We start from the raw sequence: 144,179 nt of genomic DNA, 5'->3' as shown, positions 1-144,179 counted from the left end.
CCCATTATTTTGGAACAAGAAAGTTAAAGAAAATTTTTTAAAAATTCATTTTCATTATTTTCATAACAAGAAGTTTGGTCACCATGAAATTTCTCATGAAAATATCACTAAGCTAAATTCGAATTTTCAGTGAAAAATTTTACTCAAAATGTCTTTGATGAGCCCCACTTAGGATAGTAGGTGAATATTCAAGGTTCTGTAGCAAAAGTATTTTGCTGGAAGTATATTCAAAGCTGTTGGAGAAACCAGGCTGTATGTAGTGCAAGCATTATCCTTTCACTTTAAGGAGACTTGGGTTTAAACCTGGACTGGATCACTGATGTTGATGAACTAGCTGGCCTCACATGTATCCCTACATGGTGATGTTAAACCATAGTTTTAAAATCACTTCACATCTGACAGTTAGTGTGTTCTTGGAATTACCAAGATATAGCAGATGAGAACTGAACTTTGTGCAAAAGCTACATTGGATGGGCCTGATCCTCAGCTAGTTTAAGTCCATACAGTCCCATTAAATTAAATGGAGCTAAACTGAAGCCCAGTGCCCTTTATGGAATGTGAGCTCTTGCTGATTCTACCAGTTTTTCTTCCACCTGTTTTTCTGCTGTGCCATTCTGCTGGTTTACAGCTTCCAATTTTTACTTTGAGTCTGCCTTTAAAGGGTTTACAAAAGACTTACAAAAATGATAACAGAATCAGCTCTCTCAGAATGGAAAGTAAGCGGGAGAAGTCTACATGATACGCACAGGTCAGCATCCATCAACCAGTCCTCATTCTTCTTGCTATACAAAGCAACGTGGACACCTGTCAAAATACACAGGGTTGTAGTAGCAGACTCTGACTTGTGCTGTACAGCAGATCAGTATAGTCCTGCTCATAATTTTCTTCAGTGCATATTTACACACTGATTTGGGCAAAGAAATACCAGACTCTATACACAAAGAGGAGATTAACACTGAGTTTGCTTTATTAACTTGCTTTTAAAGATGTGCTGCAGAATAGGTAAATAATACACTAAGCCCCACTACTGAGACATCTTTGCCATGTTTGCTGTCAAATCAATCTGCAGCTTTGAAAGGCTTCCTATTTACTAAATTTTGCCCATTAGATGCATACCATAATTGTAACATTGGATTTGAGAGGATATATACTGTGACAAAGTTCCTGCTCTACCTTGGTGGGTCTTGCGCTTATTGGAGGATTTGCTCGCCTTGGAGCTTCACGGCAGCCCTCAGCTTGGCCGTTTTTCTGAACCCACAGTCCAGGTCGACTCCTCCTGTGTCTGACCAGGAGTTAGGAGGATGTGGGGGGAACCCAGGCCCGCCCTCTACTCCGGGTTCCAGCCCAGGGCCCTGTGGAATGCAGCTGTCTAGAGTGCCTCTTGGAATCGCTGTGCGACAGCTACAACTCCCTGGGCTACTTCCCCATGACCTCCTCCCAACACCTTTATCCTCATCATAGGACTTTCCTCCTGGTGTCTTGTACACCTCAGTCCTCCAACAGTCCGCGTTCTCACTCTCAGCTCCTAGTGCCTCTTGTCCCAGCTCCTCACACGCACATCACAAACTGAAGTGAGCTCCTTTTTAAAACCCAGGTGCCCTGATTAGCCTGCCTTAATTGATTCTAGCAGCTTCTTGATTGGCTGCAGGTGTTCTAATCAGCCTGTCTTAATTGTCTCCAGAAGATTCCTGATTGTTCTGGAACCTTCCCTGTTACCTTACTCAGGGAAAAGGGACCTACTTAGACTGGGGCTAATATATCTGCATTCTATTACTCTCCTATAGCCATCTGGCCCAACCCTGTCACAATACTTTGAAAATAATAGATTAGACACACTCACTAATATATGGAGTTGTCTTAATGACTTCTTGAAGTAAAGTGTATGAGAATGTAACATCCATTGTGTGAATAATTTATAATTATATATTTTAATCTTCACATTTATATCTAGAGTCAGTTATCCATGTTTTTCTAGTTTTACTGTAAAATTTTCATAAGTACCTAAGTGACCTACATCCCATTTCAAAAAAGTGATTTAGACACTTAGGAGGCTAAATCTCATTGAAAAAACTCAATCGTATTTAAAAGATTGAGTCATTTGACAATGAGACATAGGCTCCTAAATCACATAGGTGCTTTGAAAAATTATACCTTTTTCATTCTTCGAATTTATGCTCTATAGGAAATGCATCTCAAGTGAACATTCAGAAATCCCGTGAATTAACACAATCACATACACGATATGCTTTCAAATTGATAATTGTTCATAGTAGTTTTTTAAAGGCTTTTTTTCCCCCCATGGAACACTACAGGGATGTCTACACAACAAAGAAAAACCTGCAGCTGGCCGGTGCCAGCCATCTCAGGCTCGCAGGGCTTGGGCTGTGGGGCTGTTTCACTGCTGTGTAGAATTCCAGGCTTGGGCTGGAGCTCAAGCCCTGGGAGCCTCCCATCCACCAGGGTCCTGCAGCCCAGGCTCCAGTCTGAGCCGGAAGTCTACACTGCAATGAAACAGCCCCGCAGCCCGAGCCCCGTGAGCCTGAGGCAGCTGGCACAGGCCAGCCGTGGGTTTTTCTTTGCTGTGTAGACACATAGGTGCTGGAACTAAGTGCTGGGGGTGTTGCTGCCTCCCCTCCCCCCGCGGCTTGAAGTGGTTTCCATTATATCCAGGGTTTACAGTTCGGTTCAATGGCTGTCAGCACCCCCCCTATAAAAATTGTTCCAGCACCCCTATGTAGACATGCCCTAAGTGTATATCATATTTAATATGTGGTCTCTGATCTTCGATATGTCATTTATCTGAACTGCCCCGACAACTGAGATAGCTGTTCATGGATGAGCTATCATGTATTTGCACCCTAACAGATTAGGTATATTGCCTTCCCAATGCAACAGTGCATCCTAATACACTTAGGTCTTTCATTTGGCGCATTTCTCCAGTACTGTGTGATGCATTACAAAGCAATTCTCTCAAAACCACATTATGTTCACTGTCCTGAAGATTGTAAATTTCATGTAATACTTTGAGTTGATCAATTTACAATTCCCACATTTGAAGAAGGTGAGGAAATCTTGGTAATGTATACTACCCCTTACAAGAAAGGCAATTACTTTTTATGTTCAAATCCTTTTTGCATTATGCTGGAGTCTACAATAAATCTTCACCTTTTTATTGTTCCACTTGCCATATATAGCATATCATCACTTATTTATAAACAGATACAATCCTGCTTGAATAGAATAATTATGAATAACATTGAAGGTAAGATTTTAAAAATAAGACCATACCCTTGAAAATAAAAGATGCATGCCTTTGTCAAAAAGACAGGACATTTTAATGCCCTCAGTTTTCTTCCATCCATGTTTCCTCTTAATTGTACAGCAAGATGAGTGTATTTTCATCATTCCTTTGTTTCAAGGGAAGTACAGGGGTCAAACAATAATTTCAGGCATATTATCCATGCCCCTTTGAATCCTCCAATATTTCACAAGTTTAAAAACATTTTTACTGCAATATAAATGCTGTGAGGTCTGTCCTGATTTATGTATATGTCAACACTATGCACTAAAATGAAGAAAAAATTTCAAGGTGGGGAGTGAGATATTCTTAACAAGATTATGTATCTACAGATTTTATGCTTTTTACACAAGGGATCTTTTTATATCTTTAATTTGACTGATTAGTGTTAACACCAGAGTTACAAGGGGACATTAAAGTCAGTCCTTTCAGATATCTCTTTTTTAAAATCAAGAAAAGTTCAGAAACAACATAGATTTAGGGGAGAAGTATAAAAAGATTCCAATCCAGTTAATGAAACCACTGCCAGATAAATCTTTCCAACCTGTAATAAAAACAGCTCCATTTAATTTGTTGGAATGACTTTTCAGTAACAAGAACTGATATTGATCATAACTTCCATTTATTATGGTACGTAATTAAAGAATTAGAGTGAAAAGGTAAATGAGCATTAAGAGATGATCTACTGTAAATCAAAGAAGTTTCAGTTAGTATAAATAAACTTTAAGGCACAAGTACTGTACATCCATGGGGGCTGCAAAAATGTATAATAAATTTTTCCAGTTGCGTCTGATTCCACTGAAACACCTACAGTATAACCTTGTGGGTTCCTAATCACAGGTGAAAAGCAATTATCTTCATTCAAAAGAGAAAGGTTAAAAATTCCTTTACCATTTGACTTCTAGTGACACGAAATTTATCTCAGTTCAAATTTTTAGTGATCTATTATTTTCTTTATTGGTAAAAGACTTGCTTGAGGGGATACTTTATTAAGTGACAATACTGTATGTGGAATTTGATAGTGTTCCAAGAACATTTCTATATTCAGCATCTGAAGCAGAATTCTCTTCTTCATGGCACAGAACAGCTACTGCTCTCGCAGCCTCAGTGGAAGCTTTGTTGTCAGTGATCTGGAAGTTTTACCCTCTGAAGACAGCAAGTTGCAGCTTCATGCAATGGTATAAAATAGTGTCTGCCTCATACACATGGCCCTTCAATTTGTTGGAAATAATAGTGGAAATGAGAACCAGACATTATTATGGTTAGTTTAAAATGAAAGCAATGGCCATATTGAAGCATGCAGAGGCTGTGACCTGGTGTAGAAGTGCAAATACATGACAGCTGTTCATGGATGAGCTCTCTCATTTGTTTGGGCCAGTGGTTCTCAACCAGGGCTACAGGTACACTGCGGTGGGGGAACAGAAGTCTTCCAAGAGGTACAGCAACTCATCTAGATATTTGCTTAGTTTTACAACAGGCTACATAGAAAGCACTAGCAAAGTCAGCACAAACTAAAAGTTCATACAATGACTTGTTTATACTGCTCTATATACTATACACTGTAATGTAAGTACAATATTTATATTCCAATTGATTTATTTTAAAATTATATGGTAAAAATGAGAAAGGAAGCAATTTTTCAGTAACAGAGTGCTGTGACACTTTTGTATTTTTATGTCTGATTTTGTAAGCAAGTAGTTTTTAAGTGAGGTGAAACTTGGGGGTACGCAAGACAAATTAGACTCCTGAAAGGGGTAGAGTTGACTGGCCTGGGCAGTTCAGATAAATGCCATATCAAAGATCAGCTACCACTTATTAAATATATGATACACATTTAGGGTACATCTACACAGCAAAGAAAAACCCATAGTTGGCCCATGCCAGCTGACTCAGGCTTGCAGGGCTTGGGCTGCGGGGCTGTTTCATTGCTGTGTAGACTTCCAGGCTCAGGCTGGAGCCCAGGCTGTCAGACCCTGTGGTAATGGATAAGAATCCTTAGAGTGACTTTGTGTTTTCTATAGTCCACACAGAATCTGGTGTTGCTTTTTTTTTTTTTTTAATCAGAACTATGGCTGATGCCCAAAGACTTGCTGAAGGCTCAATTATATCTTCCTAACACATTTCCTTAATGACTGGTAACATCTCTTCCCTCTTTGCTCCTGGTAAATGGTGATATGGCTGTGTAAAGGAGTTGTTTCCCCCCCAATATCAGTCTTGTGCTGGACCAGTGCAGTACAACCCATATCTTTGTTGGATTGGGAGAACAACTCCTAATTCCTAACCAGAAAGCCTCTTAGACCATTCTTCTGCTATTCATTTCAATGTATATTTATTGCATCAGAGCGACTCCAACAGAAACTCTGGGAGATCACCTCAATCCCTTTCTCTCTTCTGGTTTTCTTCTCTACCTACATTTACTAGATCCACTGGTTGTTTCACATTTTGCAATCATGGTTCCATTTTTTACTATTTGCTGTTTATCACGTATAGTCAGCAAATGAACAGCAATCTGCTCCTGTTTCTGATACACAAGAAATTTAGCAGCTAAAATTCCCCGGAGAACCTGGGTCTCAAAGTAGGTTTAAGCCATTCTCCTTCTTTCCTTTGCTGGAAAGCTTCTGCAGCATGTAGCTGTTATGATAGTTTCTGTGCCCTGGAGGCAGAAAAACTTGCTCACTGCAAACCAATTGTCTACAAACTATTTGTTTCATCTAGCCACATTTTCAGAGGGAATTTCCACAGATGGAATTTGTAAAATTCCTTCCCTAGCATATATTAAAGCTATTAGCCACAATTATTAGATCATTCACTATCTTAGCTATCCAGACTTCTTGCTCTAATTCCAGAGGTCTTGCTTCAAATCCAATTTTCCACATTTTTGGATGGCTGCCTGTTCCCCACACACTGTCTCCATTTGAGACCACGTAGATGGTTCATTTTTGGTTCTTCTATTCCCTATCACTATTAATGTGTTTGGTCTAATAACTTACATTTGAGCCAAGTCCACCAGTCCCACACAATTTAACGATCCTATTGTGTATTGAACAACCAAATTCCCATTGTTGTTGTTGTTGATGATGAACTGCCCACACTACCACCATTGAACAGCACTGTTTCCCTTATTTTTTTGCATTATTGTAAATCTCCTTGTTTTACAAAGCAATTTTGACAATATTTCCAAGTGTTCAAAAGTGCCATGAACTGGATTAGAATCTCGTTTTCCATCATGCATACTAAACACAGATCAGCATTTACAGAGATCATGGCAACCAGCTCCCATCTTCCTCGCTAGAGGCTGATTTGAAGAAAGATTCAAGTTCTCTGACCTCCTTTTGCTGATTTTGATCTGTGATTCCAAGTCCAGCTGAGGATTTATAAATTGGTCCATTACTATTTTATCCCGGAAGTTGTCCTTGGTATCTGGATATATCAGAAACATAAGTCTCCTCAGATCCTCTGCCAGTTCCAGAGGGATTTCATTTTGTTCTTAGTGGTTAGCTGTGCCCTGCCCAGTTCAGATCGATGTCTGGCTCTGAACAGCATATCAAGAATACAGCTCTGGATAACTCAGGGTATCCCTATACTGCAATTAGACACTTGCAGCTGGCCTGTGCCAGCTGACTCAGGCTACGGGGCAGACATTCAGGCTCAGGATCCAGCTAACGCTCTGGACCCACCTCACAGGGTCCTAGAGCCCAGACTCCAGTCCAGGCCCAACCATCTGCACTGCACTTAAACAGACCCTTAGCCTGAGCCCCACAAGCCCAAATCAGCTGGCATGGGCCAACAATGGGCTTTTAATTGCTGTGTAGACATACCCTCAGTCTCTTTTCCGAGAGTGAATTCTGCAGCATGATAGGATATGGACCACTTAAGTTGCTTGCTACAACCCACCCCACTCACTCTTCATCTCCCCAGCCATTCATTTGGGTTATAATGTTGAACTGACTCAAATAAACCACTCAGGCAGCTAGCTTCCACTATAATCTCTGACCCTTTTAATTCCTTCTCAAGCTTTTTTAGACCCTTAAGTCATTGCTGAGACTCACCTCTGTTGTCCAATTCCAGTTTAACCAAAGCTTTCCTGGTCCATGATGGTCAGGTTACTGATCACCTCAGTCAGTCAGTTTGTAGCTGGGTTTTTAAAGCTGCCCCAACACAGAATTTATCTCCATCCACGAGTCATCTCTGAGTCCTTGCTGAGAAACCTCCACATGATGTTTTAACTCCTTTTGCAAAGACTCCAGCTCTTGTTTTTCAAATTCTTTTGGCCATCTTTGAGTTCTGCAAACACCTCCACTATTCCATCTTGGTTCAAAAGGAAAGCCAGACCACAATTTCACTCCTTTGTAGCTGGGTCCCACTTCTAAACCCACTGTTGCTCCTTGGCCCAAGCAGTTGGCTCATATTCAGGGCCTAACCAGGCTCTTTGCATTAGGAGCAAAAATTGACATGAGACAGGTATTTCTTTTATTTCCTATTTATTGTCAAAGAATGTTCATGTTTCCCTGAACACAACAGAAACAAGTAACATGAAGCAGCTTCCTTGCTTACTATTTCCAAGCCCGTCTTTCTAGAAAGTCCTGTGCCCCAAAGAACTCTGTACTCCTTTCTTGAAGCCACACCCACCACTGTTTCTCTGACTTTGCACTGCTCTCTTGGCTTGCTGGTCTCTTTCCACCCTGATACACACAACTGCAAATAATCAATTCCCAGGCCCTAAATTTGCAGTCAGTTCCCACAGAAACCCCTCAGCTCATGTGGCTTAGCTTCGGTTCATGCCTTGCTGCATTGGCCAGTGGCTTCTATTATTTCAGCTATCACCACACAAAGGGGAATTTAATTGCAGCTTCATTTAATCTGAATGAAAGTTACTTATAACACCGATTTTAACCAGATCTGTGATTGATGGCAAGCCATTAGCACCTTCCAGCAAAATATCAGTATGCGGTGAGGGAAAAGAAGGTTTGTGGAATGTTTGCCATACATATGGCATAACCTCACAGGCTCCTTTTTAATTAGTTGTATGCAGTAACTCAAAAGACTCTGGGGATTTTTTCCATCCCAACATCAAGAGACAGAAGGGCACACAGAAAACACTGGTTCAGATACCTTAGTCCCAAAATGTCTAAAATAAGAGTGAATATTGACTAGCATAACTTTGATGCCCCCATCAGAAAGGAAGAAAAGAAAAGATCCCTTGAATTTCTTCATGGAAAAAGTTAGTTTTCAGCCATGAGTAATGTGACTAGTAGAGCAACCATCAGAAGGCTACTAGAGACAAACCCCAACAAAAACTACATTTGTGATACCTGTGGATTTATTATTTGAACATATCTTTTCATCTGAAAAATGTTCCAACAGGTCCTACTGATTTTTACAATGCAGTGAGAGTAATTTGGCTTTTCTACCTTGCTGGTTTGCTTTGATGGCCTATTGATTTACTCAAGTGGCTTCCTGAAACATCTGTGGTAGACAGATATGGCACTGAACCATCTGAGGGAGACAGGATTAAAGCTGAAAGTTTGGAAGTGACATTTCATTCAGCAAGATCTGAAAATATTGGGTCCTTTGACAAAAGTATCAGTGCAGCCCAGCAAAAGGGAGTTACAATGATGAGTCTCAACAGGAACTGGAGCTCTTCACTTGGTTTTACCAGTTGTTATATGTGCTGAATTAAAGAGTTTGTTACAAAGACATGGCCCGTGCCTGATCTTGACAACTGCTGTGCCAAAGAATCAAAGAAGAAGGTGGGTGATAAAAAGTTTGTGAGAGATTTATGCTGAGACTGTGGAACTAATCTGGAGAGTTCAAAGTCCAAAGTCACCAGGGTAGCTGAGTAGAGCAATGGAGACTATAGGCATCTTTAGGAAGGAACAGCCACTGTGCATATAACCATGGCCACTGCACTTGAAACAATAAATCAGAGAGAGAGAAAGCATTAACAAGTAGTGCCTAGAACTAGCTGGGACTGGCTGCAGATGTACAATATTCTGCATTTTTAACACATCTGACCATACACACAAATTCACAGAATGAGTCCCAGGTGCCAATACAAAACTAAGCCCTGGTCTACACTAGGACTTTAGGTCGAATTTAGCAGCGAATTAGAAGCTCAAATGTGGCGGCAGCATGATGAGAGGAGGCAGGATTCAATGCTGAGGCTGCTGCAGGACCAAACCAGAATGTTCCAGTGTATGGTTGAGCTGCAGCAAAGGCAGCTGGAGCACAGACTGCCACTGCTGCCCCTCTGTAACCAACCGCCCTCCTCCCCAAGTTCCATAGCCTCCACACCCAGACGCCCAAGAACGCGGTGGGGGGGCCTCCGGCCAACCAGCCACTCCACAACAGAGGATTGCCCAAAAAAAAGAAGGCTGTCATTCAATAAATTTTAAAGTTGTAAACTTTTAAAGTGCTGTGCTTAAAGTGCTGTGTGGCATTTTCCTTGCCTCCTCCACCACCCCTCCTGGGATACCTTGGTAGTCATCCCCCTATTTGTGTGATGAATGAATAACGAATGCATGACTGTGAAGCAGCAATGACTTTATTGCCTCTGCAAGCGGTGATTAAAGGGAGGAGGGGAGGGTGGTTAGCTTACAGGGAAGTAGAGTGAACCAAGGGGCGGGGGGTTTCATCAAGGAGAAACAAACAGAACTTTCACACTGTAGCCTGGCCAGTCATGAAACTGGTTTTCAAAGCTTCTCTGATGCGTACCGCGCCCTCCTGAGCTCTTCTAACCGCCCTGGTGTCTGGCTGCACGTAACCAGCAGCCAGGCGATTTGCCTCAATCTCCCACCCCGCCATAAACGTCTCCCCCTTACTCTCACAGATATTGTGGAGCACACAGCAAGCAGTAATAACAGTGGGAATATTGGTTTCGCTGAGGTCTAAGCGAGTCAGTAAACTGCGCCAGCGCACCTTTAAACGTCCAAATGCACATTCTACCACCATTCTGCACTTGCTCAGCCTGTAGTTGAACAGCTCCTGACTACTGTCCAGGCTGCCTGTGTACAGCTTCATGAGCCATGGCATTAAGGGGTAGGCTGGGTCCCCAAGGATACGTATAGGCATTTCAACATCCCCAACAGTTATTTTCTGGTCTGGGAAGAAAGTCCCTTCCTGCAGCTTTTGAAACAGACCAGAGTTCCTGAAGATGCGAGCGTCATGCACCTTTCCCGGCCATCCCACGTTGATGTTGGTGAAACGTCCCTTGTGATCCACCAGAGCTTGCAGCACTATCGAAAAGTACCCCTTGCGGTTTATGTACTCGCCGGCTTGGTGCTCCGGTGCCAAGATAGGGATATGGGTTCCGTCTATAGCCCCACCACAGTTAGGGAATCCCATTGCAGCAAAGCCATCCACTATGACCTGCACATTTCCCAGGGTCACTACCCTTGATATCAGCAGATCTTTGATTGCGTGAGCTACTTGCATCACAGCAGCCCCCACAGTAGATTTGCCCACTCCAAATTGATTCCCAACTGACCGGTAGCTGTCTGGCGTTGCAAGCTTCCACAGGGCTATCGCCACTCGCTTCTCAACTGTGAGGGCTGCTCTCATCCTGGTATTCATGCGCTTCAGGGCAGGGGAAAGCAAGTCACAAAGTTCCATGAAAGTGCCCTTACGCATGCGAAAGTTTCGCAGCCACTGGGAATCGTCCCAGACCTGCAACACTATGCGGACCCACCAGTCTGTGCTTGTTTCCCAAGCCCAGAATCGGCGTTCCACAGCATGAACCTGCCCCATTAGCACCATGATGCATGCATTGGCAGGGTCCATGCTTTCAGAGAAATCTGTGTCCATGTCCTGATCGCTCACGGGACCGCGCTGACGTCGCCTCCTCGCCCGGTATCGCGTTGCCATGTTCTGGTGCTGCATATACTGCTGGATAATGCGTGTGGTGGTTGATGTGCTCCTAATTGCCAAAATGAGCTCAGCGGCCTCCATGCTTGCCTTGGTATGGCGTCCGCACAGAAAAAAGGCGCGGAACGATTGTCTGCCATTGCTCTGACGGAGGGAGGGGCGACTGACGACACGGCTTACAGGGTTGGCTTCAGGGAGCTAAAATCAACAAAGGGTGTGCCTGTACATCAAGGAGTATTTCAGGCAGGACTGCACGGAGGGTTCCAATAAGAAATGGTGCACCAAAGTTATCGTTGTTATTGGAACAAGGAAGTTAGCCTGGCCTCTGATTGATACATGGCTAGATTAACCTCGCTGCGCCTTCTCTGTGACTGACTGCAGTGTGATCTAGACAGGGGAGGAGGAAAATGAGTCCAAAACAAATCTGGTCTATTTCTTGTTCTGACCCACTCCATCGATCCTTTACATCTTTGGCTGGCAGCAGACAAAAAAGGCGCGAAATGATTGTCTGCCCTTGCTTTCACGGGGGGAGGGAGGGTGGGAACGGGGTCCTGACGATATGTACCCAGAACCACCCGCAACAATGTTTTAGCCCCATCAGGCATTGGGATATCAACCCAGAATTCCAATGGGCAGCGGAGACTGCGGGAACTGTGGGATAGCTACCCACAGTGCAACGCTCCAGAAGTCGACGCTTGCCTCGGTACTGTGGAAGCGCTCCGCCGAGTTAATGCACTTAATGCACTTAGAGCATTTTCTGTGGGGACACACACACTCGAATATATAAAACCGATTTCAAAAAAACCGACTTCTATAAATTCGACCTAATTTCGTAGTGTAGACATACCCTAAGTGTCTAGAAGAAGGGACCTTAGTAATGTGTAAAGCACTATTACATTAGAATTAAAATGTAAAAATGAAAACCAAAGCTTTGGAATAAATATTGAAAAGAGCAGACACAACAGTAATTAAATGTAAATTAATACAAAGGTAATAGAGGGGAAACATTCACTGCTTAATGGATTACAAGTTACAACACACAGCCCTCAATATTTACTCTCAAATACAGGTCATGAAGTTGAACTATGAAACAACAAAGGACACTTCTTCATTGAACTGAAACCATTTTAAATGTCTGCTTCAGAGCTAGAAAGTGAACACAATGTGACCAATAAAATTTCTTGGACCCAAATCTTTGCTGCCTGGCACTCTGCAAAGTCCTTTGCATCATTAAACACAGAACTCCATCAGAGCAGGATATCAATGATTAACATCCCCTTTGTAGTGGTGTAGGTGATTACATAAGGAGCAATGCAACAGAGAAACAGTGTTCTCATGTCTTATTCTGTGGATCCTCAGATATTAAAAAGATATTTAAGAGTATGGAATCCGAAGACTAACAAAAATAAAATCTCGGTCTGTTAAATCATCTCTTGCCTGGTTTTCAAAGATGTTTAGTACCTGCTGCTCCATTAAAATAAACAGGAAATACAGGTGCTCAGCAACTCTCAAAGCCATGCTCTATGAAGAAGCCCTAGTTAAGGTTGCATTGAGATTTACATTTGAAGCAGGAGTCAAAGATTTTTCTTATAATTCTATAATATACTGTGTCTTCCTTTAACTTAAAGCACATACCCTTTGAAAACAGAATTAATTTTCTGAGATTTGCAAATGGGTTAATTAGTTTAAGTGTGATTTTTCATCTCACACATCATCACACAAGCCAGCTTCAATAAGAAATGTTTGTCATGGTCAGAGGTGCAATTCAGATCAGAGAGAGGTTATGTCACCACTTATATTTTATTCCTGAGTGCCCCAAAATGCTTCTGCTACTTATGGCTCCTGCTCGGGACATATACACACCCAACAGCCAATATTCACTTCATGTTCTGTATGCTGTACAGTTCTGGTTCAGCCACTTTGAATCCAATACCCTGCCAGATACACTTTTGTCTTTACCAGAATTGGTTAGTGTTAGCAGGTAACCCCCAACCGATCCCCAGAACTTCCCCAGACCCATGTGCTCTGTTATGTCTAGCCCCCTCGTGCAACATTCAGAGGAATGATAAGATCTGTTTGTTCCTTTAAGGAGACAAAACACACCAGTTTGCCACGTTAACTAGAGTTGATATTCACTTTAGTACAAACATAGCACTGTTGGTTTAGATTAAACATAAAAACAGGTTTATTAACAAAAGAAGATAGGCTTTTAAATGAGTTCAAGTATAAGAGATAAAGTTAGAAATGGTCACAGCAAATAAAAGTGGAAACATGCATCTAAAAGTTTAAAATTTAATGTAGCAAGTTTTGGTTTAAGGTTTTGTTCAAGGTGGCCTTTCTCACTCACAGTCTTCTGAAAGACAGTGACTGACCCTTTCCTTGGTCAGGATCTCTTCCAGAGGCCCAAAAGTGCTGGTGCCTTTGTCTTCTTAGTTGAAAGAGATAACCTGGGGTTCTCTGTCTCTTTCTTTTGTAGTCCATTGAATCCTTGAAGTGGATTCTTCTGATGGATACTATTCAGAGTAAAGTTTACTCAAGCTGTGAGGAAGGTGACAGGGACAGTGGTGGTGAAGACAGCTCCATGCTCTTTCTCCCCCTGCCCCCTTGTGTTTGCTGAAATGCAAATTGTTCTGTTTCCTGCCATCTCCTCTCCAGGCTATCTTGACAATCCTGTTCACTACTTATATGTAAATTGAGGTAAGCACATTCCTTTGTTTAGAATACACCTGTTGAACAACTTTTGCCTAGGCAGGGCTGCACTGGTTTTGAACATGTGCAAATAACATTATACAGCTGGAATTCAAACTTTGCTTATAATGTTGCTACATACATTTCACCATGATATTATTGACCAGTAAGTACTAGTTTCCAAACGATACCTTACAAGGCATATTTTGTACACAGATTATTACAATAGGATAAGGTGTGAATACAGGTGTGCTTTGGGTCACAATGTTGCAAACACATTACAAGACAGTGTCATTAGTCAGATGAACAAAGTTATCCAGGTGTCTATGTGATTGGGCCTCAAGAGTTGAAAGGTCTACCCAGCTCAGTTTTGAGGTTACATCAAAGTAGATGTGTCTGAAACCTATTGTGAATCCTTATCCCAGTCCACAATCCACAAGTCTGTAGTGATTCAAATTCACAGCACTGAGATGAATAAAATGAAGCAGAGCAGATTGGGGTCCTACATGTAACTGTTTGAATGCTGAAGTATAGCACCAATCTGAGCACTGCAATCTGTGCCTTGTCAAAATGTGTTCATTGGATCATAAGAAAGAACAAGGAAGAGGGGAATATGAGGGACTGTGCATCCAGACTTGCACTTCGACTTGTTGAGATTAACTAACTGGATTTTTGGCTTTTGATCCCTTTCTGTGTCTTCCAAATTAAACTTGATCTTTTTATCAATTATGTCCATACTCCATTCTTCCCCTATCATCTTTCCACTGTTTTGGCCTCTTTTTGATTCTGTTGAGCCAACTTAGCTCTATTTTATCTCACTCCCACAAGAGAGCTTATAGTTGTTATTTCATGTCACTTCTATAATCGTGTTAGAACTTTTTGGTGCTATTTTTCTTTTCTTTATTTTTAAAAGTTTTTGAGGTTGATGCATCTTCTACCATGGCTTTCCAGAAAAAGAAATTCTATTATTACTTTTGGTGTGTAAATATTTCCAGCCAAATCCCTAGAGCCTAATTAAGCAAAATAACACAAAAGCACTTCATATACTGGGGCTTCCATGCCATACCACTCCCTTATTTCCATCTTTTGCTCATGCATTGTGACTGAGGATTAAATCCAGAACTCTTATAATTTAAAATATAAGAAAATACATTTTGGAAATTATGTGTCTTTTTCCAATCTCACTCTCCCCTCATTGTTTATCTTAATTATATTTATAACTATTACTATTTTCATAATTAAGGCCCAGGTCCTGCAAGCTGATCTAACTGGGTGGATCCTTGCACTCATGCAGAGCCCCATTGATTTCACTGGGTTCTGCACCTGTGTTTAAGCCCATCCATGAGAATCAGCTCGCAAGATAGGGGCTAGAGCTCTGTAGAAATTTCCATTTTGCAGGAAATCCCGCAATTTTAAAATGTTTTCATTCCAAATAGTAACAAAAACATAGAATTTCAAAATCAAAACATTTGATTTCTATTTTTGTTTTAAAATTCATTTATAATATAAAGTAAAACAAAAATCCAAAACTAAAAGTTGTTTTGAAATGAAAAAATCAAAACATTTAATTCTGAAAGTGCTTGTGCCCTCTCTTTATTTAAGGAAAACAGCTGTGTAAGTTGACTCTCCTTAGAGAAAAATAGGTCTTCCTGACAATGTATAGAGTACAGCCCTTTAACCATCTCCATCCTTAAAGGAGATATAGCATTCTCTCACTGTGTATGAAATTCACCTCTGTGCCCTATTTTGAGGCTTAAGCTCCATTTAAATGGTGCAGAGGCCTTGTGATGGCCTTTGGCACAGGGAGAATTTGACTCTAGGCCTATTGCACAGTTTTTATATGCCCTTAAAGGGAGTACAAATATAAAGAGGAAGAACAGTATTGTTAGAGCAATGGACTGAGGCTCAGGAAATCTGGGTTTAACTCCTAGCTCTGTCATAGACCTTGTGAGCTTGGACAAGTCATTTCGTCTCTCAGTTCCTCAATTCCTTATCTGTCAAATAGGGAATACTTCCTTTTCCCTATTCTATTGTCTGTTTGGTGTACTTACATTATAAGCTCTTTAGGGCAGGGTCCTCTAGGTGCTGCTGTAATACAAATAATTAGAAGTAGTCAGGAATTTTCCATCAAAATGTTTATTTGATGGAAAATGCAGTGTCCATAAATCAAAATTTTCCACAGGAAAACTGATGTAAGCTTCAGCACCATGGACACTGTATCTTTCCATTTATCTTTTAACCAAACTGTTATTCATGCCTTATTCCCAGGCACCGAATGGCTGAATTTTATTAATTTTCCATAAGGAAAAAGCAAAATGAAATATTTTGTTTCATTTTGGGTTAACACTGATCAAAACCTTTTTTTTTTCAAATCAAATCAAAACATTTAGTTTCCAGTCAGTTTGGCATTAATCTGTGTCAACCTGAACTTCTACGTTGTCTCACAAGAGTTGTAGTTTGCCCTTATTCTCCTCTATGGACCCAGCTCCCTCACTGGACTATAGCTCCCATGATGTACCACAGTCTTTTCTCTGACTGAAACACCACAATGCATCATGGGAGTCCCATTACTGTGGTGCATCATGGGAGATGTAGTCCAGCTGGAGAGCCCAGCCCAAAGGGGCATAAAGCAGGTTCCTCATATCACCCAAGAGTCATTGCAGCAGCTCAGATAGACTCAGTCCAATAATTGAGTTGAGCTGAAATGAAATGTTGATATTTCCGAATCAATTTTTTTCAGAAGTTTCTGTTTTAAAGAAAAAATTTGATATTTCAACTTTTCATTCTGATTTGGAGCAAAAACAAATGTTTACAAATATCAGAATTTCCTAGGTTGGAGATAGAAATAACAATTTTCAACCAGCTCTACAAATTAAAGTTGGAGTAGACACCACTATTAAATGTGTTATTATTTAGGTCAGTATTGCTATATTTGTTTATGAACTTTTGATGAGAGTAGGCCCCCCAGTGCTTTGTTCTGAATCAGCATGTCAGAGATTCACTCCTAAAATCATGTTTGTAATTTGTTGTGAATGCTAGTCTTCCTGCTGAATACCACTTCTGCATTTAGCCTTTGAAGCGGTAACATTTGCTCAAGGCAAAACAGAATATAAACAAAGAACAAGTTATATTATCTGTAACCATCTAACAATTTAGTGTCAATTATCTAATAGAGATGGATGTAGGGAACATTGTGGGCAATTGTTTCAGTTTCCATCCTGACCTTCCCTACAGTCATAATCTACATAGTTATTCATATTAAAGCATCTTGTAAGAGAGATAAATGCTAGAACCGTGGGTTTTAAAGTTTTTTCAAAAAATAATTGAAACCAGAACTTCATAAAATTTGAAAGGAAGCTTCATGAAATGCAACTGAATGCCACAGTGTTGCGCCGATCAGCTAGGTAAAATGACAAGGTTTTGAAGATTTGATATAGCTACAAAGTTCCAAGTCTCTCTCATGTCAAAGCAGATTTCATCCATATTTTGAAAGTTGTTTTTCTGGAGGTTTAGGACATCATACTGTATTTTTATCTTTGCCTCTCTCCCTCACACATTTGGCATTTCTTGCACTTGCAAAAGGCTGAGCGGAGAGATGAAGTGATAGCAAAACACTTGCTAATCACTTCAGATCACAGCTATCAGTTATAAACTTGATGATCAGAGTAAATCACACCAAAGGGATCATTTTCTTGCTTCAAAAGCCTGGGCTTGTCCTGAACCTGGGGATGCAGTTTAAGGTGGAGGGGTCAGCGTATCACCTCCCACTAGGGTTTTATGGTCTCGGACAGAAGCTGATGCATGACCTTTATTTAAAAGGACTTTATAAACAAGCACTGCTAAATCCCTGTGAATATTGAAATCCTGCGTAACCTCTGAAATGTAGGAACCACCTTGAGGTCCAGGCATTAAGTAGTGGATAAAGAGCCCTAAATAATTTCCAGTATTGAGTGTGTACTGCATGCCCTAACTGAGCATTTTCTCTGTACCAAAAGAGAGCTACTCATAGGCTCAAGAATATCTCAATTTCACTATTTACATTATCATTGCTCATAGAAAAACATTTTAATTAAATAGTGTTATGGCACTCATGAGCTTTCACCCTGATAGTTAACAAATCCACATACTCCATTTAGAATTAACTTAATCTAACCTCAGCTGTCGCCTCAGGGAAGGCACAGATAAAGGAGTGGAATCAGCACCCAAGGATTCATTTTTACTCCCAGCAAAAACACACATTTACTAGTGGAAAACAGACATCTTAAGAAAAAGACATGTAGCGGAGAAAAAGGAGGGGTTGTTTATTTTATAAACCTTCTTTAACCCCAAGTTTATCTTCTTCTTGATCAGCATGCAACACGCACCGTTCCAATGGAACGAGGAGAGGAAAAACAATACTACAAACCTTTTTATACTGACATTTTTTGAAAAATCAGTGAATTTAAGATGACGGTGTAAGATTTTGTACAAGGAGACAAGCTGGTATCACACACTTCCTGCCAGACCTTGTGCAGTACGCAACAAGAAGGTTGTGCCTGACCCTGTGCTGCTGTCAGCGGGCACAGCTCCAGTGGCTTTCATTACCCCAGCGGAAAATCTGCCCCTTTCCATCTGAAGCACCCCTCCCCGACCCTATCAAAGTGACTAGTGTCCTATAAAATCAGACAAGAAAAACATCCTCACTAAACTACCTTCACACACTTCACACAAGAAGACTGAATGGAGACTAGCCCACTGTTTACTACCAGTGCCCTGTTTTGTTTGTAGTTACTGCATGCTGTTCCACGATAGTTTATTTCTATTGCGAAGCAAAGAATAAATGAAGGATAAAGAGAGTCATTGCCACAAACTTCTGTGGGAGCATACACATTCCAGAGCATACTTTATAGAATAATACAAATGCCACAACTACCATTTCACCATAATTCAGTTTCTAATGTCTCGCAGTAGCTTCACCTCAGCCTTACTCCATTCCTGCGCTTTATTCCTTCCTTCCCAATTCTTACCCGGTCTGTCCCTCCTCCCCTCCTTCCCCTGTTGTTCTGTAATCCAACCTAACTACAGGTTTCAGAGTAGCAGCCAAGTTAGTCTGTATCCGTAAAAAGAAAAGGAGGACTTGTGGCACCTTAGAGACTAACAAATTTATTAGAGCATAAGCTTTTGTGAGCTACAGCTCACTTCATCCGATGCATACAGTGGAAAATATAGTGGGGAGATTTTACATACACAGAGAACATGAAACAATGGTTGTTACCATACAGACTGTAACAAGAGTGATCAGGAAAGGTGAGCTATTACCAGCAGGAGAGCAGCGGGGGGGCTGAGGGGGAAGAGGACCTTTTGCAATGATAATCAAGGTGGGCCATTGCCAGCAGTTTACAAGAACAGTAGGAGGGGAAACAAACAAGGGGAAATAGTTTTACTTTGTGTAATGACACAACCACTCCTAGTCGTTAGTCAAGCCTAAATTGATTGTATCCAGTTGGCAAATTAATTCCAATTCATCAGTCTCTCGCTGGAGTCTGTTTTTGAAGTTTTTTTTATTGAAGAATTGCCACTTTTAGGTCTGTAATCAAGTGACCAAAGAGACTGTAGTGTTCTCCAACTGGTTTTTGAATGTTATAATTCTTGATGTCTGATTTGTGTCCATTTATTCTTTTACATAGAGACTGTCCAGTTTGGCCAATGTACATGGCAGAGGGGCATTGCTGGCACATATATGTAGATGCACAGGTGAATGAGCCTCTGATAGTGTGGCTGATGTGATTAGGCCCTGTGATGGTGTCCCCTGAATAGATATGTGGACACAGTTGGCAATGGGCTTTGTTGCAAGGATAGGTTCCTGGGTTAGAGTTTTTGTTGTGTGGCATGTGGTTGCTGGTGAGTATTTGCTTCAGGTTGTGGGGCTGTCTGTAAGCAAGAACTGGCCTGTCTCCCAAGGTCTGTGAGAGCGATGGGTCATCCTTCAGGATAGGTTGTAGATCCTTGATGATGTGTTGGAGAGGTTTTAGTTGGGGGCTGAAGGTGATGGCTAGTGGCATTCTGTTGTTTTCTTTGTTGGGCCTGTCCTGTAGTAGGTAACTTCTGGGTACTCTTCTGGCTCTGTCAATCTGTTTCTTCACTTCACATATAAAGTGGGTATTGTAGTTGTAACAATGCTTGATAGAGATCTTGTAGGTGTTTGTCTCTGTCTGAAGGGTTGGAGTAAATGCGGTTGTATCGTAGAGCTTGACTTTAGACAATGGATCGTATGGTGTGGTCTGGATGAAAGCTGGAGGCATGGAGGTAGGCATAGCGGTCAGTAGGTTTCCAGTATAGGGTGGTGTTTATGTGACCATCGCTTATTAACACCTTAGTGTCCAGGAAGTGGATCTCATTTGTGGACTGGTCCCCTAAGGTTGATGGTGGGATGGAAATTGTTGAAATCATGGTGAAATTCCTCAAGGGCTTCTTTTCTATGGGTCCAGATGATGAAGATGTCATCAATGTAGCGCAAGTAGAGTAGGGGCTTTAGGGGATGAGAGCTCAGGAAGCCTTGTTCTAAGTCAGCCATAAAAATGTTGGCATACTGTGGGGCCATGCGGGTACCCATAGCAGTGCCGCTGATTTGAAGGTATACATTGTCCCCAAATGTGAAATAGTTATGGGTGAGGACAAAATCACAAAGTTCAGCCACCAGGTTTGCCGTGACATTATCGGGGATACTGTTCCTGACGGCTTGTAGTCCATCTTTGTGTGGAATGTTGGTGTAGAGGGCTTCTACATCCATAGTGGCCAGGATGGTGTTTTCGGGAAGATCACCGATGGATTGTAGTTTCCTCAGGAAGTCAGTGGTGTCTCAAAGATAGCTGGGAGTGCTGGTAGCGTGGGGCCTGAGGAGGGAATCTACATAGCCAGACAATCCTACTGTCAGGGTGCCAATGCCTGAGATGTTGGGGTGTCCAGGATTTCCAGGTTTATGGATCTTGGGTAACAGATAGAATACTCCTGGTCGTAGTTCTAGGGGTGTGTCTGTGCAGATTTGTACTTGTGCTTTTTCAGGGAGTTTCTTGAGCAGATGGTGTAGTTTCTTTTGGAAACCCTCAGTGGGATCAGAGGGTACTCCCGCCCCAAACATGCCATTTGCAGCCATCACACTGATCACTCTGCTTGTGTGTCTGTCTGTATTATCTGTTGTTATTTGTATCCCAGTAGTATCTAGGGGCTCCAGTTAGGAACACTACCCCATTGTGTTAGGAGCTGTACAAACACAGTCCCCACCTTAAACAGCTTACAGCCTAATTGAGAACAGCAGTAGGAAGGAGTAGAGAGAAGAAATAATAGGGGTAGCAATAAGAGTGTATAATGCAGAATTATGCATAGGAAGGTACTAATATCTTGTGGATAGGGCAGGAGGTCAGGCAACATGGGTGCTATTCCCTGCTCTGCAACTGGCCTGCTATGTGACCTTGGTCAAGTCATTTAACCTCTGTGCCTCTGTCTCCCCTGCTACCTGTTGTTCATCTGGTCTATTTAGACTGTGAACTGTTTGGGGCAGGACCTGTCTCTTATATTCATGTACACAGTGCCTAGCACAATGGGGTCCTAATCTCGGCTGGGGCCTCTACATGCTTTTGCAATATAAATAATGAATAATATGATGTGCACACAAATTATTCACAGAAAAATCTAGAAGGCACCTAATGTCAGATTGGAATCAGAAGTTCCTTCAGGACATCAGCCCACCTACAGTCAATTGGTTATTTATGGTCAGCCTCTTGGCAGAAATGGGTCTTGACCAGAGAGAGAGGGGACAGAATAGTGGAAATACATACTAGATCAAGACGGGTGCTCTATAAACAAGGGCAGATTGGAAGAAAGTGACCACTGCATTGTGGTTTTGTACCCTGTCTCTGTTACACCTCCGTTGGATTTTATGTTCTTTTCTTAAGTGCCAAACACACTTGGGGAGTTACGAAGACTAACTACAACAGCTTTCTCTGCCCCACTTTGATTTTCCCAGAGGAGATTTATATTAGTTTAAAAATTACCTGATTGATACATAATCAATAATGTGTCACTATGGAATCCATTGGCTTGATTTTTTAATTTCTGGGTCAAACATATGTTCCTTTTCACTTTCAATTCAATGTAAGATGCATATTCTCATCTCTTAGCAATTCATGCCTACCACAGCTTAAGCACTCACATACCATACCATGGCAATGAGTGTGGCAGAAATACTTAGACAGATATATTGCATAGTCTCTTATAAATTAAAACCATATTCTAAATATCAGTCTGTTTTACTCTGAAGTAATCCCTCATCATCTTATGTAGGCTTTGTTTGAAAACGTACCCATGGTTTGGAGAATTTTTAGCGTGCATAATGTGGCCTGACTCTTAAGAATGTTTTGAGTAACATTCAGGAATTCTGGAAGAATGGCCGCAGCTTAGAAAGATTTATATCAAGTGGAGTGAAGCTGAATATTGCTACTCTCATTTTACTTCTATCCTTTTAAGAATCTGATCTAAAATATGTGCCTAACATAGTTCAAAACATGATATCATATGAACTTCCCTATGGATATTTTTACACTCTCACAGTTTGGATTTTATTTGTGTTTGTTTTCTACTTCATTTATAAAAATAGCATGTCCGTTTTCCATATCAGAAAAAGAAGGAAGGACAGAGACAGTTCTACAAAAGGGAAAACAACCTGGGGACAAACTCACAAGGTGCTATCAATGGCAGAACAAAGTATTCATCTGTACGTTATGTAACTTACACACTGTGGGCAAAAGAGAGGAACATATCAGGAGAAGCAACTAACAGAACAATGGGAGAAGGTGAACATTAAAGCAGGGTGATACTGCTCATTACTGATTCACCTTATGTCTTTTATTAATTATTATTTATTGCAGCAGTGCCTGGACCAGGACCCAATCACGCCAAGGGTGACCAGGTACAAACACAGGACAGAAAGACGGTGCCCTCCCCAAAGAATCTATAATCACATGCTCTCTCATTAGCTCTTGTTCCTGATATGTTCTTCACTTTCACTTCTCAGCATGTTAGTAGAGTGCACGAGCACACACGCACATTTACTTCTGAAAGTAGCCATCACTGTTTATAGCAAACGAAAAAGATGGAAGGTAACATTTTCAAAAGCACCTAAGTGAGTTAGGACCTAAGGTCCATTGAAGAGTCAATAAAAAACTGAAAAATTTACCTGGGAGCAAGATTTTATCCCCAACCACCCCTATATTTTAAGCTTTCAAACCATTTGTTTATTAAAGCTTATGGTACATCACAGACTTATTTACCCATCACCTTGTAACAAAATCAATACTCTCATAGCATGGCTGAGGTGGAAATGGCTTTACAGTCATTTGGATTTCAACTTATCAAATCTATAAGATAAGATCAGAGAAACCAGTCTGGCAATAGAAAATACTTCACTCAGCAATCCTTCATTTCTTGCTTGACACCAGTCTAACACAGCTGACCTATCTCCTTTCTCTACAACAGGCCTTCCCTACTTAGTGAAGTGGATCAGCATAAACACATTATGCCTGTGCTCCCTGCACTGCACTAACTTCCCACCTGCTCCTGGGTTCAGCTCAAGTAACTGTTTTAAAAATCTATAAATGCTCTGTATGGTGCTTGAACCTGGTTACCTTAGAGGCCAACTCTCTCCCTGTGAGATCAGCTGAATATTTTTTTAAACCAATACTCCTCAAATGCATGATCTTGAGGAGTAGGAGGGCAAGGAATTTTCAGTGGAAGACCCCCCAGCTAACTCTAGCTGGTGGTCATTAAGACCCTACATTTGTTAGCTTTCCAAGCACACTGCAGGGCAGATCTTCTCAGCCAAGGCTTTGTGTTGAATACACCTAAAGCAAATCAATGTATTTCCTGTCTTTCTTTTGTGATTTCTAAATCATTGGCTTTTGTATTTTTTATTCTTTAACTCGTCCAGATGCCACAGGGAGGAACACTGTAAATTTGTGACTACATAATGAACATGACTGATTATTATTCCTTAAATCTGTAAATAAAAATTAATAACAGATATTTGGGTTCCTTTTCTTAAAAAGTGCACTTATTCTGCAATTAAGAAATGAGATTGGTGGTTGACAGGTCTGGCATTAGGAAATGCCAGCTACACATCTCCACCTCCAAAAAAAGATTTTGGGAGCATGACAAATGAAATAGGAGAAAGAGTTTGTTTTGAGCAGTTCTAATAAAGTTATTAACAGATCATTGGCAAGGTGTATTGTCACAGGAAAAAGATGGCCTATGAGATCATGTTAAATGTCAGAAGAATCCAGCTTCTCCATTTCCACTTTTAAATTTATCTGAAAGTGTTTGTTTAGGCTCCAGTCATGGCATTATCCAGACCCTGATTCTAGCTACTAAATCTTGCACTCCTAGTGTAGGTAAAACTCCCATTTACTTCAGTTTTTCCTACATAAGGACAGCAAAAATTCAGGCTTCAAATGGGTAATTAGCCCCATCAGCAATCACACACCTTTGCCTGCTCATGCATTTAGGCAGTGAGTTTTTTAGAATAGAGATATGGTTCTATTTATTCCTTTGCTTGACACATGGTATCTCGCCTGTGTAAAATACCAAGTGGAGGGGAATTGGAGAAGAAGTCAGCTTAATGCAGGGTGTTGTAAAATGCCATTTACAGTTATGGCATTATATAGATTCTAAGGTATGTGATGGAATTCACATGGGTCTAGAGTGCTTCCTCATTAAATAGTCAGAGTGGGGGCAAGGTGGCTTTATAGCTCTCTTCATCTGCCCTGCATCTAATACTTCCCCTGTATCTCTTCCAAAGTTTTCTTTGACAATGATCATCAAGGAGCTAGCTCAGGAAGCTATATTCAGATAGCTTATTTCATTCATTGGTGGATTTTTTTTTTTCTATTTGTTCGTTTCTCTTTCTTTCCTATTTCACACAGAATTGCTAGGAAATTATTTGCCTCTAAGCAGCACATGACATCCAATTTGCACTCATTTTTGCCTGTTGGTTTTTCAGTGTCTGATCTGCACATGCAATCATAGTAATTTGCACACATACATTAGGTATTTGCATGTGCAAACAGCCAGTTAGGCACATGAGTTAATACAGAGAAGACAGAAAATCACAGTGGAGTTAGATTTCATTGGCTATTATAACAGGTGAGAGAAGGTAAGCAGGAAGCCATTCAACCATTAGCTTCTCTGCTAGGACTACCAACAACGGTGCTAATTACAGTGGTGGTGTTGCTGTACACGTACAACTGGCAACTCAGAATAGGATAAAGACTGTATATTCATTTCACATCAGTCACAGGATTAAACCAGCTCTAGTACATATGCTGTTATAGCTCGTGATTAAAAAGTTTTGTACTTATTAAAAATAATTTAAGGCAAGCACTAGCCTTTTTTTAAAAATGAAGCTTTGACCTTTAGGGCCAAGTTCATGCAAGAGTTGAAACTGTGTGCCTGAGCACAAACTAGTCCTTACGGCCCAAACTCTTCCCCAATGCCAGTTTTGCCATCAATTTTAATGGGATCAGGAGCAGGCCATTTGCCCCAAAATGACAAAAGTAGTTTGTTAAACAGAACAGATTTATTTCATATCTGAAGCGTAGCAATGGGGCTACAAGTGTAGATAAAGGGGGAGCAGTTGCCTGGAAAAGGTTAAGAGATCTCTGTTCATCAGACAACTGAGTGAGATGTATAAGGCCAAAAGGGGAGAGAAGGAAAGGGACAGGTATGTCCCCTTTCCCCTGGCTGGAGGAAGCAAAGGAAAGGCCTCCAAGAACTGTAGCCAGCCTGTGTCAGTGAGTTCTTTTATTTTGTGTTATGTATATGTTTTGTTTAAGAACATAAGAACAGCCATACTTGGTCAAACCAAAAGTTTATCTAGCCCAGTATCCTGTCTTCCGACAGTTGCCAATGCCAGGTGCCCCAGAAGAAATGACCAGAACAGGTAATCATCAAGTGATCCATCCCCTGTCACCCATTCCCAGCTCTAGCAAACAGGAGCTAGGGCCATCATTTCAAATGGTAAGCTGTGCCCTGAGGCAAGGGCCTTTAAAAGACACAGGTGTGGCATTTACTTCCTTTCCAAGTCTCGTGAAATAAGGTCCAGTGAAATAGGCCACCAGCTTAAAGGCTGCAAAACAGCATCTCAGTCCACTAACTTTAAACCGGAAAAATCTCACTGTAGCTGAAAAGATAGCCAAACAGATTTCTTTCATTAGGTTTGATAGAAATCATTTGCTTTGGGGTTCAGGCTCGTCTGGGAAGCCTCAGCCCTTAGCAAATTTTAATAGACATGGTTTATTACAAATCACTGAAGAGAAGGGTGTGTAATGGAAAGGTTGACTCAGCTTTAACTACAGTAATACCAATGGTCAGAATAGTATATTCATGGGACTGAAAGACTAATCTGCTAGAATGAGAATTCTGAAGATCAAGTGGAGCGTATTCAGGATAAGGCTTTATTATACTGTTTGTTGTCAGCACATTGTTCTTCACATCATGGATTTCCTAATATGGGCTCAGTCCTGATTCTGCCATGAACACAAAGTAACGGGAAGTGTATTGTTGGACAGGAAGGAGATTTTGACTCTCAGAGGATCTATATCTAGCCCAATATACATCACCTGATGCACTAGTACAGAGGTTCTCAAACTTTTGTACTAGTGACCCCTTTCACATAGCAAGCCTCAGAGTGTGACCGCCCCCCTTTTAATATATTTGACACCATTATATATGCTGGAGGCAAAGCAGGGTTTGGGGTGGAGGCGGACAGCTCACGACCCGACCCTCCCCCCCCCGCCATGTAATAACCTCACAACCCTCTGAGGGGTCCCAACCCCCAGTTTGAGAATCCCTGTGGGAAAGAGTGCAGATCCATCCATTCCCTTCCCCTTCCCTCTCATTCTATGGAACATGTTTTCCCTCCAGCACAGAATGACAGTAGGTGTAGCTGGCACAAGGGAGTAATGGGCAATTTATACCCTCTCCACCAGCACACAGAACAGACTGCAATCTAGCCCTTGGGGTGGGAGGGAAGAGATATTTTTAAAGCAATATAGGCCGATTTTTCAAAATCTGGTTCTTCTTTTGCAATCAAATAGTTTAGTTTTCCCCAGCATTTGTTACTTGGGCATCAAAACTACCTGAAATGGAAGTGTAATTAGAGGCTTAGGTGGCCAAGTACATCTAGTGGGGCATGTAACTATCCTTGCAATTATGTATGTTGTCATTATTTGCACTACACACAGACACCTGCAAGGCCCACTGTTGGTTCACACATTTGTATTTTTAAGGGCTAAGAGCCATAGCAGACATGAGACCAATGAATGTGGTTTAGATTAGCTCTTCACTTGAAAATAGGAAATCCGCAAAACTACATCCTCAAGTCTTTACTCAGGCAAAATGACCCCTGTTATCAGTATGAGTTTTGCTGCCAACTTTGGTCCTAAATTAATATGATTTAAAAAGTCAAATTCTTAGATTCTGACCCTGTAAAGAGCTCCACAGGAATCCACCTGGGCAGTGTTCATTGAAACATCTTTTTTCGCAAGGGGATTAACTTTTAGATATTGTTCAGAAATGAGCATCAGTATAGGACAAGAGAGTGGATAAATAATGCCAGTCCTATTGCATGTTACTTTATCACCAATTCTCCCCAGGTACCCTGTTCTATGTGAAACACTGATACTTTTCTAATTCCAGTGTGCCACAATGCATCTTGCCATTGTTAACAGATGACTGATTGGCTCACAATCTTCTAAATGATAGAGCTGCATATTATTTACTAAAAAGAAAAGGAGTACTTGTGGCACCTTAGAGACTAACCAATTTATTTGAGCATAACCTTTCGTGAGCTACAGCTCACTTCATCGAATGCATACTGTGGAAAGTGTAGAAGATCTTTCCACACTTTCCATAGTAATGCATCCGAAGAAGTGAGCTGTAGCTCACGAAAGCTTATGCTCAAATAAATTGGTTAGTCTCTAAGGTGCCACAAGTACTCCTTTTCTTTTTGCAAATACAGACTAACATGGCTGTTACTCTGAAACCTGATATTATTTACTGAAGCCCTTCAGTAACACTATTAAAAATGGATCAGGAAGTAATTGTTTCCCTGTGATTAATTTAATATAAATTGGTTCATTTGCCATTCATCCAGAAAATCCTAATCACAAGGAAGAGTAATTTTCTCTACTCCCCCACCATCATCATCCATCAGAGCATGAACCATAAATATATCTCCCACTAACCTTGTTTGCAGTAATATCAATACTTTCAAACACAAGTCATGGAAACGCTATTACCTGAGACATTAAAAACTGCACTGGACAGGGAACTGTATATATGGGAACAATTTTGTACGAGCAGAAGGATGGAGAATGTAAACAACCTCGTCCATAAATTCATTACTTTTGCTGTTAAAATAATACTTGATTTGTACTCAGCCTTTAAATACAAAGGATCTTTGTAGATCTTTGGATTGGACCAAAAAGCATTAGTTCTGGGGACCCGTGCAAAGGAGGCTAAAAGCTCAGATGTGCATGGCCCTAATCCTGATGCTGCTCTGTACATGGCCATTCCCTCTTTGCTTATGTTAGGCTTTAACAGCCACTGAAACAACCCCTTTTTGCGAACGGCAAGTGGCACATGAACCTCTACGTCAGCTCTATTGCCCTGTAGGATCACCCTTGGAATGATCCTCCCTGGGCCAATCACACCAGGTTTACTAGATTACGCCAGCACTGCACAGCAAAAAGTGTTTGTACCACAGCTAATCCTTAGTTTCATATTTTTCATCATAGACGCTCTAGTAGATATCAGTACTTGGTAGTCATCTGCGTCACACTCCAGATATGATGCACATACTATGACATGTTGCTCTCAGCCTGTGCGAGGCACCCGAGTCCGAGTCCTGCAGTCTTTATGCAGGTGAAATTCCCTGTCATGCAAATAGGAGTTTTGCTGGAGTAAAGTTCCATCAAATACCGCAGGATGTGAGGAATATGAGAGATGCAGTAAAATGTGCTGAAATTAAAGTAGTGATGAAAGGGAAATAGAGGTTATTGCTGCTCTTAGAACATGTCACAGGCATATTTCCATTTTAATAAACAAGCTAAGCCTTCTCTCTCTGTGACTGAGCATCACACACAGCTCAACCTGTCTACCTGGCTGATCTAAGTTTTGAGCACTCAGTGGGAAAATTTGACTGTTTGTCTGTAAGTAGATATTTTACACCAACTAAAAAAGGAAAGCCACTGCCAAGATCACCATCTACCATAAAATACCTTTCATTAAGCCCCATCTCAGACTCAAACAGCATGGTTCAGATTTTCTTTTAAATGTTGGTTACTCGCTCAAAAACCTCTCTTCTGTATTCATATTTCTAGGATGTTTTTCAGTCTTCCTACGCATTCCTTTTGTTCGCGTATAACTTAGCTGGATATGCATGTATGAAAAAGTTGCTGCAGGTGTCTCTTAGTTCTTCATAAAGGACTCAGTCCCCAACCCTTCAAAGTCAATAGAAGTGTCATTACTCACTTCAGTCGTTTTGGAAGCAAGGCCAATGTGTTTCCCTACCTCCTTCAAACTTTTTAATTTAAATATTGGTGGCTATGATGCACTGGACCTCAGAGTAGCACCCTGTAACCCCCATATTAATCATTTGTATGTGGCTGTGATATTTCATACAAAGCATGCCATGTAAGATACCATATGAAAGGTCATGATCTGCTGAAACTCTTTGTTCTGTCAAAATATGTGTATTGTTAATGTATATCAAATTATGAGATTTGGCTTTATAGTTGTTATTGAAATACGTTGTGAGTTTGGGAGACGCCCACTGCTAGTTTTTCAGTGACAAAGGTGGTGACCCACAACCAAACAGGCATTAAGCAACCATCACAAGCCATTGACAGAAGGGAATTGTAAACAAGAGATTTACAATTCTGAGAGAGACAGTTGCACAAACTCCACACAATGAGGACTCAGCAAGGCCCACCAGGACATATCTGAGCCAGTATCTTTCCTGGGACATGAATTGAGGGTATGAAATAAGGGACAGCAGCGTCATGAGACCACCTCTCTCCTCCCCCACCTACTCTGAAGGCAACAAGAACACTGGGAAGATATAGACTTTGAATGGAGGAGATTGGTCGCAGACTGAGAAGGAAATTAAGCTTGTGTATTAAGAACTGTAACCTGCCTGCAATGTGCAATGGTATAAGAAAAGTTGTTTGATTCAAATCTTGCGTAGTCTGAAAGTTTAGGATTTAAAATGCGTATTTACTTAGGTAAGTTTCAGAGTAGCAGCTGTGTTAGTCTGTATTCGCAAAAAGAAAAGGAGTACTTGTGGCACCTGGCACCTGAGAGACTAACCAATTTATTTGAGTATAAGCTTTCGTGAGCTACAGCTTATGCTCAAATAAAATGGTTAGTCTCTAAGGTGCCACAAGTACTCCTTTTCTTTTTACTTAGGTAAATATTTCTGACCTTCATACCTACCACTTACTGTAACGTAAAATCTATCTTTCTGTAGTTAATAAACTTATTTTAATGTTTTATCCTTTCCCGTGAGTTTTTGAAAGTGCTTGAGGAATCTGCTCAGATTACAAAGGCTGATCCATGTCCATTATCCTTTGGTGAAGTGGCGAACGAATTAATGAGCTTGCATTGTTCAAGAGAAGGTCTTGAGAGCATAAGATGGTAAATTACCGGGGTATAGGGCTAGGGGGATTTGCTGATGTTTCCCTAGGTATGGTTCATGAGAGCATTCATGTAACTTAGCTGGATGTGTCCCTGCATGCTGTTGACTGAGTGACTAAAGCACCTGGAGAGATTTGCTGCTTTTCACTAGTAAAGCATTGTGAGAGACAGCCCAGGCTGGAGAGTTAAGGGAGCACAGCAGTCCTACGGTACCCCAGGAATCCCATCACAGTGGCCATGAACTGAAAAACACTAATATGTCAGCTGATATTGTATTTTTTTTGTTATGTTTCAGGCTTTTAACTTGCTTCATGACAAGCATGTCATTTTATTGAAACAACATCTCAGAGAGATGTAGATGGACATATTTCTGAAACATGTTCCGTTGGGTTTTGTTTTGTACCAACCCATTGCCATATAAGAAACAGAAGAAACCGATCTCTCTTTTTATCTCAAGATTCCTTGTCATCAACAAGGAGCACAATAAACATACAGGGTGAAATTCTGGCCCCATTTAAATCAATGGCAAAATTTCCATTGACATCAGTGGGGCCAGAATTTCATCTACAGTCTTCAGTTGCATACTATGGCCTTTTTTAACTTGACTGAAACACTAGAAACCTCTCTGAATGCTGGTAATCACGGACCAGGAACATGGTGACTTGTGCAATCTATCTGTGTGATAGGCTTAGACCAGAACCAAATATACCGGATCCTGGGTCTACAAGTCTGGACTTCATGGTTTGAAAAGATATGCATGCACGCGCACACACAAGCACACTTTGAACCATTAAACATTGGATATTTGTAATCACTTAAGTCATCTGATATTTAAAAACAGAATTCAAACTTATCCAAACCCTTCTTCCATCTCCAGTGTGATTGTAGAGGATGCTGCCTCCTGCAGAACTAGTGCAGATCTGCTAAATGGGAGAACGGGCTTGCCAAATTCTGCCCTCTCAGGGATGCTCCACCCCATATACCCAGGAGGGGAGTCCGATGGGGGCTCTCTTGGTGCCAGCATCCAGCAGTCAGTAGAGTGCAAGCCAAGGTGAAAGTTGAGGCAGGGGCAGTGACTCCAGTGTTAAACAGACTCACTAGCCATTGTCCATGGATTAGAGTTGCCTTAGGACTGTAGCAGCATCTGTACAGCAGCTTTGAGATGAAGGAAGATTCCTTTCCTCACCTTCACAACCCCCCATGCACCAGGTTAGGCCTTGCACAGGAAGGATAGGCCCTAGAGTGTACTTTTGTTACTTGGAATAACAGGCCCATCTCCTGAGCTGATGTTAATAGACATAGCTCCATTAACATCACTTGAACTATGTATATTTACGCCAGCAAAGGATCTGGCTCAATGCAATTTCATTTTAAAAATATCCCAGCAAAACACATTTGTTTAAATGGCAATAAGTTACATTAAATGACTGTACGCTTGTTTTTACAACAATTTTATACGGAAAACTGATTTTAATGTTAACTGTAGGGGTTCTTCCCCCTTTTTCTTACTCTTTTCTATTTCAAATAACTACATTCACACAGAGAGACAGCAATGGTGAAAACTTGTTTGATCCTAGCTGTTGCTGAGGTCCAGTACAGCACAACGGGAAATCAGAAACTCCATACATTGCTCTGTAGCTGGTATTAACCAGGTAGTCTCTTCTTCCTTTCAATTTACTCAAGCTACATCTCTAAAATCTGGTTCACGTACCAATGGAAGTCTCATTTATGACCAGTCAGTAGAAAACTTTGTAACGTGTGGATGTGATGTCAAATCCATGACTAACCAACCTGTTCTCTCAGTCAAAAATCTTGTTAATTATTAGATGTGATATCATATCCAAGAATAACACCATTTTGATTGACAGCTCTGAATAGGAAATAATAAACAGAAAATATTTGAAACAGCAATGACATGCCTTAACATAATACTTCATATGTACTAGAGTTAAAAAAGCCAACAACTAGGTGACATTGCAGTACTTGTATGTAGAAGTTCTAATGACAAACACTTCAGATTTTCTCTCATTTTGCAATACTAAGAGAACTCTATGGAATTATGTCTCTGTGCCACACAGCTTATTTAAGGTCTACGCTCCATGTAAAATGCGAATTATCAGTGAAGAAATATCTTCTGTTTACAGCAGGCATTTTGTTTTTAAACAAACCAAACAACTATAAAGCTCTGTACAGTAATTGCTATCCTGGGTTCTCTCAGAACGATGAACTTGCAGGATTAGTGGCCTGACTGATTCTGAGTTTATATCTAATTCTATTATGATCAGTTCTAGTTACTGATACATAAAGGTGGCCTGATGACCATAGTATATGAAGGGAATATTGGATCCTCAGCTAGAGTGAATTGGCATAGCTTCATTGAAGCCAGTAGAGCTGTGTCAATATACACCAGCTAAAGATCTGGCCCAAAGAGTATGTTGTCGCAGTTCTTGCTCGGGCATAACCTCACCTCTGTTACAAGCTATGTATTTGCACCCATCTGTTCTGTGCAGGAGAGGGGAATTATATGTGCCATTGGCATTGGAGATAGGGAAGAGGAAGTGAGAATGTCCAGCATAGTGCATAGGAAATTAAGACACATATACAGCTCACTTCTATAGGTCCATACATTACACTTAACTCCCTATGTATTGCTCTGAAATTGTACATGCAGACAAAGTCTCTGCTGCTATCTACAATTAAGTGACTACCTTTCGTTACTACCATCCAAATTACTTTCTGGTAGTTCAGTTCATCTCTAAAATACAATATCCATTTTCCTGAAGTCACTGAACTATCACGTTTATTGCACACAATAAGCTATTGAGAGTGTATCTGCGTAAGAATGCACTACTCATTTCTTGGATTTGCCATCCTATGATCAGGTACACAATCACAGAAAGGAGATTGTGCAACAATAAATTGTCTTGCTGGGTTTGGTTTTGTTAGCCAGAAGTGAATGAGTTTTAAGTTCACTTATTTATGAGTTGCAGGTAGTCCACAATATAAATCTATAACTAGGAGTGAGTGTTACAGATATATTTAAGAGTGCACAGTGAAGATTATATGCATCATAATTCAGTGGCTTTCAAATTTGCTGCTTTACTGCACACTCTTTTAAAGCTGAACCTCTCACCTAGTCCTATATCATCAGTGCCCCACCCTCCTTCCATTGCTTTAGCTCAGTGGCTCTCAACCAGGGGTACGCATATTCCTGTGGGTACGCAGAGGTCTTCCATGGGGTACATCAACTCATCTAGATATTTGCATAGTTTTACAACAGGCTACATAAAAAGCACTAGTGAAGTCAGTACTAACTAAAATTTCATATAGACAATGATTTGTTTATACTGCTCTACATGGTATACACTGAAATGTAAGTACAATATTTATATTCCAATTGATTTATTTTATAACTATGGTAAAAATGAGAAAGTAAGCAATTTTTCTGTAAGTGTGCCAAGACACTTTTGTATTTTTATATCTGATTTTGTAAGCATGTATTTATTAAGTCAGGTGGCGGTATGCAAGACCAGTCAGACTCTTGAAAGGGGTACAGGAGTCTGGAAAGCTTGAGAGCCACTGCTTCAGCTAACACTTCTCACTGCCTTAGTGATACATCAGATGCACATCATTTAAAGTCAATTAATTTGTTTTTATCTTTTAAAGTTGTAAAGCTTTGTCAGAAGGCAAAGAGAAAAAATAGAGAGGTACATGAACTCCACAGTGTCACTTAGTCGCTTTCAGAATAGACCTGTACCTTTAAACAAAACCATGTAATCACATGTTATAACTGTTTTGAATGACCAGGAAATCCTGAGGGGTCTTAGTGTCAGTAATTGCATTCACACACGTTTTCAAGCTGTGAACGTCTCCAGGCAGTTGGTAAGGAAGAATGGCATTGAAGTCAATGTTCGTGAAAACACCATTGTCTTGGGTGGAGCCTGACCTCCCGTATTCTTTGCCTTTCCCATTTCCTATCAGAAGAATATGGCAGGCTACAGTCATCATAGTGATTTTCAAAGACAGACTGCAATGTTTCTATAGTGCTCTGGCTGGCTAGCTACCCAGAAGGTCTATGTGACTCTGGGGCAGAGACTGTGTTGCCCTATAAGTGAGCACACTGTTTATCACAGTGTTCCTGCTTACTTTCCTGAGCTGCTCTCCCCCTTGCTGTCTGGGTAGGCCCTCGAAGTTTCCCTGGTTCAGCTGCACCTGGGCTACTCACAAAATTTATCCAAAAATCTTTATTTATTCAAAATGAAATTACCTCAAACAAAAAAGCTTGATAGCAAAAGTGCTTCCTGGACAGTGCTTTCCTGGGCAGCAGGGGCTGGTTTCCATCCCTCCGCCAGAGCCTCAGAAGATGACGCTGGGTCACCCCTTTCCCTCCTGGGCTTGAAGGTCCACTGGTAAATTGTCTCTCTGTTTTATCTGCCTTCACAATGAGAGCAAAGAGCTTTCTCCTCCCTCCATGGTTTGTGTCTTGATTGACTGGGGGAGAGGGGAGCCTTGCCACACCCTACACTACAAAACTCCTGGCTCCAAGCCCTTAAAGAAACAGTCATCTCTGCTCTCCAAGACTCATTCTCCCCATTTCCTCTCTGTGATGGGGCATTTTCCCCGCATTGGCCGTGATAGGGTTAAAACCCAGCCTGGAGGGCTGCAAGGAAAACAGCCAATTAGAGCAGTGGCTGCAGCCAATTAGGCAGCAGCTGGACCAGCCATTCGGGGCCCAGCCAGTCCATATAAAAGGAAGCTGCAGGCCAGAGCTGGCCAGTCTGCTGCAGAAAGCCCAATGGAGGGGACCAGCTTCCTAGAGGACTGCAGAACTAGTACCATGAACAGGGCTGCTAGGACATGCAGGCCCGAGGCCCTGGGAAGAGGGCAAAGGAACCAGTAGCAAGAGCCAAAGGTGCCAGGGCTATGGGGAAGTGGCCAGGGAATTGAGACAGACTGATGGAGAAAGAAAGGAGGGGCAGCACGAAGCTGCTGTTTACAGGGTCCCTGCGCTGGGACCTAGAGTAGTGGGCAGGCCCTGATCTCCCTCGCACACACCACTTGCTGCTGAAGAAGTGGCCAGTCTATGGCCTGCTAAGCTGCTGTGAGGAGCATCTAGACTGCTGTGGAAGGAGTCTCCCAGAAGGGAGGACCCAGATTGTGACACAGCCGGAGGGCTGTGCCACAAAGCAGAGGCAGTGAGACTGAAATTGCCGTGGAGACAAGGACGGGAGAGCTACCACCACCGGAGGGCACATCCACTGACCAGAGCTAATCCTGAAATGGCCAGCAGGAGGTGCCAAGGCGGTGAGTGACCCCGTAACACTCTCCTTCCATGTCTCCCCGAGATGTCCCCTGCCCCAGGGTCTTTGTTTGGGTGAGACTACTTGGAACGGGGTAGCCTGGACACCCTCCTTACCCTAACTACTCTTCTCCTTAAAGAGGCAGTATACACTGTTAAACTCTTCAATACAGATAAAGTGCTGATGGAACTACTGACTAGGGATGGGACTTACAGAAGCATTCTGCATTGTCTAAATGCCCCCTCTTGAAGACACTGGTACAACTGTGATGGACATATTGAGAGCAGAATTAAATCAACACAGATCCCTAGGAACATCCCATCTTTCCAGATCTATAGGGTCTGAAATATTATTTTACCCTCTCTACCTGCTCCCATGTATAATAAAGAAAGTAGGGGCGTAATGGACCTGAGGAAAGAATTCAGGCACTTCAATTCCTATACATAAGGTGACCAGATAGCAACTGTGGAAAAATGGAATGGGAGTGGGGGGTAATAGGCACCTATACAAGAAGAAGTCCCATAAAAGGCCCTGTTCCTTTTAAAAATGGAACATCTGGTCACCCTACCTATACACTGTGTCTGATAAGTTTTGAGATTTTCTCGAACTGTGGCTGCAATAAAGATCTCACCCCTATGAACCTTTCTCCATCTGCATTCAATGACAAGGATAAAACAGTATAGTTTTCTCTAACTTCCTTGGAATAGTTTTCCATAGCACATGTACACTGGTCAAGTCTATTTCAAGGGATCTCACAAGAAATACCTGTCTAGAAGCTAAACCTATATAAATACAAAAAGATTTATCTTTTGGAGATGGTGCTAAGGGCACGACTACACTTGCAGATATAGAGTTAAACCCGCCTTCGGAGAGCGCAGTAGGGAAAGCGCTATACTCTGTCCACACTGACAGCTACAAGCGCACTGGCGTGGCCACATTTGCAGCAACTGCAGCAGCATTGGGAGCACTGCATTATGGGTAGCTATCCCACAGAGCACCTCTTCCCATTCTGGCGCTGTGGCTTGTGGGAAGGGGGCAGGAGGAGTGGGGCACTCTGGGGCCTATCCCAATGCCCTGTGATGCATTGGTTCACATCCCAGCAATCCCTGTGCTTCCGTCCACATTTGGCACCATCTTTCAACATTTTTTGTACTGCGAGCTCTGTCTTCCCTTTCAGTCTTCAGGAATGGAGCCTGAACTGCTGAGGAGTATGCTGATGAGTCTTGCCAGCACGTCACGTTTGGCAGTCAAGTTATTCCTTATGATCCAAAGGGACAGTGAGGGCTGCAATGATATCGACTCAAGTAATGCATATGACATGAGTTTGATTGTAGCATTCACGGACATGCTCACCACCATGAAATGCCATTTTTGGGCTCAGGAAACAAGCACTGAGTGGTGGGATCACATCATCATGCAAGTCTGGGATGATGAGCAGTGGCTGCAGAACTTTCGGATGAGAAAAGCCACTTTCATGGGACTGTGTGAGCAGCTCGCCCCCACCCTGCGGCGCAAGGACATGAGATTGAGAGTTGCCCTGCTGGTGGTGAAGTGGGTGGCTATTGCAATCTGGAAGCTGGCAACTCCAGACAGCTACCGATCAGTCGCTAACCCATTTGGAATGGGAAAGTTGACCGATGGAATCATGTTGATGCAAGTTTGCAGGGCCATTAATTGCATCCTGCTCAGAAGAACCATGACTCTGGGTAATGTGCATGACATTGTAGATGGCTTTGCACAAATGGGTTTCCCTAACTGCGGAGAGGTGATAGATGGCGCACACATTCCAATTCTGGCATCAGCCCACCTAGCATCCAAGTACATTAATTGGTAGGGGTATTTCTCTATTGTTCTCCAGGCACTTGTGGATCACCATGGGCGTTTCATTGACATTAACGCAGGCTGGCCCAGAAAGGTGCATAACTCACGCATCTTTTGGAACACTGGTCTGTTCAGGAAGCTGCAAGCTGGGACTTTTTTCCCCAGACCAGTAGATCACCGTCGAGGAAGTCAAAATGCCCATCATGGTCCTTGGAGACCCCGCTTACCGTTTAATGCCATGGCTCATGAAACCCTACACAGGGAGCCTTGACAGCAGCAAGGAGAGGTTCAACAACAGGCTGAGCCGGTGCAGAAGGACTGTGGAGTATGCTTTGGACCATTTAAAGGGCCGCTGGCACTCTCTGTATGGGAAGCTGGACCTGGCCAATGACATCATCCCCGTGGTTATAGCCACATGTTCTACCCTCCATAACATTTGTGAAGGGAAGGGTGAATGATTCACTCAAGCATGGAACTCGGAGGTTCAACACCTGGAGGCTGAATTTGAACAGCCAGAGAGCAGGGCTACTAGAGGGGCCCAGCACGGGGCTGCAAGGATTAGGGATGCCTTGAGGGAGCAATTTGAGGCTGAAAGCCACCAGTAATGGGAGTGAAGTGCAGTGGTTCCAATGTTAGTAGGAATCTGTGTTTGCTACGCTGACTTGTAGTGCCTGTTTCTTTCCTGGGCTACGGTATCTTTTACTTCATGCAATAATGTTTTCAAAACCCAAAATATCCATTTATTTAAAAGAAACAACTACTTGGGGAAACAAAGGGCAAGGGGGTGGGGTGGGGAATGGTACAATCACAGATTTGCGTATGTCCTGTTCTCATATGCAGCCTTCCTGTCTGGAGTGCTGTGCCATGAGTGCTGCACTTCAGGATGGCTACACTGCATGGTGATGGGGGTTGAGTGCAGTGGGTAAGGGTTGTAGTTGTCAGGGCTGGGTGGTGAAGCTACAGGTGTTGGAGGCAGCTGGTGTCAGTAAGATCCCAGATGTTGGGGAAAGTGGGTTGGAGGTGACATGGGAGCACAAGGGAAAGTTTTGGGACAAGGGCTGTGGGGGGGGTAGGCATGGTAATGCTCTGCTTGCATGGCTACGAGCACCAGGATAGAGTCCACTTGGCGCTTCATTATGCTTATCATTATGCTTTACTGCTAGAGCATTGCACTTTTGTGCCAGCACTCCTCATTCTGCTAGCCGATCCTCCTTTCACTGTCCCACCACTCCTGGACTTTTTTTTATTTTCATTACTTGCATGCTGCATTACTTCATGCAACATGTTTTCTTCCTTGCTTCTATGTGGCCTCTTTCTGATTCTTTGGCGTCTTTTGGCAGGTGTTAACATGGACGGCTGAGATCTCAAGGTTGCAGCTGTAAAGGCAAAAATGCAACACTTAACAGAGGCAGCATTGTTCACACCAGACAGAGCAATGATTCCCCCCTACTTAAGGACAAGTACAGTCTACACAATAGCATAATTTGCCCATCCCAAAGCGAGTGCACATAACCCACAGGAGCCCCAAAATGGTGAGTAAGCACAGGGTCAAGTGTGACTGATTGTTTCACGGCTGTACTGTCCTCTGGGTTTCTGTACCTTGGAGAGCCAACAGCGGCAGGGGCCCCCTATACTGAACACTGTCCCCACATTTTCCACAGGAGTTTGTCCTGGAAGATATCACACTGCTGAGGGTGACCTGGGAAGCAAGGGAGGGTCTTCTACTGCAATGCGGCTTCTGCCCTAGCCCATATGCAGCAATGGTCCCCCCACCCCTCACGGCACAGTGGCGCTGACATGTTAGCCTTACTGGGACAAGGACCACAGTGGCTCTCCCGAAAAACCTGTGCAAGCACATTTCCCAAGTTCTGGATGAGACCTTTGAAGAGATCACTGAGGCTGATTACCACCATGGGAGAGAGCACATCACTGCCCTATTCCGCATCTAGCCCTATTCAGCCCTAACCCTCCTCACCCCAAGAGCCCGCACTGAATAACTTCCTTCCCAAAATAAAAAACACTTAGCAGGAACCTCCTCTGGTTTTTGTCCTTCCCCAAGCACCTGCTGCCACAACTGGCTACCTTCCTGTTGCCTTGAGAACAGCTCCCTGCTGTATGCAGGTAGGTCTTCCTCCGCCTCAGCACCCTCGCGCCTGCTTTGCCCCTCCTCCTCCCGCCTTGTTGAACGAGGCTCTGAAGTGTCCAGACTCGGAGTGGAGGTGGGGTTGCCCCAAGTATTGCGTCCAGCTCTTTATAAAAACGGCAGGCAGTGGGGGCAGCACCAGAGTGGCGGTTTCCCTCGCTTTGTGGTAGGCACTCTACAGCTCCTTCACTTTAACCCTGCACTGTAGTGTGTCCCAGTCATGGCCTCTTTCCATTATGTCCCTTGATATCTGCCCAAAAGGTATCATAATTCCTACAGCTGGAACACAGCTAGGACTGGACAGCTTCCTCCTCCCAAACACTGATGCGGTCTAGCACCTCTCCATTGCTCCATACTGGGGCTTGCCTGGCAGGTTGAGGCATGGTCACCTGGAAAGATTCACTGAGAGCACTCCACACCTGGCTGAGCAAAGAGGAAGGGGAATTGTCAAAATTCCCAGAGAATTTAAAGGGCGGGTCTGACGGTTGGTCACCTGAGGGCAGGGCAGTAGAGTTCAAAGTGATGACCAGAGTGGCTAGAACAGGCATTGTGGGACACGCTCAGAGCGTGCTAACAGACCAGGGCATGCACACTGGCGCCTCAGCACTCCAGCAGGGGTGCACATAACGTTATTCCACTCGCCAAGGTGGAGTACCAGAAGCGCTCTAGCCATGGAGTCAGAGCGCTCTATGTGTCTTGCCTGTGTGGACAGGTAGTAAGCTAGGGCGCCCAGGGTTCCTTTAATGTGCTCTAACTTGCAAGCGTAGCCAAGGCCTAAGTATTTATTTTTAAGCAACAAGGTTCCCATGTTGTGTTTTATTGTTTTAGAATATTTCATGGTTTATTCATAGAGGTTATATATTTTACCATCTATTATCTATCCTGGATTCACTGATACCAGAGAATCAGTTTACTGACTTTAGCTGGAACACACACTGGGGTGGTATCTTTCCTCTAACACCCCAGAGCACTCTGGATCTTGACTTTAATATCAAAAAAGCACAAAGTACAGGGTTTAATTGTTAAGTTCTTTCATTTTGAGTGATTTAAAAAACAAAAAACTCTACACTCAATACATCTGTGGGCACAAAGTTCCTGTGATCTGTTTTAGGCATTATGTCTTCCTATGCTAAAAGGAAATAGAGATACACAGAACAGTCTGCCAAGACAATAAAAATCAGGCTGCAGAGAAATTCCAGCAAAAGAAATAGGAATGCAAAGTATTAGGTTTTTTTTTTTTTTAACCATAGATTGATTCCAGGAGATAATATAATTCCTTAGTATCTCACAGTTCATTTCACTAATTTTATTTTCTAGAGAATTTTTTTTGTTCCACATAAAACAGACTCAGTGACATCTCTCATTTCATGTAAAAGGTTTAAGTCTTAGCTAAACGTTACTAAATCTTATTACAATTTTAATGAGCTGACATAGATATAGCCCATGTTTTATTCATGACTTTAGGTAACCACAAACAGAACCAGGTTGCATTCAGGAACTAATGGGAGCCAGTCATCATTCAACCCAATTACTGGAAATACCACTATCAGAATCATTGTATGCACTAGCAGGGATACAAATGTGTCAGCTAACTATATTTTCAAATTGGTAGGATATTGCTTCCACCTTTTATGCAACCCTCTTGGGTCTAACAAAATTGGCCAGAAAATATCATCATGAGTACAAGTTTTCTTACAAGATTTCCACTGGGTTCCAGTGCATTTGGAACTGTGTTGTAGCCATGTTGGTCCCAGATATTAGAGACAAGTGGGTGAGGTAATTTCTTTTAAATGGACCAACTTCTGTTAGTGAGAGAAACAAGCTTTTCAATTTATACAAAGCTTGTCTTCAGGTCTGAGAAACTATCTCAGTCTCACTAAGTATAAGGTTTGAACAGACCGTTTTTAGCATAAGTAGTTAACACATTTCAAGGTACCATTCAAGGTGAAGTGACCCATTAACACCCATCCAGTTATAATCATGAAAGAAAGAGGGAAGGGGAAGTTACAGATTGTGGGTTACAGATTGTAATAAGCCATAAATCCAGTGTTTCTCTTCAGTCCATGATTTTTAGAGTCTAGCAAACTTATGAATTTTAGTTCCCAGGCTCATCTTTTGAGAACGTTGTGCAGGTTTCCTTTGAGGATGAGGACTGGTAGGTCAGATATAGAGCGATCACTTTGTGAAAAGTGTTTACCCCCAGGTGATAGGATGTTTTGTCTTTTATCATGTTCCCATGTGAGCTCATTGGAGAGCACAGCGATTGTCTGGTTTCACCCACATAGTTGTTATAGGGCAGGGATTGGCAAACTGTGGACCATGGGTCAGATCCAGCCTGTCAGGGCTTTGGATCCGGCCCACGGGATTGTCACCCAGGTAGTGCTGCGGGGCTAAGGCAGGCTCCCTGCATGCCCTGGCCCCACTCCACTCCCAGAAGCGGCTGGCACCACGTCCCTGCGACTCCTGGGAGAGGGGGTGGGTAGAGGGCTCCACGCACTTCCCCTGCCTGCAGGCACTGCCCCCTGCAGCTCCCATTGGACGGAAATGGGGAACTGCAGCCAATGAGAGCTTCGGGGGGAGGTACCCGCAGGCAAGGGCAGTGTGCGGAGCCCTCTTGGCCCCCCCACCCCCCAGGGGCAGCAGGGACGTGGTGCTGGCTGCTTCTAGGAGTTGTGTGGGGCCAGGGCAGGCAGGGCCTTCACCCTGCTGCATGCAGCTGCCACCCTGGAGACAGTCAAGGTAAGCAGCAGGAGGTCAGAGCCTGCACGCCCAACCCCTTCCTGCATCCCACACCCCAACCCTCTGCCCTGAGCCCCCTGCCACACCCCACCCTCCTGCCGAGCCCCTCCTGCACTCTGCACCCCAACCCCTTGCTCTGAGCCCCTTTCTGTACACCCCTGCTCCCACACCCTGCATTCCCTCCTGCACTCCAACCCCCTGCCCCCAGCCCTACATTCAATTTCCCCACCCAGATGTGGCTCTCAGGCCAAAAAGTTTGCCCACTCCTATTATAGGGGCATTTAGCACACTGCATGAGGTATACCACATGTTGTGGTAGGCATGCGTAGAGACACACAACCTGTGCTTGCTGATAGTGGGTGGGGTGGGCAGAGTGCGGGCAGCTGATTTCAGCAGTGTTACTGAGCATCTCAGTACAAGCCAAGCAGCAAATCTGTGTGGCGGGGGGGGGGGGCCGGAAGAGAGGGGAACAATCCTCCATGTTGTCCATCCCCCCCCATGCATCACCTCTGTGCAGAGGCATTGTATTTATGGCGTGTTATAACAGCCTGTAACCCACTAACAATCCCCGCCAGATGCTTCAACTTTTCAATGACTGGAGGGGCATTAACAGGCCACTTCAGCTTGAAAAGCTCTTCTGCCAAGAGAGCACTGCCCACACCAGTGCTTGGGTCACTGTAATTCACGTTGCTCAGGGGGTGGTTTAGACACAACCCTGAGTGACGTAAGTTATGCCTCAGTAAGCGGTAGTGCATACATAGCCTGAGTTTTCCAGACCTGAAGAGCTCTAACTTCAAAAGCTGGTCTCTCTCACCAGCAGAAGTTGGTCCAATGAAAGATATTACCTCACCCACCTTGCCTCAGAAAATATTCTAACATTCTTTGGGATGTTTCAGAGAGGCTTGACCGTACTTAGGCCTCCTAATCTCTATGGATTTTTTCTGGGTGTATATTCACCAGAGACATTTGCTGGTAATGTTTTGTATGACCCGAGCTGCCATAATATAAAGGGAAGGGTAAACCCCTTTAAAATCCCTCCTGGTCAGAGGAAAAATCCTCTCACCTGTAAAGGGTTAAGAAGCTAAAGGTAACCTCGCTGGCACCTGACCAAAATGACCAATGAGGAGACAAGATACTTTCAAAAGCTGGGAGGAGGGAGAGAAAAAGGGTCTGTGTCTGTTGGTATGCTGCTTTGCCGGGGATAGATCAGGAATGGAGTCTTAGAACTTTTAGTAAGTAATCTAGCTAGGTATGCATTAGATTATGATTTCTTTAAATGGCTGAGAAAAGAATTGTGCTGAATAGAATGACTATTTCTGTCTGTATCTTTTTTGTAACTTAAGGTTTTTCCTAGAGGGGTTCTCTATGTTTTGAATCTAATTACCCTGTAAGGTACCTACCATCCTGATTTTACAGGGGTGATTCCTTTGCTCCTATTTACTTCTATTTCTATTAAAAGTCTTCTTGTAAGAAAACTGAATGCTTTTTCATTGTTCTCAGATCCAAGGGTTTGGGTCTGTGGTCACCTATGCAAATTGGTGAGGATTTTTACCAAACCTTTCCCAGGAAGTGGGGTGCAAGGGTTGGGAAGATTTTGGAGGGAAAGACGTGTCTAAATTACGTTTCCCAGTAAACCCAATTAGAGTTTGGTGGTGGCAGTGGTTATTCCAAGGACAAAGGATAAAATTAATTTGTACCTTGGGGAAGTTTTAACCTAAGCTGGTAAAAGTAAGCTTAGGAGGTTTTCATGCAGGTCCCCACATCTGTACCCTAGAGTTCAGAGTGGGGGAGGAACCTTGACAAGAGCTATTTCGTATTTTTTTGCACTGTATTACAGTACACAGTAAAATAAAAATGTTGCTGATGGATCTGACACTACAGGGATTCACTGTCCAACATGCCCATGTCAGAAGTGGGTTGTGCAGGTCCACATAGGCATTTGCCATTGAAATTCATCCCCCCTCATAACAGGCATGGCTCAGGGAAATTCTTTGGTCTTAGGAACTTGGTTTTAAGAAGAGATTTTCAAGTGCATAGTCCACAAAAGGAAGATACTTGTGCACAGGAGAAATTAGCTGCAGCCTCTAAAAGAGGAGGTATTGTTGCTGGGCTGGGCTGCTACTGCTTAAGAGTCCAAAAGAAGGTGTGATTTCTCATAAAGAGGAGTCTCAGATCTACACTTCAGTCACTTACTCCAAAACCCCACCAACAAAAAAAAAAACCCCCACATGTAGCCATGACATTTCATATGCATAGGGCATTTAATGTACTTTCTGGAACCTACACAAATATGAGGCAACATGGTGCTCAGCTGAAAATTATGAAAACCACAAGTAGGCACTCAGACTTAACAGTAAAATCTGGTATTTAGACACCCAATGAATTTGTGACAAGGGGAACGGGGACTCAGTCCTTACAACAATGAATGGAATACAAACCTACTTTGTTATATATTATTACTTTGGCACCTTTTAAGGTCCTTTTAAGTCAAATCTACTACTTGTCACTATTTAGAATAATGAAACAAAACCAGGAGCAATCACCAGATAACTCCAGCAGAAACTCCACTCCAATACTCCATCTTCCTTAAACTACTGTCCTATTTACACCTCACCCACTTCAGATGCCTGGACCAAAAAAAAAAAAAAAAAAAGACTGGCCTTACAGTTTGCCCTGAAGATGAACAATCCCCCCCATCATCTGGAACCAAGGGCAGAAACTCATTCCACAATTGAGAGCTCCATATGAAAGGGAACTCTTTGTTTAACAGAGAGCTTCAACTTGAATGCCTCTGCTGAACACAACTGTGGCAGTCTGATGCAGAGAAAGAGAGGGTCTACAAAGTAGGTAGATCCCCAAGTCATTTAAGACTTTCTAGCTTTAAAAAAAAAAAAGCACACACCACAATTTCTACCTGCATTTCAACAGCCAACTAATACAGATCACAGCAGCACTAGTTTCATCTGATCTGTATGAGTCTGTTTACACTGCAATCAGAGGGGTGACTGCAGCATATGTAGATTAAGCTAACTCTGATCTTGCTAGCTCCAACAATAGCTGTCATACCATGGCAGCATGGGCTAGCCGCTTGAGTTTACATCTAGGGCTGGGGATGGGGTGGGGCTGTACAGCCTGTGCAATACAGCTAGCTGTATTGTTATTCAAGCTAGCACTAGATGGAGACATACCCGAGTTAGTGTTTATGTGCTGCCGTTACACCTCTGATTGCAGTCTTCTTAGCATACGTGCAACATGTCTTAGGAAGCACGTGACCAGGATTCATCACTGACTTTGGTCCACTGGTTGCAGAGGTGAAAGTAAGCCGGTACGCCCCGGTATGGCGTACCGGTGAGAGCCCGTGTGCCGTACCGGGACTGGCTTTTCCAGGGGGCAATTAAAAGCCCTGGGGTAGTGGTGGCGGGGCTCTGGCGGGGATTTAAAGGGCCCCGGAGCTCCAGCCGCTGCTACTGCCCTGGCCATTTAAATCCCTGCCTGAGCCCTGTTGCCGAAGCCCTGGGGTAGTGGTGGTGGGGCTCTGGCGGGGATTTAAAGGGCCAGGGCGGTAGCGACTGTTGGAGCCCCAAGCCCTTTAAAGCCCCACCTGAGCCCTGCTGCCTGAGCCCTGGGGTAGCAGCGGCGGGTCTCCAGAGTGGATTTAAAGGGCCGGGGTGGTAGCAGCGGCTGGAGCCCTGGGGCCCTTTAAATCCCCGATGGAACCTGGCCGCCGCTACCCAAGGGCTTGGGCAGCAGGGCTCAGGTGGGGATTTAAAGGGCTCAGGCAGCCGCTACCACAGCAGAGCCCCAGACCCTTTAAAGCTCTGCCTGAGCCCAGAGCCGCAGGGTAGCGGTGGCAGCTGGGAGCCCCCAGGGCTCCTCAGTGATTTAAAGGGCCGGGGGCTCTGCTGTAGTAGCGACAGCTGGAGCCCTGGGCCCTTTAAATCGCCCCTGAGCCCGAGTTCCTGCCACCTCTGCAGCTGGTAACTCAGGGGTGATTTAAAGGGTCCCGGGCTCCCAGCCGCCACTACCGCAGCTGGAGCCCTGGCCCTTTAAATCAAGATTTAAAGGGCCTGGAGATTTAAGGCCCTGCCTCTTCCAGTTAAGGTCATGCCTCTTCCGGTTGAGGCCATGGCCCCTGCTCAGGATGCCGGTGTACCAGTAAGTCCTCTAACTTACTTTCACCCCTGACTGGCTGGATCATTTACTTCCCTGGCTTGGGTTGTGTACTGACTGGCAGTGCGACATGAACACTGATACATGCCCCCCTCAGATTGAAGTGTAGACATACGCTAAGATAAAACACTTAGCAAACAGGCTACCACATTCTGCACCAACCTCACTTTCCAGATGGAAAAAAGTGTGGCCCCATGTATGCTGCATTGCAGCAGCCTCTAAAGGGAGAAGCTATCTCAATCTCCTGTGAGTTGCAAATGAAAAAAGCCATTCTACCTACAGCTGCAGTATCATCTTCTAGCTGGGGATGTAACTATATACGAGATTTTTTTTTCATCTGATGGACATTTATAAATATTGCACTCAAAATAACAGTTAAACACAGCAAAGTTAAACACAAAGTGAATATTTCTCACACCATGAATGAGGGAAAAGGACTGCAATACTTTTGTATTAGCCTCTGGCTTGTCCACTGGGGCATGCCACGCCTGAAAATCCATTGGACAACATTGACTATGGCCTCCGTGGGGCAAATTTTCACCTAATATGATCAAAAGTATCTTTTTTGAAGTCAGCAAACTTGCACAAACGTACATTAGGTCTGTATTTCACTACATGGGCCTACCTGGTTTGGTTCTGATCAGCAACTTTTTTTTGCAGGGAACAGTAACTCTTAAACTTTCCCAAAGAACAATGTGACAGAATTTAGCTGCATTATTCCAATTTACATGACTTCAACCTCAGGCACTGCTGTGAAAGTTTGGGGGTTGTGCTTTGACTTTTCAAGTATTGTTAGCCTTAACATGACTGGCAGGAGGACATACAGCTGAGATTTTTTTAATATGCCACTAGGATTGTATTCTCTTAACTTGATTTATGCGACGTGCAAAGGTTCCAATTTATAGAAATTCTGCCAAAAATTATACACTAGCCTGCTAATGGAGTGCAGTCTGAGTGATTGCATCGTGGTGATGTTGCATCCACAGGGCACTTCCAAGTACAATATGCTAACTAATCCTACCAGTAAAAAAATCACCCTTTTGGTTTTATATGCTCTGTTCATTAATTTTATTATGGGCAATGCAGCTAATTAAGTATTCAGTTGAGCAAAGAGTGCAGTCACCTGGCTCTCAAGGAAATAGCACTGCAATGGTCTACACATACTAAACACAACACAACCCTAGGAATCATAGGAACAAGAATCAGGTTTCAGAGTTAATATCACAGGGCATGAGACTCCTTCAATTAAATTCAAAAATTCCTACAGCAGCAGGATCAGGGCCTTTTAACCTGAAGAGGAAAGAGAATGCTTTTTGGAGAAGGCAGTGAAGTGTGCACATTTCATTGCTCCAAAGCACTGCAGTCAGAGATTAGAAGTTTGAGCACAAATGCATGTGTGTCAGATCAGTAAACAAACATTAGTATTAAAGTATTAAAGTACAACTTGAATTATGAATAGGAGGCAAATTATTTTTTCCCCACTTGTGCCATCTGTGGCTAGGAGTCCAAGTCTAGAAGGTCTCTAGATGTTTCATTCATTCTCTCTCTCACACACACAGTTCTGTACAGTTCTTATATGTAAAATATTACTGCAACTGAGTAGGGTGGGGAAATGGATTTCTGATGAAGTCTTTGTATCTATTATCTTTTGTGCTGCAGGGGAAACAAGAGAAACAGATCACTTAATAAGATGAAATGTCAAGAATACACAGGCATCAACAGAAGTTGTAGTCTCTGAAGAAGGAGAGGTAATACACTTACTGATATGACAAGCAAAGGATATGTTACTGCGGGTAAAGCAATAGCATTTTTCTCATTGATTTCCTTCTGCTCACATCCTTAAGGTATGTGAAATGTTAAGCAGAACTGGTAACAGGCACATACAAATGCATGAAGGTTAAAAATGGCTAGTGTAATGAAGTTTTACAGATTTTAGAAAATCTTAATTTTAAAAAGAAAAAACCTATTTTGTCAGACTGTTCATACTAACTTCTTTCTGGTTTTAATCACTCTAGAAAACACCTTCAGAAGACTTTCCCTAGCAAATCATCTAGATTTAGGTCTTATGTTGTAGTACTTCATTTTCTTAATGTTTTATTTTATTTATATGTTCATTTTCAGTGGCGCCAAAGGAAAGTATCAACCATCATACCAGTTATAAATGTAGAATGTGACTATTTTCTATATAGACTCATAAGTGCTATTCCATTTCATAGCTCTTAGAATACAGTTCCCTTATCCTAGAAGGTAGATTCCTTTGGAAGTATCTTTTTCCCCCCACCCACCCCAAAGTTACTAAAAAAGCTAATGGAAATCTCTGCTTTTATTGAAGGAGCAACTGAGCTGATTTAGGGCAAATGGAATTTCTTTTATTGTCTCTAAGCTTTTGGTCAGGTTCATCATCATTCTTTCCTTTCGAAGGAAAGCTACACAGTTAGCAGTGAGGCTGTGTGGTAATGAGGGGAAGAATCATCCCTGATTAAGGCACTTTCTAATTCAGGAGGTTTATGTTCAGTTCCTGGCTCTGCTCCAAATTTCCTTTGTGACCATGATCAAATCACTCATGCTAGTCAGTCAGCAGCTGCAAATAATGGCAGGTCTCTGAAGCTGAGGAAGTTAGGGTTAGATGTATAGTGGGCATCCTTAAAAAAAAAATCTGCCAATTCAAGCAGCTCTAGGATTTGGTCCTCCTCACTGAAGTGCAGATTGACTTGAAATGATGCTAAAACTTCAAAATGGATAGGACTCCTAGAAATAGCAAGGTAAACTTCATACTTTCTTTAGGGAAAAGCTAACCAATACTGGAAGTAATAAGGTAATGTCAGTTAGTTATCAAAAGCATCTTGCACTGTAGTTTTTGGATAGGTGGAGCAGACAGTTGTATGATAAATACAACAAATCACATGAAATCATTGCCACATATATGGGTCTCTGGATTACAGTTACAGGGTTTCTTTGACAGTTTGTTGTGGGCAGCAGGCCAATAGAGAGAGCAATCTATTAAGTGTTCAGACCCCAACCTCTTATTGACTCAAAACACTTATTATTGGCCCCCACCTCAAGAGCAAATTTTTTTTTAAAAAACGAATCCCTGAATAACTGTATGGCTCCAACGCATTATTAAGGATCTCCAACCTATCCTGAAGGATGACCCAACACTCTCACAAATCTTGGGAGACAGGCCAGTCCTGGCCTACAGACAGCCCCCCAACCTGAAGCAAATACTCACCAACAACCACATACCACACAACAGAACCACTAACCCAGGAACCTATCCTTGCAACAAAGCCCGTTGCCAACTGTGCCCACCTATCTATTCAGGGGACACCATCACAGGGCCTAATAACATCAGCCACACTATCAGAGGCTCATTCACCTGCACATCCACCAATGTGATATATGCCATCATGTACATGGCAGAGGGGCATTGCTGGCACATTGGTCAAACTGGACAGTCTCTACGTAAAAGAATAAATGGACACAAATCAGATGTCAAGAATTATAACATTCATAAACCAGTCAGAGAACACTTCAATCTCTCTGGTCACGCCATTACAGACATGAAGGTCGCTATCTTACAACAAAAAAACTTCAAATCCAGACTCCAGTGAGAAACTGCTGAATTGGAATTCATTTGCAAATTGGATACTATTAATTTAGGCTTAAATAGAGACTGGGAGTGGCTGTTTCCCCTTGTTTTTTCCTACCCCCCCCCCAGACGTTCTGGTTAAACTTGGATTTATGCTGGAAATGGCCCACCTTGATTATCAGACACATTGTAAGGAAAGTGGTCAGTTTGGATGAGCTATTACCAGCAGGAGAGAGTTTGGGGGGGGGGGGGGTGAGAAGACCTGGATTTGTGCTGGAAATGGCCCACCTTGATTATCATACATGTTGTAAGGAGAGTGATCACTTTAGATAAGCTATTACCAGCAGGAGAGTAGGGTGGGAGGAGGAATTGTTTCATGGTCTGTGTATATAATGTCTTCTGCAGTTTCCACAGTATGCATCCGACGAAGTGAGCTGTAGCTCATGAAAGCTTATGCTCAAATAAATTGGTTAGTCTCTAAGGTGCCACAAGTACTCCTTTTCTTTGTGCAAATACAGACTAACACGGCTGCTACTCTGAAACCTGTATGGAGTCACTTCACAACTACAGGAGCAAAGCCAGAAACCAGTTATCCAGGCCAAGGTTATTACTGTGCACGCTATCCAGAACTCTCTCTCTTCCACACACAAATCTAGAAAGGAAGTTAACTAGAGACTAGCTTTTCCATTTGATATCAATTTGTGAGTATCCAGCCCTACTGGTTTAGTGCGCAGGACTAATCAGAAACCAAGACTAGAGCTGGCTGAAATTTTGCTAATTCATATCAGTTTTGCCAAATTGTTCGTTTAAAAAAATTCAAAAACATTTGAAAAATTAGTTTTTCCATTTTGAAATGACTTTGTTGCAAAATTTCCCTTAATTTAATTTTTAATTAAAACTGTTAAAGGTCAAAATCAATGTGTTTTATCCAACTCAAAATGAATTTTTTTTCAATCTTTCTAATCACTGAAAATGTTGGTATTTGGTCAAACCCAAGACAACGATTAAAAAAAACCCACACATTTAAAAATTGCCAGCAAACTAAAAAAATCTGTTATTCACCAAGCTTCACTCCGGTCTCCCACTGACTTGATCAAGATGCTTACTCACTCTGGACCTCAGCTGACTCCCCTGTAAAAGGGGGATAATGGTTACCTATCTTATATGGGGGTCTTATGAAGTTCAGTGATCTGATTCTACACATATTTTGGGGTCCTTCGGATGAGCAGCACTACAGAAAGGGATCTCAGCTTGTTTCTTTCAGCCACAGCATCTGGTTTATATCATTTTATATTTTCAAGGAAAAGGGCTTAGTTTTTCATGTTCCATTTTCATTTTCTTGAATCAGAGGCCTGCACTGTAGCTATGGGATACATGGGACTTGAAGGCCAACTCTGCCCCTCTCTATTCAATTCTCCCTGCTGGAAATCCCGATGGAGAGAGTATGGCAGTAACCAAGCCTGAAGATAATATTTTTGTTTCAGATCTTATTTACATTTAGATGTCAGTTAAAAATATTTTTAGCCTGGAAACATCTATCATTTGACCTTGACTGTGCCCTCTCTGTCTCCTAACAGCAGTTCACTCATTGGAGTCTGAAACAGAAATATACTGAGGAACAGTGATAAAATACCAAAGTATGGATACCAATAACACACAAAAATCAACAGGCCATGATGGTTATGAATATGTATTCAAGCGCAGCAGTGGCAATATTAATTTAAACATTTTCATGGGAAAAACAACTTGAAATTAATCTCCTAACCAGTATATCATACATATTAACAAATACAAATTTAGAACTAATTTGAAAAATTTGCATTTTTGCCCTTAAGAATCTTTTGTTTGTATGTAATGTCAAGAAATAAAAGAAACTAAGATCATTTTTAGAGGGGCTCTCCACCTAATCAGTCAGCAGCTACATCCCAATAGCACCCATGCAGCATTCATGAGGGAAAGGACATGGACCCATTTTCACATCAGAATTTTAATTTGGCGTTTCTACAGAGTAAAATTCACCTTTCACTGCACAAAGTCTGGGTGACTAGGCTCAGGCTGAAGGGAACTTCATGGGGCTGGGGCAGGGTGGGGGAAGGCTGAAATTCATGGACATAATCCCAGCCTTTCTAAGCTGACTAGACAGATGCCACACAACCTCTCTATAGCCACAGAGCTGGAACAGGAGCTGCTTCTGCCCCTCTGCACAAACTCAAGTGTGGATTTTGGACCACAGGATCCAGATGGACCATTTAACTTTACAGACATATCTTTTCATGGCAGCATGTCCTCAGATACATACAACAGCCCATACAACTAGAAAGTCTAATGAGCATGGTTGGAAAACCAGTAAATTCCCTGAAAACATAGTATTCCAGTCCGTGTGGCATTATAATGTGTATACCACAAACAGGCAAAAAACAAAAGCCACTACCACAGTAACAACTGCTAATGCTTTCCTGATATGTAGTAGGAACAGTTGCTGGACCTGAAAGCTGTCTAGCAGTTCCTGAGCAGAACTACAGCACTTTCTGTCCACTTTGCACTTGCTTTGCAAAATGAAACTGTGCAAAGGCGTAAATAGCAACTGAGGTACAAGGCAATGGGGAATCAGTCCTCTGACTTTTGCATAGTATCATATGTTCCATATTACATGTCCAGTGCCTCCAAGTTTTGTTTAGCTCATGCCCTACCTGTAGGATCATATTTCAGATGCCGTTATTTTACATAGCACAAATACATGAGTAGTAATTTCACTAATACATGTAGCATATCATGTAGCCTACGCATTCCTATGGATGCTGTTTGCTAGACTGGTTAGGCCTGTCTCCTGACCTCATTCCAGGCAGTGTAGCATGCAGTCAATGAAAACACGTGGGCCTTAGTGAACAGCTCAGAACTCAGCTTACTGAGTTCTTCGGTGACTCCAGTTTCCACAGCTCCTCTAGAAGTTTTAAAAAAAAAATAGAAGAAATTCAGTGAATGAATGGCTCCATCCCATGGATACCCTCAGTCTAATACGATGGCTTATTTTCCATCATTAAGTTCCTTGTGTCCCCTTTAATGTGAAAATGGCATAAGTCAAACAAAAAGCCCTAAAGGTCCAAGCTTGGAACCGGATACGCTGACAAATGTTCCTAGAGACATTTAGGGTTCTCAGCTTCCTCGGGAGGCAGTAAAAACAATAGTTCTGTTCTCAAGTTGCAGTGGGGGAGGTTTAGATTGGATATTAGGAAAAACTTTTTCACTAAGAGGGTGGTGAAACACTGGAATGCGTTACCTAGGGAGGTGGTAGAATCTCCTTCCTTAGAGGTTTTTAAGGTCAGGCTTGACAAAGCCCTGGCTGGGATGATTTAACTGGGAACTGGTCCTGCTTCGAGCAGGGGGTTGGACTAGATGACCTTCTGGGGTCCCTTCCAACCCTGATATTCTATGATTCTATTTCTGCCACACTCTGATGAATGCTGTACAACTTTCTCAGAGGTTATCCTAAATATAACACTACCATAAATGTTACAGACCATGGCTCAGCTGTAAGAGGAGTATATGCATATCTGTTTCTGTTTATGATCACAAGTTTCCTTCATTCCTAAGGCTTTGGTTTCTCTACGGTCATCTCTAGCCAGATCATTTCTGAAATGCAGTGGCCATGATTTAGGGATAGCACTAATATACACAGATGCCCTATATATGGTGTTCCCTAAAATCTGCCTGTTATGTCTCATCGTTCTTGTAACCGTACCAGTTTCAAAAGTTTGTCTTATGTATTTCTTTGTTTGGTTCTCAGAAAGAGGGAACTACTCGCTCTTTCTGTGTGATTCCTGCTTGTTTATTGCACCAGCTGTATAAGCTATCAAAATAGCCTAAAGCAATAGACTAACATTTCAACCAAATCTTCAGAGATGCTTTAATCTGCTATTATGTTTAGTTACTTGTCAAGAGTGTTATCTTCATAGAAGCATGACATTCCTTTTATGCAGTCCTACAGACCCTATCCTAATGTCCTCATGGCTGTAGATAACAAAGCAACGGGAAGCGCAGGTAGAGATCTCCACATACAGCACCTGGATCTAAATACCTCCAAATTCCCGAGTCAAGAGATGAGGAATCTCTTTCCAGACTGTTATGAAGCAGCCTGGTGCAACAGAAGTATGACTGAGGGACTGACATTTAAGGGAGATGCTTTTTTTTTTTTGCACAAATATTTTTTAGCAGGAGTTAAAGTGTGTAACACTGAGACAGGAGAATCCATATGAGCATATTTCAATGTAATTTAAAGCAAGGTTTCTTAAAAAAACTATTTGGGAGAAAGGGATGATGGGAGCTATTGGCAGAAAGAGGTGAGGGAAGGGCATGAGGGGAGCAGGAGCAGTTTTGGGGGACAGGAGTTAATGGGGGGCACATGAGCTGGGGGACTAGTGCCAACCAATAGCCTCCTTCCCACTCTTACAGGTTCTCTCGTGCCCAGCAACTGCAAATCCCACCCCCCCGACACAAGCACTCCACTGATTACCTCTAGATCCACCCAAGCTGTCTCTAGCTCACCACAAGAACGTGCCCCTTGTTGGTGAGAGGTATAAGTATTAAGGCTCAGCATCCTCTACACCTGCTGCCATTGGCTCCAGGAGCTCTGTATGGAAAGTCTAGTTTCACCAGCACTCAATCCAGTGTCTTGTAAATGATGTTTTGGGCCATATGTAAATTTGTAAATACATAATTAGCTGATCATATAATTTGTATACATGTCATACATGGAGCTGCTCAAACCTTGGCAGCTGAGCATAAACTGAGGCCTTTAATGGACTAGAACTTAACTAAAACCCCAACAATTTCTTCATGTTTCTAGTGATTTCTGCCAACCTCTTTTGGCTTCTAAATATTAGGTTAGTACAGGCCAGCGGTAAATCACTATCCCTTGTTCCCCAAGCCAGGAAGAAGCAGTGAAAGGACTGTCTCTCAAAAGGTGTTTGAATCAAAATACCTCTTAGGGCTACTCCTGAGGTGGGGCTTATTTTCTAGCCCTTACTTAGGATGGTGTCTAATGTTAAAATCTAGCCTTAAGTGACCACTAATGTTGGCCATCCTTTCGCTTGACTTGAAATTTGACTACTAACGTCATTTGGTAACCTAGCTAGGGTTAATGTATGGGTGGAAGAATCAGCGGCATAGTCACTATCATGTCTAGAACTAAAATGTTATTTGCAGCAGAATACTGTCGGCAATACTTTCATAAATGGCAATAAGCTCTGGTGTGGGAAATCCTCCTTGCCTTACTCAGACAAAGTCAGTGTGGGCTCTACTTCCTAACAAATACAGGAGCAAGCCCAAGATAGCTGAATTCTCATTGTATTTTTATATGCTCTGAAGAGGAACTCAAACCTGTTTTTCATCCACATCATGTGCTACTTTGCCTACGGATGCTGGATAATTTCTAGAATCCTGGAGAGAAATAGGAAGTGGGTAAACATAATTTACTCTAGTTGCTTAGTTATAAGTGACACAAAGGACACTGGTGTTAAAGAAGTTCAGTAGTGATTTAGAAATAATATTGAACAGATCTTATGCACTTCCCCTTTCTTCTTCTTTTGTGCCATTTGTGTATGTACACACACACGTGCTCTTCCCCCTCCTGTTATGCAAATATGAATGTAAATAGATGAGAAGTTGGAGCTATTAGAGTTACAATATACTTGAGAAAGAAGTTGTCTGTGTTTTATCAAAAGAATGAAAAAAACTTTACTAAAAAAATCTGTAACCATGGGAAATGAGTCTTAAGTGTGACAATTCTGTGAACTCAACTCTCTTGTCAAACTGCACCATATGGGCTACAAGGTACAGAGAGCCACTCCCCCATTGCATCCATGCAGGAGCCATGCAAAATGATTACCTAGGGCTCCATTAAGTTCTATGTGAGATCCCTAAGAGTATGTCTACCCTGCAATAAAACACCCACAGCTGGCCTGTGTCAGCTGACTCGGGCTTGTGGAGCAGTAAAAGTGCAGCGTAGCTGTTCAGGCTTGGGGTGGAGCCCATGCTCTGGGACCCCACGATGGGGAAAAGTCCCTGATCCTGGGCTCCAGGCTAAACCCAAATGTCCACATTGCAATTTTATAGCCCTGCAGCTTGAGCCCCAAGTCAGCTGACATGGACCAGCCATTGGAGTTTTATTGCAGTGTAGACATACCTCAAAGTAACTTGCCTAACCGTGCTTCCCAGCCACCAGATAGTATGGCTAGACGTTTGGGGTTGTGACCAAACCACCTTTGTCTCCTGTGTCCCTGCTATTGTTTGACAGTAAGCAACTTGCTTTTTGGGCCATGCCCAGGGAAGCCTGCTGAATGGGAGATGCCTCAAAGACTGCTTAAGTTATTCTGCCTTGCATCTGTCCTGCACACACAGAAAGGTTCAAGGGACCTCTGCTCAGCTACCACAGCCCCATTCTGCCCCCTGTGCAACTTGGGGAAAAGGAGCAAGAATTTAGTCCTAACATCTTTTTGGTGTGTAAAATTAACTGCTCCTTTGTCCAGACAGATTTACCTGAGCTATATCCCTTCATATGGACAATCATCATCAATTACTTGTATTACTTTAGCAACCCTAACAAAACGCCAGGCCCCATTCTGATTGGTACAGTATCACCTCATAAGACAATCCCTGCCCAGAAGACAGGCAGAGAGTATAGAGGAAAACAGAGGTGAAGTGCTTGCCCCAGGTCACACAGCAAGCCAGTGTCAGAGGTGGGAATAAAACCCAGGTCAGTACCCCATGAGGTCCCCAATATGTCTGTGCCTATTGGGCCTCATCTCTCCCACACACACTCCCCCCATGATACAATTGAAGGCAAGATTGCAGCATGCATAGACATACCTAAGCTAAGTTCCATCCAGGTTTGCTGCCTGAGTACTTACCCAGGCTCCCTTGAGGGCCTGTATTCAGGCAGCTAGCTCACGCTGCTGTGACTTGACTGCTGTTGGTACCTCAGCTACCGAGACTGTACATACGACAGTCACACTCCTGACTGCAATGTGGACATTCCATTGGTCACCCCAGATCCTCTCTCAGGGTACGTCTACACTACCTGCCAGATAGTGATCGATCCCTGATCGCTCTGCCGTCAACTCCTGTACTCCACCGTGGCAAGAGGCGGAAGCAGAGTCGATGGGGGAGCGGCAGCAGTTGACCCCGTGCCATGAGGACGTGAGGTAAGTCAACCTAAGATACGCAACTTCAGCTACGAGAACAGTGTAGCTGAAGTCAACGTATCTTAGGTCGATCCCGCCCTTTCCCCCCCACCCCCAGTGTAGACCAGGCCTCAGCCTCCTTACATCTCTTTTACAAACTTTCTTCTTCTCTTTCCTACCTTGATGTTCCCAGAATCACTGCTCACTATGGATTTAAATGGGGGTTTGTAACAGGGTCAGCACCCACCTTTCATGCATGCCGTCTTTTCCCTGGCCAGTAGTGCCTGCAAACACATTTCTTTTCACACCCACCTCTCGTGGATGGCCCCCTTTCTCTCAGTTAGGTGTGAGCCTGCTTTTGTTCTTTCAACGGGATGGCACCTGCCTCTTGCGAGTGCCCTCCTCCTCCCATCCAGTAGTTCTCTCAGCTGGTCTTTGGTAGCTCAGCCCTCCAGCCAAGCTATACATGCTGTCCCCCCTTCCAGGGTGTACAGCCAAAGTTCTTTCTCAGCCCTGTATGGGGCCACAGCTCTAAGGCTTCTTCCCAGAGGCACTGTCTTCTTCAGCCACCCAGCCAGTGCCTATCTCGGCACCCTGAGCTGGTGTCCTTTTCAGCAGCCCACCCTGGAACAAGACCAGCAGGGCCAATCTCAGTACCCTTGCCTGCCCAGGTCCTGGGCTCAGTCCCCTAGGCTTAGCCTGCACACACTGACCTTTTCATGGTCCTGCTGCTACTCTCTCCAGCCAACCAGGCACCTGGTCTTTGGCAGGCTTCCCTGGGCTCAGTTCTGCCTGGTGAGCTCTCTGCAGTGAGCTGCCTGTGGCCTGCTGCTCATCTAGCCAGCCAGGCACCTAGACCTCCCTCATCAACCTCCACACAGCAACTGAAAGCTCTGCTCTGCTGCTTGCCTTTTATCTGGCCATTCTGGCCCCTTATTGGTCACTCCAGCAGCCCCTCTGATTGGCCACTCTTCTGCGGCCACTCTAGGTTGCCTGGAGGACTTCTCACAGATCTATTCTGGGACAGGGTGATGCAGGGCCACAAGGCCTCTGGCAGGTGACCTCCGGACCTAGTCCACCCTGCCACAGAGTTTATCTAAAGTAAGGAACAGTGCTATCTGGACACCATGTAACAATCAGACAAGCTACTCATACCTAATTTTAGGGACAGATTTTATACTCAAAATTATTTTAAAAAAATATAATTGGGCAGATAGATACTCTGACCTTCTGCATAAGTACCAGCGAAATAAATGTGTTAATGTTAGTTGCCTAAACCTCTGCAACAAAACAAAACAAACCCTACGTTATCTCTGGGTGATGAGGATACCAAAAAGTCTGGGTAAACTCAGTCCTGGGCATTTCTCAAGTTTAAACTAGTGGCATGGACATATCTGGTTGAACTGGAATATGAATAGTTTCCTGTTAGAAGCAAGAACAGCCGTTTCTTTCAGGGTTGGATCTGAGCCATGGCTGCAGGGCTTGACTTATCCCATTAGGAAGTCGGGGGCGGGGACGGACGGACTGTTTTGTCATTTTATTTTTAAATAAAAATAAATAATTGTGCTCCATTACTTATAATCCTGAAAAACGTTGATCAGTATTAGACTGTGCACTGCGTGAATGAAATACCTGCAGTTTCATAAGATCACAAATAACTTTGCTCTTTAAAGCCTTGCTGAAAAAACTTGGCACTTTATTCATCTTAGAATCCAATTCTTATTTTACAAAGTAAGTACGCAAGTAGTCTCTTTTGTTTAAATGGTGATTACTATACCATCTTCGAGTAAAACAGTTTAACAGCAATTTCAGGGTGTGCATACCATTTAATAGTATTCCCCTGAGAATGGAGTATATTTGGTCACATACATAAAATCTATTATTTTGAGTGAATGAACAAACACTCTTTATCTGAAAATCCATACACAGCTACCTCAGAATTTACATGTGATGCGTACATATGCAACACACACAAAACACAAATATAAATGTGAGTTTTTATATTTATTTTATATATGGAGGGGGAGAGGGGTTGAGATTTTAAGATCTTTCCCATTTGCAACTATTATTCCCTTAAGTCTAAAGGTAAATGGAAGGAATCAGACAGACAAGTGTTCATCAAGTGAAGATCATGATTTGACACTTCTCTAAGTACTATACTGAATTTGCCAGCCCTTAGAGGCTTTGTTACAGAATATGAAGCAATATAATATGTATTGAGTGAGGATGCTGAAACTCAGACTGCAGTTTATTTTAATCAATATTTCTCTTTTGATGCCACTGGCTCTTGCATAGCGCTCATCTCTGACAGCCTTTGACGTGAACAGCATTAATAAATGTTGGCATTTAGGATGATTACTCTCTCAGTACAAGCATGGACCAGCCAGACACTGACTAATCCTGTCATTCCTTCTGTCCGAGCTGCTGCTGCTTCTATCCTGTTTGCTTGCTGCTGCTTAGTTTTATCTTTAACTTTCAGAACACCAAATATTCAGGATTAGAAAACCTGACATTCACAAGATACACAATGTTATTAAACACTAACAGAATCTGTAAAAACTGCACTGACAATGATAATTAGCATGACACATTCACCACTAATGGCTATGCAATCACCCTGAAATCATCAGACCCTCTTTCATTCCACTCTTACTAGACCACATGCATGAAATACAGAATTCGAAAAGCATCTCTTTGGGCTAAACTGTGACTTTACCACAAGCTGTGTGTGTGGTCAGTACATTGTTCCCTGCACTGCTCCCAAGAAGGTGCAGCAAACTGTATCTCTGAGAAGCATGATCCTCCTCCTGCTTCCCCCTTGATTTGGAAGCCAATACCAGCAGCATAGAGACACCCCCTTGTAGGCTGAGCTGCACTGTCTGCCACACTGAGGGGCATGGTGGGATGCCATGCCTCCACCCACTCCCAATGTTCCTGTTTCCAAGGCAGGAGATGAATTAGTGGGTTTACAATATCCACTTACTCCTGAATATCTGGTCCCAAGGTCGTGGTTTCTCATGCAGGGATATAAGGAGAGAGAGGCCTGTCTTACTCTCCCATTTTTAGTTTGTTTGCAACATGGGCCTCCTGGAAGACTAGGACACCAGAGTTGGTCAACTTTAACATTTTCTCCAAATAGTTGCACTTGGACCATCAGAGGACTTTAACATTCGATTGACAGATCTCTACCCAAGAAGCACTTAATGGACAATGGATCTTGGAAGGCTCCAATCCACATAAGAAGTCTACATGAGGACGTTCAAGTTAGCATGTGAACCCTGGCTGCTACCTGTAAGTTCTGCGTCATGCATGGACATGTGACTTGCCCATGTGACTCCAAAACTCCTTCTTGTAGCTGGAATTCTACACAGGGGAAGGGAGGGGTATACACCCACAAGAGAAAGTCTATTTAAATCCCTGGGAGACCCCTCCATTTTGTCTTCATCTAGCTAAGGAAATAGCCTCTCCACTTCCAAGGATACCTGAAAGAAACTGGAGCAAAGGACAGTAACTACAGGGGGTGTGAGTGATTGCTGGACCAAGACTAGAAGGAGACTAGTCTGTAAAAGGAAGCTTACTGGAACTCCTCTGAGGGTGAGGTTTTATCTGTATTCAGTTTTCATACTGTATTAGAAATAGACTTGCGTGTTCTATTTTATTTTGCGTGGTAATTCACTTTGTTCTGTCTGTTACAACTTGTAATCACTTAAATCCTACTTTCTGTATTTAATAAAATCACTTTTTACTTATTAATTAACCCAGAGTAATTAACCCTAAGCTGTGCATACCTCTCTATTAATGTTATTGAGGGCGAACAATTTATGAGTTTACCCTGTATAAGCTTTATACAGGGTAAAACGGATTTTTGGGGGGTTGGACCCCATTGGGAGTTGGTCATCTGAGTGTTAAAGACAGGAACACTTCTTAAGCTGCTTTCAGTTTAAGCCCAAAGCTGTTAGGGGATGTGGTTCAGACCTGGATCTGGGTTTGCAGCAGGCTAGCAGGTCTGGCTGAAACCAGGCAGGACATTGAAGTCCCAAGCTGCCAGGGCAAGAAAGCAGGGGCAGAAGTAGTCTTGGCACATCAGTTGGCAGCCCCCAGGGCATTTCTGTGATCCAACCCGTCACAGCCACTTTCACCACGACTATGGAGAATACAATCTCCTGCATTCCCCCAATGCCAAAGACTTTTGACCGTTTTATTGCACTCCAAATCTCTACCACAAAGAAGAGCATCCCCAGTGGACACAGGTCATCGTACATTCCTTGCTGGACTGCAGAGAACCAATAACTCCTCCACAAATATAACGAGTGCAGAGACCCAGAAAAGCCCTCCTGGCATCACTGGATCATCATGCAGCAAGATGGTAATTGTGGCTTGAATGTGTAGAAGGTCTAAATTTCACACACTGGAGCAGATGCGCCTAGAACCTGCTGACACACCGGGGGGCTGTAAACCCCATACATGCCACTGGGCTGCAGGTGAAAGCCAGTGCCATATTTGCAGACATCAAAACAGGTAGTGGACAAACTAACACAGACAAGTCCAGCATCAACTCTGGCAGGTGTTGTCCACCTGCGTTCCCTCATCCCAGTGGTCTGGACCATTCACCAGTAAGGAGATTGATACAGCCATGAAACTGGGAAAAGCAGCGGGAAAAGATTATATCTATCCTGAGTTCCTATATAACCAGGGTCCAGTAGCACAAAAATGGGTGATGCAGCTTTTTCACCAATATCCTAGAGACCATGAAATCCCATGCATGTGGACAAAAGCCAAGGTCATTGCGCTCCTGAAGACTGGAAAACCTGCAGATCACCCTTCTAGTTATAGGCCAATCTCCCTCTTGAGCACCATCTACGAGGGAATGGAGCATATGCTTCTGAACTGAATCGGGCTCCGTGTGGATGCCAGCCTATCCAAGGAGCAAGCTCGTTTCCGATTGCACAGAAGTTGCTGCGACCAGGTCCTGACCCTAATTACAAATGTCAAGGTCAGATTCCAATGAAAACTCAAGACTGGTGCTGCCTTCATCAATTTGTCAGTGGCAGATGGCACAGTCTGAAAGGATAGACTGCTACTGAAACTGGCCAAAGCGATCCCCTGCATGTGGATTCTCCAGCTGCTGAACACCACATGCTTAGCAGCTGGAGGATGTGCGTATACCTTGGAGATCAAACCAGTAAGCCTCACACTTAGAATAATGGGCTACTACAAGGCTCTGTACTTGCTCTGACATTCTTCAATACCTACATGAGTGATATGCCTAAAACAATAGAGCAGAAGTTTGCATAAACCGATGATTTGGCACTTACAACTCAATCCTGTAGCTTTAAAGAATTTGAAGGAACTCTTATACCTGACCTTAAGCTCATGGGGGAGTACTTCCAAAAGTGGCAGCTGAGACCAAATCCGAGCAAATCGTTAGTCTCTACTTTCCACCTTGACAACAGAATTGTTGAGTGTGTGGTAAAACCTGTTCATTATGACCCAAAGCAACATATCTCAGTGTGATTCTTGAACGTACACTCATCTTTCATGACCACCTCAGGAAAGTAGCCTCAACATGATCCAAAAGTTAGAAGGAAAAAGCTGGGGATCAACTGCCCTTGTACTGCAAACATCAGCCTTGGCCCTACTGTACTCAGTCGCAAAGCACTGTGCAACGGTGTGGACAAGAAGCTGCCATACCCAACTTGTAGGTAGGCAGCTGAATCAGACCATGTGAATCATCACAGGAACTTTAAAAACAATGTCTCTACCATGGCTTTCTGTATTAACAAACATCAAATCTCCAGCTGTCCTATGAGATATAGCCACATAATGAGAACTTAAACAAGCCAAAGAGTATCCTGAACTTCCCATCCAGCAAGTTACAAACAACATACCCCAATTATGCCTGAAATTGCAAAAACCACTATGGACGTCACACAACCACCTCAGTTCTCTGGATCCTGCCAGGCAATGGCAAAGTGTCTTGACCTCATCCACCATTCTAAACAAGCACATTATCCCTGCCCTCTTGGTTTCAACTTGCCACACAGAGTCTGGGCCTCATAGAACCACATGCAAACAAAGCAAGGAAGATGCAGCTACTTGATGTACAAGTGGAAAATCAAAGACTCCCCTGCATGTGACCATGATAAGAACATCCAAAGCATTGAACGTATCATCATGCAGTGCCCCAAACATGAATTCAAAGTTGAAATGGATGATACCCATAACCTCACAGAGGCCTTGAAATGGCTTATCGATAGAACTGGTAGAACTTTTCTCTTCAGATGCATATGTGTGAGTGAGACTTCCCCAAAGCAGATACATAAGTCAAGGGACAAATTGAGACCTTGGACTTTTAGTAGTTCTCCCACCCCCTCCCCAAGGCCCATCAGGAGCAAACTCATGGACTTTACCATCAAAAAATGCGTGCTCTTTCCTTTTCAATTGTCATTAAGAATAGTCATTTTTAGTTTAGAAATACAGTTAATACCTTATTAAATATTATAGAAAAATGTATGCAAAAGTCAGTAAGGCTTCTGGAAACTTATCTGTGCAGAGACACATCAGTGAGTTGGGAATTCTTAATCTCTTCATTAAAATCTCTTAATTTGTTGGATACTAAAATCCCTACTGTAGCACTGTACACAAGTCATTTCATCCAAAATCCCAGCCCAAATTTCTCATTTGCCTCACATTAGTTTATTTTAGCTTCAATTATAAACGCATATAATTGTGACTAAAAATGTGTTGCTCTTCCAAAAATGAGTTCTGGCACCTCATGGCAATTTTTTATCTGACGTTACAGAATCATACATATTAATGGAGTAAAATAACAAATTTAAATATTGTGGGCAACCAAGACAGTACACAGTAATTAGAAAACAAAAAAGTTTGGTCGTTGTTAATGTACTGAAATAGAAGCTATCAATCTCATTTACACACCGGAACAAGTCTCTTCAATTCAGGGTACACAGAACCCTATCCTGGCCTTATTCAAGTAGTACCTTTCTCTAAGTAATATCATGCCATAAAGGTGAATAAGAATGGCAGATCAGGCCCAATGGTTTACTGTAATTACCGTTGACGAAAAGAATTAGAAACTATTTTGGTTCCAAACTTTCCGAATCAAGTCTCTAAGGCCAAATACTGCTTTCAGATGTGCTTGCTCAGCACCCAGTGATGTCAAAGGGAACTCCTGCATGCACATCAGAAGGGGCGCACACAATATTGTGACATCATTGATCAAGAAACATATAACGGAGACTGCACTCTGTTATATAATACTCAAGTTCTGACACATTAATATCCAAAATACAGAGAACAGCTGCAAAAATTAATAGGTTACAGGGATTAATGTCTGAGGAAGGATAAAAAGAAGAAGTTAGCTTGGTTAGCCATTAAAACAGGGTAAAAGAGCAGCAATGGGATGAAAATTAAGAAAATGTAGGCTGAATAAGTTTGTATATAATACTTTGCACTTGTACAGAGGTTTTAATCTAACAAGTTTCACAAATATTCAATGAGCTAATTCACATAACACCCTTGTGAAGTCACTCCCATTTTACAGACGGAGAAACTGAGACAGGGAGATTGATGATTTCTTCAAGGCTAAAAAGGAAGTCTGTGGCAGAGCCATGAATAGAATCTGGATCCCCAAATCCCAGTCCTATGTTTTAGCCAGAAGACAAGCGTCTCCATTCCATAAAATATCAGGAAAACCTTAACGATAGTGAGACAATTTTGGACTAAACTTCCAGGGGAAATATCAGAAAACCTCATCACTTTAGACATTTAAAATTAGACAAGATAAAGCACGAAGAATGAAATCTTGCCATGGCAATAAGCTGGACTGAGTCATAATGCTTTTCCATCTCATTACTATGCTTCTTTGTAAATGCATGTGGTATACAAAACAAGCTGGTGTGGCCAGCCATCTGGGAGGGTCTCAACCCCTCTGTACAGGCAATTCTGGTACATATTCCTGCTACACGTAGTTCAGATCTTGCCTTTACTGAGTTATATCCCTTTTTCAAGTGATGTTTTAAACCACTTCTCTGGCTACAGCTGTAAGACAAAGCTAGCTGCCTTCTGCTTAAGGGAAAATGAGGTTAGTAAAACTATCCAATATATTTGAGACAAAAAGGTCATAAGGTTTCCTGAGAAGACAACAGCTGTTACACATCTAGTTTTTGATTATTTTGAGAGACTTTAAAATTTCTCACCCATTTTTCTAGCAACATGCCTAGAGGAGAAAGTTCACTTGTGCATGCACACACAAAATCCCCACAAACCTACATTTCATCACAAAGCCTACCAAATGATATGACTAAGAAATTAATATACTGTACAATAGACAAACACTGCAGAACCTCAAATTGACAGTATTTGTCACAGTAGTGAGCTACAATAACCTCTGGAATATACACTAATGCATACAAACAAACCTATCATCAGCTTTCCAGATTTAACCAAAATAGTTGGTATTGATTTACTGAAAGCTGAGGTTGAAATCACAGAATTCCTCTCAAAACTAAGAAAAAACTAAGTTATAAAAAACAGTTTTCTCATTGCCAGTTTTAGCATAAAAAAATATCATACATAGCTTTGCATATTACTGTGTTCCTTTCTGTTTGCTAACCTATGCGCATGCAGGTGATAGATTCCAAGATCTGTGTGTGTTGGCGTTACAATTTTAATCCAGAAAACCAGTCAGACCAATGGAGTTTGCATATGCAAACCATCAACTCTCTTTGCCAACCAGCAACTCTGCAGGCATATTTTGAGATCTCTTACACCTGTGTGCACAGACACTAGTATACAGGCAGCATGAGAAACCTCAAAATGAGACTGGGTTCAGTCACCACTGAAGATCAGGGTATATTCTTTATTTTCACTTTGCTATGTGCTTACAAACACAAGGGTGTGAGCTGTGATGCATTGAAGACTGTGTTGGAATTGTAAGCTATCACAGAGTGAAGAAATTCCCTGGTACTGCTTGCAGGTTACTGGGCTCTGTAGTGAAGCTTGGATCTGGAAGCTGTCAGTCTGGAAAGTGCAGCCTAGAAAATGAATTGATCCTCTCTGCCTTAGCAAGCAGCCTGCTTTCTCTCTCTCTCTCTCTCTGTTTTTGGGTTCTTGTGTGTAATCGTTCTGAATTGCAACCTTCTGGCAAAAGTATTTATGTTTTCATTTAACTTCTCTATGTGTATGCAGTGAACATAATACAATTACTTTAAAAAAAAAAGAGTCTTTCTGACCAGTGGTAATCCAGGATAAAAATACAACAAACAAGGGTGAGATGACTGCTCATGGGGAATAGAATTGAATGAGAATTATTATTGTGTAGCTATAGAGAAGATGATTCTCTGCCTCTCACTGAATCAGGCCTTTGTACCCTTTAGGTAGAGTGTCCTGGTACCATGATCTTTGGGTAATGATTAATTGCAAACATAAAGATCACTTGGCATCTCATGACCAGATTTTCAAGACAGCTCAGCACCCAACAGTTCCTGGTTAGCCACCTAAATAAGTGGCCCTGTTTTAAGAAGAGAACAATTGTCCCATTGTTCACAACAGGAGCCACTGAGTGCTCAGCACTTTTGAAAATCTGGCCACTTCATTTAGGTGCCTAACTCGCAGTTGAACTTTTATTAAAATCTGGCCTTAAAAAGTTTTATAGTCACAGTTGGGATGAAGGTACACATTCAAAGGATATCTTTCCTGATCACCTAAGTAAGACATATCTATCTTTTTGCAGCTGAGTAATAGCCTTATAAATTGAAATATCAAATATCACTCCAGATGCATTTGACTATCCTTGAAATAAAAATCTTATTAAAATCTGTCACAGTAAAAATTTCAGATTTATCAAATGGTGTGATTAATTATTCAGCATATCTGCAAACATGGATTTTTAAAAAATATCTAAAGCAATATAATTTACTATAGAAATCAATATTTTAACCTCATCATTACCAGAAGCAACCTAATTCTTGTTGTACAAGACTAAAGTAGTCTTTATTCTGGAGCAAATTTTTGTGGCGGAGTTATAATCCCCCACTTAAAAACAGGGGATAGTTTTAGAATGGGGTCACTGATGAAACATGACAAACCATTTGCAAACAACTTTGCTGTAATAGTAACACACTAATAAATGAATGGATTATGTGAAAAATAAGAAGCACAGTAATATTTTAAGTGGCCTAATGTGAAATGTATTCTTAACACAGCTGACATTTGTCTTTTGTTGTTGGAATCCATGCCAGTCACTGGTAATTAAAATCTCAGGGGGCTTAGACAAGGCTTCTTATTGTATTAGGCATTGAAATTTATGAAGAAACATGTTCAGTTACAAAAGATGACAAACAAGTACAGCAAAGGTATTCTGCCAGGCAGAGGTATTTGAACACAAACTGTGTAATGGCACTGTACCGAAATTTACATACCACTAGGCCAGGTGTGGCAAAGCAGCTCTCTCACTGGGTTAGCACCCTCTGCTGATGGTCACTCCAGCACTGTGGCAGTTTCTCTGTCTGGTAATTAGGCCCTCCAGTGGGGTCAACTTCTTTGGTCCACCCTTTCAAGGTTCCAAATTGTCCCAAACTAAAAGTCCAAAAATGTCCTAAACAGAAACAAAAAATTCCTTCCACCCTCTCAGGGGCTTTTCCTCAGCCAGTCCTCAGCTCAGCCTGCTGTCCCCTTGCTGCGCTCAACTACACTTATAGTGGGCTTGTATGCCACCTTCTTTGGGACAGTTGGCAAACCCAGTACCACACCCTGCTCTGGACCCTGTACCAATCAGCTAGGTCTTCTCCTTTACCTGTACTGTGGTTTTCCCTGGGCCACTTTCCTGTGTCTCTTCTCAAGTTCCCCACTGGATCTCCCAGTCACTTCCCTGCTTAGTCAGAGTCTCTCTCAGGCCTCTCTACCTGGAGACCTTTTCTTCCTCACTCTGAGAACATAAGAATTGTCATACCAGATCAGACCGATGGTCCATCTAGTCCAGTATCCTGTCTTCCAACAGTGACTAGTACCAGATGACTCAGTGGGAATGACCAGAACAGGGCAATTTATCAAGTGATCCATCCCCCATCATCCAGTCCCAGCTTCTGGCAGTCAGAGGTTTAGGGATACCCACAACATGGAGTTGTGCCCATGACAATCTTGGCTAATAGCTATTAATGGTTCTATCCTCCAGGAACTTGTCTAATTCTTTTTTAAACCCCATTATAGTTTTGGCCTTCACAACTTTCTCTGACAACAAGTTCCACAGGTTGACTGTGTGTTGTGTGAAGGAGTACTTCTTTAGACTTGTTTTAAGCCTGCTGCCCATTAATTTCATTGGGTGACCCCCAATTCTTGTATTATGTGAAGGAGTAAATAAAACATCCTTATTCACTTTCTCCTTCATGATTTTATAGACTTTTATCATGTCCCCTCTTGTTCATCTCTTTTCAAAGGTGAACAGTCCCAGTCTTTTTAATCTCCACTCATATTGAAGCTGTTCCATGCCCCTAATCATTTTGTACGCTTCTCTGTACCAACTCTTTTTCTAATACATCTTGTTTGAGATGAGGTAACCAGAACTGCATACCGGCTTCAAGGATGCCTTTTTGTCTCTAATTACCTCTTTTACTCAGTTGTTTAGGCATGGTGACGTTTTTTTTTCCAACCTAGCACTAAAAATTTCCCAAATCTGGTGAAAAATTCTGAGCCTCTGGGAATTTACCAGTTTGGGAAATTTTTGGCGCTTCTATATCCTGGAAAAATTCCCAAAATCTGGGAATTTTTGAGTAAAATGTTTCACCTTGTGAAATTGCATGGCAAATTGGGAAACTGCAGGGCACATGCTGTTAAAAATTTCCAGATTTTGGGAAATTTCCCAGGATATAGAAGCACTGCTTTCCTGCAGCTTACTTTCCCACACTGAGCTTTTCCCCTGACGACTCGGAACCCTGCAGGAGCCTTCTTGCTCTCTAAGTCTGGACAGTCAAAGCTGGAATCTCCTTGGGTTTCCCTCTTTACCACAGCCACATTCTGCTCTTCATGGAGAATTGCTTGATTCCTCTCAGGTGGGGCTCATTCTGTAATCAGGTTGACTTAGCTGCAGGCTCTCCAAGACAAGCCACCCTGTGACAGGCACAAACCCTGCTTTAGACATCTCAATAAATGTTCTACCAAAACCAGACAATTGCCATGAGAACAGTTCCACTAATATAATTCTTGGAGACAACAGATAACACATTTAAAAGGATGATATTGTTTACCATTCTTTTAAAAGTGAGATAAAACTGCTTCACTAAAATGCATAGGCCCTTGGAGCCACTAAGATGAATATTTAGGGAAAGCTAAAATTAAATAAAAAATACATTCATGCTGTCATGTATAAATTGACAGAAAGCTGTGCTGGTAGTCAGCAAGTGATTCCTAAGGCCAATGCCCATCATGTGGCCTTGGAGAAAAAAACTGTAGGGAGGAACCAACCAGGCTCAAGCCAGTAGGAGCAGCCACAGAAGCAGCCAAAAGCAGGAATTGCTGCATTTTTGAGGGGTGGGGGAGAGAGTAAAATGGGGCCCAGCTGGGGTCACCCTTCCTCCCAACATCTCTTAGACCCAGAACTCTTCAGGGGAGACCCCCCCACACACACACACTCTGGGGAAATAATGGAACCCAGGTCATGCCACCTCTCCCCACAACTATGTAGATGGGGGGGGGTAACTGCAGGGAGCAACCAACCAGACACTCCAGTTATTCGGAGTAGCCACAGAAGTAACCAAAGAAAGGACCTTCAGAGAACTTCCTCTACAGCCTTGATTGGACATTCTCCATCTTGTGCTGATTGGCTGTTCGCTCCAACCCTCTCCCTACTCCATCAGTGTCTCTTACCATCTTCTCCCCTGCCCTGCCCACCTTCCCACATTTCCCTTCAGTGTCCCCTTTGCCTCCCAGTTAGCTGATCCCCTCCTAACTAAGCCCACCACAATAAACAAACAAAAGGTCTTGGAACTAATGTGACTTTGCTGCCATCACATATTTCACTCTTCCCACCCCATACCCGTCTTGTCTAGGTAGATCTCTGGGGCAGGAATTGCCTAGTCCTCTAGGTTTGTACACTGTCTTATAAAATGAGGCCCCACCATTCTTGTTTAATCCTCAGGCACTGCCATAATGACTATGATTACTAATTCTGGTCCATATTATACAACTGTTTTCTATGCACAGTGGTCATTATCAGCAACATTTCAGCAAAAGTCCCAGGTCCAAAAGAAACGCCATTTCCTGCCTGAAGAGAAAATGGCACACAATGGAGATGCAAATATTGTGAGCCTGCATTGAGATACTGCACAGCTACCCACTTCAGAGGCAGCTCTGGGAGGAGTGGAGTATCAGGAAATACATTGCCGTGCAGAGGAAGTGTGCATACTGCACTATGCTTTAGGATCTGCAACCTGCTTCTTCAGTTCACCCAACCAACTTCAAGATCCAGTGATGAAAGGGGAAAGGGATGCATAATCCTTGCTCCTCTTTCTCTTTTGGAGCCTGCTCTTTCCAGGCTGACAGCTCCCAGACTCTTATTATTCTAAGCAAAAGTTAGGATGATAATTAGACATATAACATCAAACTCCTTTAGCAAGGATCCATTGTATTAGAGCTAAAAAAGAAGGGAACTCAATACAGTATGACAGCTGCCCAGAATAGCAGACCAGGGATCTGATTCTGCATGGTGTGCTGAGCTCCCTCAACTATCAAAGGCAATGGGAGTTTAGGGCTCGTTGTATCCCATAGAATTGGGCCTCAGATTTGGGAGAACTAAATAAATAAAACAAAGAAGGAGGCAAGTTAGTTGTAACCTAGTTTCTGAAAGCAACATCCGACACTTTATTTATGGAGGGCAAGGGGTGATGTTATGAAGCTAGACTCCTATGTGCTTTGAAAGTTCTTGCAAAAAAGCATCCCTTAAGTAGGGCAGACGGAGATAACCAAGGTTTCCTACTGCTGAATCCCTAGCGATGCACTCAATATAGGTCTAACTTTATATGCACTCTAACATCTGACTACTAATATTAGAATTCACACCCTCATACAAACAGATTAAATGGTATTCCAATGATTTATAGTCTACCTTTAAGCAAAATGCCACAGTTTATCATTATATCCAGAAGACTCTTACTGTCTACAAGTTTGGCCAGTATTGCATTTTTATTTATTTCAGAACCAGAGTACGAAAACAACCTGTGAAATCCAAATAAATAAATAAATGAGCATCTTTGACCTTTTTTTTCCATTTCAAAATATCAAAGTTAGCCATTTATCGTGGTTTCAATAAAACAAGCTAGGATAAAAGTGCGGCACAAAGAAATAAAAAAAAAATGAAAATAGTATTTATTCTAAAAGTAAGAGTTTAGTTGTGTCACTACATTTTTTTTTTGCTATAAGAAAAATGTTACCAGTATGATTACAATCTCTGTGGAAAGTGTGTGTGTGTTGAAATAATGAAAATATATGGAGCTAAACAGTATGGTGTGCTGGGTAGAAAGGCTGACTTAAGGGCTTTGTTATGAATCTGTTTTTCCTGCTGATTTTGAAATCAGTTCCAAAGACATACTACCTTTTAATAACATTTGCTATGCTTGACAGATGCTGGCCATTAAAGTTTGTGTTTATATGATTTGATGTTACCTTGAAGTTTGCCAATTTGTTCTATGACTGACTTTGCACCGGACCATAGCAATCTTACTTACGTTGAATGCTACTCTACTCTGCATAATTCCACTCACTTCAATAGGGCGACTTGTGTAGTAAGTTTCTAATGAATTTGGGTAAGGGTGGTACAAGTATCACAGCACAAAACTGCTATTTCAAGTAATTCTCCATTTTAAGTTTGGATTCTGCAAATATGGCAACAAAATACAGTAGAACTTAGCAGCTCATTAGATATTGTACTCAAATGAAGAGAAACAGTTTCCCTTGCATCAGAAGGACACTGTTCTTTAGTTTTCAAATACTGTACCTACCTACAAATAAAGGCCATATCATCCATTGTTTTGCATGCAGAATATCAGTAGAAACCATGTGCAGTTTTGCATGTGGATGAATGGCAAACTCACTTTCTCCAATTTGATAAAGAAAGGTCTGATAATTTTCTTTCTGCTGTGATTAATTATGCTTTTCCTACATTTATTTTAAGAAATAAAAAGAGAATCCAAAAAAGAGGCTGGGAGTGATCTTTAATGCAGTCAAGGACAAGGACAACAGGAATAAAAATACTGTTTATTTATCAGATGTTCAACAGAGAAAGGAAATGTTGTAAGCAACACTCAATTAAATAGAATTCAAAGAGAGTTAATAGCATCTGTGTCACAGTATTGTAGTTCTAATTAATCTCCTGCACTCTTTCCATGTTTTATGGACGACAGCCATATCATCTGTGATAGAAATGGTGATTAGACATGGTTTGCAGTATTCAAATTTGAAATACACATCTCAAGAAGAGGGGGGAAAAGGAGACTTGCCCATTTTTCATAAGATAATTGAGACCTACTACATCCAAACAATACTAGATTTATATTGCCTAAGTTTGCATCAACACAGACTTTTCGTGCTATTATAAGCAACAGGAATAAAGCCAATCATTAGATCTCTGAGCTTCATTCATAGCCCATTTGAATCAACAGGTGTCTTTCAACTGACTTAAGTGGGCTTTGGATCAGGCCATTACAGGAATGAAGGGCATTATGGAGCTTGAGCTTCATCTTGTGTGCCCTCTGCATAGGGAATTCCCTACACTTCAAGTAGAGTTCTGTGAGCCAGAAAGACACAGGACAGGCACTGCAGTGTGCAGTTCCTTTCTGACACTAAGAAGCATGCAGTGTCAGACACTTAAGTACTCTCAATTTCTTTAGACTGTTTGATTAGCTGACATTATTCACCATTGAAAATCACAGGAAAATCCTAAATTCATTGTCTCCTCACCCCAATTAACCTAGACTTGAGTTACAATTTTAGGATAAAGTCTCATTTTCAGGATTTCAACTGCTTGATTCCAAAACTGCATTGAGAGCCTTGTTAGGGATTCCTGGAGGTGCTGTGAAGAGGAACTAAAGGTCAGACTACAGCACACCCTGTACTGGGTATTGACAGAGCAGGAGAAACCATCATCCCACTTTTGCTTTTGTGCATGGGCTAGTCACGTAAAGCAGCAAGAGCCTTTCCAAAGGAGATAGGGAAGGAAGGGGCTCTGGCAGGCCTATGTCCAGAACCGGCCAGCAAAGGCACTGGCTTTTCCAAGGGTCTAGCAGGAGGCATTCTGACCAGAATGCCTTGGAACTCAGACACACTGGGCATGAACCACTAGTGCCTTTTCTTTAATGTCCAAATCCTGCAATTCATACTCAGTCCTTGTTAATGGGAGTTCTGCCTGTGTAAGGCCCACAGGCTTTTACCCAAAGAGAACAATGATGTCAAAGTATCAGAGACAGTGAGAAATACAGCTCCTCCAGACCATAATGGGAAAGTATACAGGTCTAGAACTTCAAACTAGAGCTGGGCCCAAATCCAGACATGGTTTTTGCACATGTTTCTCACCACAAACCAAAACCAAGAATCAGAAGATCCCAGAAGCTTTCTGATTTCACACCCCTATCTAAATTTTGGATTTGGGGCCATCTCTACTTAAGATTCCATGTGCTATGCTAACAGGTGTCTCAAGTTTCTAGATTCTGAAGCTCAGAACCTGCTATGTTAATCTACTTTGAGGCTTTCCAGAGGCATCAGCTGAATTTAATGTTTTTTTAAGCATCAGAGGGCTAGTAGCTGTGTTAGTCTGGATCTGTAAAAGCGGCAGAGTCCTGTGGCACCTTATAGACTAACAGACGTATTGGAGCATGAGCTTTCGTGGGTGAATACCCACTTCGTCGTTTTTAGTGTATGGCATAATCTCTCACTGTGGTCTGTGTAGTATGTAAATAGCAAAGAATTTTTCACCTTCATTCATGTTCATTTGGTATGATGTCCATCCGTTTGCATGTGGAAAGGAAGATGATATCTGTCTGTACTTGTGCAAGTTTCTTCATGAGTGGGTATTCACCCACTGAAAACTCATGCTCCAATACATTAGTTAGTCTATAAGATGCCACAGGACTCTTTGCATGTTTTTTTGGTGACTATTTTCAATCTGAGCTTTTAATGACAGAAGATAGAGGCTGTTACAGAGCAGAGAACATTGGAGTTTTCAGGTGAGGAGGAAGCAATCTGAGGCAAAGAGCACATATGAAGTCAGAGATTCTAGGCTGTATTATGGAAGGGAAGGAATGAGTATCAAAGAAGGGAAATGAGGTTGTGATAAAACCTAAAGGAGATGAGACTGGTGGGCCAAATGGCCTACCCTGCTTAGCATTGTTTCCTACTCTTCTTCCTACTTAGTAATGAAACACTGATCCAAATTTAGCAGTTATCCTGTTTCTAGAGAACTGTGAAACAAGACTGAATTTAAGAGACATTGAATCAGGAAATGTGTAATATGTTAGTATAGATTTGTCCCAGGTGTTGGCAGTCAACTTTACAGTTATCTAACAACCAATATTACATGACCTTTTCATGACAGTCTACACAATAACTCATATAAGCCTTGGAGCTTTCAGATTCCAGCACTTTTTTAAATCTTCCACTTCTAGAACAATCATAATAAAGTTACAAAACATCTGACTTTGAAAATAATACTGAAAGGCAGACTACTCCGACAATAACAATGACCGTAAGTAGATAGATTGGTAAGATAGAAATTCAAAAGGACATCCTCCTACTCAGGTAAACCTGACCATTTATTTCCATTATCTGTCTGAAATGATTTTTTGGTAACTGCGGGGAGGGGTTCTCCCATTGGCATAGGTGGGTTAGTTTGGCTTAACTGTGCTGCTCAGGTGTCATGCCAACTTAATTTTCTAGTATAGGCCAGGCCCTAGTAAGCATTTGGTAAGAGTTCATTGTTCAAGCTCTAGGCAGTTTATTGCTCTCCAGATGTTATTTCATGCTAATTTTACACACACAATATAAAAAGTAACATTTTAAATTGTGTGAAGCCATTTTTCCCCATTAAGAGGACCTACTGTTGGAAACAGGACCTACTTTTAGTCCTGTTTCCTTGTGGCAATACTATTGGACTGATACAATAATAGCATTTTCAGTAAACATATTATATATACACAATTTTTTTTTCCATTGCACACAAATGGACTAGAACATAGTCACTAGACTGATCCCTCTCATAGAGGGACCAGGAATATGGACCATGAAATTCCACCAAGTTAAACTCAAGAGTTTCTGGTGGAGCTATTTAGAACCACAAAATGGGCAGGGGCTATGCTGCAGTTCCCCAGAAAGGAAAGTTCCCCAGAAAGGAAAGTGCAATGCTGCAGTTCCCCAGAAAGGAAAGTTCCAGTACCCTATACACATAGATGTCCAGGGGTGCTGGAACAATTTGTATAGTGGGGGTGCTGAGCCATTCAACCAAACTGTAAATCCTGTCTATAATGGAAACTACTTCAAGCCAGGGGGTGCTGCAGCACCCCTAGTTCCAGCACCTATGTAGGTGTCTCCCTTGAGGGATGATCCCTCCATATTGCTCTACTTGTCTCAGTTTCTCTTGGGATTATAGCTGCTTCAGTAGCCATTACAATGACTCACTGGCAATACTTAAAGGAACATTATCTCTCTATTATGTAGTTTCTTGGATATCCGCAGGGGAATCCAAAGATAATGCTGTGGAGAGTAGTCCAGCCCTGTTTCCAGGCTTAATCCCAAAACAATAAGGAGGGAAGATCTACAGAGATATAGGAAAGGAGTCTAAAAGGGTCCTAGGACATAGGATGATGCTGCAGCCCCATAGTTCCACTTTCTCTGACTCTCTTCAAGAGAGATCCACTAGATTTAAGTCTCCTCCATTTGTAGAGGTGGAAGGGAGCATCAGGCCCACTATTAGTTAGTGATAAGGATGTACAGCAGTCAGCTAACTAAAAGTGCCACAAATCTGACCTTTTCTCTGTACAGACTACTAAAGCTCTTTTCCAGGCCCCCCTACATTGTTTGCTACAACCTCCTCCTCTGTGGCTGCCCTGATACCCACATCACATCCAATGCATATAAATACAGCTGTCAATATCCTCTTCCTTGCTTGTTGATATGTCCACATCACCTAGCCTCCCTGATTCCTTTCACTGGTTTCCCCTTGTCCACTGCATCCAATTTAAGCTTAATTTTCCGTCTTAAACAAATGGACATTCTCTTCCCATCTCTACACCTACCAGAGTATTGCCTCTTGTCTTTTTTTGCCTCATCCTCCTAATCCATTCCATTCTATCTATGATGACAGCTTTCTTTGCCCTCTCTATCTTATTCTTCCAGAACCATCTTTGTACTTTTTTCCCTAGTATATGCTCTCCATGGAATGCTCCCCCTGAGCGGATACATCTGGCCACTATCTTGGGATCGTTCAAATCCCTCTGCAAGACCCACTTTTTCTGCCACAACTATTAGAAGCTAATAATTCCCAAATTGTGCACATAAAGAACAATACAGAAAGTGGAACTAGCTGTGTAAGGCAGCACCCTGACTATTCTGGTTGTGTGTGCTGCATTCTTTTGAAGCCACCCCCACCCTCTGTTAACTTGTCTTTAAGACTTGTACGCTCTTCGAGACATGGAATTTCTTATATGTTTGGAAAGTGCCTACCATATTGTAGATGCTATTGCAACAATCCATAGAAGTCATAATAAGAATTTTAATATTAATTGCAATTAAACGAAAAGGACACGAATCGCTGAACACAAATTAGTCTTGATGGAAATGAACCTTTTCAAAATTGTAAATGATTTCAGATTCTGTGGGCAGTATTACTGCTGCTAATAGCTCAATCAGTGAAGGATTTAACACTAGAAACGGTAGCATTATTGCTGAATGCAATCAGTTTACTGGGGTCTAGGAAAAAAAAACATGCTTCATAGTGGCATACAGAGCTGCAAATTGGGGTTGCCATCTGTCTAGAGGTAATCAAGACTGTCCTGATTTGATGAATGTGTCCTGCTCACAGCAAGGGAAAAAGCAATTGTCCTGATTGTACACAGAATAAACAAATCTGATTTCCATCAGGGAATGGCCAAGGACCTGAATAAATATAAGAGGCAAAGTTGGAAATATTTTACTTAAATTTGGTTGGTTTCTCCTGCACCCCCATTATTGACCTTAATCTTCTGAGGTGAAAAAAAAATCTCCTATTTTTATATCAGATATGTGCAGGTGTACACACACCCTACCTATTTTGTCGAGAGAGATCAGCTGGTTTTCCCTGTACGAGGGTATAAAATGGGAAATTACATTTATTCAGTATTCCGACCCTGCCGTATTTCTGTGAAGCATTCAGAAGTTAGGCATTTGCACTTTCAAACAGGAAGAGATAAGAGACTTGTGGAAAGTGAGTAGCATGAAGCCCATACTGCATCATACATACATGCATCAGTTCTTTGGACTCTAAACTTATTCTCTGGTATAAAATTTGTGTTCTGCTGACAGGAGTCATTGATATGCACAGAATCAGAACTGACCGCTTCTTTAGTTCCTCTGCTCCTGATTCATTTTTACAGTGTAAGAGCTGCAGCAATTCAAAGTTCCAATGCACAGATCATTCCTTCTCTACACAAGAAAAATACAATCTCTGTAGACATAACTATACAGTATCTCTATAGCATGGCTTTTACTGCTAGGTACTGCCAGCCTTCCTGTGAGCTCTCTAAATGCCCGTCTTACCTTTCCCTAGTTTTGTTGAGAGACCTAGCACTTCTGACAGTTGTGGTTCTCCAGAGAGCCAAATGTTCAACTAAAGTATCATATGCTCTTAGGTATATATCCCAACAGCACACGGAATTCAGCTTAGTATAGAGAAAAAGGCTTGAGGCCTCCCTGAAGAACAAGGATTGAGCTAAGGAAGCATCCATCCACTTCCAAAGCTACCACAATGTTGGAGTGAGGTCTTTGGGCTTGCCTAATGGAAGCCATGTTAATGGTCACAGGACAGAATTACTTGAAACCTAACCTGCCATTGATACAGCTGCCCAGAGGAGAGGAAGGGGGCTATCCAAGTATAAGATGGGGGGTTTTCTCACCAGCCCAGGAAGGAACCAGTGCCACAGACAAGTCTGTTTTAGGACTTTGACTCAGGGCAGTTTATTGTTCAAAACACAAAACACACACAAGTAACATCAAAACAAAGCGATTCCTCTGACCAACACAGGCTGCAGCCCCCACAGGCTTTCCCCTGGCCTCTCTCAGCCCCCAGAAAGAAGACACATTTTCCCCTTAAATACCCTGTTGAATCATGTAACAGACAGATCACGTAACCCTTTTCTAGCTGTTTTACCCTAACTTGGTGTGACAGAGAAACCCAAGAGAAGAAACTCCGGATGAGGACGGGGGCACAAGGGCAGGAGATAGATAGATTTAGGTCCTGTCGAGGGAGGGAGTGCCACTACAATGAAGTGCTGCTACAGAGCGGGTGGGGGGATGGAGCGGAAAGAAGAGAGGTAGCTTCAGAAAGTTTAGATCATTCATATATGCTTTTAATAAGTAATCACGATTGGATCGTTACGTGAACTGAACCTCAGAAGCATGTAAGATTCAGCCCTTGCTAGCTAACAATAATTACTGTCCCCAGTTGAAGAGTTAACTTCCATATCTTTACGACATTGACTTGTTTCAACATGAATTTCCTTTCTTTAGTGCAATAGTGGCTCAATAAGGCCAGCAAGGATGATAAAATAATCTTAGCAAAATTATATATAGTGCCCTGCAAGAGTGACAGAACTATGATTGCAGCAGGAAGAAATGCTGACAGGAAGAATGGGAAATGATTGGTAGCATTCACCAGGGCTGTAGAAGAGATTCACAACACAAGAGAAACCATCAAGTCCTAATGCATTCTGCCATGTTCTTCATGAGGGGAAAAAAAACAATTTTACCGTTTCAGTTTCACTTGTTCTGACCCTCAACAAATCAGTTCACACGAACTAAACTACTCTGCATACAGCAAAAAACAAAATCATTGTGTCATAGAAGGAAGAAAGGGGTGTTAATGTTAACGGGTCAGTTCTGACTGGGATATCTTTTTATAAAGTGATCACTTATACCCAGGCACTGTACACACACTTACAGCACAAGGAATTTGAGGAGGGAAGCCATAGCTAATTGGTAAAATAAGAGACCAAAAATTGTCTTTTTTGTAGCAATGGTTTTCCTAATTAGTTGAGAAAGAACATAGGAAAGTGGGTTGGTGAGAGGTCTGAAGAGGAGGAGGGGGTTAGTAATATGTATGTGTGATGAAAGAGGGCAAGATGGTGGTAGAGAGCATAAGAGAAGAGAAGGGAAAAAAGAGTAGGATTATGATCCCATTAAAACAAAACTAAGGGAAGGGAAGAGAAGACAACCAACACCCCAGCACTGGACTCTGTTGTGACCCTTGTTGTCTGACACACTCACTTTTTTGTCTTCTTTAAAACAAAGTCATTTGAACTTTTATAATTCTATGTATCTATATTAAAAATTAGTAATTAAACTATGAATATATCTGGGAATAATTCATAACCAATTTATGCAACATATTTTGCCTCTTTTGCTGTCCATGAATGGGCCATCCGGATCACAAGTTTCTATTTATATATTTTCAATAAATATCATCCCAATAATTCTGAAAATATCTTGGTCTGTACTTTATTTGCAAACTCAGCATTGGGAGTACATGCGATTGTAAAACTTGTTGTGGTTGAATGGGATGAATTGGTCACATTGTAATTATTCATTACCTGACTGGATATGTATAATGTACATCCAGGTTTCTGGCATGAATACACATTGTAAACTGACCTGCCATGAGTATTCTGCAGGATTCAATTAAAATTAAGTGTTTCCACAATGTTTCCTGTCAGTTAACTTAATCATTGAAATACTCAGCGACACATAAAAGGGCCACAAATTCACAGTCACAGCAAATTGCTTATTAAGTTTGAGGAAATCTTCACAGTGTTTGCCCAAATCCTATTACAGTTCACCTATAATCCTCTCACCCATTCAGAAAAAAGAAAAGGAGTACTTGTGGCACCTTAGAGACTAACAAATTTATTTGAGCATAAGCTTTCATGAGCTAGAGCTCACATTCAGAGATACCCTTAGCAAAGGAACCATTGTGAATCTTCTGTGCGTGGGGGAGGTAGGGTTTCTTGGGGTAGGGGAGGCTGGTGTGAAAGTGTGGGAGGGCTTCCCGGGTGGCAGTGAGAATGCATGTGCATGTGTGTGGGGAAGATGGTGTCCTCCACTAGGGGAGGGTGACAGAAGGAGTTAGCAAAAGCAACTCCATGGCACAGTGGGAAGTTCCTCCTCCCTGCCTCTCCTCCCCAACATACAGCCTGTTATCTGGTTGCTAGGTTTAAGATTTGTCCATAAATGCTTGTGTATAGATTCTTTGAATGGCTCTTCTAACACCTGATCCAGTGTTCCTGTTAAACTAAAACACCACAGTAATCCTTGGGAAACTGTAAAACGATGATAATCATAACTTTTCCAAGCCCCATCTTGCTCCATTTCAACAGCAGGAACAGCAATATAAGAACCTTTTTAAAATTGTCATAGTAGTGTCTGTTGTATTGATCTCAGTTCACATACGTTTTTGTTTTGTTTTGAATGTTGCATTGCAATTCAAAGCAAAATAGGGTCTATTTTACTATGTTTAAATGCTAGAATTGCTGTCACATTTTTATCAGCCCAGTTTATTATGGTTATTGTAAAGGTGTTAAAGAGATTCATTCTATGGTTTATTTTTCTGCTTATCTTTATTAAAAGCCACAATGCATAGGATACCATAGACAGCCATGAGAGGAATAGCCACAACACTAAAATGTATCCGAAATATGAAATTCGCCTTCCATCAAGCAATAATACAGAAGGCTGCAGCTGCCTAACCTCATAAATCCCATTGAAAGTTTATAGGAGTTTATCACTTTGCGTGACAATTCAGTTTATTCAAGTTTGAGAACTTTGCATGAACATTTAATTTAAATTCAAAGTGAAATTTTCAAGTGGTATCAAAATGTGACAAAAACCAACTCCTATAACAAAAAATGTAAGACATTAAACAAGTGCGGGTGAGTCTTGGTTATAAAAAAATAAATACGGAGATTTTGTCAATTAGGATCAAATAGTATCAGCACACTACAAAGAGCGCTCCTATAAATATACTTTCTAAACTGTCAATGAATAATGTAAATCCCTTTCCCAATTTGGCAGGTAAATTCCCAATTAAATATGCAAAGCCATAAGAACCTGCTTATTAACAAACCCAATTCCCACTGGATTAATCCTGTTCATACCAGCATAGAAATAACAAAATCAAGACCACAAAGTTACATGGATAATAATTGACTACGATTAAATCATATTGGTGCTTTGCAATTGATTTTGGTGGATCTAGATATTCCCGTTGCTTTGTAAATCTATAATCTTAGATATTCTCTTTCCATTCGCCTCTTCTATTCCTTCTTTTTCTATCCTCCTCCCTCCAAAAAACATGATTTGAATTCCAAGGTAGTTCTTTTTTTAATGGTTGACATTAAATACATTACAATGGTAAAATCATGTTATCTACAGTCCCTGTTTCTGTTCTTTGGACAAAGAAATCTCTACATCTTTAAGAGGCCTGCAGCTAAAACATGAATTATAGCTTCTGGGACATCCAGTCCCATCCCACATGCACAAAAGAAACTAATACATGAGATACTCAGAAATGATACACTTCAAAATTATTGTAACGTGACAAAAGCCATTAGCTTGCATCAAAGTCTCTATAGGGGTTTCAGCCAATGTAATCAGGTAGAGATAGTTTGCATTGTTGGGTTGTCAATATCAATTTAGACCACCCACTGGTTCTTATTTATTTTTTTAATCAATGATTCTGCATCTTTTTGCCAATATTGTGCAGCTAAATTCTCTCTAATATGACAAGGCCTTAAGGATTTATAGACATTTTGTAGCAAATTGTTATTCTAGTAGGGGTCCAGCCACAATCCACACTGGAAAAATGTTGTAAGAGAGATATCATCAAAGTGATTCCTGGCTGCTGAGATAGAAATGAACACAAATCATTTTTAGTTATCATCAAAAAGGGGAGTGGTGGTGGTGGTGGTGTTTAAGTCATGATCATTTATAAGAAAGAAAGAAAGAAAGAAAGAAAGAAAGAAAGAAAGAAAGAAAGAAAGAAAGAAAGAAAGAAAGAAAGAAAGAAAGAAAGAAACTCAGTCCCACAGCAGTGTTAACAGTTTTGGAGGACTGTAAATATCTGGCTTAATATGGCAAATATAAATAACTGTTAATTTATTAACATAACATAACATTAACACAGGACACAGCTGGTCTCTTCATTATAATTAACACAGCTGGTCTCTTCATTATAATTTTCCAGGTTTTCATCAAAAGATCAAAAGACCCAAAATCAAAAACTGTAGATCTCCCCACCCCGCCGCCGTGGAAAAAAATCTGTTTTGTCAAAAAGGTCATTTTCTGCTGGAAAAAAACAGTTTGACAGAAAATTTTCCCAGCTCTACAAATAATGCAGAAAATATGACATTTGGTTTTAAAACAATAGAGGTTGTTGTATCCAGCTCTGGTTACCTCACCGCAGAAGAAATGTCAGTGAGATTGAAATGTCCCGAAAATGCTTAGTGATCTGCTGTGTTTTGCATCCAATGAGAAATAGCAAAGATTAGGGCTATTCTACTTGGTAAGAAGAAGAGTTAGAAAGCTGTTCTTTTATACCCTGCTCCGTGATACAAGAAGGAATTACTTGGATGAGATTAAAGTGAGTAAATTGAGGTCCAATGGCCCAGATCAATGCCTCTTACAGTAAAGTCCACAGCAGGGAGGAGTCAGGGAGGAGATCTCTATAAAAACACTCTCTTGCACTGCCTGCCAAGGAAGCTAGGGTAAACCTCCAGGCAGCAAATAGCATTGAGTCCACATTCAATTCTCCAGGAACCCCAGTGACCTGTGGAACACTATGGCTATGTAGCTCTGTCTCCTTCTGCATCAGAATGGCCCAATCAGAAGGCATACAGCAACATTATTTTACCTTTCAAATTCACCATCACAAAAGATCATTGTGGCAAATATGAAGGCTGAATTTAAATGAAAGTCTAGATGGTATGCTATTACCAACATTTGCCAGTCTAGAAGCTACAGTAGTGACATGGATAATGAAATCTCATATTTCGGGCCATAGAACGGTAGCCTGCAGGAATCATGAAAGACCTATCCTGTATGTTGTCCGACCCATCCTGTGCTCTGAACAATTAGCTTGGTGAATAGTGAGAGTTTAAAGGCTTCTTTGTCTTCTCACTTAAAATCAAGGGCAACGCTACTGAAGTCAGTGGAATTACACTGATGTAGAACTGGTGTGGGAGAGAGAAAAATCACAGCTTGCCACCTGCCTAGCTGTCATGAGGTTGCACTTTACTATTTACATTAGGGAAGAGGAGAGACTAGCAAGAGGCTAATAGGGTGGCTTTATAGATTTGGGCTGACACTTTTTCCCCACACAAAAGGAGCATCATGGGAGAGAGCAAAAGTGCTCGTCACCGAAATGGAGAATCAGCAGATCAATGCTGGCATCACTGGCCGAGCAAAGGTAGGAGTTTCCCTTGTGATGAAATTAAAGGTCATATAAGTAGGGTGGGGCTAAACTGCAAATGGCTTTGAAATAAGGACAAGAAGTTTGTGTGTGATTGAGTGGAAGAAGGGGAGCCAGTAGAGGGACTTACAGAGAAGAGTGACGTAGTCAGAGCAAGGACCCAAGAAGATTATTTTAGCAGCAGAATTTTGAATAGAATTGAAAGGGGTGAGGTTGGAGAAGACAGAGACATGGAGATTACAGTATTCAGGACATGCCATGATCAAGGCTTGGACAGGGGTTTTGGCAGTATGGGCAGACACAAAAAGGTTGGATCTATGTGATACTGGGGATGAAGAAATAGCAAGATTCGATAACAGTCTGGATGTGTTGGTCAGCAGAGGGTTGAGTCAAAGATGAAGCAGAGATGCTGGGAGGGTGAGGATGTCCACCATGACGGAGAATGGAGGGGATAGAAGAAGTTTTGCAGGAAAGAGATGAAGTAATAGAGATAATGACACAAGAAAAGGAAGTGAGGAGGAGGAAATAATCAATGGGTAACAAGGTTAGAGAAATCAAGGGTCAGGTTCTACCTTAATATATACACACAGTCCACTTCCACTGTGTTCAGTATCTTCAACAGCTTACAGAATTTATAAAATCTTAAATTAAGGGACCATTTTGCACTGAACACATGGTCCCATATCAAAGACTTTATTTTTTATTATATGCTGCACTTGCACAGGAGAATCTGCTACCAATACTTGACAATGGTAATTTATCCCTGTAATTATCCAATATCTGATGCTGCTCATCAGAAATCCCTGTACTGCAATCAGCAAGAGGACCTAGGAGATTTACTAGCTGATATTGCACCTCTTTTTAGAATGATTTCAGAGGTTCACTACTTTTGTCTGGCATTAACACCAAGGGAAGCCGAGCAGATCAGAAGTCTCTGTAAAGTAACACTATTAAATGTACAGGCATTACCAGGGTGCACTGAAAAAGACTACAAAACTGCCCACCATGTAGAATGTCGAGCAACAAAAGACTTAATTGACACAATTATTAGACGTCTGAATAGCATTTTTCAACGAAATTTAGGTCATGAAAGAGCATAAATTCCCAGCAATTTAGGTTGACTTTTCCCATAGTTTTCAAAAGCAGAGCTATGTCTTTTGACACAGGAGGATATGAAACAAGAAATGTGGTCACTAAAAGTAGAAATTAATGGAGTAAAAATGTGATCAAAATATTTATATTGTCTGTACACTTGCAACTTGCCTCTAAGGGCTTGTAAATGGAGCAATTGGGTAAATGGGTTAAGGCTGGCAATATCAGGACCACAGAAATTGATGTGCAACTGTAAGCTTTTTTTTTTTATCCTTCTAACACTCATAAGGCAAAGGGGAGAGAAAATAACTGATTTTAAAAGAAAATAAACTGACATGATTGGTGGGGATACAGAATTTTAAGTTCATTTCCTTTCTTTAATTTTTAATAATTCCAAGGAGTGTGGTCTAACTGGGAGTCAGCAGATCCAAATTTCATATCCATCTGTGCCACAAACTTGGTGTATGGCCTTTGTAACTTACCCTCTCAGCTTCTCATCTGTAAAATGACAATTCCTTACTTCACAGGGCTAATGTGGGAGGCATAAACAGTCTATTTATCAACGTTCCTTCAGACCCCTGGATGGTGGGAGCTCTGGAAATTATATTTGTTCCTTGGTTACTCTGATAGCAAAGTAACAAAGGTTTGGCAACAGATTTGACCACAGGTTATTATGAACACAGGTAGGAAGCAGTAAAAGTAGGAACAACATTAAGCTTGTATTCTCCCATTGCATGATTATTTATAATCAGAGATATTCTTCGTACAAAACAGATATGAACCTGAGTCACAAAAGTCATATCCAAATCCAAGCTTCCCCAATGTGCAGCACTGGGGTTGGAGTCAGTGTTTCATTTCGTTTCATTTCATTCCAATCTAGAATGGAAACCTACAAGCATGAAGTTGAGAATATTGCCTGGCTTTCCTTTCACCAAAGTAGTTCCAGTGGATTTTTTCCTGATTTAGACAGGTGAACGGGAGAATAATCAGACAGTATAACTAAATCAGAAATATTAGACACTGGTAATAAAATAAATTTATAGTCTGTGGGGTAGATACTCTGGTCCAGCCAAACTTCACCCAGCAAAGGACTGGATGGAACTAAGGGACTGGGAAGGAGAAGATTGGCCCTAAATAACCATTGCATCATGTTTCCATTCCCCACTCCCAGGGTTCCTAGGATCAGGCTGGTTCCTGTGTAAAGGAGAGCAGCCTAAATAGCTTCCCTAAAGTGATGTCCCAGCAGCTGGGACCTATACAAAACAGAGGGGAAATCTGAGAGGAAAAGGTAGTATTTTTTATCCTACATGATGACAGGCTAAGTAGAATTATAGTTGGACCTAAGCTGCAAAATTCAGAGCCTGTTCAGGGTGCTTTGCTTGTACTCAGACACTAAAGTCGAGTGAAAAATTCAGACTGATAGTCAATCAGATTCTGAATCAGCTTGCAATATGTAATTTTAAAAGATGTTAGTAGGTGTTTGGATGTTTGATTTGGAGATTTTGAAACCCATCTCCATAATGAAAAAAGAGCTGCTTGTGAAAGCTGGAAAAGATGGAAGTATAAATGGAAGAAGCAGAATACAAAGAAACCTTTTCACTTGGCTGAAAAGAGGGTGAAATCCTGGCCCCACTAAAGTCAATGGCATTGAGTGTTGGGGTTCATGATGACTGAAAATGGTGGTGGTTCTATTTTTTGGTGATATATTGGTTCTTGTTGATGTCAGTGGGGTCAGAATTCCATCCCTAGCCCAGGTTATTGCTTTGATCCACATGAAAGTAGTAGACCATAGTGCAGATGCATTAGCTGATACTCGCTTGTCACTCAACAGCCGAAGGTGCAGCCCATGCTGAATTTGCATGTCTACCTGAAATGGATTAGGTCCACAGCCACGAGCTGAAGCTAATCCCATTGTAAAAGTTATCTTCTTAAACCTTCCGGCTGAAAATTAAAATGTGGAAACACAAATTTAAAATATTAATTGAAAGGCAACAGAGCAGCAGAGCAGTTGTAATTTACTACCTAATCTTTTAGACATAAGGAAGACTAAGAACAAATATAACCAACAACATTTTCAATCATCATGGACCCCAACACTCCTGTACAATTTGTGTGGGGAGACTAAGAGAAAAGGATGGTGTTATGCACCCAACACTTACCATTGATTTTCTAATACAAAATCTTATGCCCTTTTGAACTTTTAAAGTTTAAATAACTAGACAGAAATATACTCTGATTTTTAGCACTGTTTGGCTATCACTCTTCCTAATGCACAGGACATTCCCTCAGTCTTCTTGTCTCTCCAAAATATTGATGCAAATCACATGGGTATCATTCAAAGCAAGGCTGGGTCAAGGAGGTTACAAGGAACCACTTCCCATAGATCAGCTTTCCATTTCTATCTTAGTGCTGATAGCTTTTTTAATGGGTTTTGTAAGGTTGGTTAGCTTTTAGGTTTGAATCATGCATGCAAGTTAGTTTAAGCTTAGGCCTTCATTCTGGCCAAAAGAAAGCTTTTCAGATAACCAATGAACAGCACGGAGCAGTGCTGAATCCACCATAGTTATATGATTTCTAAATTCTATCATCTGTCTGCCTGTCAAAAGCAGATCAAGTTTCCAAAGTCCCTTTCCTCCTATTTTTTTATTGTTTACTTCGAGGAAGTGGATACTGCTTTTTTCCCCTGTAGTTGCAATATGAATAACATGTAGGGCAAGATCCTGCAAACCTCTGCTTATACTTTTAAGAGCAGTCCCATTGACTTCGGTGGTCCTTTCTCATGTGAATAATCAGACCCAATCAGATGACTAAGGATTTACAGGATCTGCCAATTAATAACAAGAACTAGTTCTTATAAGCTCTTGTCATCAATGGACCTAAAAACACTTTACAAAGATCAGTATCATTATCTTCATTTTACAGATGGGAAACTGAGGCACAGAAAGATAATCTTGCCCAAGGTCACCCAGCAGACCACTGGCAGAACTGGCAATAGAACCCAGGTCTTCTGAGTCCTAATGCAGTGCTTTTTGATATCCATATGTTATAGTAATTATTCTATAATTTAGTAACAAAGTACAAGTAAATAATTTTGAAACCCATTTTATTGTTTAAAAACAAAAGAGAAACAAACAAACAGTTCTATTTTGAACACTTTGAAATGACGACGTCAAAATTTACTCCCAAAATAGATTGTTTTTTTGGGGGGGGAGGGGAAGGGGCCAGCTGTAAGTCACCAATGGTGCAAAGTCACCTTTGGTGAAAACAGTTTATGAAGGGCCATATTGTGAGCCCTCTAGGGTAGGTCTAAACGTGGATCGGGGAGTGTGATTCCCAGCTTGAGACCTATCCACACTACCTGCTAAAAATAGAGTGTAGCTGTGGAGGTACGAACTGGGGGACGGGCTAGCCACTTTGAGTATGTGCCTCGGGTCTCTGACAGGCTTATTACTTAGATGAGTCATCCCATGAGTCAGAGCTAGTTAAATGAGTCATCCCAATAAAATCAGTGAGTTTACTTGTATAAATTAATGCTCAGTTTGTATAAGGGATTCACAATCTGTCCCAAGGAAACTGGAAGTGTATTCCCATGAAATATTAAAGCTTGCCATCTGCCAGTACGTAAAGGAGACCAGGCTGTTGAGACACTGTTTGACCCTGTAAACCTTGGCCAGTGGAAATTCGCGATGGGTAAATTAAAACATGAGCTGATGATGTATTTGATGGAGATTGATTGCTTGGGGGGGGAGGGGCACAAGGGAGGAGAAACATTTTAAATTTTTTTCTTCGTGTTACATAACAGAGTACTGTATAAACTCTTCAGATTTCTGAAGTTCTTATAAATGTCAAAATAAAGAAAATATGAAAGAAGGGAAAAGAGAAAATTAGTCCAATACAATGCATTTAAAAATAATGGTCCAGATCTGTAACTCCATTGAAATCAATGGGTCTATAACAACTAACACCAGCTGAGGTTCTGGCCCAGTGCTTCTGAACTGCATTTTGGTCAGATTCTCTACTTCAGCCAACATTTGCACAGATTAGCTTGAGGAACTTGTTAAAAATTAAATACCAGAGACAAATCAAACTTGTTCTGCATTCCAAGGATCAGGATGCACTTAGCCTCCCTTCCAATTCATAAGGCTAAATTCTACACTCAGGAGGGTGGGAGATGGGGAGAAATTTCTGCAGATCTCAAAGGTATAAACAGCCTGTAATCTGCATTTTTATCATTACAGATTTTGATGCGGGGCGAGGTCTCTGGGGCTACTTCTAGCAAACACAGTCAATATTTAATTCAATATATTTAAATGCTTTTGTGACTTTTTCGGATTCACCAACCTAGTATGAGCTTAGTCTTTTTTTTGGGGTGGGGAGGGGTGGGCTGGGCTGGACACATAGAAGGCAATATTGCAGCCTCAGTGGATCATACATATCCACACAGCCATAGCAATCACAGAACATGGGGGGGGGGTAGATTCTGAGTAACCCTGAAAAGGTGCAGACCCTTCACTCCTTTCCCTGAGCTCCAGGCTGCATTCCACTGTCTGAACACAAAGGCTATTTATGGTTAATGTCAAAGGGAAAGGTAGAAAGGTAAAAGCACACCCACTTTATAGCACCTACCAGAGCAAGGCAAACACAGGAAGTGTGTGATGCACCATTTTAAAGCATGCAGCAGGGATGGCTCTGACCTTGGTCCTCCTTGAGGCTCTGTATCAAATAACTATGTCAGGTCTGTGGATCTTCAGCTACTCTTGCTCCTAGAGCCCATCAGTTACGTTTACTGTCCAGTGCAAACAGGTAAGTGAATACCATCATCTGTACTGGGTCAGAGTCTGGGAAGGACCCTCCAGATCTGCAAGCCCAGTTTAGTTCTAGTAAGTAAATGGAATTCAGTTCACAATATTAAAGACCTAACTACCTGGTTGATCCTTCAATTAGTTGTAGGTGAAAAACAAAGGACACATTGGGTGTGTCTACCCTGCAATTAAACACCCAAGGTTGGCCTGTGGCAGGCTCACAGGGCTTGAGCTCACAGGGCTGTTTAATGGCAGTGTAGATGTTTGGGCTCGGGCTGGAATCTGGGCTCTGGGATCCTCCCCTCTCATGGGGTCCCAGAACCCAAGCTCAACATCTACACCACAATTAAACTGCCCTGCAAGCCCAAGTCAGCTGACACGGGCCAGCCGTGGGTGTTTAATTGCAGGGTAGACCTACCCACTGAGGCCCTTTCCAACGTTAGAGCCTATCACAGATAAGATAACTGTGTATGGCATAATAGTGAGCATAATCCATTCAGGGTTTTCTGGTCCTCAAAGACTGCACTCTTGGAAATTTCACAAATCTTCATGATATGCTAAGTAGGTAGATTTCATATTTGGATCTATAACATAGATGAAAGATGTATGTGTTTAAACTGAATGGATATGAATCTACACCTCTGTAGAAGGCCAGGAGTACTGTTTACTCCAGAAGTAGCTGTAATGAATGGCACACAATAAGTTCACAACAGACCTTCCTGTTTTAGGCAACAGCATAGCAAAGAAATGTGTAAACTGTTTCTAACTCTTTGCACTGTTGGTCAAAACTGTTCTCTCCCTTTTTCAGATTTGCCAGCCCGTAACAAGGTAGCGGGACCTTAAATGAAGTTTGGTGTAATAAGGAGGGCGGGGTTGTTCCTAGCAGATAGCCAAAAGGCAAAAGAGAGTTCAGAACACAGAGATAACTGAAGACGGAGAGCAGCAGAGGAAGAAGCCTGCTAGCTCTCTGAGAGGCGAGAACTGCAGCCACAGGGCCAAAGAGAGCTGAAAGATGGGGTGAGCCTGCTGAGGTTTCCAGGCGTGAGCTTGAGCCATGCCTGCTAATGAAACAGGATGGAGAAGCAGCCCAGTTAGGGAAGCTAGGATGAGGCATGGTGAAAAACACCAGAGCTGAGTCTGGAGTGAGGCCTGGCAAGAGATGCCAAGAGCCTGAGAGCCTGTGTAGGGTGAGATACCAGAGCTTTATTTGTTGTGTTGATGGACTCCTGGGAAGATTTGGACTGTACCTGGGGAAATCTGAACTATGGTTGTGGGACTTTTGTAATAAATTAACCCTGCAACGGACTATTTGTAGTCTGAATGCTTGAATGGAGTTACCAGGACTCCAGAAGGAGGAAATCTAGGCAGGAGGCTGCTTGCAGGGGCATCCTGAAGGTCACAGCCCAAATGTAAGAGCCGTATACATTGAGACCCATGTATTTTGTGAATGGCAGAACACTAGTGGATTGATTTTTCTTTTTTAATCATGGAAGCGTTTGACAATGGAGCTCTCTGAAAGTTTGCAAAGGATCCTCAGGCCATGCAAAATTCAACTGGGAAAGAGTTTCATTACAAAAAAAAAAGGACCCACAAAGAGAATGGTGGGTGGAATGGCTTACCCCCTTATTAGTTTGGTTACTAATTAAACCCATTTCCAAAAAGCCAAACATGGCATATCTAATTCTGTTCCTACATTTTTATTTATTTATTAAATCTAACCTCAAGACAGTCCTTGAACCATATCAGTAGGCCTTTTTGTTTGAAATAATTTAGTCTGTCTGGTTCTCTTGCACCTGTTTATAACATTCATTATTAAAAACAACTTAACTTACTTTCCTCTACTGTTAAATCCCAAGCAGGCACAAATTATAGGTCCAATTTCACAACAAGCCCTAACTATGGAAGATGACAAGGGGATATATTTAATCAGTTCATCTTCCAGCTAGGCTGGGCAAGCCCACTCCACCCGGTTCCACCCTCCCCTGGAGCTCCATTGGCTTGCTCTGAGTACCCCAGCAACATAAAGGATGCAGACACTTGATGGCTTTGAGACAGAAAGGAAGTCTATTGTTCAGGCCTTAAATGTGTAACACTGACAAATTCTCTCTCTTTTGACATATGCTTTTATATTTTACAGTTTTGGTGATAGTAAGGTAAAGTGGGATCTCAATATTAAACAACCCTGCTGCCATTGGTGCTTGCCACGGTCACAGATGAACCAGTTATAACATGAGCACATAATATGTTTAAAACACTGTTCCCAAACTCAGTTTAAAGATGTGTGTAGACATGCCCCTTATGGTGTAATAACCAAAACTGGCACTGCAGTGTTCCATGGCTGGAGAGCAGTCTGTTAACAGCAGGCAGAGCATTAGCAGAGGTGGTGAAAGTATATATCTCCTTTGATTCAGATTTACTTCATAACTAAAAATACCCACGTGGGATCATGAAAATGGAACCAAAAGAAATGCTGCTGAGAGCAAAACTTCGTTGCTTTTCCCTTTGTTTGTTAATGTTAACATGCTGAAGACTGGGCTTTTTACTGAGAGGAAGCCAACAGGAGAGATAAGACTTCAGAAATATAAAAACACAGGAAGAATTTGACATGACAACGCTGTACTGGTAATTTGTAATTGAGAGATCTTGCAGTGAGGTGCACCGAACAGTCTATTTAAATCATTGCACAGTGTAAAACTACAATATGTTAAATGGCCAAAATACCTAAAAACAAAAACAAAAAAACCCCACCTATTTTCATTTTATTACCTTAATGATGTAGAATTTTATATGAATGAGACAGACTTCTCCCATTCCATATTGACAACTTATCCCAATACACATTTGGCATCATTACACTATACATCAAACTAGCTCCCAGATTTTGTTGTCCTATCATGCCTGGTATAGCCTGGCCAAACGACAGCTATCTGTGGAGTCGAGAAGGACGTTTCCCCCAGATCAGATTGGCAGTGACCTTGGGGGTGAGGGTGGGTGGAAGGGTTTGGCTTCCTTTGCAGCAAGTGGGTGCAGGTCATTTGCCAGCATTATCTGGGTATATCTCATTTAATCATTTCCCTGTCATTGCAAGGGTCTCAAGCACTGGTGCACCTCAAGTCCCTCTAAGACTCTCCCTGTGGCACAAAATTGTGTAGTCTCCTGTGAGTTGTAATACTTTGGTCTCATTTTCAGTGGTTGTGTTTAGTGTGTGGGTGTTGAGTGGGGTTGGTGGCTGTGATGCAGGAGGTCAGACTAGATGATCAGGTGGCCCCTTCTGGCCTTAAACTCTATGACTACAACTTTAATTTGTTAACTGTAGCCTCCTGTATGCTGGAATGAACATGAATGGCTTTCTCAATGCTTCCATTCTCTCCATGAGCTACTTCACGGGAGATGTATGGTATTATAGTAGTAAAGTATTTAGCCTGGTTACAAGGCTAGCAGCCTCTTTAACTGGTCTCCTTGAGGGCAATCCCCTCATGTGTTAGGGCTTTTCCATTCACCGGTCTTGGGTTGTAATCCAGCAATTCTCCCACTCTCAGATCACTTTTAGGGCTTCAGTCCCCATGAACAGGGTATGGTGCTTTAATTCATGAGGCCAACTTGTAAACATTTAGTTACAGTGTTTACAATTGAAAAATACAGACTGAACTTGTGTGAAATTGACAGGTGTCATTAATTAATATAGCTATAATAAATGTATAAAACTGGCTGTAGGTTCAATGGCCTGTTGTTTTCAGAGAACACAGGTCCTGCAACAAACGAGAGAAGTCAACTGCTTTGTAGCAGCAACTATTTGGCACAGTCAGTGGGCTGATAAATTCAACATAATTATACATTTCTTCCTCCTTGATGTAATGAGGAAGCCATTCTGCTTAGTTCAGCAGAGTCCGGCTCTGAGGGAATAAAATTTTCAAGTACATCAGGGAAAAATCCATCCCGGGGTATCAAAGGAAGCTGCCAAACGAGATAAGAAATTAAGTACAGTACTCATAGCCATTTGTTAGTGTTTTAATGATTCTCTAGTTAATAGTTCCTAATAGAGCTATAAGGAAGGGAGGCAAATATTTTTAAGACTGACTTTATCACTAAAAGGAAAAAATTGTTCACTTGTGCTTAATGACAGAAGCTATCTGAGGATGAAGACTTATTTGCTCACTGAGATGTCTTAGGTGCTGTATAAACAGCTTAGAGAGTGTAATAAAGATACAGAAAGATCAAAGTGCATTATATGATGATGAAAGAGATTTGCAACAATTAGGCTAGGCAGTATTATTTCTTCCTTTATCATAATCTCAGAAATAAAGACAACAGTAGTACAGTGATTTATTATGGCCTTCGTGGTCACTGTAATTATTGTAATAAAGATAATGGAGTATAGATAGCTGAAAATAATTACCAAAGTGTAAGTGGTTATTAATGAGTAATAAAAGTTAGTCAATTAAGGAGTGAGAAAAGGAAAATGGCAGCTGATACTATTTATGTAGATTCTAATTTTGGTTATTGTGTCAATGAAGCCACATTAAAAACATTTTTCAAATGTAAAAGGAAGGAAATTATAAAATTTACTAAAATAAATCACATTTCTAACATGGAAGTTCTTTCAACAGTGGCTTGGTTAATGTATTTGACAGCACTTTATGCCTTCACCCTGCCATACCGTTATTGGGAACCGTTTATAACATTCCCATTTTGTCTGTGAAAAGACATTTTAATTGAAAAATCATTTGCACATAAAATTATTATCATCAGTTCACATTCTACAAAGGGGCTGCATTATGACCATAAAACAATTTGTAAGTGGATTCATTTTAGCCACTAAATCACTTTACATTATGCTGTGAACAGAATGATTAAAGCAGGTTAGCATTTTGTTGGCAAAGCAATTAGGTTACTATGCATTTCATCTGCACAGATACTTATAATGGTTAGTGCGTTTATCTTGTTGACAGAACATCTATACGTATTGGACAGAATGCATTTTATTTTGTTGATGCAATTCATTTTATTCACAGAACACTTTTAAACTTAAGCCAAAATTTTGTTACCAGGACAGATTTAGCTGTAAAACAACATTAATCTTGTCCACATGAGCAGCAGTCAGAATTTGTTGGTAGACAACTTTAAAAAGCTTTAAAACAAAACCCCTGGGAACAAACAGCAAAGTAATCTGGAGGGACTTGAGCAGGCCCTCTGCACAGGAGTGAATTTCTCCCATTGATGCAGCACAGCAGGGAAATCAGACACTTATCTACAATTTAGCATTAGCTAATCACAGGCCACACTAGTGTTCAACGTATCATAGAACACTGTTTGAAGAACAACCTGTCAGATGGTAGTTCATTGTAATACCAAATATTGGCCATCTAGGCCAGGCTAGCCTTCGCTGCATCTCTTCCAGTCATGACCGTTGGAGAGTTGGCTGAATGCCTCCCAGACCCCACTTACTTCAATGCAAGGATCAGGAGATTTAGCAAAGGGTGCCCCAATCTCTGCACAACATTGAGTCACACATAGCCCACTTCCTGAGACCCATCCCTATATCTATCTCCTGGTATCTCATCACTCCAGCACAAACTGCCTGCTTGACAAAGTTCAGACAAACAAACAGAAGAGCATGGGTTATTGCATCATTCGCAAATGACGCGGATATTTTCCATGCCTCTAGAAAAAGGAAGCAAAAGAGAATGCTGGAAATGAGGTGGCTGCCGTTTGTCCTGTTACAAGAGTGATATCTGTGACAAACATTTTTTTAAAAACAAACAATGCTGGTGTGGGCATTCTCCTCAGGGTTGCTCAGTCAGTGCAGTTTTCAAGTAGGAGTTTCGGTAGTGTAAGGACTGCATGATTGGGCCTGAAATGCATTTAAGAAATCGATTTATGTTTCATAGTTAGAATGGAAGAGCATTGAGATGGCCAGTTCATACATCTCCAGATGTTGAAAAGTTCTTATTTAACTTTCAAAAAAATGTGCAAAAGGCAAATATTTACTGGAAAACTGGCTTCATTTTAAATATTTCACAATTAAAAATTCTCTTTAAAGTCTTTAGTCATACAAAAAAAGAAGATTAGTGGGCATACGTTTAGAAAGGAGGGCTCCCTGTTTCATTAGCAAAGAGTGAGGGTTGAATGTACACTAAGTTTAACAAGCGGAACTCTATTAAACCCTGTGGACTGCGTTGCTTCTAGCCAAACTCCCTGCTTTCCTATCAATCACAGTTCCTCCAGGGAGCATTGGTTCTCTGACTCTAGTTTCATTGATCATGATACTCCATCCCTGTTTCACAAGCATTTTATATGAACATTAAAAACAAACACCACCCAGAAGCCCTCCCCTCGTCTTTTTCTCCAGAGTCTTCTGGCACACATCTGAGTTGGAGTCTTGTCTTTACCACAGACTCAGTTGGTTACGAGAAAAGGAGGACTTGTGGCACCTTAGAGACTAACAAATTTATTTGAGCATAAGCTTCCGTGAGCTACAGTGCATGCATTCAGTGGAAAATACAGTGGGGAGATTTATGTACACAGAGAACATGAAACAATGGGTGTTATACACACTGTAACGAGAGTGATCACTAAAGGTGAGTTCTTACCAGCGGGGGTGGGGGAACCTTTTGTAGTGATAATCAAGGTGGGCCATTTCCAGCAGTTGACAAGAACGTCTGAGGAACAGTGGGGGGTGGGGGTGGGGAATAAACATGGGGAAATAGTTTTACTTTGTGTAATGACCCATCTACGCCCAGTCTTTATTCAAGTCTGAGTTAATTGTATCCAGTTTGCAAATTAATTCCAATTCAGCAGTCTCTCCTTGGAGTCTGTTTTTGAAGTTTTTTTGTTGAAGAAGTACAACTTTTAGGTCTGTAATCCAGTGACCAAAGAGATCGAAGTGTTCTCCGACTGGTTTTTGAATGCTATAATTCTTGACGTCTCATTTGTGTCCATTTATTCTTTTATGTAGAGACTGTCCAGTTTGACCAATGTACATGGCAGAGGAGCATTGCTGGCACATGAGGGCATATATCACATTGGTAGATGTGCAGGTGAACGAGCCTCTGATAGTGTGGCTGATGTGATTAGGCCCTGTGGTGGTGTCCCCTGAATAGATATGTGGACACAGTTGGCAATGGGCTTTGTTGCAAGGATAGGTTCCTGGGTTAGTGGTTCTGTTGTGTGGTGTGTGGTTGCTGGTGAGTATTTGCTTCAGGTTGAGGGGCTGTCTGTAAGCAAGGACTGGCCTGTCTCCCAAGATCTGTGAGAGTGATGGGTCATCCTTCAGGATAGGTTGTAGATCCTTGATGATGCGTTGAAGAGGTTTTAGTTGGGGGCTGAAGGTGATGGCTAGTGGCGTTCTGTTATTTTCTACATAGAGTGCTTCTGCCAATGTGCACAGGCTGAAATTGTGGAAAAGCAGCATCACTTGCCCCATAACTTCAGCCGTGCAGAACACAATGCCATCCACAGCCTCAGAAACAACTTTGACATCATAATCAAAAAGGCTGACAAAGGAGGTGCTGTCGTCATCATGAATAGGTCGGAATATGAACAAGAGGCTGCTCGGCAGCTCTCCAACACCACTTTCTACACGCCATTACCTTCTGATCCCACTGAGGGTTACTAAAAGTAACTATACCATTTGCTCAAGAAACTCCCTGAAAAAGCACAAGATCAAATCCACACAGACACACCCCTGGAACCCCAACCTGGGGTATTCTATCTGCTACCCAAGATCCATAAACCTGGAAATCCTGGACACCCCATCATCTCAGGCATCTCATGGCACCCTGACAGCAGGATTGTCTGGCTATGTAGACTCCCTCCTCAGGCCCTACACTACAAGCACTCCCAGCTATCTTCGAGACACCCCTGACTTCCTGAGGAAACTACAATCCATCGGTGATCTTCCCGAAAACACCATCCTGGCCACTATGGAAGTGGAAGCCCTCTACACCAACATTCCACACAAAGATGGACTACAAGCCGTCAGGAACACTATCCCCGATAATGTCACGGCAAACCTGGTGGCTGAACTTTGTGACTTTGTCCTCACCCATAACTATTTCACATTTGGGGACAATGTATACCTTCAAATCAGCGGCACTGCTATGGGTACCCGCATGGCCCCACAGTATGCCAACATTTTTATGGCTGACTTAGAACAAGGCTTCCTCAGCTCTCATCCTCTAATGCCCCTGCTCTACTTGCGCTACATTGATGACATCTTCATCATCTGGATCCATAGAAAAGAAGCCCTTGAGGAATTCCACCATGATTTCAACAATTTCCATCCCACCATCAAACTCAGCCTGAACCAGTCCACACAAGGGTTCCACTTCCTGGACACTACGGCACTAATAAGCAATGGTCACATAAACACCACCCTATACTGGAAACCTTCTGACCGCTATTCCTACCTACATGCCTCCAGCTTTCATCCAGACCACACCACACGCTCCATTGTCTACAGCCAAATGCTACGATACAACTGCATTTTCTCCAACCCCTCAGACAGAGACAAACACCTACAAGATCTCTATCAAGTGTTTGTTACAACTACAGTACCCACCTGCTGAAGTGAAGAAACAGATTGACAGAGCCAGAAGAGTACCCAGAAGTCACCTACTACAGGACAGGCCCAACAAAGAAAACAACAGAACGCCACTAGCCGTCACCTTCAGCCCCCAACTAAAACTTCTCCAACGCATCATCAAGGATCTACAACCTATCCTGAAGGATGACCCATCACTCTCACAGATCTTGGGAGACAGGCCAGTCCTTGCTTACAGACAGCCCCTCAACCTGAAGCAAATACTCACCAGCAACCACACACCAAACAACAGAAACACTAACCCAGGAACCTATCCTTGCAACAAAGCCCATTGCCAACTGTGTCCACATATCTATTCAGGGGACAACATCACAGGGCCTAATCACATCAGCCACACTATCAGAGGGTCGTTCACCTGCACATCTACCAATGTGATATATGCCCTCATGTGCCAGCAATGCTCCTCTGCCATGTACATTGATCAAACTGGACAGTCTCTACGTAAAAGAATAAATGGACACAAATGAGATGTCAAGAATTATAACATTCAAAAACCAGTCGGAGAACACTTCGATCTCTTTGGTCGCTGGATTACAGACCTAAAAGTTGCACTTCTTCGACAAAAAAACTTCAAAAACAGACTCCAACGAGAGACTGCTGAATTGGAATTAATTTGCAAACTAGATACAATTAACTCAGGTTTGAATAAAGACTGGGAGTGGATGGGTCATTACACAAAGTAAAACTATTTCCCCATGTTTATTCCCCATCCTCACCCCCCACTGTTCCTCAGAGGTTCTTGTCAACTGCTGGAAATGGCCCACCTTGATTATCACTACAAAAGATTTCCCCCGCCCCTCCTGCTGGTAATAGCTCACCTTAAGTGATCACTCTCATTACAGTGTGTATGATAACACCCATTGTTTCATGTTCTCTATGTATATAAATCTTCCCACTGTATTTTCTACTGAATGCATCCAATGAAGTGAGCTGTAGCTCACGAAAGCTTATTCTCAAATAAATTTGTTAGTCTCTAAGGTGCCACAATTACTCCTTTTCTTTTTGCGAATACAGACTAACACGGCTGCTACTCTGAAACCTGTCAGTTGGTTACATAGTCTTTCAGATAAATTGATTTCCTCAAAAGGTGACCACACTGGACGTGAGCTCTCACTGTCTCCCTATCACTTGATTCTAAGTCCAGCGAAAGCTATCTCCCCAGGGATTTGGCTTCCGATGTTTCTCTATCTCTCCTTGCTGTGATGATCTCTATCACCATAGGTGGTCTCTCGGTGTTGTGTTTTCTGTCTTGTAATTGCCTCCTGTTCCTTTGTATCACGTGTCCCTTTGATGTAGTCACCTCCTTCCATCCATCTGGTTTACTTGACACTCATGCATTAATAACCACTTTAATTTTTCCTTTGTGTTAGACATACTCATTTTTTATTTCCCCTCAGAATATTTTCAACAGATTACCAGGCCTACAAACATTTTAGAGAAGGGGTGTGTCTGTACATGTAGGTAGATGCCCTTATGACTTCAGTGAGTGGGGAGGGCTCATGTAATGACACAGCGTGTTAAGAAAGGGAAGAAAATACAAATTCTCTTTGTGCCATGAGCTGGCATCTAATTTAATGTGAAAATTTTAGTTAGTGTCCCATTTTGTTCCACGACAAATCACTCTTTCATAAACCAAGGTCCCAGTTCAGTAAACAGTTAAACATATGGTTAACTTTAAGATGTTTGTAATTCCATTGCCCAAATTAAGCACATTTCTAAGTGTTTGCAGGATCAGGGCAAAAGGCTGTAAAATACCTTTTGGAGCAATGCTTAGACCGAACATAAAGCATGGAGTTCAACCTCATTCTCCATTTCCTGATGTTAAATTGACTTCAAAGTTTTATTGTTAGAAGACCCCATATGCCAGGTGTAGCAAAAATAGTGGCAATTACCTGGCTACCATTAGTTAACAGTTTTATGAAGTAGTATGACATGCAGTGCAGAAAAATGCAGTAACCTTCCTCTTGGTATGGCACTGATTCTAAGGAGGGGCTTTGGATCATTAGTCAGCATTGTTGCCAAAACTAAAAGAAGAGGAGCTGATATTCTTCTGAAATTTTAGCATCAATTTCCTTTTTGAAATACATCTCTATGCAATAACAAATCTGGGATAACCCTTAGAAAGATTTACTGGTCACTCAGAATTAGACTCTGGCCCGCGGTGTCATAAATGTGGTCCCTAGATAACTTATATAAAACCTTGATTAAAGGAGAGCGCTAGCCAGTCAAATACTTGATAAAAAGTAAACTCTCATGCACATTAAAGGTGTTTTTCCAGTCTAAATCCAAGTACCTAAAGACTGAGCATAAGACACATATGATTTCATAATAAATTCCCTTTTAAAGAACTGCAATTATCCCTTCAAGAGAAAAGCCATAATCATAACCTGAAAACAAAAAATCTAATTTAAACAGGCAAAGTGACCGCACTTTGAGTGACCTCAAATGTTTGCAGATATATATTTAACTGTAACCTTTCTTTTCAGAGACTGAGATTCATATCAGTACAAAGCAGAATGCAATTATAGTAATACACCAGTGCTAGAAGATCAAAAGAAAATATGGGTTTTAACTATATTCCAAAAGCTCATGCACGTTAGAAAACCAACATTAATTTACTTTTTCATAGTATTAGAGAAAAAGAAAAGATTCTGTAGTGCAAGAAAAAACCCCTATACTTCTATAGTTCAATGAACTCATTAATTATTTAGCACTACACTGGTGGAACATTAAGGGTGCAATGGATGTTGGCAAACAGCACAATATTATAATAGTATGTATTTCACAGGATGGTTCTATAATAGCTAAGTCGATTAATGAGAGTGCAACCAGTTTTAAGACCTCACATGAAAAATAACACAACTGCAAAATGAAAAAAACACTCATCATTTAGGAAGTCACTTCATTAGAAAATAACCTGTGATGGAAAGGACGGCTCAGGGCACTGGAAGTGGGATTTAGAGCCTTTCTCCTCTAATTTACCAGCTCAAAGTAAGACTAGATCACTAGTGGCCAGAAGTCATTCTTAACAGATGTCAATCTAGTGACATGTGAAATGACTTGATGGTCTAAGTCTACGTGCTAGTGAACAGCTGTTCAGATCACAATTGGCAGAGATGCCCAGGACTGAAAAGACATGAAGACTGATTTGCTCTTTCACCGCTAGAAGTGGTCTAACCAAAAAAGAGTTGAAGTACGCTGGTAATATGCTCTGAAGAAGTTTGCATTACACCACTTCCCATCCCATTCTAATGGCGTAGACAAGAGCGGTCAGTCCAACCTTTCATCAATATTAAATTCACTAAAAATGTGAACATAAACTAAAACTTTCATTGCAACCAAGCAAACTCCATGGCCAGATTGACCATACTATGACTACACTCACTGCTTTGTCTTAAGCCTGCATGGCATTTGTCCTCTTTTGGACCCATTCATTTATCCAGTTTTGGTTATGAGAGTCACAGGGTTTCCACTGCATAACCATTTGTCCCATAATAAGGAGCAAGAGCAGACCCAGATCATCATCCCATTGCTCCATGTTTTCCACCCACTTCTGCAGCATAACAGTGAGGAGAGATGTGAACAGCACTAATACTCGTATCCACCACAGCATACATGGATGCTTGGCGCCGTATGAGGAGCATGCATGATTATGTACACAATCCAAGTACTTGAGTGTAGACATAGGTTTCGTGTTCTGAATAGCACTGTTGGGAATTTTCCGATGTAATGATATTTTGTTGTTGGAAAATGCCAAATTTGTTCAAATAGAAACTGTTCGTAGGTAATGCTGGTTTTGACAATTTTTTTTTACTCAACATCTTTGGAAAAAAAGGAAGTTTTGAAATTGTTGAAATGTTTCATTTTGATATTTTTTAAACAAAAAAGTCAGGTTTTTGTGATTCAAAACCACTTTTCATTTTGAAATGTAAACTAATTATAGAAGGAAAGATTCAAAATGATCAAATCAATATGAAATGTTTGGAGTGATCTGATCTATAACTTCCTTTTTGAGGGGTGGGGGTCAGGGGGGAAAGATATTTTTAGGGTAGTGAATATTTGAAATTCACTTTTTGTCCTTATTTGGGATGGAAAATTTTCACAGGACAGGAAAACAGTTTCCAATCCAGCTTTGGTTCTGAGTCACTTTGAATAAACATTCATCTAACCAGGGCAGTGAAATAACTTGACTGTCTCAGTACATTCTGTGCTGGATAACTGAGCAGCATCATATTAGACACAATCGTTGGCAGAATCAACACAGAGATCAAGGACTGAAACATAGGTAAGCAATAAATCCTGTTTTTATTTTGCAAGGAAATACTGGAGTCCAAGCAATTGCCTACTTTGTCTGAAGTCTTCATATGGTGGAGAGTGTCAGGATTACTAGAGGCAGAGAATTTTAGTTATGTCTTTAGAAAACAAATAATCAAGAAGTTTTTATTCAAATAATTTTAAGCCCAAATTAATAAGACATTGTAAGTATACAGTTTGCCTCTATTATGCTGAAATATTCTTTATAATACAAAATATAGGAATTTCATATCACCTGGTGAAATGGCAGTGTTGCTCTTTACAGGGCATGGTGTATGAACCGTTGAGTTCTTTGATGGATGCTGAGTTCAATGCGCATGTGACAGTCCCATCCACAGGTAGAGCATACCCGCACACTAGCAAAGCTCTGAATCCAAGCAGCAGATTCTTTCCTCCTCTGACACTGGTCATCACAAAGCTTGATCCAGTCCGCCTCACAATGCCTCACTCCATCTACAAGCTGACTCCGCCAACCAGAGCAGCATTCTGCACTCCTTTCCCAATCATCCACAGAGATTCCAAAGGATACTAAGTCCTTGCAAATATCCCGAAATCTGTGCAGTGGTCGGTCTCTCTCTTTCTAGACCCTTTGCAAGCTTCAGAGTACGGTACACTCTTTGGGATCCTGTAATCCAGCATTCGCTTGACATATCCAAGATGCCTGTTCTTACTAATCAATATTCCCATGAATGACATACCAGCACAATTTAACACTTCCACATTTGCCACTCTGTCTTGCCATCTTATTTGAAGAATTTTACGCAAGAATCTGATATGAAAGCTGTTTAGTCTTTTGATATGTCTGACTAACTTATCCATGTTTCTGAGCCATATAGAAAAATGGATAAAACACATGTCTCATAAATACAGATTTTCACTTTAGTTGACAATTTGTTATTGTTCCAGACTCTGTCTTTCAAAAAACCAAAGTTCCTGGCTGCTTTACCAATTCTACTAGTGAGCTCAGCATCAAGATCTACATTGCTGATAACAGTAGAGCCAAGGTAGCAACAACATCCAGATGAATACCATCTAAAGTGATATCTGTAACTGGTTCTGAAGACTCTTGGTGCATGATAGGTCTTCTTCAAGCTTATTGCTAGCTCAGAGATTGTGCATGAGTCAGAGATTTTGGTAACAAGATGTTGTGCGGCATCAACACTGTGAACCATGATGCTGCATCATCTGCAAACAACAGGTCCCTTACTTTCACCTTCTTCACCTTCATCTTAGCTCTGAAACTTGTAATATTAAAAAAACCTCCATCATGTCTAGTGCTAAGATAGACACCCTCTTGAACATCAAGGAACACATGTTGAAGCAAAAAGAAAAGGAGTACTTGTGGCACCTTAGAGACTAACCAATTTATTTGAGCATAAGCTTTCGTGAGCTACAGCTCACTTCATCGGATGCATACTGTATGCATCAGTATGCATCCGATGAAGTGAGCTGTAGCTCACGAAAGCTTATGCTCAAATAAATTGGTTAGTCTCTAAGGTGCCACAAGTACTCCTTTTCTTTTTGCGAATACAGACTAACACGGCTGTTACTCTGAAACATGTTGAAGCAGGAATGAGAATTAAGTATGAAAATGTGGGACCCAGTACGAAACCCTGCTTCCCTCCACTGATGATGTTAAACGAGTCAGACTCTTTGTTTTAATACATTACAGTTGCCTTCATGCTATCCTGTAAGGATTTCACAAGGTTTAGCAATATAGGTGGACAACTCAGCTTCTTCAGAACAATGTAAAGCTCTGACCGACTAACCGTGTAAGAGACTTTTGTTAAATCTATAAAAGGCATGTACAGTGGAATACACTTCTCTGTGCAGCTGTCTCAGAGAAGACCAGAGCGGAAGCCACACTGGCTCTCGGGATAGATTCTCTCAACTAAAGTTTGAAGTCTAGATAGAAGAATACTTAAGATTTTTCTCAGAATGTTAAGAAGAGAGATACCTTTCTGATCATTACAATCACTTCTTTGTTTTTTATTGAGTTGGATGAAACAAGCATCCTTAAAATCTTGTGGAACAGTTTCTTCCTTCCAACAGAGTAACAATACCTTGCGCAATCTTTGCAGCAAGTCTTTGTTTGCACATTTGTAGATTTCAGCAGGTACACAGTTAGATCCTGAAGCTTTGGTTTTGGGAATCTTTTGGATGCTTTGTTCATGTTCCTCTAGTGCAGGTTTGGCATCCAGCAAAGCCATAACTTCAAACCCAGGCAATTCGTCTAGCACACGATGGTCTACTACAGACTCCCTTGAGTATATCATTCCATAGTGTCAATCCAGCTCTCCAGTTGCTTCCCTTTATCTGTTATGATTGCCACCCAGATCTTTCAGTGGAACTGTCTTGTTCTTTATATTTGCCTTCTATTTCTATCTTTGTTCTTTGCCATCTAGGATGAAGAAATATTGTTTATAATACAGAATATAGGAATTTCACATCACCTAGTAGGCTCCAATAAATGAGCTCTTGACTAGGAGAGATAAGACATGATGAACAAAAGTTTGATTCTGCTTCATAATAACTTTGTCACTTCGGTCATTTAGCTTAAAGTCAGAAATGTATCTGCTTCCATGATCTAAATACATGTTTCTAGCAAATAAGTATCAGTCAGATTTGTTTTGAATTATCTACATTTTATGCATATGTTAGTACAAAATTACCAAACTAATTGGAGCAATAGACAAGCATCAGACAGGCAGATATAATAGCGCATTTTTATTTTCTATCCAGTTCATTTTATTATCCAAAGGAGTTGCCTGTAGCAGTGGCTTTCCTATTAAGGGAAAGGAACCCACAAAGTGATTTCATTTTTGTGACTCCAAAGCCTTTGATAAACTGACAGCAGCATCACAGCTCTCCAAACACATTCCATTTTCATTAAATGGCTAATCTAAAACCAATCAACCAAAACACATAGAATTACTGCACAGAATAAGAATGTTTTACTCCTCACCAAGAACTCAAATTAAAACAAATCTACAATAACTACTCAGGTATAAGTGGCCTGCAAAATGAGTTTTTCTCTAATGCACTCGGTAAAATACTGAAGATGTTGTTCTCAGGGTTTTAATCTTTTATCTGTTGACTAACATTTGTCCCATGAAAATAAATCAACTGCATTATTTATTGTACATTTCTGAAAACTCTTAAGGCTACCCAAACCAAGAAATGGAATCAGACAGCTCTGTCCAATGAAGTCTGACAGCTCTACCACTGAAATTAATGCAGCATAATGCATGCATGTTTGTTTAATCCTGCCTTTCAAATTACTTACTGTACAAAATAATAGAAGATGAAAAGCCAAATCTTGTTTTAGTAGCATCAACTTACTGCTGCTAATTACCCAGAAAAATAAAATATTGCACCCAATAAATTTCAACATGATCACTGTATTAATGCCCAGCCAAGTTGACAAATTTCCAAAAACATCTTGAAATGAATGTTCAAGATGTAATGATTACTATTATGAGTTAGCAGATTGAGTTAAAAAGTAGGCTTCCCAACAGTCTCTAACTCAACCTGTTAACTTCTGTAGCAAACTGCCTTGTCTACACTAGGATAATAATTCAAGTTAAGAACACACTTTTTCCCCTATGCAACAAGTCTCTGTAGTACAAGAAGCAGCTCTTTGAGGTTCCCCATCCTGGTAAAGGTGGTCAAAAATATTGAGTCAAAATTCTAGATTTTAACAAAACACAGATCACAGGATAACATTTTCACAGAAGTTTCATCTTGCTTTTTAATCAGATCTACTTCCTGGTCAGGCCATCAGAGCAATCCTTGTTCTCCATCGTGACAGGGCAAAGAATCACTCCATTACCTTTTCAGCACAATGGCCTAGCTAAAAACAATAAGGTTCCTTTTATAGCAGGGGATCTAAGTAGTCAGAGTCTGTTCTGGAAAGGAGGAGAGAGCGCTGGGGCTGGGATTTTCAATTCAGGGCTCTAGCCCTGTTATCTCAGGAAGCTCCACTCCTCCTCCCCACCAGGAACACCAATTCCTCTTGTCTTAATGAAACACTAAGTCTTATGGCTTTCCGTTCCCTAGACATCAGCTCCACCCTGCAACTTCCTGATAGACCACTGTTCTCAGCTCATTTTACCAAAGCTAGCCATGACAGTTCCTAGAGGCTGGGCTCTTCCCAGATGAACCACGAAGGGATTGCACACCTTTATTAGATTTAACCCCTTCATGGTACAGCTAAGAAAAGAGCATATACACTGTGCCACAGTGACCAGTCATGCACCTCAAACAGACGGGGCTAGATCTTAAGCTGGTGAAAATCAGAGCAGCTCCACTGACATCAATTCACACCAGTTGAGTAAGTGGCACAGAATCTCGGATACATGAAAAATAGTTCATGAGCAATCAATTGGCTGAAATATGTTCACACAATCAAACAATGATGAATACATTTGCAAAAATCAATGTCAGTTTATGAACAACACAAGAAGAGAAGACATGGCAAAATCTGCCTGACTGCTGTTGCAGTGAACAATCTGTATATTGCAAAGAAATGGAGGTTCCAATAGTCTATTGCTACAGAAAGTTAGGAGTTCCTGGTTCACGCTCCTGTGGGCTGAACACACCTCTAAATAAAAAGATACTCCTCAAATCAGCAGCTGCTAGGGCTGTGTTAGCAAAGCAAACGGGCTGGCCTATTTATTGCATGTCTCTGTTGCATGCTCCGCTGTGTCTATGTTACAAAATGTTGCTGTAACACTGACTTTTCATGCAGGAAAAATGACCCTCCAGAGCCATGTCAGGGGGAGATTCTCAAAGGCAACTAAGAGGAGTTTCAATGGGTGTTGACTTTCAACTGGAGTTGGAGGTCTAACTGCCCTTTGTGACTTAGAAAAATATCCCCCTTATTGTTTCTCATTTGCTAGGTTTTTGATCATGTAAAACAAGCAGCAGCAGCATATTTTGCTTTCACTTCACAAAAATATTTTGCCCTTCTAAATTAATATCACATAAAGGCTAAGACTTTCTCCCTTCTATATTTGTTACTTTAAGATTTCCCCACAGCAAAGTGTTGCATAGTGTGATTCTACTCTGAAAAGTGACCACAATTCCTCTAGTTATAACCCTTTGAAGCCAGCCCTACCTGGGAAGGTACATATGTACTAGTTCAAAATCGATTCTCCAAAGACCAACACAGACTCAGAAAGATTTTTTGATAAATAACATGTGTTGAGACTGACTCAGGGCCTTCTTCCTGATCCAGAAAATGGACAGGACATCAGGTTCATGGAAGCCCCCAATCTGTAAGGAAGGACTGGAAGCACTTGTCCTACTGAGATCTCATAAGACTGAGGGCTTGTTCTGAGCTGAAACTGTGAGGAATTTGTAACCATAAGGAGATCCCTAGGGTGGGGTATTGAAGGCTTTTCCTGCCAAAGCCCATGTTAGAGAATTAGAATGAACTCTGGTAAAATTATTAGCATGCATGTAGGTTCTTTTATTGTTTTTAATGTGGTTTAATGCTCTTTACCTTAAGAATAAAGTAGGCTTGCACAGAAAGAACTGTGTGGTAACTTATATCTGTAGCAATCTTATCAGTCTCTGAAGAAAAAGCAAGCAGGTCTATTTAGGCAGACTGTGGCTGGAAAACACACGGTGAAGGCAGGGAATTGTTTAGCCTGGACATACCCTGGTCAGAACGGAGAGAGATGCAGGTCTCCACCCAAAAGAGGCAAGAGCTGGGGAGCCAGAAGCCAGAGATTAGATGCTCTTGCTGAGCCACTGAGTGGAAATACAGGTGCAGTTGCCCTGAACTGTAACATTGGGTCCACAATGGGCTTGGTCCTATGTGCCATTTTCACTGTGCAGTAGAAAGGGTGACATCAGAAGCTGAAATACATATCTAAGATAAATATCAGTGTCTGTGCTTAGCCCACTTCTTTTTAGGTCCTTCTTTCTCTACCTTCCTTCCTTTTGCAGATGCATTTTGATGTAGCTTAAATGCTATTTTCAGTTTATTTTCTCTGAACTTCCTTTCTTGGTCTATAAAACATGGTTTTAAAAAAATTGCATATGCTGTTTTTGGCCTGTTTGTTCCTCCTTCCTCTCTCACTCTTATGGACACTTTTCATTGCAGCTGTAATTTCCAAATCCTCATTATTCAGTCACTCTACATTCTTCTCACTCCACCACCAAATATACGAATTGTAAGAAATTGCCAGCACCTTTTATAAACAAACACTTTTGTCAAAAGCTATATTGCTGACATACTCCTGAAGGAATTGTTACGATGAATCTCTAAGTGCTTGTCATATAAATTAAATTTAATGGCTTTCCTGACAATGAGCGTCTACATCATCAGTAATAGAAACTTTCTGCCAGGATCATGTTCTGGTCATTATTTGACCTTACATATGTGAAGTTGATTTGATTTTCCTGGACTATTTTAAATAGAGATTGGCTGCAATCAAAATAGCAAAGACCTACTCAGATTCAGGGCCCTTAAATTTTTGACTGCTTCTTGTAGGTTTTCCAGCCACCTCGTTGCCACTAAAATTTTGGCGAGGCCTTTGGGAAACAATCACCATTCAGACATGATCAGGCGGGGATAGAATATGCATCCCCTCATTACAATTCAACACTGGTGCCACAAAATTAAGTTAAAAAGAAACCAAGAAAACCCCCCAGAGATGCACTGTATGTGGAGGAGAGGAGATGAAAGGAGGGCAGCGAGAAGGAAAATAATGCTGCTTCATTCTGCTGAAAATCCTTCCTCAGTGGATCCTTCACCCCAAATTCCCTTCAAATGTGAAATCGGTGTGTGCCGCACATGGAGCTGAACGGATGAACAAAACCAGTGCACAGATGTTGAAGTTCTATTCGCCAGCTACATCAATGGAAAACCTCAAACCAACTGCTCTAATCAAAGGAAGTCAGAGACAGGACCACCTGGGAACAGGAAAAAATATGGCTACACAACACTTCTGTCACACGGGGGTGAGTCGACTGATTTAAATTGACTCCTGATTTACACTATTGTAACACAGAGCAGAATCTGGCCCATTATATGTGTTTTCATATTTTGCTCACTGGGACAGCATCATGACATGTATCTCTCATTTCTAGGACAGTTTCACAAGAACAGCCATAATACTTTTTTATTCTAGCATATTTCAGTATGACACAATGCAGGACCGTCAGTAATATGGTCAAAGAAAACAAGCCCAAGAGCCGCCTCTGAGATGAGGGAACTGAATCCTTGAGTTTTAAGTAAGACAGTAGTCAAGGAATCATATGGCAGCTGGGAGTGCTAAGGATACCATAACAACAGAGTCACAACTGAATTACAAACCTGTTTACACACCAGCAATGAACTATCTCAGTAAATGTTCAGCCTGTTTAGACCAAAAATGTGTACTTCACTCATAAGTAAATAAGAACTGACCCAAACCTTAACCCATCGCCAAAATGGACCCAGTGTCCTCACCCACCACACTCTCTAATAAATCCTATTTAAAGAATACAACTTTGATGCAATGGGATAAAATGCTGACCTCCCCTTTTTCAAGGGCATGGGGTGCAGAGTTCAGTTCCACCGTGCACAGGGAGTGGGCTGAATTCATTAGTCAGGTAGCGTAGAATCCTTTGCAGGTTCTTCAGTGGTGAGGCTGGAATCATCTCTTTGGAGTGGCTCTGCTCCCACCCACCTGCACAGGAAACTAGATTATTTTCCCTCTACCTCTCACAGAACCACCCAATGCCTAGCTGAGTTGTGCAGACAGGTCAATGTGTAGATGATTTACTCAATTAGGTCTCTTCAGTTAATGCCTTTTTTTATTAAATCAGTGAGGGGCATGTGATATATTCCTCTAGCAATGTATTATAAAACCCAGTTTCCTACATACACAAGGGCAAAGCATGTTATCCTGCAGCAGTTTTCCATATGGGAAATATTCCATTCTTTTCTGAATACATATTTTACATTCATCTAGCTTTTGCCACCCACTATTCCAGCCACTTACTCTACCTAAATCCTGTTTTGTCTGAGATCATTCATTGTTCCTCCCATTTTGGAATCAACTACAAAATTAGTATCTATTTTAATACCAGCAAATTAACAAAATAATTAGCTGTGAACTGCATACCAATTGTCAATTTTTGTCTGTTTGGTTTTAGCCTATACAACCTTAATTTGTCCCCCTTGTACATATGTCCTGTCTTAAACTACATGATCACATACTATTTTCTCCACAGAACCTTTGCTTCATTCAGTGCACAGAATGGACACTGCTCAATTAATGAGCATCTATTCAATATTTTTGTTTTATCCTCATTGTTACAAGAAGTAATTCTTCCACTCCTCAGCACTAAAAAGGCTTGAACTGGAGTAGTGTGTCCAGTTCTGGGAACCATGCTTCACGAAAGATCTAGACAAATTGGAGAAAGTCCAGAAGAGAGCAACAAAAATTATTAAAGGTCTAGACAATGTGACCCACGAGGAAAGATTGAATAAACTGGTTTTGTTTAATCTGGAGAAGAGAAGACCAAGGGGGGGACATGATAGCAGTCATCAAGTACATGAAAGGTTTTTCTAAACAGGAGGGTGATAAATTGTTCTCTTTATCCACTAAGAACAGGACAGAAGTAATGGGCTTAAACTGCAGCAAGGGAGATTTATGTTAGATATTAGGGAAAACTTTCTAACTGTAGAATAGTTAAGCACTGGAACAAAATTACCTAGGAAGGTTGTGGAATCTCCATCTTTAGAGGTTTTTAAGAACAGGTTAGACAAACACCCGTCAGGGATGATCTAAATACTACTTAGCCCTGCCTCAGTGCAGGGAACTGGACTAGATGACCTATCGAGGTCCCTTCCAGTCCTACATTTCTATGAGTCTATGATTCAATGCGTGGCCATACGACTTCTCACTATCCAAACCCTGCTATTTCCAGATTGCACAGTTCCCTGCCTACACCATGAATTTCCCAACAATGCAGACTGTCTCAGCAGGCCTATTTTGCCTTCCTTCATCGGAGGCTCTAAATAGCATAACTGTCACAGTTAGTTACCACACAGCTCTTTCTAAGCAAGCACATTTATTCTTAAAGTAAAAGCATTACAGAGAAAACATACCAAAAACAATAAAAGAATCTACTTGCATGACAATAAGTTTACCAGCGATCACCCCAACCTTAACAAGTGCTCTGGCAAGTGAACAGTCCTTCAAATCCCACACAGAGATTTTCCTGTAGTTACAAGTTCATAACGCCTTTTGCTCCAAACAAAAACACTCAGTCTTATGGCCCCTTGGTGGGCCGTAGTTCTTCCAACCCTTCCATAAGGATTCGGGCCTCCTTTGACAGAAGATTCTGTACATTTGTAGGATCGGAAAGAGGGTCCCACATTAGTTTAAACTCAGACTACTTAGCCAAAAATCCTTTCTTTGCCTATTAGTCTCTGGAGAATGCAGTTTGAACTAGTATATGCAAGCCTCTGCAAGTGATGGTGCTTCTCTGGAGGTGCTGCAACCTGAGCAAATTTGCCAAACAACCCCCACTGTTCTCGATTCCTGGAGGAACTGTAGCCACCCTTCCTCGTGAAAATACATACAATCTCTGTCCCACAAGGATATACAAACCGTTCATTTCATACAATGGACTCCAGATATATCAGACTTAATTCAATAAGATCCAATCCAATCCAATGAGGTCTAACTCAATTCAACAACACTTGTCCAGAACACCACAGGAAATTGCCACATCTGTCACAATCAGCACTTAACTTTATATGGGCACAAAAACAGAGTATTTGGTTCATGTTTACCTGCAATTATCCACAATCTGTAACAGTGTAGACACAGTAAATTGTGTTTGATTAACTCTCAACTTTTCTATGAAGTGCTTATATATAACCAGACTTGAGTATAATTTGCAAATATTATCCCACTTCTAGTCTATAAGGAATTTGTATGAGCACAAGATTGTGCAGCTTTCCCACTGATAAATTCAGTAGCACTACAGAGCTTCCTACTATGCCAGCCGTATTAAGCAGGTTTTTGTGGGATTTCATTTGGGATAAAAACCTGTGCTGGTTTAAGCTTCTTTTAGACTAAATCATAATTACAGATGTGAGAAGCTGAGAAGATTCACCTGGCAGGCAAGCTAACATTAGATGAAAAAAGCTTGCCAAGCACAGTCTCACTGGAGACTGTAACAAACCAGAGTTCTGACAGAAAATGATATTTTGGAATTCAGCCAAACTCCCATTCTCCATATCTCTGATGATTAAGGCTAGACTAAGGTCTGTTGGCTCAATGGCTTGCCTTTCACTCACTCCTTATTGTGAGCCTCTTGGGCTGGTGTTCAAACCTCTGAGCAGCTTGTGGCAGATTCCACAGGTAATCAAACTAGCCTGATTTCCTTCCCCAGGTCAAATCAATAATTGCAACAAGTACATTCAACTTTGCAACACAACTGCAACAAACTGTGGGATCCTAGCTAATTATTGTTCTGCATATTTGTTTCTTTTAGCAAGCCGCTCTAGTGAATATTGATTAACATGACTCCAGATGTGCTAGCTGCCAAATAAAGCCATGATGCTCCTCCTACGTGAAACATTAAATGTGGCACTTGCAGCAGTTGTCTATATTATGGTACGCACACACTCTCTCTCTCCCTCTAAAAACACAATTCTAAAATCAATTGAGATTGTTTCAAAAATTCCACTGAGCTAGTATGGAGCTAATATGATCCCAATGTAACTCTAGAATTCAGTAGCCACAAGAGCATGTCAAAATTTTTCCATTTGTAAATGCTAATTTCACAAAATCAACACTTTTTTCAGGAACATCTATTTCATTAAAATTTTCATGGGAAATTATCAAAATGTTTCATTTCCACTGTACTAGTTGTGTGGGAAATTTGAATACAAAGTTATAATTCAAATATATATCAGGAAGCTCTTTATGATTTGATATGTGAAACATGAAAACTCAGTTTCAAGCATTTAACTATCTTTCAGATGAAAAATTGTTAAAGCTGATGTTCACTACTAGAGTACTTGGATGAAAATTGACAGGTTTCAGAGTAGCAGCCGTGTTAGTCTGTATCCGCAAAAAGAACAGGAGTACTTGTGGCACCTTAGAGACTAACCAATTTATTTGAGCATAAGCTTTCATGGGCTACAGCCCACTTCATTGGATTCACAGAATGGAACATATAGTAAGAATACACACACACACACACACACACGTACAGAGAAGGTGGAAGTTGCCGTACAAACTGTAAGAGGCTAATTAATTAAGATGAGCAATTGCAAGTGTTCTGTTTGGTTCAGATGTCAATGTATTGCATTCTATGTAATGCAAGATCAATATACTTTATGATCAAACAATATTTTAAAAATATATACACTGGCACAAAATAGGAAACCATTACATTAGGTTGGTCCTAAATGTTTCAATTCAGAAACTATGGCCGCAAAGCAAAAACTATTGGGCTAGAACCCTAGTGTGACAGAACAATACTCAGTGCAGCTGGCAGGGGGTAAGGGGACATAGATGACTTTTATTCAATTTTCTCCCCCTTCCATCCCCATACCTGGCAGCTGCTGGATCTGAACCATCCCCTTGGCACACGTTAGAGCAGGCTATTATGGCCCAGGATGTAGGCAGTCTGGCCTAGTAGCCAGAGCAGGAGTCAGGTCTAGTAGGCAGAACTGGCATCCAGGTAGGGGAATGAAGCCAAGGGTCAGCACCAGAGTCAACTGTCAGTTACCAGAGCCAGGGATCAAGCCAGAGTCAGAATCAGGAATCAAAGCTAAGGGTCAGAGTGGAGGTCAGATGCCAAATGCTAGAACCAAGGGTCAAGCCAGAGTCAGGGTCAGAAGTTGGAGGCTAGGCTGGAACCAGGACGGGTAACTGAGATTGGAAACAAGGTAAGGGCATGAGGACAGGCCAGGATCAAGCAAGGACCAGGAGCACAGTGCGAACAGGAGCGAAAGTTGGGGTTAGGCAGGAGCCAGAAGCGGAGAAGGAAAAAGGAACAGGGTTGGGCAATCCTCCAATCAGAGCTCCTATGGGTGGTGCCTTGGCTGGGGCTATAGCCCTAGTATCTTCTCAGCCAACCAGGTTTCAGTAGACATTGCAGAGAGGCCAGGATGTGGTGGCTTTCTGGGGACTCCCAGGCCTGGCTTCAAGAGCCAGGACATCACATAGTCTTAGGGCTCCTCTAAAGTTCACTGTTGGAAAATGGTGCCCAAGAGGCCATTCTCTGAACCAGAATTTCCAGAGTGCATTATACTCTGGTCCTGCCCTCTCCTGCCAAAGACTCAGCCTCAGAATGCCAAGTACAGCAGGAGAAGATGTCACGGGGCAAAAATGGTTACCCCATGTAACGATTAAGATGCGGATTATGTGAAATGAAGTGGTAGTCTCCATCCTGTTACTAATGAACCAGTGTGTACGTATCATGCCTTTGTTGGCATCTTAGCCAAAGGCAACTTAGTAGATCTGGTCAGAAAAATTCTGACAAACATTTTCTCACTGGAAGCTGTTGATTTGTCAAAACAGAAACATTTAGCAGAGATGGTTTGACTTCTACGACGCGCCAATGGAACCTGCCTGCCAGGCAGATTTCAGAACCTGCCAGGGTTCCAGCCTGCCTGCTGGACTTCCTCAGCATTGGGGACCACAGCTTCCCCAGTCTGTGACTCCAAAGCAGTCCATTACGTGGACAGCTCAGAAAGGGGCTCCACTGCCTTTCATACAGAATTTTGAAATTTTGGGTGGCAGGAGGAATGAAACCAAATTTCAAAACATTGAAATCCTCCATGAAACAGAATTACCTTTCTCTGCACAGCCCTGTAAATAAATCTTTTACATCTTTAAAGTGGTTGCCTACAGGTCAAGGCTGGGGTACATTTTTGGGGTAGTGTGAGATAAGGGAGTGTGTGAGAAGCTGCTAGTCAATCATCCTCCATGAAGTCTAGTGTTCTATAACTTTTGGAAAAAATTGACGTGTGATTCTAGGCTGGATTCATCAGTCTATCTTTCACTGAATTTAATTTTTCTAATAACCTTTAACTTAAAAGCTTGAATACTTTATATCAACGGATGTCGCAAGTACATCTACTGTATATGTACTGTATATGTACTGTAATCTGTGTAAAAGTACAGGCAGTTCTATTTAATTTATATCATTTTTGTTTCATTGAAAGATTTAAACAGTGTCATAAGGTCCTATTAACTTAAGTGCTCTATAGTAAAGATTCACTTTATTGGGAATAATGAAGAAAGACTGCCTTTCACATAATAGTCAGTAGATAGTGCTTTGTGCACTCGAGTGACAGTCAAGCATACAGTCATGAGATGGCATTATATAATGGGCTATGATCTGCACATAATTACCTTTTATATATTTTAAAGGTATGTCTTTACCTGTCACACTCTGGGTTATATCTCTGCCTGGACGTAGTTAGTTTTATACTAGGATTTCTTTCTTACATGAGATAAAAATCAGATAAGCAGCATTTGCAGCCTAAGGTTATTTAACACATGTGCAGCCTACAGTTATTTATCGCAGTAACTGTCAAAATCTGGGTTCCAGTGGGTGGTCCTTAATTAAATTATTGAAAGATGTGTCATGTCACAATGGCAAACCAGAGCATTGCTAAAAGGGCCAGGCTTATTTGCATATCGCACCTAACCTTATTTTAGACCTTCTTCAGGGCAGAGACCGTCTTTGTGCTTGGAAGACACTCAAACATTTTGGGTCCTACCTCAGTCTAAATAAATGATAATAAAAATAGGCAAACCTCTAAAAGCTTAGAGTTTGGCTGTTTTACCAGACCTTATCTGAACCTCCTGAATATGCAGAATTGTGATGGAAATCTCACAAGCAAAGAATTTCTAGTGAGATTCCAGGTACTGTCTGTAGTATTTAATATACTCTGCGGAATCTGACCTGTAAGGAAGAATCTACAGCCCTTTTTTTTTTTTTTTTTTTTTTGTATAACTGCATCAGCACTTGCATGAGTAACTCTGCTCATGCTTCTGGAAATACTTATTTCACACTGGACATGCTCAGACTCTTAACAGCATTCAGCATAGCCACTTTCACACTAGCATTACAAATCCTATTTGTACAGCTATGCACACGTTAGTTACATGATACCTATCCTTATATTTCCTGTTTCTAGTAGGGCAATAAGTACTATTGGGGTCCAATCCAGTACTGAATCAAAATTTCCCATTTAGGTCAACTGAACTTCAGTGGGAGTTTTTGCCCAGACATAGAGTGCACAGGTCAGCTCTAAAGCAGTATTTTCGTGGTATTTTGGACTCAAGAAGGGCAGAAAATGAGGGTCAAGGATAAACTAAGGCAAATGTCAACTTTTAGGCAAAATTCATGTTGACTTTATTGTTGACCTGATCTTTCCAGAAGTAGCAGCTTCTAAAAGTGGTTCATCACTACGTGGAGTTTGGAATAGGATGAAAGGACATTTTTAGATCTATGGTGTTGCTAGTATGAAGTTTGATTGAGAGGCACTAACTACCCAAATGAGGAACTCTTTAAGCCTCTTTATTTTAAATTTTTAACTTTGTATAATAAGGGAGGAATCATAGTCCAGGGACTGGGGCACAAAATTAGGAGTCAGAAGACCTGGGCACTGTTCCTGGTTCTTGCACTGACCTGCCGGGTGACCTTCCTTGGGCAAGTCATTTCACCACTATGCTTCCACTTCTCCACCTGTAAATGGAGATTATGATACCAGCTTTGCTTTGAAAGGACTCTGAAATCTATTAAAGAATGCTATAATTTTTAGCATCGTCTATTTTATCCTAGAATTCTATAGTTATATGGAGCTAATTCATGGCAGCATCTCAAAGAACTCAGTGAATTTGACTCCTCATCTTCTTTCTTTCTTGTACAAGGAACCCTCATTATCTTCATTATATTCCTAATATGTTACTTATAATTGCTCTGTGGTGGCAGCAACAGTCACAGCGATCTAGCTGTTTGTACATTTGTGAATACAAAATCAGGATAATTAAAACTACACCTTGGTGAATATGCTACCAGGAACATTTCAGTTAGGGGAAAAATTACTCAGCATTTGGGCTGAATTATTTTCCCCTATCAAGTTGCTATTCATATTTAATTCTGTACTATTCTACTCAGCAGATGCCACTGCATTTCACTATGAAAGTACCTTTGCAAAATATCTGAAGGAAGGTTAATATTAGAGCCAGATCTTCGGCTCATGTGAGGTAACCTGGCTGCACTGAAGTCAATGGAGCTACACCAATTTACGCCTTCGGAGGACATTTTAAAAGAGAATATCTTATCTTGGGGTTTTGTGCTGCCACACATCAGCGTAGGATTTGAGTGCTTTCCACATAAAATAGATTAAAGAGGAATATACTCTACCATATTGTTTAAGAAATCCATAGAGGTGTTCAGGATCAAGGAAACTAGTAGTCATAAATAGGATTACTGGTACAATTCTTATTTCTCTAGAAAAACACGTTTTTATTTAAACCAGGCAAAAAGTCAAGCATCATCCCTCAGTGGAATGTAAAAAATGTAAAGGAACAGAATTCTGGATGCTTTTATGTCGATGCTCAAAAACTATGCTAAATCACTCCTTAGAAAAATGATTTGGTGTTTTTTCATTCAATCACTTATTTAATTATGAATAAAGTGCACAGTGCTAGAGCTGTGAAAAGCACAGATACACTTGGAGGCCTTAAAGGGTAAATACAATTATGCATTGTAATGAAACCTAGCAAAGATCTTTTCAGCCAATGGTTCAAAGCACTCAGATATGCTTTTGGAGAAGCATAAACAATGCAAAAACCTATAATTGCAATGTCAGTCATGGTGTCCATACAGAATACCAAGTACAAAATCATATCTTACTTGATTTATTTCCAGAGCTCTTTGGCAAAATAAGAAACAACAAAGCTAACTGCGGGAGCACAGTGTCCTCTACTGGGGAAACTGACTTTGATTTCTTACCTGAACATAAAAGAAACCCTGTGACTCTCAGAACCAAAACTGAACTAGACCAATCAATCATTGTTACAAAAATCCCATTTTTCACAACACACATAAAAATAGTCGGAGATAGAACACCATCCTAGATATTGCTTCAGTGACTTTAACATTTCCTACTTGATTAATGGCTCAATAGCCATTACTTATATAATTCACCATAAGTGATCTTAAAATGCTTTACTTTCTCATGCACACTGTCATTATTGAAAAGAGACGATTGAACCATTTGTCAAAGCTAACTAAAAAAGCTCTAAGCAACAAATGTCCTTAATCATTTTTTTATCGCAATTCAGCTATAATATGTGCCATCTGTAATTTCAGAATGGAACTAGGACTGCAGCATAAGTCAATAGCTCCATTTGATTACTGGATGTTATCAATTCAGCTGCAGGTCTAAAGAGGCTTCAGATTGTTCTGTGGAAAAAACAAACAAGGAATTTCATACCAATAGCTAAGGAACTAAAACGTGTACATAAAAGTCTCCCATTTTAAAACAGAGACAGCCAAACTGCAATACAGAAAAAAGGATTCCACAACATACACAACTGAGTGATACAGTACAATAACATAAGCATTGCCTCTTCAATATTAAAGGAAAATACAGTATGTTTCAGATAAAATGAAGTAACCAAATGGAAAATCGAAAATGACAAAGAAAACAATAGATGCTTTAAGTTTAATTTCACAGATGACAAAAATGGCTTTTTATGTCTAAAAGAATCCAGAGTCATACCCTATAGCAAATGTGAATGTTAAAATATAAGCAGTAGGAAATACCTCTTTTCAACAATGTCTTATGTACACACAAAAAGAAAAGGAGTACTTGTGGCACCTTAGAGACTAACCAATTTATTTGAGCATGAGCTTTCGTGAGCTACAGCTCACTTCATCGGATGCATGCCATGGAAACTGCAGCAGACTTTATTTATACACAGAGAATATGAAAAAATACCTCCTCCCACCCCACTGTCCTGCTGGTAATAGCTTATCTAAAGTGATCATCAGGTGGGCCATTTCCAGCACAAATCCAGGTTTTCTCACCCTCCACCCCCCCACACAAATTCACTCTCCTGCTGGTGATAGCCCATCCAAAGTGACAACTCTTTACACAATGTGCATGATAATAAAGTTGGGCCATTTCCTGCACAAATCCAGGTTCTCTCACCCCCTCACCCCCGTCCCAAAAACCACACACACAAACTCACTATCCTGCTGGTAATAGCTCATCCAAAGTGACCATTCTCCCTACAATGTGCATAATTAAGGTGGGCCATTTCCAGCACAAATCCAGGTTTTCTCACATCTCAATTTATTTGAGCATGTAGCTCACGAAAGCTCATGCTCAAATAAATTGGTTAGTCTCTAAGGTGCCACAAGTACTCCTTTTCTTTTTGCGAATACAGACTAACACGGCTGTTACTCTGAAACCTGTCATTATGTACACACAATTATCCTACTAGATCTAAGCCATATGATGTATGGGCTAAATTTTACTTTCAGTTAACCAGTGTAAATCTGGGATAACTCCACACTAGTCAATGGAGCTACTCCATATTTACACTCGAGTAACTTGGAGCAGATGTGTAAATTTACATTAAATAACTTCTTAACTTGAGTTTATATAAAGAAAAGTAACTGTCCAAATGAAAAATACTGCACTTTTATAATTTACCTGTTCATTTTATTTATATTGTATTACATTTCAATAAGAATTTTGGATTAAATAATACCCAGGGTCCTGTTAAAATGGCTGTAAATAAAGTAGAAATATTGACTACTGATGTGGAGCCAAAAATCTCCATTAATTTGTACCCCTTCAAAATCCAAAGGTACAACCACAAAGTTGGATGGGGACCTGGAGTGAAAACCCATAAGCCCCATTCTGAGAGAAACATTGACAAGATAGTAAAAATTGCTTGTACCTCTTTGTAATGCCATTGAAGTCATCAGGATGTAAACCATCACGATGTAAACCAGTGAAGAATTTGGCCTTTTGTGCACCAATTATACCTCAAACTGGTGCTATTTGTGGTAAATTAAAAGACATGAATTCTCTCCCTTTTTATGGGTATTCCCTGTTTAAAATCTGAAGAACATGAACAGTCAGTCACTTGCCAGATTTGATCTGACATTTTAGAGATATAATGCACTTTCAATATTATAAGCAAATGCAGCAAGATGGTGAAACATCACAAGAACTTTCCACTCTGGAAAGCTCAATCTCATGGTAAACTTTGGGAGAATGCATCTTCCTGACAAAATATAGTCTACACTTGTCCTTCCAGTTTGCAAAAGTTTTTGTTTTTTTAACTGACTTTTGTTAATTCAGGTGGGTGCGGTAATATCTTTTATTGGACCAACTTCTTTGAGTTGGTGAGAGTGAAGGAGCTCTTCTTTAGGTGTGGGAAAGGTCACAGAAAAATACAAGGTGTAACTGATTGTAAGGCAGCTTTCTGGTTAAGTGCTTATAACCAACAGTCTCTATGATGGAAAGATTATATGAAGAATTATATTTCACTGAGCAAATTTTCCACTTCCCCAAATGTAATTTTAAATATTTTTTCAATAATATTCTGTTAAAATCATCTGGACAGATTCAAAGAGTTGTCATGTTTTAGTTTTGACAGAGGTACTACATCCTCTACTCTTGTTTCAAGATCCATTTGAGATAAAATAGGAGAAAGGTATACAATTGCTAATTCTCTAGTTCCATAATGACAGGTTACTATGCTCAGATAAATTGGTTAGTCTCTAAGGTGCCACAAGTACTCCTTTTCTAATTCCATAAGACTCTATGTGGCCAAACAACATTATACTATCGGACTTTTGGCTGCATGGGTCTTTGTTTTTCATTTCCCCTGTCACAGTGATTTGGCAGGCTTTGTTCGACATCTGGCAGAGCCGCTGTGTCATACATCACTAGTCAAAGTGTTCTCTCGGATTATTTATTCTCTTCACAATAGAAACCTTCTTACACTGGGTCTGCCTGACATCAATGAATTTGGACAAATAATCATATTTGTACAATGTATTGAAGCTGGAGTTTCACATTTGTTCTCAGTCTAGATAGGTTATAGCTGACTATTTCTCTGCATGTAAATCTGGACAATGAAATACTAAAGTCCACAAAATCAAAATAACCTCATTATCAATGATGTGCAACCCTGTGCAAACCCTCCTTAGAGATTTGTTTACGGTCGATGTTCTCTAAACTCAAACCACCAATAAACCTACCATCCTATCCAGAAACTTATTAAGGTAACCTAGCACTTAAGTCACAACTAAATCCCATTACATTCCCTTAGGTAGGTGCATAAAGAGAATTTCAGCACAGGGGAAACAAACCCAAGCTTGCAAACTTGAGTGATTTAAAGCTAAAGACACACTGAGTTACCTAGAGACACATTTGGCTTGGGCAAATGTTTGGGCACCCAGCCTCTAAAGCCCACTTCCGCTCTTTCTGTACTGTTCTCCTCTAGCTGGTGAGTCTCCCACTCAGGCTTGTCATTTCTGATAGGTGGGATGAGTCAATGGGCCAACTATGAACCCCTTTCTGCACTGGCCCACAGTGGCATTTGTACCCCTACGTTGTCCCATGTGCCTGTTGAGAGTTCTCTGAGACAGGGGATGTCTTTTCACTGTGTAATTGTACAGCACGTAGCACAATGGGGGCCTGGTCACCAAGTGGGACCCCTAGGTGCTATTGCACTATTGTAATTTCAAAAACCTCTCTTTTATTGGCAATGTACTGAATGACCCTCTTAGCCTGGCAAAGGGAATATTCAGCAGAGATTTCTGAAGTGGATGAAATTTTCATCATTTCATTTGCAGTTCATCATTTTAGTAATTACACGAGGCACGAAGGTTATGGACAACTGCTGAATGGCAAAGAGATGGAAATGTTTAGTATCTGAAAGTTTATTCCAGTATGAAAGGAGTTATATTCCTGTATATTCCCACATCAGCAGGATTCTCCCACCCTCTGTCTCCCTAATGTACAGGGCTCTGGGATACCATGAAAATGCAATTAAATGCAGGGAAAATATACATCAACTATATTCCACTGACCACACCATTTATATTTTTCTTGCCTTTCTTTTCTTTTTCTATTCTACTCCTCTGGCCCTCTATTTTGCTTTGTATTAGGCAAGCACCTATTGCATTTTGGGAACTAGTGCTATTTCAGCAATAAATAATGAACAGATAACTTTAATCTTCTCTTCACATTCTCTGTCCCGATAGTCCCTTCTTTCCATCTACCCCTCTTTGGTTGCCTTTTACTTCCTCTGAAGAGGTACACTGCTCTCTCTTTTTATGAATTTTGCCAGATAGACGTAGTCTCTCATTTCCGTCCTCCATAGTCATTTTTCCTGCATCATGCAGGGAGGCAGAACTTTTCTTGTCATGCTGGTTTAGTGCATTATGGCATGTAATAACCTTTGGTACCAGTGTCTTTCTCCTGCTTCTAAATTTCACATGTGAAAATGGCCATTTGGCAGAAATTTCATAAAGCAACATTTCTGCATCTACAAATGTGGATAAAAATTATATTTTTGCATGAAATTCTGTGAATATGTTTTTAGAATCATAGAATATCAGGGTTGGAAGGGACCTCAGAAGGTCATCTAGTCCAACCCCCTGCTCAAAGCAGGACCAATCCCCATCTCAATTATCCCAGCCAGGGCTTTGTCAAGCCTGACCTTGAAAACCTCTAAGGAAGGAGATTCCACCACCTTCCTAGGTAACCCATTCCAGTGCTTCACCACCCTCCTAGTGAAATCCCATCCTCTCTCTCAGTTCCAGGGCAGTCACCTGGCACAAACACACCAAAAGCCATGAATAAGGTGCTGAAAAACACCTGGAAATGTGGGCTATTCATGTCGAATATTTATGGACCTATGTACTTACCACTTCCAATGAAATCTATTTTGCTCACAGTAGGACTACAGGGTCAGATTACAGAATCATAGAAGATTAGGGTTGAAAGAGACCTCAGGAGGTCATCTAGTCCAACCCCCTGCTCAAAGCACGACCAACCCCAATTAAATCATTCCAGCCAGGGCTTTGTCAAGCTGGGCCTTAAAAACCTCTAAGGATAGAGACTCCACCACCTCCCTAAGTAACCCATTCCAGTCCCTCACCACCCTCCTAGTGAAATAGTTTTTCCTAATATCCAACCAAGACCCCCCAACACTGCAACTTGAGACCATTGCTCCTTGTTCTGTCATCTGCCACCCCTGAGAACAGCAGAGCTCCATTCTCTTTGGAAGCCCTCTTCAGGTAGTTGAAGGCTGCTATCAAATCCCCCCTTACTCTTCTATTCTGCAGACTAAATAAGCCCGGTTCCCTCAGCCTCTCCTCATAAATCATGTGCCCCAGCCCCCAATCATTTTTATGGCCTTCCGCTGGACTCTTTCCAGTTTGTCCACATCCTTTCTGTAGTGGGGGGTCCAAAATTGAAGGCAATACTCCAGATGTGGCCTCAAATAGAGGGGAATAATCACTTCCCTCAATCTGCTGGCAATGCTTCTACTAATGCAGACAAATATGCCATTTGCCTTCTTGGCAACAAGAGCCCACTGTTGACTCACATCCAACTTCTCATCCACTGTAATCCCCAGGTCCTTATCTGCAGAACTGCCGCTTAGCCAGTCAGTCCCCAGCCTGTAGCAGTGCATGGGATTCTTCCAACCCAAATGCAGAGCTCCCCCTCCCCTTCAAAAATCATAACTAACACTTGAAAGGGACCTGAGCTGCAAATTTCAGACCTACATCCAAGCACCATTAAAGTCCAGGCATATTTGTATCTGGTGTTGTAGTTTAGGCCTATCTTGGTTTAGAAAGAGCAGAGAAGTGTGTATGGGTGTGTAACTGTTCAGAATACACAGGTTTTCTGAAGGTGGTATGCGTCTACTCAAGAGTCTTATTAATAGCTAAAGTGCAGTTACTTATTAAATAAGAAATACCTTTCTGCTAAATTTTTGACTCTGGTTATCTGAAAAATAATAGTTTCATAAGAGAAAAGGAGGTAGCCCTTTAGCACTGGCAGATCCAATGTTCCTGATGCTAAATGCTAATGCACATTGCTTTAGTGTATAGCATTGGGAAATCACAGCACCAAAGCAGTCTCTTTCTATGAAAAGTGTGAATGATGAATGAGCCTGAATGATGGTTGTGTCTGCACAGTGAGCCAGAGAGAGCAGACTGCACACTTTCAAAACACCAGCATTAAAATTGTGTGTTGGCAGCACTGAGACAAAGGCGAAGAACACAATTTACAGCAACAAGAGGTTGAAGGAGTGAGGTGCAGCACAGCAAACACTTTATTATGTGCCCTCTATCCGCAGTGCATAGTAAATGGCACAGTGAATGAAAGCATCTAAAATGTCCTTCTCAGGGTGGTGAAGTTTTGTCAGATCAATCCCTCCTCTGAACAGTGCTTGAAGCCTGAAGCTATTCAAAACTAAAACCCTTTAGGAAACTTTAATGCGCCTGGGATTGGGGATAACACCTCTTCACTGTCCAACTTTTTGAGTCTAATCATCAATTATTTTGGTAATTAATTGATCTTTAAATATTCATGGTAAATAGGCCCAATGGCCTGTGATGGGATGTTAGATGGGGTAGGATCTGAGTTACTACAGAAAATTCTTTCCTGGGTATCTGGCTGGTGAATCTTGCCCATATGCTCAGGGTTTAGCTGATCACCCTATTTAGGCTCAGGAAGGAATTTTCCTCCAGGACAGATTGGAAGAGGCCCTGGAGGTTTTTCGCCTTCCTCTGTAGCATGGGGCGCGGGTCACTTGCTGGAGGATTCTCTGCTCCTTGAAGTCTTTAAACCACAATTTGAGGACTTCAATAGCTCAGACATAGGGATGAGGTTTTTTGCAGGAGTGGGTGGGTGAGATTCTGTGGCCTGCGTTGTGCAGGAGGTCGGACTAGATGACCATAATGGTCCCTTCTGACCTTCGTATCTATGAATTACTTTTGCTTAGATTATTGGCTCATATTCCCAGCTTATGCATTGCCCAGATAATTCAATAATACCTGCTACATACCAGTACGAATACCATACAAGTGCTGTAGTCCTTCCCGCCTCTATGCCGCCAACCAGGAGGTTATAGGTCTCTTCCCTCCAACATTGGGACACTGGCACCTTCAGCTCCAGCGTTCCAGTTCTGGGAGGTCACCTCACACCTGGGTCCACACCTTCCAGCACTGGAAGGGCCTGACCTGGTGAGAACCCCTCACCCCAAAAGCATTGGCACCAAAGATAGGAGACATGACAAATTACTAAAACATTGTTAGATGCTCAGTTTTTAAGTGGCTGGTGCTGGGCACCGGAGAACTGGTGCAGCACTGTGCTTCATTGACATAGTGTAGTTCAACAGGCAGTAACAAGGGGAGGAGATACTTGCCACTCTCTTCATAGTTTTCCAGTTAGGGAGGGTCCCTCATCTGAATTCCTCTTGTATGAGGATCCTTCAGCCTCCACCCTATATGGAGCCAAGGGAGGAGAGCCAAAAGGAGCAGAAGGCAGAAAGAAGTAGCTCAGAACAGACCGAGTGGGGCTAAAGATCTGGCCCCAAACATTTTAATTAAGCTGGCGTGACTTGAAATAATATTATACACTCCTTTTTTCCATCTGGGTATGAAAGTCATTAAGATGCCATTCTCCATGTTATTTATAATCACTCTCTGCATGAGATCCAGCCAAGACATGGGTAATATTTTATGTTACTCAGCATGGCTATGAATGGAAAACATAAGGACGCTGCACAACATTATTCATATCCTAGGAATAGGGTGGTTTTCTGTTGCTGGGTTGTGGGGTTTGGAGGGGAGGGGAAGGCAATTTGCACAGCTAATTTGTCTGCACTACATGATAATTAAGGAGAACATTTTAAGGCTCTGGTATAATTCAAAAGATGGTTAGTGTCCTTACCAGGCCAGGTGGGGGTCAGTCTTTGCTGGACACTTCTAATTCACAGAAGCATTAAAGTATTTTATGTCACATTTAGCTAGTTAATGCCTAACAGAGATGTGCAGAAAGGCTATGCTAGCCTTTAATGGTATGTTTAACAAAGCAGGTAATGGATACAATGGGATTTCACTGCATTTCATTTTAAACAAGCTAAGAGCGCTGATGAAAAACCCCCACACTGAGGAGCTCTTACATAATCTAGATCTCCAAATATATTGGAACTTTTTATACAAATCTAGATTGCCATCTGACATCCCTTCATTTAATGCTTTAGTTTTTGCTGGTCACAGATACTGTTCTCCCATGAAACCAAGAAGTCATACTGATAATTTTCATGTGGTTTAAGCGTGCATGTTTCAAGTACTACAATTTTAGTCATGATTCTGAAGGTCTGGTAAGCTGCACATTTGGATTATGCTTTGAAACTGTTCATCTTATGGAGTGTTCCTTCTTCACAGCATATGCTTTATGGCTGCTACCTCTTCAGGTTTTTTATCTGCTTACTGTTCCTATGTATCAGTAAACCAGATTTCCTGGTCGGTACTTCACAGAGACACACAGACAGCTTATTCAGAAATCCCTTACGTAGATCTGAGTAAAAGTATAGATATATATTATATGAATTACTTTGACATATGAAAGAGTTAACTTTTGGGTCTTGAAGGACTCTTCCAAGTATCCACAATGTCAGGTATGCTGCTGTAGGATGTATACAAAATGTGACACATTTTTCTATATGTTATTTTCCTGGGCAATATTACTACATCTGGTGGTGTCATTCAGGCTGATCAATGGACTAAGGCTGCAGAAGAGGAAGCCACAGAACAGGATTATATTCCAAATGATTTGCAATTCAGTAAGCAATACACCCAAACAGCTACAGGGCTTGGAGTGACCTACTAGAGCAATCATTTACAGACTGGTGATGTTGGGGTTTTCTTTATCTAATCTAAAGCTCCAGTCCCTGGAAACAAGGACTGAGAGCAAAGAGTAAGCCACCATTCCTCAGCTTCCTTCAGTGGGAGCTGCTTTGGTATCTAGGCCAATGACCTCTCATCATCCTAGCACAGCTGCCTGTGAAAATATAAGGGATACTATTCCTTTATGGTAGTATCTGTTGGTAAACATTAAACCTTTTAGTCCTTTTCTTTCTGTATATTTGATTCATTGAGATATCAACTATTCTTTAGAACCTTTTATTAACAAAGAGTATGTTGAATTCTAAGGCCCAGAATACTGGTTCTTGACCTGTACGTAAGTAACCCTATTCAGGGATTCTATGAATTAAACTGTATCTACTAATCCGTGGCATCACATCTATTAAAAAACTCCAGATATTGTTGGAAACTATCCTCTTAACATACATTGTTTACGTAAGCATATATAAACCTGGGAACCTGATTGTTAAAGCAGATGTTTCCTATCAGGGAATCAACAGGGAAGAACGATTATGGGGGAAGAAAGACTCAATATTATCTTGAAGATATTGTTAGTTCTTTCTGCTGGAAAATGTATAAGAAAAATTGGGGCCAGAGGCCTGCAGCTGGCTGACTGATTAGCCTTACCTGCTACACCTGGGAAAAGAGCAGGAACTTGATTGATCCTTTATAAAAGAGGGCAGCAGGAGGAGTAGAGTTTCAATTTCTTTAAAACCTAGTACTACAGGCCTCCCCCTGAGCTCACTTCCCCCCTACTCTTCCACTCTGTTGCTTGCTTGCTCGCTCGCTCACTGACTGTCCCCTCTGCCCCTGTTCCCCCCTCTCCCAGGATTCACATGCCACCTGGAGAGCCAGGCTGGGAGCTGACTTGGAACCTGCTTGCCTGCCCATGAGACAATCCCGACTGAGAAGCGGCTGATGTGAGTTGATGACTCAGCCCCCCCACACACACACACAATGGTCCCTCCCAGTCCCTATGCCCTGCGTCAGGCTGGCAGTCGCATTTGCAGTGACCCCCTTCTGGCAGCCCAGCAGGCAGTAACCAGACTTTTGGTGTCTAGTCAGTACTTCTGACTGGACACCCTACAGGTCCTGTTTCAATTGGACTTTCCAGTCAAAATCCAGGGACCTGGCAACCCTAACTGCAAGAGATAGAAATACCCTCTAGAAAGCTGAGGGGCTGTGCTCCCAATTGCCCCAGGGAGTAAGCTGGCTCAGCAACAGCAAAACTTGGTCCAGTAGAAGGTGGGCACTATAAGACAGGCCCTAATCCTTTACAACATTGCATAGGAAAGAGGCTTGGAGCAGTCTTCATTTGTTAGCCCCAGCTTCCTACCCATAGCAGCAGGACTGGACTTTCACCACTAAACATGCCACTCCAAATATTTACATGTACAGTACAACTGGATGTGCAAAATAAAAAATAGCAATGTGTATTGGATAGGGGCACTGGACTGCAAGTCAGGAAACCTGGGTTTGATTCTTGGATCTGTCACTTGCCTGCTGTTTGCAGTGTTGTCATACCCATGTAGGTCCCAGGATAGAAGAGAGACAAGGCGAGTGTGGTAACATCTCTTATTGGCCCAAACTTCTGTTTGTGAAAGAGACAAGCTTTCAAGCTCCACGTCACTAACTTTCTGGGTTTCATTTTTTTTACATTTGTAAAATGTGAGATATTCTACTGCCCTCTTTTCTAAAATGCTTTCAAATCTTTGCCTGAAAAATGCTATATAACAGCTAAGTACTGTATTATCATTCTATGCATTCAATTGAATGCCTAATTTGCAAACACAATTGTCACACTTGTTTGCACATTGGGCAATCATATGTGCATAAGTTCATTTGTGCAAGCAATTACCAAATTGGTTTGTACAGTATCAGTCAACATTTCCCCCAAAGGTTTTCAAATCTAGCCGTAGATGAAGTCCAATACCCCAAAAAACAATCACCTTGTAAATAATATAGTGAACCATATTGGAGAAACATCTTACATTTGATTTTGATGCATCATATAAGCAGCCATTTTATAGATATAGCACCATAACAATGATGTAAATTTGAAGTAAGTGCATATATTAAAAAAAGCCAGCAAGGTTTAAAGACTCTTCTATGGAAGAACAAAATAACCAAATATTGTTTGAGTTTCCAATTATTTCTTTTTCTGATCTGAGAGACCTAATGAAAAAATATCCCAAGTAAGTACATGTAATACTTTTGCTCTGAATTAGATATCAAATTAAAAAGGGGGGAATATATATAATGTTATTTTGATGTTAAATGGCCAGTACCAAGTGTCCCAAGTAATTATACCTGGGCCAATCCACCTAATCTATCTGAGTGTTTATCACCACTGTACCAAGACATCATAGGAAAAGCTTAAATATAGTAAGAACTCATATACCAATGTAGTAGATCTAGTTCTCCCTCTTTAAAAAGCTATTTCACAGAGTAACATATAACCAAGTAGGCATGCTAATTTGCAAAAAAGAGCAAAACTAATATGAACCTTTTGATATATTTTAACAATTTGGATAGATTGCTATATGAAAAAGACATAGTCCATAGGCATAGACATAATAGTCATGCAATAATTACGAAAAGAATTAATATTTTATGCAACAAAACATCCAATCCAAAGAACAATGCTGCCTCTATTCCACTAACCTTCCACTGTGTTTGTGTGTGCTCTCTTATAAAATGTACATTATTTATATTACTAGCAAATCCACTCATGCCAATTCACATCAATTATACACCAGCGCTTATATCTGATTGATATTAATAGAATAATAGTAATGTAGGGCTGGAAGGGACTTTGAGAAGTCATCTAGTCCAGCCCTCTGTGCTAAAGCAGGACTAAATATATCTAGACCATCCCTGACAGGTGTTTGTCAAACCTGTTCTTAAAAATAATCTCCAATGATGGGGATTATTCCACAGCCTCCCTTGGAAGCCTGTTCCAGAGCTTAACTATCCTTATAGTTGGAAAATTTGCCCTAATATCTAACTGACATCTTCCTTGCTGCAGATTAAGCCCATTACTTCTTGTCATAGCTTCAGTGGATATGGAGAACAATTGACCACAGTTCTCCTTACAACAGCCCTTAGCATATTTGAAGACTGTTTATCAGGTCCCCTCCCTCATTCTTGTTTTCTCAAGACTGAGCATGCCCAGTTTTTTTAACCTTTCCACATAGGTCAGGTTTTGGAAACATTTTATTATTTGTTTTATTATTTATTATTCTCTCTCCAATTTGTCCATGTCTTTCTTAAAGTGTGGCACCCAGAACTGGATATAGAACTCCAGCTGAGCCCTCACCCAAGTAAAGAGGGACAATTATATCTCATACTTACATAGGACACTCCAGTTAATACATCCCAGAATGATATTAATCTTTTTTACAATTGTACCACATTGTCGGCTCATATTCAAGTTTTGATCCACTATAATCTCCAGATACTTTTCAATTGTACTATTGCCTAGCCAATTATTCCCCATTTCGTAGTTGTGCATTTGATTTTTCCTTCAAGTGTAGTACTTTGCACTTGTCTTTACGGAATTTCATCTTGTTGATTTCAGACCAATTCTCCAATTTGTCAAGGTCATATTGAATTCAACCCTGTCTTCAAAAGTGCCAGCAATGCCTCCCAGCTTGATGTCATCTGCAGATTCTATAAGCATACCCTCTATTCTATTATCCAAGTCATTCATGAAAATATAGACTAGTACTGGACCCAGGCAGACCCCTGCTGGACCCCACTAGATACTTTCCCCTAGTTTGACAGCAAACTATTGATAACTATTCTTTGAGCGTGGTCTTTCAACCTGTTTTGCACCCACTTGATAGACATTTCATCTAGACCACACTTCCATAGTTTGCTTGTGAGAAACTCACGTGGAACTGTGTCTTACTAAAATCAAGATATATCATGTCTACAGCTTCCCCCTATCCACTAGGCCAGTAACTTTGTCAAATAATCATTAAAAGTCATGATTTGGCATGATTAATTCTTGTTTATTACTTACAGCCTTATTATCCTTTACATACTTACAAACTGATTAATCATTTGTTCCAGTATCATTCCAGGTATCGAAATTAGGCTGACTGGTCTATAATTCCCTGTGTCCTTTTTAAAGTTAAAAGTATTATGTTTGCCTTTCTCCAGTCTTTTGGGACCTCACCAGTCCTCCAGGAGTTCCCAAAGATAATCACTAATGATTCTGAGATTGCTTCCACTAGTTTCTTAAGTACACTAGAATGAACTTCATCAGGCCCTGCCAACTTGAATATATCTAACTTATCTAAATATTTTTAACTTTTCCCTATTTTAACTAGCATTCCTCCCCCCTTATTGTTAGCATTAATTATGCTGAGTATCTGTTGACCTTTAACCTTTTTAGTGAAGACAAACTAAATAGGCATTAAATACCTCAGCCTTCTTGATATTACCCATTATTAGTTCTCTTTCCCCAACAAGTAGTGGATCTACACTTTCCTTTGTCTTTCTCTTGATCCTAATGTATTTACAGAACATTTTTCTAATTGCCTTTTATGTCTCTTGTGAGATGGGACTCATTTTGTTCCTTAGCCTTTCTGATTTTGTCCCTACCTGCTGGCAGTATTCTTTTGTATTCATCCAGAGCAATTTGTCTATGTTTCCACTTATCTGTAGGATTTCTTTCTAATTAACAGGTCATTGAAGAGCTCCTGATGGAGCCATATTGACCTCTTACTATTCTTCCTATCTTTCCTTTACATCAGGATACTTTGCTGTTGCACCTTTAATATTGTCTGTTTGAGAAACTGCCAGCTCTCCTGAACTCCCCTTTCCCTTAGATTTTCTCCCTATAGGGCCTTGCCTACCAGTTCTCTGAGTGGGATCATAATTGTATAATATCATGATAGTCTCTTTTAAAAACCCTTTAGAATCTTCTTTTTAAATAGAAAAAAAAATCATGAAACAAAATGAAAGACCCATCCCTACTGCTCTTCATTGGAAACACTTCCATGGACACCAGAGGCAGCAGAACAGTGCCCTCAGTCTTTGTGTTTTTCCTATACCAATGCTCAGCTCAACAAGAATCTCATTTGAATAGGTCATTGGGCCTCTGTCACATTATCTTGTAGCATCTCAGCCTAGAACCAGCCATAATTGTTCAGTTGGTGCATTATTCATTTTCCAGAAAGGGGTGAAAACCCCAAAAGCTTTGCCTGTGTTGCATAGATGATAAAGACATTTCAGCTGGAATAGAATTCATAAAAACGTTTTATGTTTGATTCTGCTAATGGAGTGAGAGTGCCATCACTCCCGTCTACTGGTAGAATAAGGAAAAAGCTGCCACAATCATTTAGTTGTAGTCAAAGTAGTGCCACAGTGATCCCCTAAGGCTGCTTTCTGAAGCTGGAAATAAAGGATTTTTTCTCCCTTGATTTGTTATGCCAAGAAAAGATAATGCAGCACATTCAGTTAACATTTGTCACTGAAGCACATTATCCCTCCAGGAGTAATATGGGGAGTAGCACAGACCTAGTGTTTCAAATTAACCAGGGATAGGATCAGGGCCAGCTCTACTGGTTTTGCCACCCCAAGCAGTGCGCCGAATTGCCGCCACTGCAAGCGGCTGAAGATAGAAGTTGCCCCCGCCCCCTCCTGGGGTTGTGTAGGAATTTTTGTTACCAGAATGGGGTCATGGTGTACTAAAGCTTGAGAACCCCTGAGATAGAGCATTATAGTTAGGATTTCTGTGATTATTTTTTGGAAATTCAGTTTATTTTACACATAAATAAATATTCATATGTATATCTTAATCAATTCGGCTGCTTCCATGATCTCATTTTCTGCCGTCCTATCTATTCACCCTTCAGAAACATGCTTTCTTCTCATTTTGTCCACCAAGCACTCAATATCATCTGCTGTTCCTCTCAAATGCAAACATCCTTGTTTTCTTGAGCTAACAGTACCCCTTAGTGGTTCTGTGCTATCTCTCTGCTGTTAAATGTGCCTTGTTAAAGACTTCCTCTTGTATTCCCATTGGAAGGCCAGAAGTGTAACAGCTGACTCATCAAGGTAGTAAAAGGAAGACAATTTTTTAAGGTGACTTTGTTCAGAGTTCAAATTTCTATTGGACAACTTAGTCCCACTTTACAGCATACAAAAAGAATGCAGATATTAGGATTTTTCAACATTAAAGCACTACTTTAGCTACACCGCTGACATTCTATAAGATGGGAAATTGTAGCTATATGAATGAAGGAAATGAAAAGCTTAATGGTAACCCATGACAGGTGAATCTCAAGAGGTTTGGCAGTATGGTTATGTTCAAACAAGCACCCAGAAATGTAGGTACTTATCAGAGGTCTGCAAATTTGGGCTCAATCTCATGAGAACCCTTTCTGCTGTAACATTTCCAGCCTTATTCTTCTGATCAGTCTGGAAATACCATGGGAACAATTTCTGACTCCATCCCCAGACAGAATAAAGAATTAAAAGGGATGAGAAAATGCAATATACATATTTTAAAACAAATTTGTTGAAACAATAAATGTGTTCCAATATCAAGTGTGGATTCAAATTTGTTCCTATTTTCCCTGACTGATTTTTCACATCCATTTTGTTAAGTGAAGTTACGTGCTTCTAGGAGTGTACTAGCAGCTGCTGCTATCAGAGTTAAAACGGTTTTGAAACATTTTCCACTTTAACAGCAACATGCACATTTTTTTAAACGTGCATCATTCTTTCAAAATGAAGCAAAAGATGAACTCTCACCTACACAATATACACAAAACTACTCACTGTATTACTCAATATATTAAGATTCAAGCATGAAGTTAGAAATGCTAAATAAACCTTGAGTTATGTTAAGGTATCCAAAGGTTTTGGTGGATCAGTAAGTTATTCCTCATGCATCCTGTAAGATTTGGGGCAATATAAATCCTACTAAAAACCTGGACAGCTTAGTTATTCAAATAAATCCTTACATTGGCAGGTGGTAAAAGAATCCAAAGCTTGCTTTATTTTCAAGGAACCGCAGCTTAGTGTCAGGAATTTCTAAGTACAGGCTAAATGAACCCCGTTGTATAAGCATTCCAATTAGTTAGGGCTGTTAGCATGTAAAGTAAGGAAGAGCGCTCCAAAAAGTTTCTAAAGCACTATTAATGCCAGTCTTGCAAACATTCAGAGAGACAAACTCCAGAAGCAATTTTAGTTGAAGCAGAAAGAAGGAGGCCACAGGAGACTGTGCAGCAACCCATGAGTTACTTGTGCTGTATTATTTTGATAATTAAGTAATAAAATTTAAATAAGTGCTATACTAGGAACCTACTGAAATGAGTCAGGTACAGTATATGACAGGTCTCTGACCCTAAGGGCACCTATATTTGTGAGCAGTAGACCCACCTTTAAAAAAAAAATTTCAACTAGGCACAAATGGTAAGGGACAGTACACAGACAAAACCAAATAAAAATATTCATCTTTTAATAATGACAAGATTAAGTGCCTATCTGTTTAAAGTAATTCAGCTTGTTCTTAGAGGTGGCCTGAAAATTCTTCTCATATCCCTGGAAAAGTTCCAAGATTTCAAAATTTTTCTGTATAGTGAATTGGGACAAAGTCAAAATCACAAACAGTTTTGTGAACAGATAACCCAAATAAATTTTGGTATGGGGCAATCAAAGCATTTCATTTTTATTTCAACCTTTAAAACATTATTTTACCATAATTAGCTTACATTTTGAAACAAAAAGTCACTTCAAACTGAAATAAAATCCCCTATTTGTTTAGAAAATCTCAAAATGGAACCCTTCAACAATTTCAAAAAATTTTCCACAATTTATGAACCAAGAAATTTGTGAAAACTGACCTTTTACAGCAAACACTTTCAGTTTTAACAAAACCCATTGCCATAGTCTTCTGGGAGAGGTGCACTTCTTTCTCCCTCTGGGTCCACCACTTCATAGCCAGTTAGTTTTCCTCTGACTCTGCCATGAGTTCTGCAAACATCTCATCCCGAGTCTCTTTTTCTTCCCCTCAGGTCATCCAGCCTGTCAGCAGTGCATTAGAGGCCCTGTCCTTGATGTTCTGGCTGTTGCAGGGGCTGTGGCTGGGGGCAAGGGTGGGGGACAGTTGTTTATTGTTCATATCCCAGACAAGTCATGATGGCTTTTTTTAGTATCAATATGTGACCTTATCTCCCTGACACTCTTCCCATTCTTGGGGAAACCTTAGAGATAGGTGGCCTGCGAATGCAGAAGATGCTGAGTGCATTTGGATTTCAGTCTACTCCAGTGCTAATAGCATGAAAGCAGATACAGTAGTCAGGCTATGTTCCAGGTTTGTTTTTGCAGTTTTGTTTGTGTGCTGGACCCATTACTATGGTGTTGGAGTGTAAATCTTTTTGACATTCCCTTTAAGCTGTTCTCACTCTCGATGATGTTATGCTGAGGCGGATGAGTAGGAGGCAGAGAATGGCCTTATTCAAAAAGGCAAAGGGCAGACCAGTGAGATGCTGTGGAATTATTCACCAGGATGGTCCCCACAGAGGCACTGTGGGAGTAGAAGGGCTTTGAGACTATACCAGGGTACACAGGTGTACAGCTATTCCCTGTGATGTGCAAAACAAAATCCAGCTATTTCTCAGTCCTAAATTCTGCTATAACTACCCTGAAGACATGAAGGAAGTGCAGAGAAACACAAATTGGGTCCTACAATGGTTGTCAGCTACCATGCATGTTACAGGGCATTTGTATCTCAGTGGGCAGCAGAACGGTTTATGCCTTGACCAGGTGTGCAGTGTGCATTTATACCTCATGGATACTACAAAAGTTCTGTTCCTGTGAGCAACAGTCTCAAACTGTTGTATTTTACACAAATGAATGCTTTCATTATTTGAATCCACTGTAGGAGGCTGGGGGGGGGGGGTACAGACTGTCACTGCCCCGTATTAGAGGGTACCCTTTTGAAGCAGTACAAGGGGAAGGGGGTGGGTCCTAGATCACATCCACCAACAATAGTAAAAATTGTAAACATAGGTTCTTACATGCCAAAATTCCCTCCAGGGGATCTGACTCTTTGGCCGCAGCCTGGGTTTCTGGCTGGGGCTCAGGCTCAGCCGATGCAGGGCAGGAATCAGGGTCCATTGCTGAAGGGCAAGATGAGGCTGGCTTTCCAGCTGGCCATTGTCAGGGTTCTACGTCACAAAGACCCTGGCTCTCAGGAGGAAGCTCCTCTCCAGCATCCTCCTGCTCATCCTCCAATGGGTTTAGCTGGCTGTCCTGGGTGGGAGGGAGAATGCGGCAGCTGGCTCCAAAACAGCATCTGGAATGAGATGTAATATAACTGTACAATCCTAGCCAGTTAAACAGTGGATATGCGTGAGGCATGTTGTGGGGCTTCTGGAGTGCTGTCGCAATTGTTTCACCAGAGTAATGATATAGTGGGATCCAGGAACAAATAGGCAAAATCTGGCTCTGTGCCACCTTTTAAAGGGCCGAAGGGTCATCCTGGAAATTCGACAGCAGGACAGAGCAGGAACACAAGTAAACGGGTAGGTCAGTAATGGTTGATCTGCAATGCACAGTGGGATAGCCATTGGAAGCATGCAAAAAGTGGTGCACAGCAATTGCGTGAACACAAAGAAAAGACTGAATTAATTTAATTAGAAGCAAACCTAGTCCACTTTGCAAGAGGACTCCAGAGTTCTCAATAAATACAGAGTTAATGTGCAGTGACAGGTTGTGTCATGTGTTTGCAAGCCTTTTTAAACCAAATCAACTCAACTTGATGCGGTTTAAAACCCGTGTGTAGACAAGCCCTAATTCTATTCTAAATTTGTACTTGTTACAAAACCTACACCTCCCACCTTTAAGAACTGAATTCATTTCAGGTTTCTCACTGTACCATACAGACTGCATACATTAATAATTTTCATGTTTCTGTTTCAAATACTTTTTGGAAATCTAAAATATGCATACTATTTCTGCTTTCTGTGCATCATCAATTGTATAAACAATTACTTTCCCAAGTTAAGAGAGACACTGGCCACCTTTCTTGTTCTGCAATATTTCCTTCCTTGTCCAGCCCTCTGTAGCCTCATGCTTTTGAGTAATCCATACCAATTGCTTTCCTGTTTCCATTGCTACCTCCAGGAGAATGGCAGGATGTAATTCATTTGGCCTAATAGTGGGCAACATTTTTTGGACAAAAAACTTGCTCTGGCCAAAAATGCAGAATTTTTTTTGACAACACTGAAATGTGAAGGTATGTTGGTTTTACCATACTGTTCATGTTAAACAAAAAAAGTCAAAATATTTCATTTTGACACTTTCAAAATGAATCATTTACATTTTTCTATTACACATTTTTGTTTCAAAGTGTCCTTCAATTTTAAAGTCAAAAACATTTTAAAATGATAATTGAAACAAAATGTTCCATTTCAGGTCAAACTTAACATTTTGTTCAACCTTTTATTTACCATTATTATTATTATTATACCATTATTTATTTACCATTTCCAACAAACTGGAAAATCCATTATTCACACAGCTTTACATTGGTCCACTATTCTTTTCACATGGGGCAACATCTCAGGTTTATATGCCAAGTAACTTTTAGGCCACACAGAAACAGCGTCTGATTTTGTCCCGTGTCATTTATAAGCCCTAAAAATCTTTAGGATTATTAAGGCCAAAATTATAGCAAATCTCATGTGTGAATATGAAGGTATTTACAAACCATTTGCAATTTTCTACAGGGCTAGGTTTTACTATATTCTTCATTTGGGGCATTTGTACAAATGTGTCTGAGCCTTCTGTCTCACCAGTTCTAACTTTTCAAACTGCTTAACTATCTGCCCTGGATAGCAATGAAAATTCTTTCAATCATTTTATACCTCTCCCAAAAGAAAACTTACCCCAACTCTAACATATGACCTATTTTCATGAATAATAAAGTAAAGAATTAATTTAGGCTCTAAGCGATATCATCCACATCTGTTATCAACTTTCAAAACAGATCTCTTAATGACTCCATGGACTCCTTGTCTGGTTCTTTGTTTCTGTATGTAAAGAACATCTTACTATTTATCCCGAATTTTTTTAATCATGTATTTTTCTTCCAGTCCCTGCAAAATATATAAAGTCCACAAAAGCTACCATGAGAATACTGCTGCCTGTCTGAAAAGGCCAAACTCCCCAAAAATCTTCTCTTCCATGTTCCTCTCATGGAGCTGAGTGAGGCAGGGAAGAATCTTAAAACAAGCTGGCCTTTGTTGAATAGTTTTAAAGCTTGACTATTGTAAAGGGCATGAGGTTCCTGCAATTGCAATGGTTGTCTATTTCATAAAACTCACACCATGCCCAAAGCACAGCACCCAATGAGACTAACAAGAAGAAAACTGATAGAAGTTCTACATTTTTGCAATGAAGTCGTGCAAACATTCACTGTCAATACATTAAGTTCCTATTGAGGAAAATGGCTCCTACTAGAGCCCAGTTCCTTATACAGAGACATCTGTACCAACAAGCAGTTTGTTGTTCAAATCACCTTTTTTCAGACTATTGTCAAAAGCTGTGGTGCCTTGGGGCAGGCACAGTGGGCTATGCCAGGACAGACTTCAGCATGGAGTTGGAAAACCCTTCATATGACTGTAGAATTTTATGTTAAATGCTCAGAGCTGGGTTGTGTCTTGTATGCACAACCATGTGTTGGAGGTGATGTGGAGCTGAATGAAGATTTGTGATGTGAGGAGGACAAACAGAAGGAGTACAACTATTGCGCCAACTGTTGAAAGGCTGCCAAGTGAACTCTCCTCGACAGCTGGCCAGTGTATTAAGGGGGGAGAGCGCCTTGGCCTTGCCTCCACCTTCTGGTACTATCACAACAGTACCTGGGTATTGTTTTGCACTTAGAGGAGTAACGAGACTGCAGTTGTGTTCAATTATGTAGCTAGAAACTTTCCCTTTTCCTTCTCTGTTCCCCACTCAGTCAGGAACAGGATAGCATCTACCACTTTACTGTTTATCTAAGAATTACTCCACATCCTAAGCTGAAAAAAATTGTAAAATACACACACACGCACTTATAACCTGTACTTATGTAAACGAAATAAACGTGTAGTTTTGATTTCCCCCAATATAAGGAGGCATGGAAGGATTCGATTTTTATTGGTAACTGTCGGTAAATGTCAATTTCACCATACACACACAAACCAGTGAAAAATATTTCTAACAATAATCATCAATCTACAGATAGACAAAGAAAGAAAATACTTCTTGAGAATTATTAGTTTGATTTAAGGATATTTACTTTGCCTATTTTAACATGCAAAATGTTGAAAAATTGTGTTTCAACAGCTAACCTTTAACTCTTTAAATCTCAGTGTTCACTGTCCTTAAATAATTGTTTGACCCCACCCCCATAATTTTCCACAACTGTGAAAATTTAAATCTCTGCAAAAAATGCTTACAAAAATCAATAATTGTCAACATTTTAAAAAAGGAAAATTGAATTCCATCAAACATAAATATAAGCAATAGCTAACATCATTGTAAGTACAATGATAAGCTCATATTCTACAAAACAGTATGAAAATAGTTAAGTGGTTACACGAATAAATAATACTGGGGAAAAGTAACATTTTGCTTTTTTATGCCTTAAAAACCAGTGAAAAGATTATTCTTAATAATTTAAACATTTTACCAAAGGAATTCTGGCTTTCTTTGAAACAAAAATGTTTTTAAAGAGGCATATGGTGTTAGGAATGCTTGGAAAATCAAAAATTCAGAATTTGAGATGCCTCTGGTAAAGTTTAGCAGGTGAATTTGAGAGGGTCACAAGCATTTACAGTGCAGTAATTATGTTCCATGACTGCATACTAAAATCTTTCTATATTGTGATAAAAATGATCTAATGCACAAGGTGCTTCCCTCCCTTCCCCCATTTTGTAGAGGTTGACACACACAACCTGTGAATTGTTTTCTTCCAGAGAACTCTCTCTTAAGCCTGTTTCAAGTTGAATGTGGTGAACAGTGCTGCACACAGTACTCAGTGAATTTAGCTCCTTTTCCTGTTTGCAAATTCAGCGAACAGACATTAGCTTCTACATGTTTATTCTTTCTACAAAGTTATTTATGGATTTTCAGCAGCCTTGATTTTGCATGGATTGTTCAAGAACTAGTCACTGTGACTCTTCTTGTGAGTATGCACTGCTGAGAATTGTTCCTGCATATATGACTCCCAGACACACAGAGATTTCAATACAGCTGCATAAACACTTATGATGTTAACGTAGTTGCACAAGTCTTCACACCACTTGCTTGTGTGAATGTTTGCAGAAATTTAGTAAAAGGAATGAAAAATGCTGTAGGGCCAAATGCATAGATTTATTGGAATAATTATTTGTGAATACTTGCTGTACTTGCCTAAGTGTAGTCCTAGGCATCACCATACACTTAAACACTTTGTAGAGCTGGGAAAAGTTTGGCATGAGAGCATTGCAGGTCAGACTTCAGGTCCATAAGCATAACTGTTGTCAGACGATTTAATAGCAATGTCCTGTAATATGTGATAACACAGCACTCCCCCTCTCCCCCCAAATACCTCAACTTCGCTACTAATACATTTGATAAATGCTGAACTGTTAGGCTTTATTACAGGATTCACAGACATATAAGCCAAGATATTGAAAAGTGACTCGTCATTTTGGATGCTTCTATTTTGGGCTATCCAATATGAGACCTTAAGAGGCCTGATTTTTAGCAAGTACTAAGCACCAACTCTTCGAAAACCAGGCCTCTTAAAGGAATCTCAGATTGGATACCCAAAATAATTAATCACTTTTGAAAATCATGTCCCTCCATGCTACATGATAGTTTTTCCCCCTAAGAAAAAGTATATTCAATAGAGCAAGGGCTTAAACAGTCAGTCATGCTAAGTAGTTAGGGACAAATATTCTATAATACCAAAGCCCCTGGAAAGAGTGAAACGGATGAAAGTTCCAAAACATCTATCATCTGTGGCCTCTGCCCATCTATGGTCACTAATTTTTTGTTGTTGCTCTTGCTAATATCTAACAAGGCGATGCAGTAGAAGCATATTAATCTAGGAATTAAGCCACTTAAAATGATCAACAGGGAGCAATCAAAATAGCGCTATAACATTGTCAGTAAAAAGTAGAAGTGAAAAGCATATGGAAGAAAAAGCAAGTGAAATCTGCAATAGCAAGCAAACCAAATAGCATGATCATAAACTCAGACTTGTTCGACCGCCTAACTAGCATTGTTCATTACAGACTTCCATTCAGAGAATTTCATTTTTAAGTGGCTCGTATGTTTTAGATTTAAGTTGCTTAATTTATTGAACATAGCAGGATAATGGTGTCCTCAGTACAATAAATGGAAACATGAGTGGAGTGATCTGCATTAGGAGGATGCCTATCAAATTGAAAAGTAAAGATCTAAGAGACAGTAATTAGGCTGTACTTCAGCATGGCTCTAAATGCTGGCCATTGAGGAAGGCACAAGAGCAGATCCTGAATGCAGGGGAAATGAAAATATAAACCTTATTATGTCCTAGTTTAATACTACAAAGTTCCTTTCCTCCCCGCATCTTCCAGTTCCATTTTATTTCTATTACAGCATGACCCAAAATCCCACGTGGATTGTAACTGAATTAGGTTAGGTGGATTCTAACTGAATAATTAGTGGAAAATAGTAAACACAATTTATGTACTTAATTGTCATAAAGCACCAAAAGTATTTGCAATAACTACATGTATACAATAGTAATTGAAAGCAATTAACTGCAGTCACTTAAAGTGGTCATGCTGTCAGCATCTCATGCACTATTTCAGCTTAACAACTTAAAGAATAGTGTCACCACTTTAATTCTTAATTTCTCTTTTCCAATAAGGAAGACAAACCCTAAATAATGTAACAATTGATATATACTTCACTGAAACCAAAACATCTAGTGGTGCAGACTCCCAATAGCTATCGCCCTACCAAATTCATGGCCATGAAAAACGCATCATAGACCATGAAATCTGGTCTCCCACCATGAAATCTGGGATTGTGTGTCCTTTTACCCTATACTGTACAGATTTCACAGGGGAGACCAGCGTTTCTCAAATTGGGGGTCCTGACCCAAAAGTGAGTTGCAGGGGGATCGCAAGGTTATTTTAGGGGGTTGTGGTATTGCCACCCTTACTTCTGCACTGCGGCCTTCAGAGCTGGGTGGCTGGAGAGCAGCAGCTAGGGGCCGGGCACTCAGCTCTGAAGGCAGCATCCTGCCAGCAGCAGCGCAGAAGTTAGGGTGGCTGCTACTGCCCAGCTTTGAAGGAGCAGTACCGCAACCCCCCCTACAATAACCTTGCAACCCCCCACAACTCCTTTTTGGGTCAGGACCCCTCCAATTAGAACACACTGAAATTTCAGATTTAAATAGCTGAAATAATGAAATTTACGATTTTTTAAATTGTATGACCGTGAAATTGACCATGAATTTGGTAGGGCCCTACCAATAGCCTAACATCTAAGCTACTGGACATAAAGGGAGTGCCATTACCACCACCTCTTTCGTTTTTGTGAATCCAGCCCTTTATTTCCTTTGCTTTATTGTTAAAAAATGTCAGAAACAAGCTGCTTTGTTCAACCTCACATGTATGTATTTAGATTGATTGATTCATCAAAAATGTGGAAAGTTTCAGTCCAGGTCCAACCAATTTTTTTCTGATTTTTCAGATCTGACAGCAAGTGAAAACCCCCACCAGAACAGTTATTTACTCAGCTCCAATCAGAACTCCCTATGGTGCACTCCAGACAGTACCCCAAGTTCTCATACACTATATTCAGTGTGTGAAGAGGGAAATGTTAATGGAGGGTCAAAGATAAGGCACCCTGTGAGAATGGGAGGTAGAGAGGCAGCTGTGGGGGAAGAAATGACGCGCCTGAAGAAGAAAAAGGGACAATGTAAATGGTCTCCTCGCTCAAAGGACAAAGCTGTCCTTTCACCAGTAGTTAGCAGTCCTTTGGGCATATCGCGGTGCAGGCAGGAGCAAGGAGCACAAAACATACATATGTGCTTACAGCAGTGATACAGGTAGTCAGCACTCTTTCAGAGTTTATGAGCCACATGGCCTGTGTTTGATTTTTAGAAAGTACTAAGCACCCAACTGTTGAAAATCAGGC

General features: G+C 41.2%; 1 long non-coding RNA gene across 1 annotated transcript; it reads right to left on the bottom strand.

The window, feature by feature from the left end:
- Positions 1-38,465: 38,465 nt before the first annotated feature.
- LOC140896559 (uncharacterized) lies at positions 38,466-137,255 on the bottom strand. The gene is made up of 3 exons (XR_012154576.2): positions 137,033-137,255; positions 135,857-136,096; positions 38,466-39,071 (listed from the first exon to the last, which is right to left on the bottom strand). It is a non-coding gene; the product is annotated as an uncharacterized LOC140896559 (long non-coding RNA).
- Positions 137,256-144,179: the final 6,924 nt, after the last annotated feature.

Source organism: Lepidochelys kempii, chromosome 12, assembly GCF_965140285.1.
Source record: "Lepidochelys kempii isolate rLepKem1 chromosome 12, rLepKem1.hap1, whole genome shotgun sequence".
NCBI lineage: Eukaryota > Metazoa > Chordata > Testudines > Cheloniidae > Lepidochelys > Lepidochelys kempii.
This window is presented reverse-complemented; position numbering and strand designations above follow the sequence as displayed.